This window comes from Emys orbicularis, chromosome 9 (genome assembly GCF_028017835.1).
Source record: "Emys orbicularis isolate rEmyOrb1 chromosome 9, rEmyOrb1.hap1, whole genome shotgun sequence".
In the NCBI taxonomy this organism is placed as follows: domain Eukaryota; kingdom Metazoa; phylum Chordata; order Testudines; family Emydidae; genus Emys; species Emys orbicularis.
The window spans coordinates 45,527,740-45,671,406 of NC_088691.1; the positions used below are offsets into that span (position 1 = coordinate 45,527,740).

General features: G+C 47.9%; 3 protein-coding genes and 1 pseudogene across 3 annotated transcripts; 3 read left to right on the top strand and 1 right to left on the bottom strand.

Annotated features, from left to right (window-relative positions):
• Window positions 1-25,762: 25,762 nt before the first annotated feature.
• On the top strand, window positions 25,763-54,520 carry LOC135884089 (fibrous sheath-interacting protein 2-like). The gene is made up of 5 exons (XM_065411385.1): window positions 25,763-25,864; window positions 52,611-52,680; window positions 53,242-53,806; window positions 53,879-54,174; window positions 54,435-54,520. The coding sequence occupies exons 1-5, from the start codon at window positions 25,763-25,765 to the stop codon at window positions 54,518-54,520; spliced, it is 1,119 nt and encodes a 372-aa protein (XP_065267457.1).
• A 346-nt stretch (window positions 54,521-54,866) lies between these two features.
• Window positions 54,867-90,729, top strand: LOC135884090 (fibrous sheath-interacting protein 2-like). Its single transcript, XM_065411386.1, has 4 exons — window positions 54,867-57,041; window positions 69,078-69,578; window positions 87,791-87,848; window positions 90,605-90,729. The coding sequence occupies exons 1-4, from the start codon at window positions 54,867-54,869 to the stop codon at window positions 90,727-90,729; spliced, it is 2,859 nt and encodes a 952-aa protein (XP_065267458.1).
• Window positions 90,730-92,107: 1,378 nt separating this feature from the next.
• LOC135884091 (uncharacterized) lies at window positions 92,108-101,149 on the top strand (annotated as a pseudogene).
• A 9,246-nt stretch (window positions 101,150-110,395) lies between these two features.
• RPS4X (ribosomal protein S4 X-linked) lies at window positions 110,396-120,444 on the bottom strand. Its single transcript, XM_065411226.1, has 7 exons — window positions 120,238-120,444; window positions 119,545-119,622; window positions 118,697-118,877; window positions 117,775-117,872; window positions 114,745-114,916; window positions 112,610-112,767; window positions 110,396-110,561 (listed from the first exon to the last, which is right to left on the bottom strand). The coding sequence occupies exons 1-7, from the start codon at window positions 120,421-120,423 to the stop codon at window positions 110,460-110,462; spliced, it is 975 nt and encodes a 324-aa protein (XP_065267298.1). The 5' UTR covers window positions 120,424-120,444; the 3' UTR covers window positions 110,396-110,459.
• Between the last annotated feature and the right edge of the window lie 23,223 nt (window positions 120,445-143,667).

Consider the following 143,667-nt stretch of genomic DNA (forward strand, 5'->3'; position numbering starts at 1 on the left):
CTGACTGCTGCCCTCGCAGGGACCGGCAGGGCGCCCCCCCCGCGGTTTGCCGCCCCAGGCACGCACTTGGAGCGCTGGTGCCTGGAGCCGCTACTGCCGTCACGTTCAAAGTGCTGACTCTTAGGTTCTGCAGGTTCTTGCTCTGTCAGGCTAATGAAACAATCCTAAACATGCCTCTGCCATCCTGGATTTCCTCTGCAATAAAATATCCAGGCAACCGCTTTGGCTTTAATTCTGTTTGAACATTACACAGAACTGAAGGGCTGGCTTGAGACATGTGATTCCCGGATTCCCTCCTGCCATGACCTGAATCTGAGGTGACAGCTGTGCTATGTAGAGGGCACAGAGAAATACTCCAGTCCTTACCCTTTTAACCTTGGAACCACCAGACATTTCAGCTAACAACACTGTGGTGGAGCCAGCAGTTGGCTAGAATGATCTCTCAGGGAGGTGCTGGCAGCACACTGGGAAACCATGAACCACACAATATAGTGTATTGCAAAGTTACTAGGCACTGCTAAATAACTACACCTATAAGTTCAAGGGGCATAGAAAAGGGCCCCAGAAAAGCCCACGGGCAATTTTTTTGCACTGTGTGAACTTAAAAAAAAAAGGATGAGCATTTCCCCTGAAATTTTGTATAAAAATAAGGACTAGTCAGATTATTCTTACAGAGGCATATAGAGCTGTCTACCCTATGTACCAGCCCATGACGCCGGCCACAGTGGCCAGCCGTGCAAGGGGAGTCTGTGGCGTCCCTAAGGGAAGTGGTGCCTCTGTGCACCTAGCTCTGGGAGGCAGTGCCAGGCCTCTCGGCGTTTTCTTTGGCCGGTGCAGCTCTGCATTGCCCGCAGAGCAGGGACATACATTATAGGCACAAACTGAGCCCTATTTAAATAAAAATAAATAGGTAACCCAACTTTTTCCCTAAGCTGGGTATATAAGCAATAAGTAGTCTCAACTCATTATGGGTTGTATAAGGCCTAACCCTGCAAGTGGTTACTACCATGTACATCCATACTCCTGTGCAGAGGCACATGATTCCAGGATGGGGGTGAGGACACCCAGACAACCTCATAATATTCTAGAGGTTTGCTGGCTAGGGCTATAAAGAGCTTTGTACCAGGCACACTTTTCTATCAGTTAGAACTAGACAGACCCATGCATACAACTTTGACTCTGCTCCCCAACCTGACTTACAACATCCCCTCTTAACCTAGTCCTGCCCCTCCCTGCAACACTCTCTGCCAATGCACCTCAGGCCTGGCCTGCTGCCGCCTCTGCTATTGCAGGCAGGCATTAGGGAGAGCTAGCCACGTGAAAATGGCTGGTGGCTTTAGGATGAGGTAAAATCAGATCTAGGATAAGATCAACCAAGTGGATGTTTTTACTGGGGACTTAACCAGGATTTAAACTAGAGACAGGTCTGAACCAGAGCCCCAGATTTGGACACCTGGAACTTTGAGGGAGCTAAAATTTGGACCTATACCCAAATTTGAATCCTCATCTCAGGACCATCAGTGTTGTCATAGAAAACCCACAGCATTAAGCCCCTACTCTGTCTGACATGTGTTTTCTTTCCTTTGTTGCAGACCAGTGCAGCTCTCCTGACAGACTATTACCCTCCAGCCCTCTGAGCACAGATTTACAAGGTACCTTCACATGTCCTGCACGATCCCTGAAACCTAGGGCAATGAAAGCCCAAATCAGGACTTTCACGAAGGCATGCATGATCTTGGTCAGACACAATATAACCCCCACGCCAAACGTGTGCCCACCATTCGTTTTTGCACACAGTGCGTTGTTGTACAGCTGGGTTTATGCTGGGAACAGATGTGGAAAAGACAAAATATAGCCAGGAAGATGGTTCTGGAGTATGCCTGGGAATGTCAGGACAGAGCCCCAGTGTCATGAGAGTCCAAGCTCCACTTTGCAATCCCCTTGTGCAAGTCAGAGAACATTCAGAGAACACCCAGCCCTCTGGCTGATTAATCAAACCCAGCCCAAACTGGAAATTCTTTCATCTTGTTACAAAGTGGCTTCCTGCCCTGAAAATCTTGGTGTTCTGACACAAGTTGCATAGGTCAGGGGTCCTCAACCATTTCCTTTCTGAGCCACTCCCCCCCGCCCCACACACACACATAGGCGCCGACTCCGTGGGTGCTCTGGGGCTGGAGCACCCACGGGGAAAAATTGGTGGGTGCTGAGCACCCACCGGTAGCTCCTCGCCCTGCCCCAGCTCGCCTCCGCTCCACCTCCTCCCCCTCCCCTGAGCATGCCGCTTCTCCCCCCTAGCTCCCAGCTCTTTTCGCCACGAAACAGCTGTTTTGCAGCGGCAAGTGCTGGGAGGGAGGGGGTAGCAGGGGGAACACAGCGCGGGGGGGAAGAGGCGGGGCCAGGGCAGGGATTTGGGGAAGGAGTCCAATAGGGGCAGGGAGGAGACGGAGTTGGGGCGGGGACTTTGGGGAAGGGGTTGGAATGGGGGCGGGGCAGGGGCAGGGCATGGGTGGAGTCGGGGTGTGGCAGGGTGGTGCGAGCACCCACTGGCGCCGGGAAAAGTTGGCACCTATGCGCACACATATGCTATAAAAACTCCACGGCCCAGTTGTGCCACAACAATGGGTTTTCTGCATATGAAAGCCAGGGCGGCATTAGGGGGTCGCAAGCAGGGCAATTGCCTGAGGTCCCATACCACAGGGGGCACCACAAAGCTCAGGCTTTGGCTTCAGCCCTGGATTGTGGGGCTGGAGACCCTGGGTTGCAGTCCTGCACAGTGGGGCTTTGGCTTTCTGCCCTGGGCCTAGTGAGTCTAACGCTGGCCATGCTTTGTGGACCCCCTGAAACCTGTTCACGGCCCCCGAGGGAGCTCCAAGCCTCTGGTTGAGAACCACTGGCATAGGTCACTGGCAAACACATGCCTTCTGGGGGAGCCAGCTAGTCCTGCCCTCTCAGGGTGTGTCTCAAGTAGGGTAGCAGGGAGGCCTTGTCCCACACCTCTCTGGCTCTGCTGGGGAAGTGTGCAGTCCTGGCGTGAGACATGCACAGGGCCTCCCCCCAGCTGAACTGAGGCCATCCCCTGTGCAAGGGCCGAAGGTCTGTGTAATGTAGTATGGAGATGGCGTGGCAGTGGGCCAGGGTGTGAAGGGTGGTGAGGTGTGATGTGCATGTGTGAGGAGGTGTGTGTTGTGTCGGGGCACAAGGTTGTGTGTGTTGAAGAGGTGCTGTGTAGGGGCAGGTGATGTGTGTGACATGCCAGGGGAAGTGAGTGTGTTGGGGGGAGCGTGGAGCTGGGCACTGAGGTGGGTGCAGCGTGTGTGCAGACCAGCAGGTTGAGTTGTGTATCGTGAGGTGGGGGATGTTTGATGCAGAGGAGCGTGTCATGTGACTCTATTCTGAAAGCAGCACCAAGAGCAGCCTGCGACCGTATTAATGCTCTTGGGGCTCCTGTCATAACTATAAAGGAAAGGGTAACAGCTCTCCTGTGTACAGTACTAAAATCCCTCCTGGTCAGAGACTCCAAAATCCTTTTACCTGTAAAGGGTTAAGAAGCTCGGGTAATCTGGCTGACACCTGACCCAGAGGACCAATAAGGGGACAAGATACTTTCAAATCTTGGGGGGGGGAAAGGCTTTTGTGTGTGCTCTTTGTTTTAAGGGGTGGTTCGCTCTTGGGACTGAGAGGGACCAGACATCAATCCAGGTTCTCCCCATCTTTCTAAACAAGTCTCTCTTATTTCAAAATTGTAAGTAAAAGCCAGGCAAGGCGTCTTAGATTTACTTTGTTTTCTCAACTTGTAAATGTACCTTTTACCAGAGTGCTTATCTTGTTTGCTATACTTTGAACCTAAGACAGAGGGGATTCCTCTGAGCTCTTTAAGTTTGATTACCCTGTAAAGTTATTTTCCATACTGATTTTGCAGAGATGATTTTTACCTTTTTCTTTAATTAAAAGCCTTCTTTTTAAAAACCTGATTGATTTCTCCTTGTTTTAAGATCCAAAGGGGGTTTGGATCTGTATTCACCAGGAGTTGGTGAAAGGAAGGAGGGGGGGAGGGTCAATTTCTCCTTGTTTAAGATCCAAGGAGTTTGGATCTGTATTCACCAGGGAATTGGTGAAAGGTTTCTCAAGGCTTCCCAGGGAGGGAATTCTTGAGATGGTGGCAGCGGACCAGAGCTAAGCTGGTAGATAAGCTTAGAAGTTTTCATGCAGGCCCCTACACTTGTACCCTAAAGTTCAAAGTGGGGATACAGCCTTGACATGATGGCAGCAGTGGGATCGTTTTAAACCCAAAAGCCAGTAAGAGATTTTTTTTTCCTTCTAGCTGCTTGGAGAGCAGAGCTGAAGGTAGATGCATATCTTATCTCTCCTTGCCTGAAGGCAGAGGTGTTAAGTTTTTTTAACAAGGGGCTTTGTTAAGAGAATGGTTCAATAAGTGAGCAAACTGACTGGTAAAAGGAATTTACAAGCTGAATTGTTTTTCTTTTCTTTTTACATCCTCGGGAGTAGCTTGTTAGAAAGTCTCTGTTAACTCAGCAGCAGCCAGAGCTAGGTACATCCCAGTTTCAGTCAACTGCAGAGGGGTGTGACCCAGCACAAGAAAACAGGAAAATGACTACCAAAGAAGCAGCTAACAAAATAGAACTGGCCAAACTAGAAGCAGAAGAAAATGAAAGAAAACATCAAAGACTGCTTCAAATTAAAAAACTTGAAGAGGAGGCCCACAAGAGAGAGATGGAGCTGGAAAAAGCCAAAGAAAAAGCCAAAGAGGAGGCCCACAAGAGAGAGATGGAGCTGGAAAAAGCCAAAGAGGAGGCCCATAAAAGAGAAGAAAAAGCCAAACAGGAGGCCCACAAGAGAGAAATGGAGCTGGAAAAAGCCAAACATGAAAGAGAAGAGAAAGCCAAACAGGAGGCCCATGAAAGAGAGATGGAGCTGAAAGAAAAAGAGATGGAACTGGAAGCAGCAAGGACTAGGCAGGGTGCATCAGACCATCCTAACAACTCCTCTCCAGGTACCACTTCCCATCCCAGGAAATTCCCCACCTACAAGGCAGGCGATGATACTGAGGCCTTCTTAGAAAATTTTGAAAGGGCCTGCCTTGGATACAACATCCCTCCAACCCAGTACATGGTAGAGCTGAGGCCGCAGCTCAGTGGACCCTTAGCAGAGGTGGCGGGTGAAATGCCTAAGGAACACATGAACAGTTATGAACTTTTTAAAAACAAGGCCAGACTCAGAATGGGGCTAACACCTGAGCATGCCCGTCGGCGGTTCAGAGCCCTAAGGTGGAAACCAGATGTGTCATTTACCCGGCATGCCTACCACATTGACAAAAATTGTGATGCCTGGGTATCAGGAGCAAATGTTAAATCTCTGGAAGATCTGCTTTCCCTAGTAAAAATGGAGCAGTTTTTAGAGGGTGTTCCTGAGGAAATAGAAAGGTACATCCTAGATAGGAAGCCCAAAACTGTAACCGAGGCGGGGGAGATTGGAGCCAAATGGGTGGAGGTGACAGAAAAGAAAAAAGCTAGTAGCAGTTGGAGCGAATATCAGAAGAGGCAAGCCGAAACAAAACCTTATCACCGGGGACAACCCAAGGCCCCACCCACATCCCAAGGGAAACCCCAGACGCCTTCTCACCCCACCACACCAGTCTCCATCAACCAACATCGCCCCGGTGATACCTTAGCAGGGCGATGTTTTAAATGTAATGAACTGGGGCATATAAAGGCTCACTGCCCCAAGAACCCCAACCGATTACAGTTCATTACACCCCAATCACACCAAAGATCCCCAGACCCAGATGCCTCTCTCATACCCTCGGAGCGAAGGGAAACATTGAGAGTGGGCGGAAAGAAGGTTATCGCTTGGAGGGACACAGGGGCACAAGTGTCAACTATCCACCAATCCCTAGTGGACCCCAAACTCATCAACCCGGAGGCTACAGTGACAATTCAACCCTTCGTGTCACAGTCTGTAACCTTGCCTACAGCCAAGTTGCATGTCCAGTACAAGGGCTGGTCAGGAATGTGGACTTTTGCAGTCTATGACAATTATCCCATTCCCATGCTACTGGGGGAAGACTTGGCCAACCATGTAAAGCTAGCCAAGAGGGTGGGAATAGTCACCCGCAGCCAGGCTAAGCAAGCTTTCACCCCCATCCCTGTTCCTGAGCCGTCCACCAGGGCCCCGTCTGTGTTACCGGAGACCCAAACACAGGTGGTGGAACCGGATCCCCTGCCAACGACTGCAACAGCCGTAGTGGATCCAATCCCAGAGACCCAGCCAAAGCCAATCCCAGAACCATTGCCAGCACTGAGTCCAGCGCTTGCAACCCCGTCTACAACTCCAATGCCAGAGGGCACCAGCGAGCCTAAACTGGCGGAAGCAGCAGATAACCCTACCCAAGAGGCTCAGCCAGAGCCTGAAATACCACATAGTGCACCAGCGGACAGCGGTTCACAGTCAATGGAAAAAGCCCCAGCACCTGCATCGCTTCTAGAGGGACCAAGCCCCAGTCCACAGTCCAAGGAGGAACTGATGTCTCCAGCATCAAGGGAACAGTTCCAGGCCGAGCAGGAAGCAGATGACAGCCTTCAAAAAGCTTGGGCGGCGGCACGGAGCACCCCACCGCCTCTCAGCTCTTCTAACCGATCCCGGTATGTTGTAGAACAAGGACTTTTATACAAGGAGACTCTTTCTGGTGGGCACCAGGAGGACTGGCATCCTCAAAGACAGTTGGTAGTTCCCACTAAGTATCGGGTAAAGCTCTTGAGCTTAGCCCATGATCATCCCAGTGGCCATTCTGGGGTGAACAGAACCAAAGATCGGTTGGGGAAGTCCTTCCACTGGGAGGGAATGGGCAAGGACGTTGCTAATTATGTCCGGTCTTGTGAGGTGTGCCAACGAGTGGGAAAGCCCCAAGACCAGGTTAAAGCCCCTCTCCAGCCACTACCCATAATTGAGGTCCCATTTCAGCGAGTAGCTGTGGATATTCTGGGTCCTTTCCCAAAGAAGACACCCAGAGAAAAGCAAGAATTAAACGTTTGCCAGTTTACAGCCCAGGAAACAGATGACGCGGAGTGGCCTGCAGGTGTCTACTACGAAGGAAAAAGGAATGGTGGCGTGGAAGAGGTGAACCTCTCCACGACCCTGGGACGTCTGCAGCGACAGCAGATCAAGGAGCTGTGCACAAGCTTTGCACCGATTTTCTCAGCCACTCCAGGACGGACCGAACGGGCATACCACTCCATTGACACAGGTAATGCTCACCCAATTAGAACCCCACCCTACCGGGAGTCACCTCATGCTCAAGCTGCTATACAAAGGGAGATCCAGGACATGCTACAGATGGGTATAATCCGCCCCTCTACCAGTGCATGGGCATCTCCAGTGGTTCTAGTTCCCAAACCAGATGGGGAAATACGCTTTTGCGTGGACTACCGTAAGCTAAATGCTGTAACTCGTCCTGACAACTATCCAATGCCACGCACAGATGAGCTATTGGAAAAATTGGGACATGCCCAATTCATCTCTACTTTAGACTTAACCAAAGGGTACTGGCAAGTACCACTAGATGAACCCGCTAAGGAAAGGTCAGCCTTCGTCACCCAGGCAGGGGTGTATGAATTCAATGTACTCCCTTTCGGGTTGCGAAATGCACCCGCCACCTTCCAAAGACTTGTAGATGGTCTCTTGGCGGGATTGGGAGAATCTGCAGTTGCCTATCTCGATGATGTGGCCATTTTTTCTGATTCATGGACAGAACACCTGGAGCACCTGAAAAAAGTCTTCGAGCGCATCCGGCAGGCAGGACTAACTGTTAAGGCTAAAAAGTGTCAAATAGGCCAAAACAGAGTGACATACCTGGGGCACCAGGTGGGTCAAGGAACTATAAATCCCCTACACGCCAAAGTGGATGCTATCCAAAAGTGGCTGGTTCCAAAGTCAAAGAAACAGGTCCAATCCTTCTTAGGCTTGGCCGGATATTATAGGCGATTTGTACCACACTACAGCCAAATCGCCGCCCCGCTGACAGACCTAACCAGAAAGAAACAGCCAAATGCAGTTCAGTGGACTGATAAGTGTCAAAAGGCCTTTAACCAGCTTAAGGCAACACTCATGTCTGACCCTGTGCTAAGAGCCCCAGACTTTGACAAACCGTTCCTAGTAACCACAGATGCTTCCGAGCGAGGCGTGGGAGCAGTTTTAATGCAGGAGGGACCGGATCAAGAATTCCATCCTGTCGTGTTTCTCAGCAAGAAACTGTCTGAGAGGGAAAGCCACTGGTCAATCAGCGAAAAGGAATGCTACGCCATTGTGTACGCGCTGGAAAAGTTACGCCCATATGTTTGGGGACGGCGTTTCCAACTACAAACAGACCATGCTGCGCTACAGTGGCTTCATACCGCCAAGGGAAATAACAAAAAACTTCTTCGGTGGAGTTTAGCTCTCCAAGATTTTGATTTTGAAATACAACACATTTCGGGAGCTTCTAACAAAGTGGCTGATGCACTCTCCCGGGAAAGTTTCCCAGAGTTAACTGGTTAACAATTGTTCTTGTAATGAAACATATTGTTAGTTTTTATATAATCAGTAGTATGTCTAAAGGTACATGTGTCTTGTTAACTCTGTTTTCTCCTAGAACTCCAGGAAGAAATCACAGCCAGTGTGGAACCGAGCGTCCAACACTATCTGTGATTTGGGGGGCGTGTCATAACTATAAAGGAAAGGGTAACAGCTCTCCTGTGTACAGTACTAAAATCCCTCCTGGTCAGAGACTCCAAAATCCTTTTACCTGTAAAGGGTTAAGAAGCTCGGGTAACCTGGCTGACACCTGACCCAGAGGACCAATAAGGGGACAAGATACTTTCAAATCTTGGGGGGGGAAAGGCTTTTGTGTGTGCTCTTTGTTTTAAGGGGTGGTTCGCTCTTGGGACTGAGAGGGACCAGACATCAATCCAGGTTCTCCCCATCTTTCTAAACAAGTCTCTCTTATTTCAAAATTGTAAGTAAAAGCCAGGCAAGGCGTCTTAGATTTACTTTGTTTTTCTCAACTTGTAAATGTACCTTTTACTAGAGTGCTTATCTTTGTTTGCTATACTTTGAACCTAAGACAGAGGGGATTCCTCTGAGCTCTTTAAGTTTGATTACCCTGTAAAGTTATTTTCCATACTGATTTTACAGAGATGATTTTTACCTTTTTCTTTAATTAAAAGCCTTCTTTTTAAGAACCTGATTGATTTCTCCTTGTTTTAAGATCCAAAGGGGGTTTGGATCTGTATTCACCAGGAGTTGGTGAAAGGAAGGAGGGGGGAAGGGTCAATTTCTCCTTGTTTAAGATCCAAGGAGTTTGGATCTGTATTCACCAGGGAATTGGTGAAAGGTTTCTCAAGGCTTCCCAGGGAGGGAATTCTTGAGATGGTGGCAGCGGACCAGAGCTAACCTGGTAGATAAGCTTAGAAGTTTTCATGCAGGCCCCTACATTTGTACCCTAAAGTTCAAAGTGGGGATACAGCCTTGACAGCTCCCCTGCCCCTCCCGCTGCAGAGTGGAAGGATGAGGCGGAGCTGACCGATTACCCTGATGATTTTGAGGAGGTTGAGGAGACCAGCCTGGAGGACGTGGTGAGCAATGCTCGCTGTGCGATCAAGGTGCCAGCTGACAATGAGGCATTCCAGGAGGAACAGATGGATCACCAAGGGCCTGCTGCTCTCTCCTCCACCCTGAAGACTTTGCGGGAGACATGCAAAGGTGAGGAAACACTGGAAAGCCAGTAAATGCACTAGGGACTACTAATCTTCTTGCCTTTCCATACTAACTGCAGGCCTGCAGGGGACGGACAAGGAGGCCAGGCTCATCTGATTCCTGGGCTTCTGCTTTGCAGGAGACAAGCTGAGCTGTGAAAAAGGTCCTCAGCTTTTTCCATGCTGTGAAGGAATTCAACTACCCACAACCTCTCTCCTTCACACACGTTGTCCCAGAATCCTTTGCATCATTCCACACAGGGCACTGGCGTAGTGACCCCTAGGTTCAAAAGCTCAACGTTAGCCTGAGGCCCCAGGTGGGAAATAGGAGTGGGGGGTGACTCCACCCACCTCCCTAATGCTACTGTTGGTACCTTCTGGGGGGCTCTGAGACACGACTTGGGGGAGTGAAGTGCAGTCACTATGGCCCATTCTTTCTGCTAGGTCTGCCAGAGAGGGTAGGGTAACACTTAGCACAGTCCATCCCCAGCGCAATCACTGTACACACTTGAAACCAGTGAACTTCCCGATCACCCCTCAGGTAGCTAATCATCATTATCTCCATTTCACAGCTGGGGAAACTGAAGCCAAAAAGTCATGTGACACACCCCAAACTGCACAGTGCATCAGGGCAAAGCTGAGACTAGACTGCAGCCTGGCTAATTCCTTCCCATCACCCTGATGTGGCATCAGCTGTCCCTGCCATACTAAGTGCAAGGTACCGCAGCAGTTTTGTGCTGTAGACATCTATCTACCAGAAAGTGGCATGAGATCTAGAAATACTACTGAATGGCCAATGGGCAGTGTCAACCTTCAGTCCCTAGTCAGCTGGGCTGGGTTTGAACAAGTGAGGTGAGAAGCAAGGTTCCATATCACATTGCCCAACTCTGAATATACCCACCTGGGGTCATCTGAACTCATCTCTTTGTCACTTGCCTGCAGGTGAGGCTGGACCTTCTCTGTATGATGAAATCACAGGTCAGGCCCAGTTCACCCCTGAGGATCTGCAGCCTCATTTTGAACATCGAATGGGCCCTGACCACCTGGAGACCTGCTATCTGCTCCTCAGCTTGGACCAGGAAACAACTTAGTCCAGGCCTCTTCATGGAGACAGCCTGAAGGAAGAGAGTTTAGCTGAAGATACAAAGTAGTGTGCTGCTGAGTGTTGTTCCGGATTGGCAAATAAGGTTGCCTGATGGCCAATGCTGAGTTTTCACTCCTTGCTTGGTACATAAGAACGGCCATACTGGGTCAGACCATTGATCCATCTAGTCCAGTGCCCTGTCTTCCAACAGTGGCCAGTGCCAGGTGCTTCAGAGTGAATGAACAGAACAGGCAATCAAGTGATCCATCCCGTTATCCACTCCCAGTTTCTGGCAATCAGAGGTCTAGGGACACTCAGAGCATGGGATTGAATCCCCGACCATCTTGCTAATAGCCATTGATGGACTATCCTCCACAAATAGCATCACAATAATATAAAGCACTGAGCCTGCTGGAATCCAGCTGCAGAGATGGAGTGCAGAAGGAGGGTGCAGAGGCATAGGTGCAGTTTATCATTTCCAAACTACATTTTCATTTGCCCTTGGATTATTTTTTTGGCCCAGGAGATGGAGCTATAGGAAGTAGCATAATATAAATAAAGGTTTGTGACAGACATTAGAAGGTTTGACAGCTCTGGGCACTGAAATACATGGTATAAGCAGAAGGCTCAGTCAGCAGTGTGGAAATATAGACTCTTCAGCAAGTCTAGTTCACTTGCTAATCCTGAAGTCTCTGAAAACTCCCCCAGTGCCTGTCTATCTTGTGCCACAGCCAAATGCTGATCCACAGAGCCAGAAGCTCTAACTAAGCCCAGAGCTGTAACTGTAATAGGTACCACTTCCCTGGCAGCAAAGTTTTGATCTGGTCCACTACAACCTTTTATGGGATTTGTGTGAAATGATGGAATATGAGAGCTGGTCTTCCCTCTTTCTTATCTTCAGACTAGAGTCCCGTTGCCAGCTGATCACCTAATGCTTCTGTGATTTCTTAGTCAAGCTGAAGTTCTGAAGTGGCAAGAGTCTCATAGGTAACACATGCCAGCTCTGCAATCAGAATGTCTGCAGACACATCTGCATGGATTGCCTCCCACAACCCATATCTGAAATTTGTGTACCAAAGATTCCTATTAATGAAAGAGATTAGAGGAAACATATGTAGCAAGCAATTCCACTTTGACAGAACTCTCATGCACTCATTAGGGAGTGGAACTCATAGGCAGTGTTTCCCAGGCCTGGTGCTGGTGGAGCTCGTGGCTATGCTCATCCCCAGACCCCACAAGTGGTTGTTTATTGGTAATAACATCAGCACAGCTGAAATGGGAGGTGTGTGCAGAGAGGAAGGGGCAGGGGAAGGTTGGAGGTCAGAGGCTGCACATGGTTGTTGGTATTGCTGCCAGGTCTGCCCAAGGGAGCAGGAAAAGCCTTATAAAACAAAATATTAAAGCAGCATTGCCAATCCCAAGTGTTCAAACATTGTGAGTCAGGCCCAAAAAATCATGAGCATTTAAAAAATAACTGGAGTCTTATTTGCCTTTAGAGTTCACATTTGCAAGCCCAGACACTTACCTTTTAATGAAAGCTAAGATTCTCACATAATGTCCCAACTCCAAGACTGGGTGTGTGTGTAAAAATAGCCACCAAATATCACAAGAGTCGGAAACACTGTAAAAAGGAATTTTTGAAAAACATCCTGTCCATGCTATTTAAAGGGTGCTCTGTCAAAAATCTGAATGTTTTAAAACAACTTGACAATGTCCCTTTAAATCTGAGATGGCTTTGAACAGCTATGACCATGGGCAGACACAGTTACTGGACTTAACATGAAAATAAAGCTAAAACTCAGACTGAGTTGCTGGTTAATAATAACAGTTCTGCTCTATCTCCTCTGCAACTCTCAATGGAGAAGAAAGGGAACACCAAAGCTTTCAGTATCTTTATTCCTTCCTACTCCGTTCAGCTTTTGCAGTATTGTTATAATTGTGTTGGTCCCAAAATATGAGACAAACAAGGCCAGCTCCTGTTGGTGAAAGACACAAGTTTTCAAGCCTCACAGAGCTCTTCTTCAGGCCTGGAAAAGGTAATCAGAGTGCCACAGCTAAATATGAGGTGGGAGAGGTTATTAATTATAAGGGGTTAAGATATGTTGCAAGCAACCACTTATTCCAAATGCTAAATTCTACCAAACAAAGATCTAGGCAAATAATTTCCAGTTAACAATTTATTCTACAAATTTACTCTCTTTTTCTGCTTGCAAAATATCCATCACCCACTCCTGATTTACTTAATTAAATTAGTTATTCAAATTGTGGAAGTTGGAAAAAGAGCAGACATCTTAGTCTTCCAGGAAGAGCAAGAGTCAGGCTAACTCTAACAGCTAATAACGTGAGACTTCCAAGCAGGGCCTGGGCAAGTGGAAAAGAACTGTAAGAGATGCTGTTTTTCAACCTTGTGTTAGATAAGAATGGAACACAGACTGTAGCAGAAATTGCTGAGGAAAGTAAGGTGTCAGGAAGGAATATGTATAAACAAAATGCAGTTGTTGATCATTACTGTATGTAACAAAAGGTATAAATGCTTGCCCTAATTGTTTATCTTTTGGGAGACCTGCCACTGTGCATTCTCCCCCTTGCAATATTGCTTGAGAATAAACTGCCTCTGACATGTTGCAACCAATCTCAGAGTGAGGACTCGTTTTTTCCCCCCACAAAACCTTTTCACATGTTTTAATCTATGGAGTAACATCAAATATTCTAAAATGAAACTATATTGCTTAAAAGTGACTGGCCACATCAATCACATCATACTTTTTCTGTTTCCTGACTGGATCACAAGCAAGCGCTTTCAGTGCAAATGCTGAAATTTGTTTCAAAATTCACTTTCTGTGAACTTTTGTGCCAGCAAAATTTGCTCCTTGGAATGTTCAAGACAACGTGAGCTGTGAAGAGAGACAACTAACAGGAGAGTTTCAGAGGGCGCAGCTGCAGACTCTACTTGAAGGTAGCAGGACATGGGAGTTGTTTGCGCTTTGTGTACGGCTGCGTAGCTGAGCCATGGGCCCCTGAGTAAGCAGCTGAGACAGGTCTGTTTGTTGGTGCCTTGCTAAAGGCCATGAGGTTATAACCTTTCGAGCCACTGTTTGAAGTCTCTGAGTATTTACTGGCTCCCTGGAGGTGAGGGGTGGAGCTGAGCTGAGCAAAGCAGGGCAACTTCGCATAAAAAGTCACTTGCTAGGTGAACTCAAGAGCCATTAAAAGAGACAGATAACAGGAGAGTTTCAGAGGGAGTTGAGAGAAGGAATGTGAGAGGCTTTCCTTCCAGATTCAGCTCTATGCATGGGTGGCAGGTATAATAGGCCATGCTGCCGCCAGCCTGCCGCCGGACAACTGGACCGTGGTGGCCCCCCCTTCCCCAAGACCCCCACCGCCTCCGCCACTCCACCCACACCCCCAAGGTCCCCGCTGCTCCCTCGGGACAGGGGAGCGAGAAGCGATGCGGAGAGCCAGCAGCCGGCGGAGTGAGGAGGCTCGGCCAGGCACTGCTGGGGCTGGCAGCTCGGCGGGTGGGGGACCTTCTGGGGTGGAAGGAGCTGGTGCTCAGGGAGGCTGCCGGCAGCTCTTGGCCCAGCCTGATTGTGGTGGGAGGGAGGACCGTCAGGGGCGGGGGGGCTGGTGGCTTGTCCCAGCACTGGGGCTGGCCCGGCACTTGAGGGGGCCGGCGGCTGGCGTTGGGGGGCGGGGGCAGTGGCTCAGCTCGACACTGGGGCTGGGCCGGCGCTCAGGGGGGCCGGCAACTTGGCCCAGCGCTGGGGCCAGCCCGGCACTTGGGGGGGACGGCAGCTTGGTCTGGTCGGGGGGGCCCATCAGGGCTATTCCTTTTGGGGGGGGTTCAGGGCTCTAGTGTGCAGGGGGGCGGGGCCTTGGGCCGAAGGGGTGGGGCTGGTGGGCTAGCCTCCCCAAAGCAGGGGTTCACCCGCTGCCCATTGCTCTATGTGCAATCTCAAGATGGCCAGCGATGGAACGGGGTGGTGACCTGCGATGGATGGGCCATTTTCTCTTTCCTGCTTGAAGCCAGAAGGGATTTCCTGTGCAGGAAATGCAAGTTGGTGGCCGAGCTGGAGGAGAAGATTCTTGGATTGGAAGGGCAAGTAGAGATGCTACTGAGAATCAGAGAGATGCTGAGGACTTCCTAGCCAGCCAGCTTTAGGAAACCCCAGTACCCAGGTTCAAGGAAGAAAGGAGCTGGTCATCAAGGAGTCAGAGAGAGAGGAAGTCAGAGAGGAGGACTGGCAGTTCATAACCACCAGAGGCAAGAGGTCGTGGTGGCATTCTACACAGTTGGAGGCAAAGGAAGACAGGCTGCCTGTGGCCACCAGAGAGAAGAGGACCAGGAGGAATTCCATACAGCTAGAAGTTTCCAATCATTACCAGATCCTAAGCCTGGAAACTGTGGAAGGTATCTTTCAAGATCCCACTAGTCTGAGGGAACGGAGAGATGTACAGAATATACATAGAATCATAGAATATCAGGGTTGGAAGGGACCTCAGGAGGTCATCTAGTCCAACCCCCTGCTCAGAGCAGGACCAATCACCAACTAAATCATCCCAGCCAGGGCTTTGTCAAGCCTGACCTTAAAAACCTCTAAGGAAGGAGATTCCACCACCTCCCTAGGTAACCCATTCCAGTGCTTCATCACCCTCTTAGTGAAAAAGTTTTTCCTAATATCCAACCTAAACCTCCCCCACTGCAACTTAGACCATTACTCCCTACATGTGGATGGAAGCTCAGCCCAACCTGTAAGAAAATCAAGCTTACCTCTAAAGAAAATTCCAAGCATCCAAGGGAGACAGTTGATCCTTGTTGGGTATTCAGTACTGAGAAGAATCAATAAGACATTCTGCAAGGGACAGGTGGATTACAGGATGTTGTGCTGTCTTCCCAGAGCCAACACATGAGACATCACTCTAAGACTGAATAGTCTGATAAAATCAACGGGCAACATGGAATATCTCACAGATAGTAGATGACTTCAAGGAACTCAGAAGCATGCTGAAGAAGAATGTTCAAGCAATCTTCTCTGAGATCCTTCCTGTCTCACAAGTGCAGGAAGATAAAAGGCAGAAGATTCTGGAAGCAAACTGCTGGCTAGGGAAGTGGTGTAGGATAGAGGGGTTTGTGGAACATTGTTCCACTTTCGATGGGAGAGGTAGCTGTATAGGTTGGGTGGCTGGAAACTAGAAATAAGGCGTAAATGTTTAACAGTGAGGGTGATTAACCATTGGAACAAGTTACTGAGGGTCATGGTGGATTCTCCATCCCTGACCATTTCAAAATCCAGATTGGCTGTTTTTCTAAAAGATCTGCTCCAGAAATTAGTTTGGGAAAGTTTTATGGCCTGTGTTTAGATTATGATCACAATGGTCCTTTCTGGTTTTCGAAACTATGAAACATGAACAGGGCATGAGCCTGGCTAAAACAAATTTCAGGGACGGAGAGCTCAGTGGTTTGAGCATTGGCCTGCCTAACCCAGGGTCGTGAGTTCAATCCTTGAGGGGGCCATTTAGGGATCTGGGGCAAAAATTTGTCTGGGGATTAGTCCTGCTTTGAGCAGGGGGTTGGACTACATGACCTCCTGAGGTCCCTTCCAACCCTGATATTCTATGAAATTCACTTGAATATTGTCAAACTATATTTTGCATTATTTGCCCTGCTCAAACTCTAGAAGGCACAGACATTATGACTATCACTACATCCCCAAAAGTGTGCTTGGTGCTGGACAACAAGTAGGAAGGAATGGCTGTTGCCTGGAGGAGCTGAAAAAGACTATGTATAAATGAAGGAAGCGTTACCTGCACACATTAGGGCACCCCACCTTTTCCCAGTCCATAGGGCTCCAGACGTAACCCGGTTAATTTAGGCACCCCCACCTTTTCCCAATTCATAGGGCTCCAGGCGAAAAGCACCTACCCTTACCCAATCCGTAGGGCTTAGGGCCACCCATACCCAATTCATAGGGCTCAGGGTGTAACTAACCTGGTAAATTTAAGTACCCCCACCCTTTCCCAATACTTAGGGCTCTGGGTGTATACTACTTCTGCAGGTTTGCAGGACCTTTTACCAGTGAAAGAGCCTTACACAGTAATATACTACATAATCTCTATTTATTAACAATCACCAAAAACAGACTGCACATGCTACACATACAGTGCTCACCACTTCCAATAAAACAGATGAACTTTTCTTGATGGCCAGTCAGAATCAGGTCCATCTGGGGGACTTCAGTTTCTGCACGGTGTCATTGGCAGAGTGTTACGGTCTGGCAACTCTGATCTTTGGGGCTGTGTCCTGGAGTTAGTTCCCAAAGAACTTCCTTTTGGACCCCAGTTTATATAGTGAAATTTGAGTTCTTTTTAGCTATACCTTAACCAATCATTACACTAAAATTTTACTAACCAATCCTAACATAGTGTAACAAAATTATTTAACCAATCCTACTCCACCACCTTAATTAATTTACACCTAGCAAAATTAATTATGTAACAGACAGAAACAATCAAAGAACCAGACAGAGACCATACGGATAAACAATAGGGAAGTGGGGACCATAATGACAAAACAATAAAGAAATGAGGATTTCACAACCACAACTATTGATAAGTGATTTCTTGCCAGACAGGATGCTATTAAACTAAGTTTTCTTTAGCCATCTTTCTTTATCTGGTGATTGTGGGTGCCATTAGGACAGGGTCTCCTTCTTAACAGCCTGATATTACATTGCTTTAATGTAATTTAAATGGAATGTAAGGATGTGACTTCCTGCTTCTCAGCTAATGGCTGCTGCTTGGCTGCTCTTTTAATCTGTCTGCAGAGGAAGGCCTTAGGCTTTAGGCCTTACAATATGGTTGCAGACAAAGGCCTTATCCTTACAGAAGGATGAGAGTGGGGTACCCCAAAAAGCAAAGTGACTCAACAGGACGATTTAGCAAGTCTTGATAGGTCTACTTCTTTGTGTTGTTTTTTCCCCCATCTCTTTGTTAACACTTTTTAGAGAGGAAGGATTACACTGTAATTATAATAAATAGTGTTAGTGAAGAAGTGTGTGGGACACATGCTATGCTTTGGAAACATGGAATATTCAAATATTATTGTATCAACTTTCTAAGTGTTATAACGATGCACATATTGTTATGGGCTGGCTAGTGACTGGACTCCTAGCTCAATGGGTGTGCTGCTACAAGATGTTTTCCTGTAGGAGCTAAAATCACTGGGGAGTAGGGTGGGGGGTGGGAAGGTAATTTATGCAAATCTCTAATGTTAAACAAAGCAGGTAACAAGTGTGGGGAAATTTTGCCCCCTGGAGAAATAGCATAGAATGGTTTGACCTGGTTCAAGTGGCCTGATAGAAAAAGAACTGTAAACCATATAAAGTAGCCACCGTGACATAGGGAGAGAGTTCACTCACCCTCAATCCAAGAACAGACATGAGATTGTGACCAAGAGGGACAGGCCCTGCAAAGGATCTGAAGTACTCTGAAACCTGCCAGATCTCCATGTGAAAGGTGGGTGTCCACCTGGTAAGCCAGGCATGCATGAAGACTGTTTAAAGGTTTTATGTTTTCTCTGTAATTATTTTATTCTGAATAAAAAGTACTTTGCTTTATGAAGCCTGGCTGGTCATCACTGGTTAACCCTGTCATGGCCCCAGACAGGACAGGCTGGCAGGTGCTGAGCAGAAGCCGGCCCTCTTGAGATCATGACAGTGAATCACAGGAGTCAGCAGTCTAAGGACCCAGTCTGGAGGGAGAGGATTGTGAGATCCCATCGTGAGGAAGGTGACGGCTAGAGACCTGAAACTTGACTGGGGTACCCTTACGAAGGCCACAAAGGGGTCAGAGGTACAAGTACCTGGGGGTGGTGACCAGCTCAATGACAATTAAAAGGACAATTATTAGCCACAAGTCACTGAAGGCGTCTGAGCAAACAGCAAGCTTTAGAAAAAAGTTACATACAAACAACTCATGATGTCATTAGTACTTCCACCAATGAGAAAAAGGAACAAGTGTTAGAATACACTTCAGACAACTTAGCCAATTGGTTACGGGTCAGATTCTATAAAGAACAAAATGCCTTTGCCATGACTGGAGCATCCTGAGATTAGGGAAGGGGTCCCAGACCCCCAACCACATGCCTCTCTCTCCCCAAACACCAGTCCTCCGGCCTGGGGGCAGACCGAGGAAAATCCCTGGAACAAGTACTACTCTGAACAATATATAGCTCAGGCAATGCCAGGAGTCAAGCCACGGAAGGATCTCTAGCAGGGGTTACACAGATCTCCTTTTCCCCTGGTACAGCATATGGCCCCCCTCACAGACACACAGATTCCCTGTCCTGTGTTAACTCAACCCTCCTCCAGTCAGTCCTACCTCTGGCACACTGAAGCAGGTGTTCAGGGTGAGCTATGACTGGTGGGGTCCTGATGGGTGGTCCCTGCTGTCCCATTGGCTCCAGGCTGCATTGTCCACAGGGGTCCCTCTCAGTTCTTGGTCTCTCTCTCTCTAGTCACTCCAAAAACTGAAACCCTGCACAACACATTTCTTTCTCTCAGCCCCCACCCAGTTCACTGGCTCAGAGCCCACCCGGCGGTCAGAGAGCATCACTTGTCTCTAGTTTGGAGTGGCATTCCCCTTTGCCTGTGGGGCTCAGCCCTCCAGCCACGAATCACATGCGCCCCTTCTGGAGTGACACCTGTGTGCTCCAAAGGGGTCAGGTACTCCACAGGCACTTACTGCGAATTCCCACCTGCACAACACAGATAGTCTGGTGGGAATGCCCCCTGCCCATCTGAACCTCCACCAAAGGAGGGAGATCTGCACTACCCTTCACACCTTCCGCTCCCACTGATCTCGCTGGGCGATTAGGACACCTGCCACTTATGGGCTCAGCCCCTCGTAAAGAAGGAATCAATATTTTAAAATAGAGACATTTGCACCAATGCCACAGCACACAACCAATAACCTCTCAGATGGGCCTGTGTTGCTCTCATACTCTCAAAGAGCTGCCTAGTACAAAGAATGGAAGAGGGGAGGGATCAGCAAGGAAACCTACCTTATTGAGGTCAGAGCATGTAGGGATGCAGTGAGAAAGGCCAAAAGCCGTGTAGAGTTGGACCTTGCGAGGGGAATTAAATCCAATAGTAAGAGGTTTTATAGCCATATAAATAGGAAGAAAACAAAGAAAGAGGAAGTGGGACCGCTGAAGAATGTAGATGGAGTGGAGATTAAGGATAATCTAGGCATGGCACAATATCTAAATGAATATTTTGCATCGGTCTTTAATAAGGCTAATGAAGGGCTTAGAAATAGAGTGAGCAGGACAGAGGGGAATAAAGGAGGGGGGATTGACATTACAGTATCAGAGATGGAAGCCAAACTTGACCAGCTAAACGGGACTAAATCGGGCGGACCAGATGATCTTCATCCTAGAATATTGAAGGAACTGGCACGAGAAATTGCAAGCCCCTTAACGATAATTTTTAATGAATCTGTAAACTTGGGGGTGGTACCGTTGGACTGGAAAATAGTGAATGTGGTTCCTATTTTCAAGAAGGGGGAAAAAAGTGACCCGGGTAACTACAGGCCTGTTAGTTTAACATCTGTAGTATGCAAGGTCTTGGAAAAAATTTTGAAGGAGAAAGTAGTTAAGGACCTTGAGGCGAATGGCAATTGGGACAAATTACAACATGGATTTACGAAAGGCAGATCGTGCCAAACTAACCTGATCTCCTTCTTTGAGAAAGTAACAGACCTTCTAGATAAAGGAAATGCGGTGGATCTAATATACCTCGATTTTAGTAAAGCGTTTGATACTGTGCCGCATGAGGAATTATTGGTTAAATTGGAAAAAATGGGGATCGATATGAAAATCCAGAGGTGGATAAAGAACTGGTTAAAGGGTAGACTGCAGCGGGTAGTACTGAAAGGTGAACTGTCAGGTTGGAGGGAGGTCACCAGTGGGGTTCCTCAAGGTTCGGTTTTGGGTCCGATTTTATTTAATCTATTTATTACTGACCTCGGAACCGAATGTAGGAGTGGGCTGATAAAGTTTGCGGATGACACAAAGTTGGGAGGTATTGCCAATTCGGAGAAGGATCGGGATATTCTGCAGGGAGACTTGGATGACCTTGTAAATTGCAGTAATAATAATAGGATGAGATTTAATAGTGAGAAGTGTAAGGTGATGCATTTAGGGATGACTAACAAGAATTTTAGTTATAAGCTGGGGACGCATAGGTTGGAAGTGACGGAGGAGGAGAAGGACCTCGGAGTCCTGGTTGATAGCAGGATGACTATGAGTCGGCAATGTGACGTGGCTGTGAAAAAAGCTAATGCGATCTTGGGATGCGTTAGGCGAGGTATTTCTAGTAGGGACAAGGAGGTGCTGCTTCCGTTATACAAGGCGCTGGTGAGACCTCATTTGGAGTACTGTGTGCAGTTCTGGTCTCCTATGTTTAAAAAGGACGAACTCAAACTGGAACGGGTACAGAGAAGGGCCACTAGGATGATCCGAGGAATGGAAAACCTTTCCTATGAAAGGAGACTCGAGGAGCTCGGTTTGTTTAGCCTAACCAAAAGAAGGCTGAAGGGGGATATGATTACTCTCTTTAAATATATCAGAGGGATAAATACCAGGGAGGGAGAGGAATTATTTCAGCTCAGTACTAATGTGGACACGAGAATAAATGGATATAAACTGGCCGTGGGGAAGTTTAGGCTTGAAATTAGACGAAGGTTTCTAACCGTCAGAGGGGTGAAATTTTGGAACAGCCTTCCGAGGGAAACGGTGGGGGCGAAAGATCTCCCTGGCTTCAAGATTAGGCTAGATAAGTTCATGGAGGGAATGGTTTGATGGGATAATGTGATTTTAGTCAATTAGGCAATAACGTGCCATCGCTGGTAAAATGAGGGTCCGGCTGGAGATTCTTGCCTGTATGCTCGGGGTTCTACTGATCGCCATATTTGGGGTCGGGAAGGAATTTTCCTCCAGGGTAGATTGGCAGAGGCCCTGGAGGTTTTTCGCCTTCCTCCGCAGCATAGGGCAGGGGTCGCAAGCTGGAGGATTCTCTGCGACTTGAAGTCTTTAAATCACGATCTGGAGACTTCAATAGCTGAGTTAAGGGAAAGTGGGTGGGTCAGCTTTTGTGGCCTGCATCATGCGGGAGGTCAGACTAGATGACCACAATGGTCCCTTCTGACCTTAAAGTCTATGAGTCTATGAGTCTATGAGTCTAAGGAGGAGACTGGGATTTGACTACCGGTGCAAAATTCAGAGGCCAAATACATCCATGGTGTTACTCCACTAACTTATGGGAAGTGCCACCAGGGATAAATTTGGGCCTGGGCATACCCATGAGTTCTGTCAATCAGAAAATTATACTGAGTGGCTATATTGTATTGGCTGTGTGTAGCAGTACTAGAGATAACAAAGCCCCATTTATGGGGGAAATGTTCCACTTTAACCTGCAATCTGAGTGTTAAATCTGCTACAGGTTTGACTGAGGAGCTGGGGAACACACTGGCAGAGCAGTTTTACTACCCTGGCATTTCAAGATTATTTTTGCTCTCATGAAAACTGCTGTATCATGAATGTCTTGCTGTGTGTATTCACCATGTCTCACCAATCTGAAAGCATATCTTCCCCAGACGGAGGACAATGCGAAGGCACTCAACTTTAAAGGCCACAATAGTTACGCTAAAGAGGGAGGGAGGCTGGTGGGAGGGAGGCTGGTGCAAATTTGGAGCAATGGAAAGTTAATGAACACAAAACAGAAAGCCAGGTGACCAACCAGGGGTTTAAATAAGGTGCACAGAAAGCAGTGGACAGGAGAGAAGACAAGCTGGGGAAGGACATGCCAGGAGGGAGAAGCAACCCAACATGTAGGGGCCTGCATGAGGCAGGGGGCCCTACCTTCCTTCCTGGACATAGATGGCCCCCCAAGGACTCGCAAGGGAAGGATGAGCTAGTGAGAGCATTGCATTCAGGATGTTGGATGTGTGCTCATACAGAGCACCTGTACTCTCTTGTGCTTTATCTGTTAAGTATAAAAGAGCATTAATGTGTTAGAGTCTGTGCAAGTTCTATACGTCACAACCATCACATGCCTCTTGGGGGGCGTTAAGTGTAAACACCTTGGGGTGAAGTTCTGGGAGAGGAAATATTTAAATGATGGGGGAGTCTGAAGGGTCAGCACTGGACAACCTGGCATGGACAAAGGTACCACTAGCATTCTGATCCTAAGCAATGCTATGAGCTGGCCCTTCCTCTGCACGTCTCAGCCTGATGCTGTGTGTTGAATAATCAGAGTACACACTGGGATTTCCTTAACAGATGCTAAACTTTTATTTAACAAGGAAAGAAGATCCCCAGATGTTCAAAGCAGCCAGTCGCTCTTACCAGCTTCCAGACAATTTTCCTTGGCATAGCTCTGCCTCCAGACTAATTAAACACAGATGAAAGCTGGAATATTAATTGCAACAATATACCACCATTGGGGCAGTCGCTGCCTAGCCAACAAACACACCACTCACTCACTCCAATTCCTAGGATTAATCCACAAACTGGACACTCTTCACAGTGAAAAATACTCAGCTCTGTAGCCAAGTAGGTCTGGTTTCTCCAGGCTGCCCTCTGTACAGAACAATTCCAATGGCCTGGACTTTGCAGATAAGACTGTGAGAAGAAAAAATCTTTGACCTCCATCACAGCTGTGGACTAGGAATATAAGCGCTTCAGAAAGTGCAACAGTTAAGTGAGAGCAGAATGACCCTCACTAGCATCATTGTGTCCAACTGCTTATGCATGGGTTGACAAGGGTTTCACTCCGCATCTTGAATACTGCATGCAGATGTGGTCGCCCCATCTCAAAAAAGATATATTGGAATTGGAAAAGGTTCAGAAAAGGGCAACAAAAATGATTGGGGGTATGGAACAGCTGAGAGATTAATAAGATTGGGACTTTTCAACTTGGAAAAGAGACGATTAAGGATATGATAGAGGTCTATAAAATCATGACTGATGTGGGGAAAGTAAATAAGGAAGTGTTATTTACTCTTTCTCATAACACAAGAACTAGGGGTCACCAAATGAAATTAATAGGCAGCAGGTTTAAAACAAACAAAAGGAAGTATTTCTTCACACAACTCAGTCAACCTATACAACTCTTTGACAGAGGATGTTGTGAAGGCAAAGACTATAACAGGGTTCAAAAAACAACTAGAGAAATTCGTGGAGGATAGGTCCATCAATGGCTATTAGCCAGGATGGGCAGGGATGGTGTCCCTAGCCTCTGTTTGCCAGAAGCTGGGTATGGGCGACGGGATGGATCACTTGACGATTATCTGTTCTGTTCATTCCCTCTGGGGCACCTGGCATTGGCCACTGTTGGATGACATGATACTGGGCTAGATGGACCTTTGGTCTGATCCAGTGTGGCCATTCTTATATTCTTATGTTATGCAGAGTTTCTGCAGTCCCATACTGTGTAGGAGGGCTATGCCTAAGTGATTCCCATGGATACAGCATTGTCTGGGTACCTCTCTGTGTATGCTAACATCCCTCTGAAAATCCCAAGGCTCCAATATACACAGGGCCGGCTCTAGGCACCAGCAAAACAAGCTGGTGCTTGGGGCGGCACATTTTTAGGGGCGGCATGGCCGGCGCCAGAATGCCGCCCCTAAAAATGTGCCCCGGCCGCCCTAGCTCACCTCCGCTGCTGCTCGCGCGCCGCTACTCGCCCTCCCTCCCAGGCTCTCAGGGAGGGGGAGAAGCAGCGCCCGCGCCGCGGCCACTCGGAGTCTCCCCCTCCCTCCCAGGCTTGAGAGCCTGGGGGGAGGAGGCAGGGCTGGGGATTTGGGGAAGGGGCGGAGTTGAGGCGGGGCCGGGGGTGGGGGTAATTAAAAAACGGGGGGGCGGCCAAAATTGTTTTTGCTTTGGGCGGCAAAAATCCTAGAGCCGGCCCTGAATATACACATGTGGTGATGACCGAGGCATGCAGAGCAGGCATTTTCTCAAGATAAGTTTGGAAATTTGCCCCTCGTCCCTCTGTGAACAAAACTGAGTGTGCCACCAACTCCCCAGCTTTGAGACTCTCCCCGCCTGGGCCCCTGCCTCCCTGGCTCAGCTCATACTAAATCGTGGAGTTTCCAGCTCTGTGGACTCAGAGGACCCTGGGGAATTAGGAACTCTGTAAGGCAGTGAGAGCCAAGGAAAACACCCCGAGCCACTGTGGAGCTTTGTAATGCGACAGGAGCCAGGGAAGTTAAAGGTTCATCCTTCACCCTATTGAGCTCCTTAATGTTTGGAGATAATAGAAAGACACCAGTTTATAGCCGAGCCAGTTAAACTCAACAATGCTTAAATGTTTGTACCACTAAAACCCTAACTTCAAAGCTGAGCTAGTAGGTAATAAGGTAGAAAGCCAGAGGGTGGGGGCACCCTTACCTCCCAATGCCCAGAGGAGCTGCTAAGAAAACCATAGTCCCAGGCTGCAGATCACAGACACGCTTGCTCCCAGGCCTGCAGGGGCTGTGTGCCGCAAAGGGGAACTCAAAAACAAGCCCTGCAGTCAGTTAAGGCCTGATCCTGCTCACATCAAAGTCAATGGAAGTTTTGCTATAGAAATCAACAGGAGCAGGATCCAGGTCTCAAAGAGCAGTGGTGAGGGTCTCTGCAGGGAGCCCTGGCCAATCCTCTGTGCCAGGAAGGGAGTGGGTATGAATTAGGAAGGACCAGTCAGGTTCTCCAACAACTGCCCCCTAAAATGACGACAGCCACATAAGCCACCTGGCAGGCTGGCGAGAAGGCCATTGTGAGAGAACACTCCCAGGGCAACAAGCTCAGCAGTTCTAGAATCGCAGCCCAGCGGCGGCAGTTAGGGCCAGAGCTCACCGGGGGAACTGGAGTTATTGGAGGAGAACGATGATGGGTCCCAGACGGGGGGTGCTGAAGACGGCCATGGAGCACTATCTCTATGCCCGCTCCCGGACCGCAGATGAGCTGCTGGGGACAGAGGAGATAGAAGACGTGAGCAAGAGGGAGGTGTGAGGCTTCAGGGAGTTGGAGCGGAGGGATGAGGTTTTTCTTGGTGTTGGTTGGAGCAGTGAGGGTGAGCCCGGGGAAGGTGGGAGCAGGGTGGGGTGAGGAAGGGGGAGGTGGAAGCGGGGGGGTGAGGACAGGGGAGGTGGGAGCAGGGTGGGTGAGGAGAGGAAGGGGGAGGTGGGAGCAGGGGGGTGAGGACAGGGGAGGTGGGAGCAGGGTGGGTGAGGAAGGGGAGGTGAAAGCGGGGGGGTGAGGATGGGGGAGGTGGAAGCAGGGGGAGGTGAGGAAGGGGGAGGTGGGAGCAGGAGGGGGTGAAGCCGGGGGAGATTGGTATGGGGGGGTGACACTGGGGGAGGCGGGAGCAGGGGGGGTGAGGCCAAGGGAGGCGGAAGCAGGGGGGTGAGGCTGAGGGAAACGCGAGCAGGGGATGAGGCCGGGGGAGGTGGGAGTGGGGGGGGGGGGTAAGGCCGGGAGAGATGGGATCAGGAGTGGATGAGGCTGGGGGAGGTTGCAGTGAAGGGGTAGAGGCCCCAGCCTGTGGGGAACAGACACAGCGGTGTGTCGAGTTTAAGCAGGTGGAGGCGAGGAAGAGGTGGTGGGTTTGGTCCCAGTGGGAGGGGAGGGAGGTGTCACACACCGTAGAAAGTACTTATTAAAACGGAAGCTGAAGTGTGATGCATGCAGCTGAGCTCCCACTCTCCCTGCCCCACAGTTTGCTGAATTTACTCATAACAATCTTTACTAATGTGTCTTTAGTTCTGGGGCTGCTCTGAATGTCACCACTGATGTTGCCTGGATGTTACAGATTTGAAGTGAAGTTATGGAGCGAAGTATCTCAGACTCTGGCTTTCACCCCCAGCTGCAATTTCCTTCTTTCCATAGACCTCAGGGAGCTTAGCCATTCAGTACCTGGTCTGTGAGTACAGTCAGGTACAGAGACATCCGAATTACCTCAACAGCACCTGCAAATTCTGGTCTCAGAACCAGAGACCAGCTTTAAATATCTCACCCTCAGAACACTGTGTCCTTTGTTTTCTTCTAAAAATTAATGTTTGGCTTCTTAAACTGTCAGGGTGGTTTATGAGAACTGCAATGCAAGTGGACTATTCAAATGTCAGACTGAAATCCCATGAATGTATTCTTTTTCTAGGTTAGCCACAGAAAACGATTACCAGCTTTAGCACCTAATCGGCTCCTGGATATTCCACTTGGGGCCAAGCTGCCTTTGCTACCAAGCTCCGGTACGCTGTTCTATTCCACCCATTTGGGCAAACAGGTAAAAAATTAGCTATAGAAAGTGGCAAAATATCTCATTTTCTTTATTCCTCACTCCTGCCACTACATAGGTAGAGTATGCCGGAGAATAACAGAAGCTTTTATTATCCTCATTCGTATAATTAATCTGTATGCTACAACATGCTACATAATTTCAAGTAAAGCACTTAAACCAAGTGATCAGTGTGAAAATCACTTATCCTAGCAAAATATAATTTCTCAAACCATGTACAATATTTTTTTAAAAAATTCTTGGCTCTAAAAGACGAAGTCCTACTGTTCTTGGGCACCTTTTTATCAGAAAAAGATGCTGCAGGCAAGACAAAAAAAGCCATCAAGTCCGTTCCACTGGGAAAAAGAAGGAATTCCAAATTCCTGATACCCAAAAAGACCGGGCATATCCTGGATCTCAAGGACCTTTATCATTGTCTAGCCAATTAGAAGTACTGGTCCAAAGGAAAGCTCACACGGGAAATTATCAAACTCCTTCTAAAAGAAGGCTACTAGCCATGCATTCTAGACTTTGCCAATGCTTATGCTGGGATTTACAAAGGCACCTAATGGATTTGGGCACCTAATTTCCTTAGACGTCTTTGAAAATCTCAGCCTATTTGCATATTTGCATATAGGGACACACCTCAATTACAGATTATATCTGAGATCTGTAAGAGGGGACCAGCACTACCAATTCTGTGTTCATGGAAAACTCAGCTATAGTTATCTACCTGCCCAGCAGGAAGTGCACGTGTTCTCCTTTCTGAATCGATCTGTGACACCAGCAGGTGCTGAAATCAGCAGGGGTCACAATAAGTTACCTAGTCCCAGCTTGCTGCCCAGCAGCTTGCTGAAATAAGCAGAAGACCTGGCAGTCATGGCTCAGCTCAGTGGTTTCCTACTCCAGGGTCTGCTCCAAGGTATCATGAGCCTGGTGGAGATTTGTCAAGGCCAGAAATTGTTTGGGATAGACACAAATTTTAGATCTTGTGGCATCGACAGGAATCATGGTACTCATGGCAAGTCTGCACAGGAAACCACCTCAGTGGACCCTGAGATCCCATTTTAAACAAGCTATACAGAGACTCTCATATCACATCCAGATGGCAGATGGCATTGGTGCCTCTTTGCCCAGGTAGCAGGCAAGAACAATCTTCAACATGGACTTGACTTCCCACTTCCACCAGCACAAATTGTAATGACCATGGATACTTCCATGCTGGGCTCTGGAGACCAAACCAAGGGACTTCACACCAGGAATGGCAGCGATGCATTCAGGATATGAGGGCAGGCCTGCCCACGCCCACCAAAGACTCATAGACTCATAGACTTTAAGGTCAGAAGGGACCATTATGATCATCTAGTCTGACCTCCCGCATGATGCAGGCCACAAAATCTGACCCACCCACTCCTGGAATAATTCTCTCCCTTGACTCAGCTGTTGAAGTCCCCAAATCATGATTTAAAGACTTGGAGAGGCTTGGTGTCCCAAAAGGGGGTCCAGGTTCCAGTGGGAAACTACCATGCTCTATATCAAGAATAAGCAGGGGACACCAGGTTGCATTTCTCATGCTGGGAAGCTCTGCATACGTGAGAATGGGTTTTGTCCCATAAGTAGGGCCCTACCAAATTCATGGCCATGAAAAATGCATCACAGACTGTGAAATCTGGTCTCCCCCGTGAAATCTATATAGTATAGGGTAAAAGTACACAAAAGACCAGATTTCACGGGGGAGACCAGCGTTTCTCAAACTGTGGGTCCCAATGCAAAAGAGAGTCATAGGGAGTTGGGGGGAGGGGGGATTCATAGATTCATAGATTCTAGGACTGGAAGGGACCTCGAGAGGTCATCGAGTCCAGTCCCCTGCCCGCATGGAAGGACCAAATACTGTCTAGACCATCCCTGATAGACATTTATCTAACCTACTCTTAAATATCTCCAGAGATGGAGATTCCACAACCTCCCTGGGCAATTTATTCCAGTGTTTAACCACCCTGACAGTTAGGAACTTTTTCCTAATGTCCAACCTAGACCTCCCTTGCTGCAGTTTAAGCCCATTGATTCTTGTTCTATTCTTAGAGGCTAAGGTGAACAAGTTTTCTCCCTCCTCCTTATGACACCCTTTTAGATACCTGAAAACTGCTATCATGTCCCCTCTCAGTCTTCTCTTTTTCAAACTAAACAAACCCAATTCTTTCAGCCTTCCTTCATAGGTCATGTTCTCAAGACCTTTAGTCATTCTTGTTGCTCTTCTCTGGACCCTTTCCAATTTCTCCACATCTTTCTTGAAATGCGGTGCCCAGAACTGGACACAATACTCCAGCTGAGGCCTAACCAGAGCAGAGTAGAGCGGAAGAATGACTTCTCATGTCTTGCTCACAACACACCTGTTAATACATCCCAGGATCATGTTTGCTTTTTTTGCAACAGCATCACACTGTTGACTCATATTTAGCTTGTGGTCCACTATAACCCCTAGATCCCTTTCTGCCGTACTCCTTCCTAGACAGTCTCTTCCCATTCTGTATGTGTGAAACTGATTTTTTCTTCCTAAGTGGAGCACTTTGCATTTGTCTTTGTTAAACTTCATCCTGTTTAACTCAGACCATTTCTCCAATTTCTCCAGATCATTTTGAATTATGACCCTGTCCTCCAAAGCAGTTGCAATCCCTCCCAGTTTGGTATCATCCACAAACTTAATAAGCGTACTTTCTATGCCAATATCTAAGTCATTAATGAAGATATTGAACAGAGCCGGTCCCAAAACAGACCCCTGCGGAACCCCACTTGTTTCCAGCAGGATTGGGAACCATTAATAACAACTCTCTGAGTACGGTTATCCAGCCAGTTATGCACCCACCTTATAGTAGCCCCATCTAAATTGTATTTGCCTAATTTATCGATAAGAATATCATGCGAGACCGTATCAAATGCCTTACTAAAGTCTAGGTATACCACATCCACAGCTTCTCCCTTATCCACAAGACTCGTTATCCTATCAAAGAAAGCTATCAGATTGGTTTGACATGATTTGTTCTTTACAAATCCATGCTGGCTATTCCCTATCACCTTACCACCTTCCCAGTGTTTGCAGACGATTTCCTTAATTACTTGCTCCGTTATCTTCCCTGGCACAGAAGTTAAACTAACTGGTCTGTAGTTTCCTGGGTTGTTTTTATTTCCCTGCAAGGTTATTGTTGGGGGTTGCAGTATTGCCACCCTTACTTCTGTGCTGCCTTCAGAACTGGGCGGCTGGAGAGTGGTGGCTGCTGGCCAGATGCCCAGCTCTGAAGGCGGCGCCCCACCAGCAGCAGCGCAGAAGTCAAGGTGGCAATATCATACCATGCCACCCTTACTTCTGCACTCCTGCCTTCAGAGTTGGGTCAGGAGCCCTACAGTTACAACATGGTGAAATTTCAGATTTAAATTTCTGAAATCATGAAATTTACGATATTTAAAATCCTATGATCGTGAAATTGACCAAAATGGACCGTGAATTTAATAGGGCTCTACCCATAACGTATTCTGGGTCACCACTTGGACCAAGGACAGAGAACAGCCACAGACAGAGTCAGTTGCTAATAGACCCTACCATGAGTGGTCTCTGGAACACAATGTGGTGAGTCAACTGCTGGGGGGGACATGGGAGGTGGATCTCGTCACTTACTTACGCAAGAAGCTATCAGTCTGTCGGAGGAGGGCGGCTCCCCATGCCTTTTCCCACCAATATCTCTTAGAGGAAAGGTGCGGTAAGGGTTCAGTGGCTCTAACAGATCAATTCTGGCTCCACCCTGCTATCCATGAGGTTGGGCGATTCCATCAGGCTCCAAGGTTGTTCACAGACCCAAGACACTTTGCTCTATCCCAACCTAGGAAACTTCTCCCTGTCAGCCTGTTTCCTGACAGGGCAGAGGCCTGGGGTTCCTGAACAGGTGCTGAAAACCCTAGAATGCATTCTAGTGGGAGGACCCGCAAAAGGGTTGCAGCATGGTGCACTCAGGCACTTGTGAGCCCCTTTGAATTTCCCCGACAAAGCACTGCTTGACTACCTTCTTCATGCATCTGTGTCTGGTCTAACGATAAATCCCATCTATGGTTCCACCCCGCAGATCTGTTCGCCACACATCTGAGTGCTAACACCAAAGGGTCAAAGCTGAGTGCCTACATTTAGGCTCTCAAATCTATATTTGAATTAGTGAATTAGTGGCATAATTGTAAGAGGTTCTGGGCACCTACAACTCGCCTTGATTTCAGAGAGGCTCCTGTGTCTTGTCCAGCGCCACTTACTCTGGTTAGATAATGATTGACTCATTTGAATTGGAGCCATTAAAGCTGGTTCCAGTGCTTTGCCAGATTGCCTGTGTTTCTGTAGCTTCTTATCGGCTTGCTCTGTTTCCGGTTCCCTGGTTCCTCAGAACACCCATCTTCCTCAGGGCTTTGAACTGCTTAGCTGACACCACAACTGTGTTAGCAGCAGCTCCCTAAGACAATGGTTAGCACACCTCTTTTCCAGTCTCTTGCCTCCGAGTCCTGGCAAGAAGGGCCTTCAGTCCAGTTCCTATCCCTTAATGTGGCTTATCCTCGCCTCAGGCTATCAATGTCCCTCTCTCTCCCTACTACAGGGGTGGAAATGAGGCTTATGCCCCTCCTCGGCTCCAACAAGGGCAGTTGGTAGGGGAGCCCAGGCCCTCCCCCTCCACCGGCTCCAACCCAGGGCCCACAAGAAACAACAATGTTGGGCACTCAGGAGTGCTCCCGGAGCTGCCTCTCTGTGTCACAACCTACCATCCATCTCTCCCAAAGCCTCCAAGTCCTATAAATAGCAAAAGAAAAGATGACTAACCCTTCAGCCCCATCCAGGCTCAGCAGGCAGTCTTCTTCCTCACCGTGAGCCTTCTTCAGCATTCAGGAGTCCTCAGGGCAGATCTGTCTTCCTCCCCAGCCTTCCCCTTCTGGGCTGATTGGCACTAGCTCCCTTTTAAGCTGCCTGTCCAGCTGGAGCATGCAGGTCCACTTGGGCCCAGTAGTGTCCCTTACCCCTTCGGGCCCAGGGTGGGGTTTGTACACCTGATCACTAGGTGGGTCATTGGCCTGGTCACCTTCCTCACACAGAAACTGCCTTTCTACACTTGTGTCTCATCTTCTTGTCTGGATTTGACGCATTCAGGATTCAAGAGTCCTTTGTAGGGTCACTGGAGCATCTTGCTACCTTGGAGACATTTTGTCAAGCTCTCTGGATGAGGCCAGAACACCAAAAAGCTGCTGAGAACTCTAACCAAGACTGTTTACCTAGTCCATGGTAGTGAAAAAATACCTTGACTTTCTTTCAGGAGAATACCCTGAAAATGGCTTAAAGGTTATTTACTCTTTAAAGACTGTCTTCAAATATATTGCCACAGAGTTTGGGAAGGAATCAAAATTTGCATACATTAGGGCCTAAGCCAGCCTGTACATAATGTAGGAGTCTAGAGTAATTAAGAGAATACTGCCCCCATGGGGAACTGATTGACTCTTTGAGCCTATGTGTGGCTTTATTCTCCAGATTACTGTTGCATGGCATTTACTGGAATTAATTTATATGGTAAGGTGAATCCTCCTCCAGAAACTGGTCCCTTTACTCTCTTATGTGTCTTGACGTCTTACAGCTTATTGTATGTATTCGTATTTTGGAGAAATATATACAAACTGAAAAAGAAAATCTGAATTGTTCTGCCTGTAGTTTTTCTGAAATTTGGCTATAGATTTTTTTTAATTAATTCAAAATACTTGAATAAAATCTTAGGATCTGGTTTTCAAACCAGGCTTCCATTTTTTCAGGGGCAATCTTGCACTTATGATGCATGGCATCCACAATTTGCAGCTGCAATGGACTTCCAGAGAAAGACATGAATATATTGCATATACCACACTCAGGCACAATTCACTATAAGTGCAAATTGTGTCCACAGAAGTAAATTTTGTAATTTTAGTAGAGCAACTAAAATTCTCTATAAATATCTGAAATAATTAGTCTTTTCAGTACAGCAACCAATAGAACAGTTACTCAAAAGCTGAGTTTAGACAAGTTTATCTTTTACTTTAAAAGTACCACAAGTACATTAATTTTTTGTTTGGGTAAAATTCATACCTAGTGTAATTCTGCTGAAATCAGGAATTAATCTGACCCGACGATGTTTTAAAATTTTGGCCCGGATGCAGGGCCGGCTCTAGGCACCACCCCTCCAAGCACGTGCTTGGGGCGGCACTTTCTAAGAGGCGGCACTCCGGCCCCCCCTTTTATTTTTTATTTTTTTGCTTGGGGCGGCATTGCCGGGAGCCGGCCCTGGCCCAGCCACTTGCCCTGCCAGCGCGAGCTGGGATCCGCGCCCCCTGCCCAGCCCGGCAGCGCCCTGTACAGCGCTGCCCTGGGGAGACTCGGCGCGGCAGCGGCAGCAGGACCCCATCTCCCTCCCTGCATCCCGGGCGCCGCTTCCCTTCCCCCCCCCCAGCCCCTCTCGCGGCCGCTGAAGCCCGGGCTGCGGCGGTGGCTAGAGGGGCTCCCGGAGTGTGTGAGGAGCGCAGAGGGAGAGAAGCGGCGCCCCCTGGAGCGGTGGAGGCGAGAGGGGCTCCCAGAGTCAGGGCCGCCCCGGGGGGGGGGCAAGTGGGGCAATTTGCCCCAGGCCCCGGGTATGTCCAAGGCTCCCCCCGCTTCCGTCTTCCCCCATCCCCCGGCATCTCAGCCGGTAAGGGGGCGGGGCTGCAAGCTGCAGCCCAGCGGCGGGAACTCAGGCCCCGCTGGAGACACCAGGCGGCTGCAGCGATGTTTGGGAGAGGGGTAAGCGGCATGGTAAGGGGCCAGGGCACCTCCGACCCCATCCCCCACAACCCTGACCCCCAGCTCCGAGCCCAGCCCCTCTGAGCCGGGCACCCCCGACCCCATCCCCCACAGCCCTGACCCCCAGCTCCGAGCCTAGCCCCTCTGAGCCGGGCACCCCCCAACCCCATCCCCCACAACCCTGACCCCCAGCTCCGAGCCCAGCCCCTCTGAGCCGGACACCCCCCAACCCCATGCCCCCCACAGCCCTGACCCCCAGCGCCGAGCCCAGCCCCTCTGAGCCAGACACCCCCCGACCCCATCTCCCTACAGCCCTGAGCTCAGCCCCTGTGAGCCGGGTACCCCCCAACCCAGAGCCCAGCTCCCCACCCAGCCCTGGGCAACAGCAGCACCACCCCCAGGCAGCGACAGCCCATTGGCACCAACCATCACCCAGCAACAGCCCATTATGTAATTGCAAAAATATACATACCATTAAAGCATTTAATGTTTTTAAATAATGTATTTAGTGTATTTTCAAATTATTACAAATTAATTTTTGAATCTATTTCACTAGTTATTTTTTACATTTCCAAATGCATGTTACTATAGTATTGCAACTTTTTTTTATGGAAGGGGCCCCCGAAATTGCTTTGCCCCAGGCCCCCTGAATTCTCTGGGCAGCCCTGTGTGTGAGGAGCCAGGGAGGGAGGGAAGTGGCGTCCCCTGGAGCCAAGCCCGGGCTGCAGCGGCGGCGAGAGGGGCTCCCGGGGTGTGTGAAGAGGTGAGCGGCCGGCTGGGCTCGACGGTGCTGAGCAGGTAGCCCCGCAGCCGGAGATCCTCGCCTTCCCGCCCGCTGGGGCTGGGCCAGGGAGCGGTGAGGCTGAAGAGCAGCAGGTCCGGGGGGCTCTCCAGGTCCTCGGCTGCCAGCATGTCAGGGGTGAGGGCGGTGAGCACAAACTGATCCACCTTGGCCACCAGCAGCGCCGCGAAGCCCAGGGAGGGGGCCGTGTTCTCCGCGCCGCCCCGCAGCCGCACTGCCACCTGGAAGTACTCCCACTCCGCGCCGCCCAGCAGCTCCACCCGCATGGGGACAGAGTCACGGCTGGGCCAGGGCTTGGCCGCCGTGTGCTGGTAGCGGATCCCACGTTTGGGGGGGAGCCCAGTGCTGGGGTGGCAAGGGGTGCAGGGGGGGAAGAGAGAGCCCAGTGCTGGGGCGGCAGGGGGTGCGGGTGGGGGGGGCACTGGTGGGCTGGGGGGGGGGGGGGCAGCCAAAAATTTTTTTGCTTGGGGCGGCAAAAAACCTAGAGCCGGCCCTGCCCGGATGTATAAAGAATAGTGAAATGTCTCTCTTCTACAGACAGCTGATATTTTGTTAATATTTTTGCAGCTTTATCAACCTTCTAGCGGTTTCGATCTTGGTGATCCTTTCTGTCAAATAATGACAACGAAATATTCGAGTCTCCACAATCCTCATTTGCGTTCCTACTACAAGCACACAGATAGTCTACGGAGATTTAAAAGAGGAGGCTATGTCACCAATGAGAACAAAGTAGGTTAAATCACATGATGTTAGTAATGGGGGGAGGGGTGTTCACAAACACTTAGTGTTGGCCTGACTCTGTTCCCCTAAAAGCCAATGGGATCTTTGTCATTGACTTCAATGGGAACAAAAGTTTGGCCAAGAGTGAGAGCTTTTTACATTTACACCCATCATATTTTATAGCTTATTTTGCCTTCACAGAAAACTCCTATAGGAGGCAACATATGGCCATGCAGGCAGCACTCCAGACATCCAACTGGCACTAGGCAGGTTGCCTTACAATGAGCCAACACAAGACATGGCAACAGCATGTGACTGCTTCTGGAGCAGCACGTACTCCCTAGCCATTGCTGACTAGCACTCACTACTGATGGCCAGCTGGATATTGGATATGCTCCTTTTTCTGCTGGGGTGTTGGGTAAGGGTCAGCATGTGCCTCTCCTATCACTGGCATGAGAGCTGTGGACAGCTTATGTCTGGTTGCTTGTGCAGGGAAAGGAATATGGTCCACTAATTTTGGGTGCCCAAACTGATACTCCTAGGACCTGATTCTTCAGAGTACTTAGCATTATATAACACTTTATGTTCAAAGCCCAGCTCCCAGTGACTTCGGCTGTAGCTGTGAGCACTCAGCACTTCTGTAAATCAGTCCCCAGGGTCTCAAGTTGGTCATCCAGAAAATGAGGAATGCACAGCCAGTGACCACTTGTGAAAAGTTTGGGTTAAGTGACTTGCCCAGCATCACACAGGAACTCTATGGCAGAAGGAAGAACAGAATCCAATTCTCCAGGGCCTTAATTCAGCTGCCTTAACCATAGGATCATCCTTTTTTCTTCTGCCTTGTTCACTACACACCTTCCAACTTCTGTTACAAATGAAGCAGGCAACAGCCTCCTTCACTACACAACCCTGAGCAAGTCCAGCTGAGGCACTGCATGACGCAGGGGTTGTGTGGGAAAAACAGTATGTGATCATGTAGTTAAAGACTATATCACGATGCTTTACACAGAAGGGACCAAAATTAAGATTGCACAGGAAACGCTAATTCTGTTGTTCTGGGCATTTGCTAACTTTTGAACAGGTCTGTCATCAACAATCAGCATCCAACCAACTAACAGAACTGCTTGCAAATTAACAGAAGAATGGTGATATCACAATGACCTAGCTTATGAATGACCTAGTTTACAAATGACCCGAGCTACTGAGTTGGCCCTGAGTATCATCATAAAAATTAAATACAACATTCATTAATAATTTTGCTTAATTACAACCAACTTCCTTGAAATGTATTTTTCCCAACAGCGGGTGTGATGATGTGTGTGATCAGTGTGAATTTTTGGCTGTCTAGCGACTGTCGTTCTGGGCTGTGGTAGCTAGAGTGGCACCAGGAAAAGTTATAATCTCAACAACAACAAAATCTGAAAGGGAATCATTTTAGTCGTTTTAACTCAAACTAATTAACAGATTTACTTGTAGTTCCTCCAAAACTCTCCCAAACATACAAGACAGCCTGTCTGTGAGTAGCGGTTGGCCAGTAACACTGCATTCTTCATGCAAGACAAGGCGGTGGAATCCCCGCTTTAAATCTAAACTCAACCTTAACTGTCAAGCCACCATCGCCCCTCCAGAAGGGTCGGACTGTAGCTGGACCTTTATGGGCATGCAGAGAGAGACTGGGGCTGAGAGGGAAGGGTGCAGGGAGCCTCTTGCTCTCTTGCTCTCCAGTGCAGGGCCCAGGCAGAACTCTACACTATTTGACATCAGGGGCTGGGAGAACAGCCAGTGTGGCCACAGGAGGTGCTGTCTCCCAAGTGGGCAGCATGGCCAGGCTCCTGCCTCCTCTGGTCACAGGCCTTTCCCTTTAGAAAACTTAGTACTTGGGTTCACTCTGCCTCCAGCACCCACCAGGCATGCTGCCTGCATCCGTGCAGGCAGCCAGAATGCCTAAGGCCATTTGTTCTCCTCAGTTACAGCCTCAGTCCTGTCACATTTCTCGAGGCATCAGGACTGTGAGTCACCTTTTACCTCCAGCCGCACAGGGCCTGGCTGGAGCTAATGCGCGTGCCAGCTCCCTGACACTCCAGTCTGTCAGCACCTCCAGCTATCTCCTCAGATGCTCTGCCAGCCTGTACTTCACCGTGCAAGTTACCCTCAGGTGCACGCCTGTCCTCAGCCCTCTTGAAGAGCGCTCCCCTGCAGTAGTACCCAGCCCCGGCACTGGACACTCGCAGAAGTTACCACCTCTGCTGTCTCCAGAGGCAGAGCATACGCCAGCCTGCTTGACTCAGATGAGGGTGCACACTTTAGTTTTAATATACTGCACTGAAATCAGCTTATAGGAAAATCATGAGTAAGGTTATTAATAAAGAACAGAGATTTACATTATACCGAGTGAAGACAGCAGAAACAGAATTGGTTACAAATAAAACAAAAGTAGAAGATGCTTCTAAGAGACTGAACTTAACTTTAGCAAATGACAATCCTTTGCAAGGGCACTGGAACCTCTGTGGAAGTGGGGCCAGAGGCGACGCGTGGGGGGGCATGCAGGATCATATGCCCCTCCCCCCAAATTTGTTGCTTTGTACTGAGCATGCTCAGTAACATCTGCTGAAGCCACTGCCCTTACTCTGCCCCCACACTATTGGCAGGTACAGGTTGTCTCTTTGGGCAGGGGGGCAAACTTGCATGTTTCTTTTCTCAAAAAGTAGGGGGCCATGGCCCCCTGCCCCTCCCCCCAGTTCTGGCACCAGTGGTCCTTTTTTTCTCATCCTCAAAGTCCATTTAAAGAGTTTGCTGATTTTCAGTTCGGTCAGGATCTAGGGCCTGGCTGGCTACAGGTCTGGTTGCTCATTCCCGAAGTGGAGGAGACTGTGAGACTGCAGTGGCTAGGAACTGCAGAAGGGTCCCTCCTCACTCTATCATTTTGGGGGTGATATGGAGGGTTTGGCCTTCAGCAAAGAGCTTGTCTGAGAACTCAACACACAGATTGGTGAAGGCGTTCCTGGCAAATAAAGCCCTTAAATCCATTCTCAATTTTCAGAAAACACTTGAAAAACAAGTAACAAAACGACAAGAACCCAGTCTGCTTCCAGAAGGAGGTGACACCTGCCACTTTGGGGAGTGGCTGATACAAGAAGAAAGTCCAAATTTACACGACCCAGAGGGGCAGATGAGGAACAGGTACAGGACACAAAATAAATTTATAATTTACTGACTTGGGAGTGTCTGTGGGGGCCTGCATAGAGCTCCTAGCAGGATGGGGCCTTATTTTTACCTATATGATGAAATACCTCATTCTAATTTAGATTTGTTTATTAATTGGGCATGAATTGTGTTAGGAACTTTGTGAAGTCAGTTCTAAATTTTTCATGTGGCTTAAGCAAGCAGAAACCCAGGCAAAGAAGATGGCTGGAGCTGAGCAGAAAATTGACTGGGAGAGATCGTCACAACTGATTCTAACCAATTATTTATGCTTTTCTTAAAAGAGATTTAGACACGATTAATAAGGAATTGGAAAAAATCAAGGCCACTGGAGAAGAAAACCAACACCTTCAATGGGCTGAGGAAGAGAAAAAGCAACATGGCCAAAACAAAAAGAAACAACTTAATCTTCGTAAAAAAATGGAGGAGGTTAGAAACAAGAAACTGAAAGGCACAGGACAAATATATATACTTACACCACACCTTAAAGAGACAACTGACAAATATTTAAAGTTATTAGCAGTGAGTGAGTTTTCTGGCAAGCCCATGAGGAATTTTAAAGAGTTAATTAATATGGCCCCAATCTTGCAAACACTTATGCATGTTGTGCTTAACTTCAAGCATGTGGGCAGTTCTATTGAGTTTAATAGGACTGCATACATGCTTAGTGTTAAACACATGCATAAGTGTTTGAGTATATATTGGAAGAAAAAAAACTGTACATTTTTAAGTCAGTTAGGCAGGGTTACACATTAATATTTTAAGGCTCAAATTTCCGGGCACTGCCTCCATGTTTTGTGCCAGCTTTTTACAGTCACAAATCCTACCACTTAGACAGTTTTGCCCTTGGGATGAAATCCTGGCTCCACTGAAGTCAATGGCAAAACTCCTATTGAATCAGTGAAGTCAGGGTTTCACCCCTTATTTTCATTCACAATCAGGTATTTGAGAGACAAGGTGGGTGAGGTAATATCTTTTATTGGACCAACTTCTGCTGGTGAAAGAGACAAGCTCTCAGGCTTACTCAGAGCTCTTCCTCTGTGTATGCTCAAAAACTTGTCTCTTTCACCAACAGAAAATAAAAGATATTCCCTCACCCACCTTGTCGCTCCAATATCCTGGGACCAGCACAGCTACAATTACACTGCAAACAATCAGGTAGTTAGCAGTCTTAGTAGTGGGATTTGTGCCAGTGGTTATTTGTAGGGGCCAAACAAATAAAAGTGGAATTTTTCTGGATGCAACATTGTACTTGTAAGAAGGGAGACCAGCTGAGAGCTGGCTGAAAATTGAGCCCTAAATGCATGGCATTAGAATTGTAACATTAAAGAGTGGTGTACACAGGGACACATTGAACACGTCACTTTGCAAGTTAGTGATTCCAACAGGGTGCTGATGGCTGAAACCGTGAGAGTAATTAACCATGGGAACAACTTACCAAGGGTTGTGGTGGACTCTCCAGCACTGACAATTTTTCAATCAAGATTGGATGATTTTCTAAAAGCTCTGCTCCAGGAATTATTTGGGGGATGTTCTGTGGTCTGTGTTGTACAGGAGGGTGGTCCCTTCTGGCCTTGGAATCTATAGATTTATGAATGGTCCAGAAGAATACTTGTCATTCTGCTATCCAGCAGGCCCACTGTCACTCAAACATTAAAACTGAATAGAATTTAATAACTTGGAAAAATAATTTTGTAGGTACCAAATTTTTTGAATTTGGCCCAATATGTTTAGAATGTACCGATATGAAAATAATTAAATGAAGCAATAGAAAATGTGCTATGTGTGCCAGACACACTTAGTAAAATACACTTATAATTATCACCTTTTGGTACAGCATGGCAAATTTATGATCCTTAGGCATGGGGGAAAAAAGAAATGTTACTTCTGCTGAAAATTGGAGATGATGTTAAACGAGACTCGAGAACTGAACATCTACGAAGGAAAAGCAGAGAAGAGAAAGCTAAAAAGGTATATTAAAATACTATCTCTTTTAAAACTCACATGCCACAGAACAAGGATACTAGGCAAAGATCCTCAAAGATACTTAGATGCCTAGCTCCCATTAAAATTACTGAGAGTTAGGCATTAGTTGGGGATTGGTCTTGCTTTGAGCAGGGGGTTGGACTAGCTGACCTCCTGAGGTCCCTTCCAACCCTGATATTCTATGATTTAAATGCCTTTGGGAATCAGGCCTCTGATGATTACGATCAAAAGAGCAATATATAGATAAGAGTTATCATTAATGCTATCCAGTATAGAAAGCCCTCCTAGAATCTGACCATGGTTGTGAATTTTGAGCTTCATGGGTGTGACACACAGCTCCTCTAGAAACAGTTTGAATTGCTTGTTCTGGTTGCATTTTTGAAAGAAGAGAAGGAAAGAGCCCGAAAAGACAATTAGGTAAAAGTTTGGGTGCAAAGCCATTTTAATATATAAAATTGTTGTTGGGGGAAGAAACACAGATGGGAGTCAAAGAGATGATGTAAATACACCTCTACCTCGATATAACGCTATCCCCGGGAGCCAAAAAATCTTACCGCGTTATAGGTGAAACTGCGTTATACTGAACTTGCTTTGATCCACCGGAGTGCGCAGCCCCGCCCCCGCCGGAGCACTGCTTTACCACGTTATATCCAAAATCGTGTTATATCCGGTCGCGTTATATCGAGGTAGAAGTGTATGTGGACAGTTATATATGTGTGATGACATCAAATAATATCATCTAATAAATTAAAAGATATAAAAATTTTAACAAAACATCTATCAAAATATCACTGCATCTAAAAAAATTATTTTGCACTCTGCAATGGAAATCTTGTGCTAAACAACACTTTCACATTCTTTTTAAATACTCTAGAAACAAGCAAAGCTAGAGAAAAAAATGGCATCCCACCTGAGAAAACTGCATGAGGATGGTTATCAAAGTGAAGAATCTGAAAATCATGAAAAGGGCCGGGGTAAGCCGTTATCCGAAGACTAAGATATTACAAAACAAGGGCTATACACATAAAATAATCTGTACAGAATCCGTAACTGCCTTCTACCTCCTGCCTTGTCCCCAGGGTCTGCAAATACACTTACTATTAATTTCAGAATGTCCCCTTCTCATGCATCTTAACCACTCCTCTGCCAAAACTCAGTCATACCTTCACCTCCTCTTGTCTTGCTCCTCAATTACCAGACTTCACCTTGCCACCAGCCTTGTTTCTTCACAGCAGGGAGTAGAACACCCACCCCACAAGCTGCCCCCACAATCTAGAATTGAGTTTCCTAATAGTCTACCAGATCTTTTTCAGACCTCTTCTCAAAACACAGCTCTTCTCTCTGGCCTGTGAGTTCTGTTTTCATTTTACAATCCCAAATTTAACTATACATAATAATTGTAATAATATACTACTATGCCATTGCACTGTGTAACACCAACAGACCCCGGTGGGTGGGATCAAACCTGGGGTCTCTGGAGCTTAGTGCATGAGCCTCTACAGCTAAAAGCCAACTGCCTGTTAGCTAAGGCTGTAGAGCAGCCTCATAATCTCTCTCTCTCACTCACTCGCTCTCTCTCCCCCCGCACCCCCAATGGGAGAGAACACCACACCCAGGAGGTGTGTGGGTTACAACTGGATATAGATTAACAAAAGAGACACATAGCAATGTAGGACTGCAAGGGGTCATCTACTCCAGTTCCCTGCACTGTGACAGGACTAAGTATTGTCTAGACCAGGGGTAGGCAACCTTTCAGAAGTGGTGTGCCGAGTCTTCATTTATTCACTTTAATTTAAGATTTCGCGTGCCAGTAATACATGTTAACGTTTTTTAGAAGATCTCTCTCTATAAGTCTATATTATATAACTAAACTATTGTTGTATGTAAAGTAAACAAGGTTTTCAAAATGTTTAAAAAGCTTCATTTAAAATTAAATTAAAATGCTGATCTTATGCCGCCAGCCTGCTCAGCCCACTGCCAGCCTGAGGTTCTGTTCACCTAGGCCGGCAGCGGGCTGAGCGGGGCCTGCGGCCGGGATGCCGGCTGGCAAGGGGCCGGCAGCCGGGACCCCAGACCTGGGGGGGGGGTCAGGGGTCAGGGCAGAGGGCTGGGTGTGTGTGGGGGGTGCAGGGCAGAAGGCTGGGTGTGGGGCGGAGTTCAGGGGTCAGGGCAGAGGGATGGGGCTGTGGGGGTGCAGCGCAGAAGGCTGGGTGTGTGTAGGGATTCAGGGGTCAGGGCAGAGGGGGTGTGTGGGAGTGCAGGGCAGAAGCCTGGGTGTGGGGGGGGAGTTCAGGGGTCAGGGCAGAGGGCTGGGGGTGGGTGGAGGTGCAGGGCAGAAACCTGGGTGTGTGTGGGGGAGTTCAGGGGTCAGGGCAGAGGGCTGGGGTGCTCGGCTCATGGGGTTGCTCCCAGCCCCCTGCCCTGAGCGGCTCATGGCAGGGGGCTGGAAGGGATATGCCCTGTTCCACCCCCTTCCCCAAGGCCCCGTCCCTACCTCTTCTCTGCCTCCTCTACAGAGCAGCGAGCACGCTGCCACCCCTCCCCCTCGCAAGGGTCATCAGCTGATCGACACAGGGAAGGAGAGGAGGAGGGGCAGGAAAGCACCACGCTGGGGGAAGAAGCGGGGGAGCGGGGAAGCTTGGCTGCCACAGGACCAAGCTTCTGCCTCCTGCCCCCGCAGGGGAGAGTGGTGGGCGGGGGGGCTGAGTGTGGCTGGGGGCCGGGACCGCGGCAGGCAGCAGCGTGCCACTCAAAATCGGCTTGCGTGCCATGTTTGGCACGTATGCCGTAGGTTGCCGACCCCTGGTCTAGACCATCCCTGACAGGTGTTTGCAGTGGTGAGCTGGAGCCAATTCGCAAGAACCGGTTGCTAAATTTAGAAGCCGGTGTAGAACCGGTTCCTAAAGGGGCGGGCGGGTGGGCAAACTCCAGTCCGCGGGCCACATCCGGCCCACGGGACCGTCCTGTCTGGCCCGCCTGAGCTCCCAACTGGGGAAGCCAAGGCTCCCCCGGCCCCTCCCCCGCTTCCCCCCCCTTGCAGAGCCGCCGGAGCCCTGGGGGAAGCGGCAGGCTCCAGCGGCTATTTAAAGGACTGTGGCGGCAGAGGCAGCTGGAGCCCCCCGCTACCCCAGGGCTCTGGGGGCTATTTAAAGGACTCGGGGCTTCCCTACTTCTACCGCCCCAGCCCTTTAAATAGCCGCCGGAGCCCTGGGGAAGCGGCGGGGCTCCGGTGGCTATTTAAAGGATTGGTGCGGCAGAGGCAGCTGGAGCCCCCCACTACCCCAGGGCTCTGGGGGCTATTTAAAGGACCTGGGGCTCCCTTGTTTCTACTGCCCCGGTCCTTTAAATAGCCACGGGAGCCCTGCGGAAGCAGCGGGGCTCCCGCAGCTATTTAAAGGACCGGGGCGGCAGAGGCAGCTGGAGCCCCGGCCCTTTAAATAGCCCCTGGAGCCCCCCCGCTACCCCAGGGCTATTTAAAGGGCACGGGGCTCCCACTGCTTCTACCGTGTGGCGGCGAGTAGTGGCGGTGGGCTCCAGCGGCTATTTAAAGGACCGGGGCGGCAGAGGCAGCTGGAGCCCTGGCCCTTTAAATGGCCCCTGGAGCCCCCCCCGCTACCCCAGGGCTATTTAAAGGGCATGGGGCTCCCACTGCTTCTACCGTGTGGTGGCGAGTAGTGGCGGCGGGCTCCAGCGGCTATTTAAAGGGCCGGGGCGGTAGAAGCAGCGGGAGCCCCGGACTTTTTAAATAGCCCCCAGAGCCCCGCTGCCGCTACCCCAGGGCTCCAACAGTGGGGTTCTGGTGGCAATTTAAAGGTCCTGATTCTCCAGCTGCCTCTGCCGCCCCGGTTTTTCGCCATTTTTCTATGTTTTTCGCCGCCCCAAGCACAGCAGGCAGGCGGCTTTCGGCGGCGTGCCTGCAGGCGGTCCGCTGGTCACGCGGATTCGGCAGCATGCCTGCAGGCGGTCCACCGGTCCCGCGCCTTCGGCATCCCCGCCGCCGAATTGCCGCCGAAACCGCGGGACCGGCGGACCTCCCACCGGCGTGCCGCCAAAAGCTGCCTGCCTGCCGCCCTCACAGCGACTGGCCAGCCGCCCCCCGCGGCTTGCCGCCCCAGGCACGCACTTGCTACTCTGGTGCCTGGAGCCGCCGCTGGTGGGAGGTCTTGGGAGGGGGTGGTCAGGGGACAAGGAGGGGGGGTTGATGGGTTGCGGGTTCTGAGGGGGGCAGTCGGGGGCAGGACGTGGGTTGGGGTCGGATGGGTGGGTGGCGGGGGGGAGACAGGCACGTGGGGCTTGTACTCACCGCGCGGTTCCCTACCGGATCTTCGGTGGCACTTCGGCGGCGGGTCCTTCACTCGCTCCGGGTGAAGGACCTGCCGCCGAAAACCTGGAGCGAGTGAAGACCCCCCTGCCGCTGAAGTGCCGCCGAGGACCCGGTAGGGAACCAGTTCTTAGGATTTTGGGAGCTCATCACTGGGTGTTTGTCCAACCTATTTTTAACAACCTCCAATGACAAAGATTCATAACCTCCTTGGGCAATTTGTCCCAGTGCTTAACCACCTTGACAGGAAGTTTTTCCTAATGTTCAGCCTAAACCTCCCTTGCTGCAATTTAATCCCCTTACTTCTTGTCTGGTCCTCAGTGATTAAGGGGAACAAATTATCACCCTCCTCTTTTTAACAACCTTTTACCTACTTGAAAACTGTTATGTCCCCACATCCCCAGTCTTCTCCAGACTAAACAAATCCAATTTTTTCAATCTTTCCTCTGACAGTATTTCTTCTGACACTGAAATAAGGGTACCTGCCATCACATGTCTGTATGGGCTGGAGGCTGTTAACACCCAGCTCTTATCTAGCTCTTTAGATTTCAAAGCACTTTACAAAGGAGGTCAGTGTCATTAGCCCCATGTTCCAGATGGGGAAACTGAGGCACATTGAGAGGAATTGACTTGCCCAAGGTCAGCCAGTAGGCCAGTCATAGAGCTGGGAATAGAACCAAGCTTTCTTGCATCTCAGTCCCATGGTCTATCCACTAGGCCACATAGGGTGACCAGATATCCCGATTTTATAGGGACAGTCCTGATTTTGGGGGCTTTTTCTTATATAGGCGCCTATTATCCCCCACCCCGTCCCGATTTTTCATACTTGTCTGGTTACCCTAAGGCCACACGGCCTTTTGTACATACTAAACCTCTACTTGCGTCCTTCCTAAACGGTCCATAAGTGCTGTGTGGCATTTGCAAGCTGTGCACAGAACTTATGGACAGTTTGGGAAGTTTGCTGCCAGAGACTTGGACACTGCCCATGGTGGAGGCAGTATACTTAAAATTCCTCTTTTCTGGACAGCATAATTCTGCAAACCATTTAACAGTCTGTTGACCAGTCTCCGAAAGGTTGCACCAGCATTTACCAGATCAAAAGGTAACACCGTAAATTCATAGAGCCCTATATCAGTGATAGAAGCTGATTTTTATTGTGCTTCCCCCTCCAAAGGGATCTGCCAGTAACCTTTGGTTAGATCAAAGGTACTGAGGTACTTGGCTTGGCTCAGCACATCCAGCATGTCATCAATTCTTGGCATGGGGTATGCATCTGTTACAGTGACAGCATTAAGTTTCCTATAGTTTACACCAGTGGTCCCCAACGTGGTGCCCACGGGCGCCATGGTGCCCGCTGGGGCATCTATGTGCACCTGAGTACTGGCTGGCGGACGAGCATCCGCCGAAATGCCGCCGACAAGCAGTGTCATCCAGAGGCGTCGCCGCCGAAATGTCGCCGATTTTCGGCGGCAATTTGGCGGCGATGCCTCTGGATGCTGCTGCTTGTCGGCAGCATTTCGGCGGCGACACCTATTGACATTGCCGCTTCTCGGTGGCATTTCAGCGGGTGCTCGTCCGCCGGCCACGGTCCGTGGTGGCTCGTCATCTGGCACCCGCCAGATGAAAAAGGTTGGGGACCACTGGTCTACACAAAATCTTACAGTGCCATCCCTTTTGGGGACCAAGACCACAGGGGAAGCTCACGCACTGTCAGATTCCTTAATCACCCCCAGGTCCAACTTGCTTTGTATCTCAGCCCGAATTTGCTCCTTCACCTTGCCGGTAAGGCCTGGAAGGGGGCGAGGGGCTGAGTCCCTTTTGTGAGGATTCTGTGGGACAGCAAGTGTGTCCTCCCTGATTTGTTGGAAAATACCTCACTCTATCTTTGCAGCGTTGACAACGCTTCCCCCTTTTCGACTGGTGTCAGCTCACTACAGATTTCCATACTTTCCAGAGTTGACCCATCTTGGCATTCCGACATCAAATCAGTGAGTGGGTGTGCCTCAGTTTCCCCTTTGACACAACAGATCATGTTTACCCCGGCCACTCTACTGTGATAGGCCTTGAGTCTGTTTACATGTACCAATTGGGGCACAGTATCATCAAGGGGCTTTTTAACTTTATAAGTGTCCTCACTCACCACTTCCACCACTTTAAAGGGCCCATCCCAGGAGTTTTGCATTTTGAACTTTTTTGCAGGGCTTTTTTGCAGGGCTGACCATGACCAAATCTCCTATGTCAAAAGTGCATTTACAAGTATTTTTATCATACCACACCTTTTGCTTGGCATGACTGCTCTGGAGGTTGTTTTAGACAATTTCCATCAACTCCCTCCTGAACCTCTGGACATACTCAGTCACGGGTTCTTCCCTCACCATGTTGCATCCTTCCCAGGTATCCCTGATGAGATCGAGAAGTCCCTCAAATACTGTTTTACATCATCACTGCAAATATTCAGGAATTGTTCTTGAGTAACCAAATCACACATTTCTTCCAAGCTTGTAATGCCTTTTCCCCTCACGCACTTATCTAACAAATCTCTCATTTCATTTACATAAGCCATATTACTCAATCCAGATCCTCTCTTAAAACTCCTGAATTTAACCCTGTAGGTTAACAATCTGAAACTGTTTCAAAACCAGTTCCTTAAATTTACCATAGTTTGAAGCATCATCAATTGGCATCATATTGAATATGTCCAGAGCTCTGCCAGTCAATTTTGCTACCAAAGTGGTCATTTTTTGATCTTCAGGAATTGCATGGAGGGTGCACAGTCTCTCAAAGGTGATGAAATATTCAGCAATATCACTGGATTTATTATGCTGTGGACATAATCATTCTCATTTATGGATTTTTGGGGAAGTGGAGCCAGCTGCTGAAGGGTTCTGTCTCTTCCACTCCATTACAGTCAGTTCATGCTTCTGGGTCTCAATCTGGTCTTGTATTTCTCTGTCTTTTAACTCCAGGGCTTGCTGGTGTGCAGCCCTTTTTTCATCAGCCTCCAGCTGTCTGAGTTCCAGGGCTAACCTCTGGGTTTCCATGGCTCTTTTCTGAGCAGCTTCCTCCCTGGCTGCCTCTGCCGCCATAGCCCTTCTGTGTGCAATTTCCTCCCTGGCTGTCTCTGCTTCTTTGAGCCTCAATTGAAACTCACGGTCCTTTGCCTTCTCTTCTGCTTCCAGTCTGGCCAGTTCTAGTTTTGTAGCTGCCTCACTGGTAATCATTTTTCTGTTTTTTTGTGCTCATTTCCCTCACCCGAAATAAACAAACAGAAATAACAAACCAGTAACCACTTTGTCTGTTCTCCAGTCACCACACTCAAAACTCACTTAAAATCACTACCAGTGTTTCAAAGCAATCATCTGTGCACAGATTCCTGCTCGACTATGCCACTGTGACAGGTTCGGTCACAGAGACTCCCTTGGGACTGCCACCTGATGTTCTGAGACTACCTCTGAGCCCGTTTTCCCTGCCAGCTTGGGACTTCAGTACCCTGTCTTGTTGAGCCATATGCAAACACAGACCCAGGTCTGAACCACGTCCCCCAAAAGCTGAAGTCTTAACTGAAAACAGCTTAAGAAGTGCTCCTGTCTCTAGCACCCAGACACCCAGTTCCCAATGGGATCCAAACCCCAAATAAATCCATTTTACTCTGTATAAAGCTTATACAGGGTAAACTCATAAATTGTCCACCCTCTATAACACTGATAGAGAGATATGCACAGCTGTTTGCTCCCCCAGGAATTAATTACTTACTCTGGGTTAATTTATAAGCTAAAGTGATTTTATTAAATATAAAAAGTAGGATTTAAGTGGTTTCAAGTAATAACAGACAGAACAAAGTAAGTTACCAAGCAAAATAAAACAAAATCATGCAAGTCTAAGCCTAATACATTGAGAAACTGATTACAGATAAATCTCACCCTCAGAGATGACCCAATAAGCTTCTTTCACAGCCTAGACTCCTTTCTAGTCTGGGCCCAATCCTTTCCCTGGTACAGTCCTTGTTCCAGCTCAGGTGGTAGCTAGGGGATTTCTCATGACTGCCACCTCCTTTGTTCTGTTTCACCCCCTTATATAGCTTTGGCACAAGGCAGGAATTGTTTGCCTCTCTGGGTCCCCACCCCTCCTTTTAAATGGAAAAGCCCCAGGTTTAAGATGGATTCCAGTACCAGGTGACATGGTCACATGTCCTGTGAGACCCCAAGCCTTCATTCTTCCCAGCCTGACTCACAGGAAGGCTTGCAAGTAAACAGAGCCATCTACAAAAATTGTCCTGGTTAATGGGAGCCATCAAGATTCCAAACCACCATTAATGGCCCACACTTTGCATAATTACAATAGGACCTCAGAGTTATATTTCATATTTCTGGTTTCAGATACAAGAACGATACATTTATACAAATAGGATGACCACACTCAGTAGATTATAAGCTTTGTAATGATACCTTACAAGAGACCTTTTGCATGAAGCATATTCCAGTTACATTATATTCACACTCATTAGCATATTTTCATAAAATCTTATGGCGTGCAACATCACAACCACCACATAAACTCTTGTGTTTCCATAACTATGGGATGCATTTTGAATTAATATAAAAGTAACGCTGTACGGCACTTGTAGAAGTTGCTAAACTGTGCACATACTAATGTCATTGTTTGCATAGAAACTAATATATTTCAAATAACAGTGAGACTTAAAGAAGGCCCAGAAATGCACAAAATAAATGGCATGACCTATGAAGCAGTGTAGTACAGGATAAACATTTTACTGCCACTTGATTTAGGAATATTCTGTATAATTCACTCATGGCTCTTCCATATGTGAGCAATGTATTCATCCCAAACTCATGGCAATAAATTCTTTTTAGCTCCCCCACGCCATCACATTTTCTATATGTAACAGTTAGACACCTGAAGTTTTTTGTAATTTATTTTCCAGGAACTAATGCCTCTAGTCGCCCTTCAGTTAATGGAAAGAAAATCTTACTTTCTTCAATGGTCTCTCAACAGCCTTTTGATCAGATTGCTAATAATATCACGAACAAGAAAAGAGCATGTTTTCAGGTATGAACTGATTGCACATACAGATCTCCAGACATAAAACTAAAAGTAACATATGCATGTTGGCATATTGCACATATGAAATGTATTGTTATGTATAAGTCACCAGATGCCACTGTTATCTATACTCTTATAAGTTCTTTTTGTAGCCTGTGAGCAGGGTGTAGCCTTGAAGAAAAGTTGTATTGTTGTTAGTTTTGTGATGCATCGTCTTCTGGGGGAAGATGTTGCAAATGGGAAGAGAGTTTGTGCTCTCTCTCCATCTTGATCTCTCTGGCTTGAGTCAATTGTTGTGGCAGAGTTGCTTCCTGGGAATCAGGCACTGGTGCTTGTGCTGAGATTTTTGAAAGTGGGATTGCCTGTGTGCTGTTTGTGACCACATCTGTTCAAGGTCTGGTGTGTCTGATGTGAATAAACCAGTTACCCTACGAATATACCCATACTCTGCATCCCTGATTTCTTCTCCAAAGGCCCCAAAACTTGCTACTGCTTGGCTGAGGAACTACCGTATTGTGACAAGGTCAGGCCAGATGGCTACAGGAGAGTGACAGAAGGTAGATACATTAGCCCCAGATTAAGCAGGTCCCTTTTCCCTGGGTAAGATAACAGGGGCGGTTCCAGAACGGGGTTCTCCCCTTCCCCCAAAACTCCCTATCTGACATAGGAAGAGTTGACTTGGTCTGTGAGACACACCAGAGGGGAAGGTCTAATTTGGAAAGGGATCTGGCCTGTCCTTGACCCACTAGGTGGGACAACAGAGACTGCGGAGATTGTTCTCCCTTTCCCCCATGCTGGCCAGTGATGAGGTTAGCTGAGTGAATGGCAGGTTTGTGCCACTAATTAAAGGGGCCAAACTGAGGACTGCCGTGAACCTCTAAGGCGAGAAAATCCACCAGAAAGCACAGGACCCACCAAGGCAGAGGAGGAACTTTATCACAGTATGTTCTCCAAAGTTACATAGTGCAGTACATCTGCACTCTAGATTTTGTGCCTCTGGCCCCTGACAGGTCAGATTTCATTAATTCAAAGTTCTGAGCTAATCATTCCAGTGGCATGAGCCAACACACTGGGGAGGCATCTTGACAGAAACAAGGTATCAAGCTATGTTTTTGTTGCACTGTCCCTGAAGCAGCTGTCCCTGTGGTAGCAATGAAGGGAATTTAGTGTAGACACTGCCTTAATCTCTCTGTGAGTTAGCCAATCTATCAAGGCATACCCAGATTTGTAAAGCATTTGGAGATCTACAGAGAACCATATGCTATGTAAATGTGAAATGACATCATCATTCCCACTGGGAAAAGTAAGAGAGTCGCTGAGTGATTTACCTGGAGGGCACCATGGTCCAGGGGCCATGGCTACTAGATAGGAGCTTTGGGCAACTCACTTACCTCTCTATTCTGCCATCGGTAAAATGGGGATAATTACTTCACCTACCTCCAGGAGGAGGAAGGGGGGCTGGAGGGACATTTAGCCAAAGTTGGGGCAGCCATTTGAGTATATAAAAGTAGGCAGTATGGCAGTATTATTGGTGTTGCTGGATGCCTCCTCCTGCAGCTCGGCGGACCGGAGAGCAGCATGTACAGAGAAAACACAGATCCTTCCATGGTCACTATTGACACACAGAAAACAGCCTGCAGATTAGTTGATTCTCTGCCCCAAAGAGAAATATGCTGATTGACAAGTGACTTCTGTGGGACATGGAGACAGTCCAGCACCAGGCACGGGCCCCTGTCACGCATGTGCTGTGCAGGGAGAACAGCTGCCTCCCAGTCAGGTGCCCATAGACATGCTTAGCCACTGGGCAAATATGACTGTGGTGTGCTGTTCCCGAGAGAGGGCCACAGCTGGCCTAGCTGTGTGATGTACTGTGATTACTGAGGCCCAGCAGGGCTGTAAAAGCCTCCTCTGAAACTCCCAGGAGCTCCAGCATGAACTGGCCAGAATGTCTCAGAAGTTTCACCCTCAAGACAGCAAGAGTCTAGGACCAAAGCTTGGGCATCAAGGCTGATCAGTGCACGTTGCAATGGCCCTTGGCTAAGAATGAGACTCCATCAGACTGTATGAATGCTCAGGACTGTCCAGGAGTTAACAGCTGCGCTTTGCTGCACTCTCCCACACAGCACGGGATGGAGTCTCTGACTTCACCCCACAGAATGTGCTCAGAGGTGTGTCATACTCCTAGCCCTCCCTGACACCTGTGGTAGGGACAAACAGGCAAACTTCAGTCACCTTGGGCTCATGGGGTTAGATCCTGGCTCTGTTGAAGTTAACGGCACAAGTTCCATGGACTCCAGTGTGGGTAGGATTTTCCCCGGGGTCTTTGGAAGATAGAGGCTGCCATAACTTCAGAGCTCCAGAGGAAGCAGTGTGGCCCTAATTAGTCTTTCACTGGTGAGCCCTTTTCTAAACTAGCTGTTTATAGATGTCACAGCTGTTACTGTCCATCCTAAATGTTTTAATCAGATACAGTAAGTAGTTTATACCACATGAAGAAGGTAAAACTGGAGTAAATGAACATATTAACGTGTCCTTTCACATTTGCTTGTGTTGCAGAAGAACAGAACTGAAGACCTGAACAGTAAAATTCAGAATATAATGACATGGTTCCTGGCTGAAGTAACAAGTACCTTATACCCCGCTGTAACAAAGTATGAAGAGCGAATCAGAGCTAAAACACATACGACAGCTGTAGGGTCAGTACTCTCTTATGAGAACTCTAGTAGCTGCAATGAAGAGATCATTGATGTGTTTGGAAGTCTTCCATCCTCCAAGACCAGAAGGGTCATCTTTACAGACACAGGCATAAAACCCACCAGCTCACCAACTGATCACAAGACTGTGACAGGAGGGAAACCAACTTCACTACTGGCTCAAAAATCACCTTTCACACCTCTGACAAGGAGCACACAGGTGTCTCTAGAAAGTGAGTTCCACAAAGAAAATATTCACAAGGGAAAACCAGCAATAACACCTCAGTCTCAGACTGAAAATATTTCTAGTTTGCACAGGAAGGTCATGAGCATGGGAGCTATAGCTGAGTTTCCCAGAAAGAACTTCAAAACAGAGAAGTTTCCGTTTAGCCAAACTTATTTTAAACTTGAATCGACAATAAAAGATGCCAACCCAAAAAAATGTCTGATTGGTGGGGATATTTCTTCAGCCTTAAACCAAAGTCTTCCTACAGAAGGGATTTTCAAAAAATTATTTGAGCAGCAAAGAGGAACAGAAGCAAATGGCATTGACAACTTGAAGATGCTGCAGGTGGCTGAGAATGTTGTCAAGAACGTTTTTATAAGGGTAAAAGATCTGGATCGTTCTGTTTGCATTTTAAAGAAGGCTCCAATTGAGCTTAGTGAAAGATTGTTCTGTAGTAAATTTAAAAGAACCGAATCTCCAGGGACTTTTCATAAAGATTTCCAGAAAGAAATTGGATTAGTTGCTAGAGAGATTGTAGCAACTGTGTTTGATAACTTCCACAGGTGTTTGGTGTCCTGCATATCCACTGCATCAGTTTCAACTAGCGGAGTTTCCAAATCAGAAAAAAATAGAGTCACGCAATCTGAATTACCTGTTTATGACCCACACTTTTCTTTGGCTTCTATCGATAAAATAGCCAAAGAGACGGTTGAAAGTGTTATATTCACACTGGAGTCATTTGTAGCCTTTCAATTTAAACATGACTTTAAATGTAAATTTTCTGAAATAATGAGACTCCCTGTTGAAAATAGGTCTGGTGCACAACAGAAACCATTCCTAAGGCCTCTCTCAACTCAAGTAGCAAATGAAATAGAATTATCATTTGAACATAAAGTGCCAGGAACTACAAATAAAAGAATTCTGCCCACATTAGAACCCTTTCATAGTTTTTCCGACATATCAAGGATTAGCAGTGTGATTACCAGGGAAAGCATACAGAATGCGATTTGCCAAGTCCAAAAACTCCATTCAGAACTGAGCATTTATGCTAAAATTGCTGTTACCAAAATTCTGGAAATCATCAAGTGGAAACCTGAAAAAGAAATTAGCCAAAGAGAAATATCTCCATTTAGTGACATCTCCGAAGAAAACATCATGGCAAGTGAGATAACTGGTGCCATATTAGAGCAATGCAGTCAAAGTCAGATGGAAATTACTTCAGAATCGAAGTTTGGAAATCTTCATATGGAAAAACCTGGACGAGCATTTGGAAATAATAAAATTCCTGGTCAGGGTGTTACAATGTCAGAAGGAATGAAAATGTCTGCTAAAAAATTAGAAGTTGACTTAAGAGAAACCTTTCCACCTATCAGTGTTCCTGGCATGGTGATTAATTCAGACGAAAAAACAGAAATGGAAAAGGAAATTCCACGTAATTTTCCAACTATCCAGTGTAACCAGTTCTCTGCACGGGATGCTCCCACTACATCAGAGAGAATCAGAAAGTCTATTTTCTACACCACAGCTCCCAAACCAAGATCTTCTAGACCAGCACTGGAAACAATAAGAACACTTAGCTCCAGGATGACTCTCCCCCCGATTGGAAGACAATTTGCAAGAAAGTCATTCTGTAAAATAGGCATAAAGAAATCTCCCAAAGGGGAAGCAATGCATAGGTCAATGCATGAAGAACATGGTGAGTTTCTGCCATCATGTGAAACTGAGAATCAGGCAACACAGTCACAGGATGGTATTAATTCTGCTGTTTTTTTGAAAGAAATGTGTAGTGAACTAATAAGCAAATTAATCACTTCTTCTCAAAACATAGACACCCAGGACAGAAAGACAGCTGACACTGATCCTTCTAATGTGATGACAAATTTAATTGATTCAATGTTAAACGAGTGTTCAAAGTCTCAAGTCAAGGAGCTGCCACTGTTGGAAAGTCCGGGCCCCCCACCACAGGTTAGCACATTGGCTACTAAAATTATTCACTCCAGTTTATGTGACATTTTGAAAGGATGTGGTTCTGAAGCCTCAGATTATACAGACATTAAAAGTGACCACAGTGCTTCAGTAGAAACATTAGCTACTTCAATAAGGAGAGAAGTTATTGATTACCAGTTTCAGGGACCATTGGCGAAAGCATCATCTTCTACTATATTTAAGCCTCTAGAATCTGGGTTAATTGCTGAAGAGGTTTTACAGAAGGCCAACAAACTCAGCACACAATGCCAGACTTCCACCACACATACTATTAGGGTACCACATGGATTTTTAGAAGATATAATTACCAAACTGTTATCTAAAATTCTCCCTGAACACTCCAACATGTCTTCCTCTGCAGAAAAGGAAAATCAGATTGCAGAATTTGACTTTATTCACATGAAGCTAGTAAGTAAGGTTATGACAGAAATCTCTAAAGATCAGAATTTGATTATTCAGTATGTTAAATGTTTGCATCGAGATGGCGATGCCATTCTTCAAACAGTTGTAGAATCCGTGTACAATAAGCTTTTGCCACAGTTTGGATCCCAATTAACAATACAGAAGTGTTTAAAAAGTGGGTGCACAGTTCTTTCTGAAGCAATAGCTGACTTGGTATTAAGAGAGATCTCAAGGAATCAATTGCAGAACTTTTTTTCTGGAGAATTAACACCTCACCAATGTGCTGAAGCGGACAATGTTGTTGAAGATATGCTTAGAGACCTCACCGAACCCTTGGATCACACAAACCCCATAACATCAGATATTAGTGAATTATCTTCTCTCATCATAGAAGAACTTTCAGCTAAACTTATACATAAACTCTTGTCCATATTTCCCATTTTGGACTTAGATGCACAAAATATTTCTTCAGTGAAGGATGTAACTTCCAAAATAATGAATTCACTGCAAGTGCTCCTTTCAAAAAATCAGATAAAGATTAGTGAAAATATCAATGAACCAGACTCTTTACAAGAAGAAGACAGCAAAGCTACTGGAGATGTTGTCAATTCTGTTTATACGCGCATTTTGAAACAATCTGACTCTGATGTTTCTATTCACAAAGATCTAACAAACAAGAATGATGTTTTAGCTAATAGAATAGCTTCTTTAATGGTAAGTGATACTTCTAAACATGAATTTCAACACATTTCGGAGGAAGAGCCACCACCCAGTTCACCTTTAATGCTGGAGGCTGTCAATATTATTAAAAAGATTCTTACCAATATAGAGATGCCGAAACATCCCTCGGCATCACATATCCCTGTGTTACCAGTGATGTTTGTGGAAGAAATATTAAGTAGATTCTTGTCTAAAATCTTAAAGTCAACTCACAGCAGAAGTCCAGAAAAAAGAAGTTTATCAAAGACTGAAGTGAATGAAGTTGCTGGGAAGCTGAAACAGTCCATGGAAAAACTAATGTCCAAAAATAAAATCAGTCTTGTGGAAGCAGCAGGTGATATGGCAAATCCAGAACACAACGACACTCTTAATCAAGTGGCTCATGCTATTTACAATAATGTCCTGCAAAAATCTGGATCTCAGCAAGACTTTTATGATAATGTAACAAGTTCCAGAACAAATTTTCCTCAACAAGTAGCTAGTATAATAATTAACGAAATCTCTAATTGCCATCTAGCACTTGCTTTTAAAGACAATCCACCGATGGTCAGCCAGAGCGCTATAGCACTTGACAGAATTGTTGACAGAGTCCATGCACAAGTTTCCCTTCATACAGTGCCTGCACCAGAATGTTCAATCAGAGATGAAAATGCAAATGAGCAACCAACAGAAACCAGGCTACCCATTAAAATAATCCCTTATATTGGAAATAAAGCATTACAGATAGATCCGGACATCGTGTCAGAACATTTAGCAGTTATTTCCATAAAAACAGAGCCTCTTGAGGAGCTGAAAAAAGCATGCTTCGCTTACACTGGACTGAGTATAGCAGACCTGAGAAGAGCATCAGTGGCTGGGAAGAGTCCTGCAGCTGAAACTAGTGGAGCTGAAGAAAAGAGAAAAAGAGAAAGACGTCCCTCTCTGGATGTGTCAGGACGGCTGGATGTAAAACCAAAGGAGGTAAGTAAACAGAGTGAGATTGGCAGTCTGGGGGATATGTCTGTGTCAACTTGTAAACTCCATTTTGTTTTGTGAATGCCCAGTGATGAGCTGCCAAAATCTTAACAACCGGTTCCCTCCTCCTCACCCCACGAGGGGGTCGTGGTCCGCCCCCGCCCCCCGGGACTCCTGCCCCATCCAACCCCCCACGTTCCTTGACACCCTCCCCCCCCGGACACCTGCCCCATCCACCCCCCTTCCCTGTCCCCTGACTGCCCCCTGCCGCCCCATCCAACCCCTCCTCTCATTCCTGATGGCCCCCCGGGACCCCTGCCCCATCCAACCACCCCTTCTCTCTGTCCCCTGACTGCCCCTGGAACCCCTGCCCCTGACTGCCCCCCACCGCCCCATCCAACCCCTGCTCCTTCCTGACTGCCCCCCGGGACCCTTGCCCCCATTCAATCCCCCTGTTTCCTCCCCTCTGACCGCCCCGACCCCTATCCACCCACCACCACCACCCCGAACTCCCCTGGCCTCTATCCAACACCCCATCCCTGCTCCCTGCCCCCTTACCACGCTGCCTGGAGGTGGCTGGCAGCGCTACAGCCGCGCCGCTCGGCCGGGGCCAGGGCCGAGCAGGTCAGCCGGGGCCGGGGCCAGGGCCAGGGCCAGGCCAGAGTAGGTCGGCTGGGTCCGGGGCCGTGCCGTGCCTCCCTGGAACGCTCCTCGTGCCCCCCCCCCGCCCCAGCTCACCTGCGCGAAGCTGCCGCTTGCTTCTCACCCCTCCCAGGCTTCCCGCATGAACAGCTGATTCGCGGGAAGCAGGGGAGGGAGGGGGAGGAGAAGAGGGGTGGAGCGTTCAGGGGAGGAGGCAGAGGTGAGCTGGGGCCGGGGGCGGGGCGGAGAGCTGCCGGAGCTTTACCGGTTGTTAAATTTAAAAGCCCTTTTAGAACCAGTTGTCCCGCGTGGGACAACCGGTTCTAAAAGGGCTTCTAAATTTAACAACCGGTTCCCGTGAACCGGTGCGAAATGGCTCCAGCTCACCACTGGTGAATGCCATGATTGTAACCTTCTCTGTAACTGTCCCTTTGCATTGTAACTTCCATCTTGGGTTAAGGCATCCTGGGATGTTAACAACCGGTCTATTCTGGGTAGTGGAGGCTCATGCAAAAGGGTTGGGTGTGACGTTCCCCTCTGTTTTTATCTGGACCAGTGATCTGCTAGGTCACTCGGATCCTTGACTCTGGGAGTCAGCCTTACCCTGCTCTGCTGTGAGAAACCCCACTCCTAAGCTGTTCACGCACAGCCTCTGGCATGTAAGCTGCTCCTTGGATTGTGCAACCAAATGACACTAGCCAATATCTCCGGTCCCAGACACAACCCTAGGAACCTCCGTCTTGCAGTGTCCAGTTATGCCCGCTGGACACTGCAAGCTTACATGACTTCGTCAATTTAACAAAGAAATTTATATGTACCAGGCTTGTTATCCCAAGGGGAGTCTCCGACACGCTTCAAACCAAATGCACTGCTTCAGGTAGAATAATCAAACAAATTTATTAACTATGAAAGATAGATTTTAAATGATTATAAGTCAAAGCATAACAAGTCAGATTTGGTCAAATGAAATAAAAGCAAAACACATTCTAAACTGATCTTAACACTTTCAATGCCCTTACAAACTTAGATGCTTCTCACCACAGGCTGGCTGGTTGCCCTTCAGCCAGGATCCCTCCTTTGATCAGTGCTTCAGTCACTTAGTGGTGATGTCTGTAGATGGAGGTGGAAGAGAGAGGAAGAGCATGGCAAATCTCTCCCTTTTATCATGTTCTTTCTTCCCTCTTGGCTTTGCCCCCTCCCCTTCAGAGTCAGGTGAACATTACCTCATTGCAGTCCCAAACTGACCAACAGAAGGGGAGTAACTCACTGGAGAGTCCAACAGATCCTTTGTTGTTGCCTAGGCCAGTGTCTTTTGTTCCTGTGAGGCTGGGCTGGGTTTGTTCCATATATGCCCTGATGAGGTGTGAACTGGCCCTCTGCTCTTGGAGAATTTTTGCCTGGGCTTGCTTTAAGCCATGAGGACACATTCTCAGCCTCATAACTATATACATGAAATTACAACCTATAACATTATTATAACAACGATTACTATAACATTACTATAACAATGCTCAGTACATCATGAGCCTTCTGAAGACACCCGACATGACAAACTTTGCATTAGATACCACACAATTATATTATAAGGATGAACACAGGGGTGCTGGGTGTTCCCCTGAGGTACAGAATGTCACAGTGGGAACATGTCCTAGAAAGTTAACAATGAGCCCTCAGCCATGATGCCTGTCCCCTGCTGGGACACGGGGCTAGCTGCGAATAGGGCCACTGAATTTGAATGGATTCTTTTCACGGAAATCTGTCTGGGGAGAAGGGGCAGCTGGAATCGCCCCTGCTCAGCACACAGCTGGGAGAACTTCAGTTTCTCCACTTGACCACCTGCCCAAGCATGTCAGAGACTGGTGCTCTCTAAGCCAAGGGGCTTTTTCATCACCAGAAACAGAAGACCCAGCTGGAGAGAGTGGAGGAAGGAGGGAGCCTGGGCGGTCAGACTGCAGGGTCTCATTCCCAAGAAGAGTGTCAGACCCAGGGTCTGCACCTGGGATTGCACCTGAGAGACCCAGAGCTAAGAATCATGACCAATCACCTGCCAGACCCAGGGGGCTCAGCAGCACATGGGATTTGGCAGTGGGATTCCATCCCAACTGACTAGGATCTGTCCAGAGAGGAGGACTGGAGCAGGTTGTGACATAGGAATTTTCATATTCAGATTGATTAAAAAATTGTTCATCCTAACCTCCCCAGGGCCATGATCTCAAAAGCATTTACACACACACTTAACTTTAAGCATGTGAATCCCACTGAAGTCAATGGGACTAAGAGCTTTGCTGCATCAGTAAGGCCCTTCATTTCCAGTTTTTATGGATTTTTACTGAAAAAATCCTGGGTTTTACAAAAGCCATTATTTGTTTTTTACTGATTTTCACCCACATTTTGGAAGTGCTGCAACTTCCTGGATTTGGTTCCCTCTCCAGGAAGAGAGATAGTGGCTCATAACCTCCCATTGACTTCAGCAAGACCAAGATTTCATCCTACGAGTGTCTCCTTTTCTCCTCTTTCTTATAGCCTTTGCTGTGGCAGCCCCTCGGCCAGCAGAGTAGGTTCTTCAGAAGAGAAAGTGGGACTCTGTTTTCCATTCTAGAGTGTCACGTTGGATTGTCTTGGGGTTTCCCATGATTCAGTTCATTTAACATTTAGTTTCTCTCCTGGCCCTCCCTCGTCCAAAGGAGAATTCGTCCCTCTGCCTGGCCAGATCCCTGCTCTTGAGACATGTGCACCCTTGGCACCGTGAGCTCCGAACCACAGAGAAAGTCATACACATTGGAGCTACAGGCCAGCCACCTTGGGCACCCGGACACGGGGCAGAAGGCTATAAAAGAACCTACTGCCCCAGTCGCCCTTATTTCCTTTCTTGCTGCCAGAGCCAACTGGCTCCACAACCAGCTGCTCCTTTGCCGTGTGTTTCTACTTTGCTATTGTTGTTCACATTAGCATTACGTTGGTCTCTAGCTAGTGTTAGAGATTAGCAATACTATCTGAGCTCCCCTGCTCCTACCATGGTGCCCCCATTGCCTGGCATCTACCCGTTGTTTCAGTCCCTTCACTTGACTGGTTCTGGAGCAAAGACTAAGGGCATGGCTACACTTGCGAGTTAGAGCGCATTAAAGCAGCCCCGTGCACTCTAACTCATGACGTGTCCACACTGGCAAGGCACATAGAGCGCCAGGACTCCGCGGCTAGAGCGCTCCTGGTAATCCGCCTCGGCGAGTGGAATAAGGTTTGATAAACCCCCGCTGGAGCACCGTGGCACCTGTCAGTTCTCTCTCTACTTCCACAATGCCCTGGTCTGTTAATGCACTCTGATCGGTCTCCAGAAGTGTCCCACAATGCCTGTTCTAGCCACTCTGGTCATCACTTTGAAATCTACTGCCCTGCCCTCAAGTGACCAACCGTCAGACCCGCCCTTTAAATTCTCTGGGAATTTTGAAAATCCCCTTCCTGTTTGCTCAGCCAGGCATGGAGTGCTCTCAGCGAATCTTTCCAGGTAACCATGCCTCCACGTGCCAGGCGATCCCCAGTATGGAGCAAGGGCGAGGTGCTGGACCTCATCAGTGTTTGGGAGGGAGGAAGCTGTCCAGTCCCAGCTGCACTCCAGCCATAGGAATTACGATACCTTTGGGCAGATATCAAGGGACATGATGGAAAGGGGCCATGACCAGGATGCACTTTAGTGCAGGGTTAAAGTGAAAGAGCTGCGGAATGCCTACCACAAAGCCCATGGGGCAAACCGCCGCTCCGATGTTGCCCCTGTGACCTGCCGTTTCTACAAAGAGCTGGACGCAATACTTGGGGGCGACCCCACCTCCACTCCGAGTACCACCATGGACACTTCAGAGCCCAGTTCAACAAGGCAGGAGGAGGAGGAGGAGGAAAGCGGGAGCGAGGGTGCTGAGGAGGAGGAAGACACTCCGGCATCCCTAGATGCATGCAGCCAGGAGCTGTTCTCAAGCCAGGAGGAAGGTACCCAGTCATGGCAACCAGTGCTTGGGGAAGGGCAAACACCAGAGGAAGTGCCCGGTAAGCGGCTTTTATTTTGGGAAGGAAGTTATTCGGTGCGGGCTCTTGGGGCGAGGAGGGTTAGGGCTGCATCCATGCCTAGATGCAGAATAGGGCGTTGATGTGCTCTCTCACATCTCGGTAACCGGCCTCAGTGAGCTCTTCAAAGGTCTCATCCAGAACTTGGGGAATGCGCTTGCGCTGGTTTTTTGGGAGAGCCACTGTGGTCCTTGTCCCAATCAGGCTAACATGTCTGTGACACTGTACCATGAGGGGCGGGAGGACCATTGCTGCACACAGGCAAGCTGCATATGGGCCAGGGCGGAAGCTGCATTGTAATAGAAGACCCTCCCTTGTTTCCCAGGTCACCCTCAGCAGCGAGATATCTTCCAGGACGAACTGCTGTGGAAAATGTGGGGACAGTGTTCAGTGCAGGTGCCCCCTGCAGCTGTTGGCTCTCCCCAAGGCACAGAAACCCAGAGGACAGTACAGCCGTGAAACAATCAGTCGCCCTTGACCCTGTGCTTACTCACCGTTTTGGCAGGTTTCAGAGTAGCAGCCGTATTAGTCTGTATCCGCAAAAAGAACAGGAGTACTTGTGGCACCTTAGAGACTAACAAATTTATTAGAGCATAAGCTTTTGTGAGCTACAGCCCACTTCTTCGGATGCATATAGAATGGAACATATATTGAGGAGATATATATACACACATACAGAGAGCATGAACAGGTGGGAGTTGTCTTACCAACTCTGAGAGGCCAATTAAGTAAGAGAAAGTAGTATAATCGTTGTTATAATAATGTTATAGGTTGTAATTTCATGTATATAGTTATGAGGCTGAGAATGTGTCCTCATGGCTTAAAGCAAGCCCAGGCAAAAATTCTCCAAGAGCAGAGGGCCAGTTCACACCTCATCAGGGCATATATGGGACAAACCCAGCCCAGCCTCACAGGAACAAAAGACACTGGCCTAGGCAACAACAAAGGATCTGTTGGACTCTCCAGTGAGTTACTCCCCTTCTGTTGGTCAGTTTGGGACTGCAATGAGGTAATGTTCACCTGACTCTGAAGGGGAGGGGGCAAAGCCAAGAGGGAAGAAAGAACATGATAAAAGGGAGAGATTTGCCATGCTCTTCCTCTCTCTTCCACCTCCATCTACAGACATCACCACTAAGTGACTGAAGCACTGATCAAAGGAGACAATGGATCGTGTGGTGTGTCCTGGATGGAAGCTGGAGGCATGTAGGTAAGTGTAGCGGTCAGTAGGTTTCCGGTATAGGGTGGTATAACCCATAACCTCAGCCATGCTGAACACAACGCCATCTACAGTCTCAGAAACAACTCTGACATCATAATAAAAAAGGCTGACAAAGGAGGTGCTGTCGTCATCATGAATAAATTGGAATATGACCAAGAGGCTGCTAGACAGCTCTCTAACACCACATTCTACAGGCCATTATCCTCTGATCCCACTGAGGATTACCTAAAGAAACTACACCATCTGCTAAAAAAACTCCCTGACAAAGCACAGGAACAAATCTGTACAGACACATGCCTAGAACCCCGACCAGGGGTATTCTATTTGCTACCCAAGATCCATAAACCTGGAAATCCTGGACGCCCCATCATCTCAGGCATTGGCACCCTAACATCAGGCTTGTCTGGTTATGTGGACTCTCTCCTCAGGCCCTACGCTACCAGCACTCCCAGCTATCTTCGAGATACCACTGACTTCCTGAGGAAACTACAATCCATCGGTGATCTTCCAGAAAACACCATCCTGGCCACTATGGACGTAGAAGCCCTCTACACCAATATTCCACACAAAGATGGACTACAAGCTATCAGGAACAGTATCCCTGATAATGTCACAGCTAACCTGGTGGCTAACTTTATGACTTTGTCCTCACCCACAACTATTTCACATTTGGAGACAATATATACCTTCAAGTCAGCGGCACTGCTATGGGTACCCGCATGGCCCCACAGTATGCCAACGTTTTTATGGCTGACTTAGAACAACGCTTCCTTAGCTCTCGTCCCCTAACGCCCCTACTCTACTTGCGCTACATTGATGACATCTTCATCATCTGGACCCATGGAAAAGAAGCCCTTGAGGAATTCCACCATGATTTCAATAAATTTCCATCCCACCATCAACCTCAGCCTAGATCAATCTACACAAGCGGTCCATTTCCTAGACACTACTGTGCTAATAAGCGATGGTCACATAAATACCACCCTATACCGGAAACCTACTGACCGCTACACTTACCTACATGCCTCCAGCTTCCATTCAGGACACACCACGCGATCCATTGTCTACAGCCAAGCTCTAAGATATAACCGCATTTGCTCCAATCCCTCAGACAGAGACAAGCACCTACAAGATCTCTATCAAGCATTCTTAAAACTACAATACCCACCTGCTGAAGTGAAAAAACAGATTGACAGAGCCAGACGAGTACCCAGAAGTCACCTCCTACAAGACAGGCCCAACAAAGAAAATAACAGAACACTACTAGCTGTCACCTTCAGCCCCCAACTAAAACCTCTCCAGCGCATCATCAAAGATCTACAACCTATCCTGAAAGATGATCCCTCACTCTCACAGATCTTGGGAGACAGACCTGTCCTCGCTTATAGACAACCCCCCAACCTAAAGCAAATACTCACCAGCAACCACACATCACTGAACAAAAACACTGACCCAGGAACCTATCCTTGTAACAAAGCCCGATGCCAACTCTGTCCACATATCTATTCAAGTGACATCATCATAGGACCTAATCACATCAGCCATACCATCAGGGGCTCGTTCACCTGCACATCTACCAATGTGATATATGCCATCATGTGCCAGCAATGCCCCTCTGCCATGTACATTGGCCAAACCGGACAGTCTCTACGCAAAAGAATTAATGGACACAAATCTGACATCAGGAATCATAATACTCAAAAACCAGTGGGAGAACACTTTAACCTGTCTGGTCATTCAATGACAGACCTGCGGGTGGCTATTTTACAACAGAAAAACTTCAAAAACAGACTCCAACGAGAGACTGCTGAGCTGGAATTGATATGCAAACTAGATACAATCAATTTAGGATTGAATAAGGACTGGGAATGGCTGAGCCATTACAAACATTGAATCTATCTCCCCTTGTAAGTATTCTCACACTTCTTATTAAACTGTCTGTACTGGGCTATCTTGATTATCACTTCAAAAGTTTTTTTTCTCTTACTTAATTGGCCTCTCAGAGTTGGTAAGACAACTCCCACCTGTTCATGCTCTCTGTATGTGTGTATATATATCTCCTCAATATATGTTCCATTCTATATGCATCCGAAGAAGTGGGCTGTAGCCCACAAAAGCTTATGCTCTAATAAATTTGTTAGTCTCTAAGGTGCCACAAGTACTCCTGTCCTTTTCACCATTTTGGGGCTCCCGTGGGTTATATGTGCTTGCTTATGGATGAGCAAATTATGCTATTGTGTAGACTGTGCTTGCCCTTAAGTATGGGGGAATCATTGCTCTGTCTGATGTGAACAATGCTGCCTCTGTTAAGTGTTGCATTTTGCTTTTACAAATACAACCTTGAGATCTCAGCCGTCCATGTTATCACCGGCTGAAAGACTGCAAAGAATTAGGAAGAGGCCACGTAGAAGCAAAGATGACATGCTGCATGAAGTAATGCAGCAGTCACTTAACGAGAATCTAAAAGCGCAGGAGTGGAGGGAGGGTGAAAGGAGGATCCGCCAGCAGAATGAGGAGCACCGTCACAAAAGCACGGAGCTCCGGCAGCAAAGCATGGATCGGCTGATAAGCATCATGGAGCACCAAGCGGACTCGATCCAGGTGCTCGTAGCCATGCACCCCTGCCCCCCCTGCAGCCCTTGTCCCAAAACTCTTTCCCTTGTGCCCCCATGTCACCTCCAACCCACTTTCCCCAACACCTATAGCTTCACCACCCAGCTCTGAAAACTACGACCCTTACCCATTGCACTCAACCCCCATCATCATGCATTATAGCCATCCTGAAGTGCAGCACTCATTGCACAGCACTCCAGACAGGAAGGCTGAGTATGATAACAGGACATACACAAATCTGTGATTGTACCGTTCCCCACCCCACCCCCTTGCCCTTTCTGTTTCCCAGGCAGTTGTGTTTCTTTTCAATAAATGAATTTTCTTTTCAATAAATGGATTTTTTGGCTTTGAAAACATTCTTTATTATTGCATAAAGATACCTTAGCCCAGGAAACTGCAAGTCAGAGTAGCAAACACAGATTCCTACTAGCATTGGAACCACTGCACTTCACTCCTGTGCAGGGTACCAAACATTACTGGTGGCTTTCAGCCTCAAATTGCTCCCTAATCCTTGCAGCCCTGCGCTGGGCCCCTCTAATAACCCTGCTCTCTGGCTGTTCAAATTCAGTCTCCACATGCTGAACCTCCAAGTTCCATGCCTGAATGAATCTTTCACCCTTCCCTTCACAAATGTTATGGAGGGTACAGCACGCAGATATAACCATGGGGATGCTGTCATCGGCCAGCTCCAGCTTCCCATACAGACAGCACCAGCGGCCCTTTAAACAGCCAAAAGCACACTCCACAGTCATTCTGCACCGGCTCAGCTTGTTGTTGAACCGCTCCTTGCTGCTGTCAAGACTCCCGGTGTAGGGTTTCATGAGCCACGGCATTAAAGGGTAAGCAGGGTCTCCAAGGATCACAATGGGCATTTTGACTTCCCCTATGGTGATCTTCTGGTCTGGGAAAAAAGTCCCGGCTTGCAGCTTCCTGAACAGGCCAGTGTTCCGAAAGATGCATGCGTCATGCACCTTTCCAGGCCAGCCTGCGTTAATGTCAATGAAATGGCCACGGTGATCCACAAGCGCCTGGAGAACCATAGAGAAATAGCCCTTCCGATTAACGTACTCGGAGGCTAGGTGGGCTGGTGCCAGAATTGGAATATGCGTCCCATCTATCGCCCCTCCGCAGTTAGGGAAACCCATTTGTGCAAAGCCAGCCACAATGTCATACACGTTACCCAGAGTCACGGTTCTTCTGAGCATGATGCAATTAATGGCCCTGCAAACTTGCATCAACACGATTCCAATGGTCGACTTTCCCACTCCAAACTGGTTAGCGACCGATCGGTAGCTGTCTGGAGTTGCCAGCTTCCAGATTGCAATTGCCACCTGCTTCTCCACCATCAGGGCAGCTCTCAATCTCGTGTCCTTGCACCGCAGGGTGGGGGGTGAGCTCATCACACAGTCCCATGAAAGTGGCTTTTCTCATCTGAAAGTTCTGTAGCCACTGCTCGTCATCCCAGACTTGCATGACGATGTGATCCCACCACTGAGTGCTTGTTTCCTGAGCCCAAAAGCGGCATTCCACGGTGGTGAGTATGTCCATGAATGCCACAAGCAATCTTGTGTCGTATGCGTTACTCGAGTCAATATCATCATCAGAGTCCTCACTGTCAGTTTGGATCTTAACGAGTAACTCAACTGCCAAACGTGACGTGCTGGCGAGACTCGTCAGCATATTCCTCAGCAGTTCGGGCTCCATTCCTGCAGACCGAAAGGGAAGACAGAGCGCACAGTACAAAAAACGTTGAAAGACGGCGCCAAATGTGGATGGAAGCACAGGGATTGCTGGGATGTGAAGCGATGCAACATGGGGTGTTGGGACAGGACCCAGAATGCCCTGCACCCCCCACCCCCTTCCCACAAGCCACAGTGCCAGAATGGGAAGAAGTTGGGATAGCTGCCCATAATGCACTGCTCCCAATGCCGCTGCAAATGCCGCAAATGTGGCCACACCAGTGCGCTTGCAGCTGTCAGTGTGGACAGACTGCAGCACTTTCCCTACTGCGCTCTCTGAAGGCTGGTTTAACTCAAAGCACTCTACATCTGCAAGTGTAGCCATGCCCTAAATTGATCAGTAATTTCAAGACCGAGTTTGATAAATTTATGGAGGGGATGGTGTGATGGGACTGCAGGTAGCCGATCTGCAACTGCTAGCAGCAAATATCTCCAGTGGCTGGTGATGGGACACTAGATGGGGAGGGCTCTGAATTACTAGAGCGAATTCTTTCCAGGTGTCTGCCTACTGGGTCTTGCCCACATGCTCAGGGTCTAACTGATTGCCATATTTGGGGAAGGAATTTTCCTCCAGCACAGACTGGTAGAGACCGTGGGGTTTTTTTGCCTTCATCTGTAGCATAGAGCACGGGTCACTTTAAACTATTATAAATCATGGATTCCCTGTTACTTGAAGTCTTTAAACCATGATTTGAGAACTTCAGTAACTCAGCCAGAAGTTCGGGGTCTATTTCAGGAGTGGGTGGGTGAAGTTTTGTGGCCTGCGATGAGCAGGAGGTCAGGCTAGATGATCATGATGGTCCCTTCTGGCCTTAAAGTCCATGACAAATGCACTCAAAATAGCAAGCACACATGCATTTGATTTTTTACATATTGTGGCAAATTGCCAGCACTACTATGATGGGTCCCGCGCTTTCTCTTCTTGTGGGGGTGTTCAGGGCGCCATTTCTCATCCCTGATCTGGGGTATTAACTGTCCCACTAGTATCCCAGAGAAGGGGAGTGAAGAGGGAGGGACCCGGGCCCGCCCTCTACTCCGGGTCCCAGCCCAGGGGCCCTAGGGATAGCAGTAAACCACTTGACGAGCGATTCCTTCCCCTGAGCTACTTCCCTCTCCAGCCCTTCAGCTTGGGGGCTTCCTGCCCTCTCTCTGCTTGGACAAGGTTTCTCCCAACCCCTTGTGCCTGTGGAGTCCCTCTGCTCTGTACAAGCCGGGTTTCCCTTTACCTAGGGTCTTGGTCTTCTGGCCCACCACAGCGCTTTTCCAAACTCTCCTCTGCTTCCCTCCAAACTGCTCTCCTTCAAACTGCTCTCTGCTCCAACACTAAAACCACTCTGCTTCAACTTCTCCAACTGTCTGATTGAAGCGGGGGGGGGGGGGGGGGGTTATCAGGTGACTGGCTTCAGGTGCTCTAATTGGCTTAATTGGCTTCAGGTGCTCTAATTAATATGTAGTAGCCTCTCTTCCCTCTACAGGGAATAAGGCTCTCATCATCCTGGGGCTTACATATCTCCCATCTATCACTCTCCTGCTGCCCTCTGGCCATGCTATATCACAATATTTTTCATATTCCCATGGGGGTTTTTTTAGCTAATATTTTTAATAGAAAAAATCAGGATTTTTCTGAGTTCTCAACTGAAGTGAAAAAAATTTATCCAAATGCAAGTCTAAAAACACCTCCATTTATTTCCTCTCTAACTAGTGAACAGTAGAAAAAAATCATAAGAAAACTGACTGAAATTAAGCTCTCTTCAAAAGCTCTCTCTTCAATTTCAGCCTGTCAGCAGAAATTCATTCTGGGACATGTTTAAACCTGACATAGCTAAAGTGGAGCTTTTAAAAGATGTAGAGAACCAGCAGGACCTTATCATGCGACTAGTAACCCATGATATTGAGGCAAAGGTGAAGCAGCAAGAGGAGGAGGAAGAGGCAGCTTTTGAACAAATTTTAAAAGTAGAATCCTCTTTGATTTTTGAGAGCCAATCACCGCCAGATACAGCAGGGAGAGAGGACATGGCGTCTGCTCGTCCATTGGAGAAGCAGCGATATGAGAGTGAAGCCTCATTGCCAGAAGTCAGGCCAAGCACTAGCAGCCAGAAGAAATTTCTGTCTTTGAGCAAGTGTTGCCAAGCCTTGTCAAACTCGATTCCTGATGATATTGAAGATATCGTCAGAGAAATAAAAGATGACCAGGATAATCTGAGCCTTCTCCCTTCGGCTAGTACACAGGATAATTTAATTGCCACCCCATCAACTGGGAAAGAAGCTCAATACAAGGTAAGTGGAGTATGTGAAACTTGTACTAGTTCCCCTGATGACACTTGGTCAAGTCTTACCCCTATAGAAGTCAATGATAAAACTCCCACTGATGTCACTGAGCGCAGGACTGTTGCCCCATAATGTGACGAGCAGCTCACCCTCGCAGTCTGGAAATGTTCGTACAAAGGGCTGTCAATAGTTAACAGGGGAGTGGAGCAGAGATCAGAGCTATGTCATGTTTAAGATCCCCCTTAACGATGAGAAAAAGGAGTCCCTATGTAATTAAATTTTCAGTCAATATCAACCAGCAAATGTACCTGAACATATGAAGAGGGGGGTGAGATCCAGGAAGGGACTTAGGCGGTGCAATGCGGAGTGTCATGGCGCCTGACTTTTAGGTGCCTAGAAAAATCACAGGTGCAATCCACAAAGCTGAGTGAGGCATCTAAGCTCCATCTACTCTGAATGGGGGGAAATAGGCACCTAAGAATACACTCCACAGAAGCCAGGAGGAGATGGAGCCCACCTTGTAACTTTTAGCCCAGTGGTTAGAGCACTCACTTGGGGTGTGGCAGTCCCAGGCTAACTTCCCTCTCTCTGCCAGCGAGGCAGATAAGATTTCAACAGGGGCCTCCCACCTCTCAGGAGAATACTCCCCCAATCAACCCCTGCTCCAATTGCGCTCATTATTTAGCCACCGTGGAACAGCCTCAAGAGGATTTACTGAAGGAGCCCCTCACCCCCAGAATATGCCATAGCTCAGAGAACTGTCCTCTCAGGATCCCTGATCAAAGCCTCTCCCCCTCTGGAAGAGGGAAGTGAACCTGACTCTCCTACATCCCAGGTGAGTGCTCTAATCACCGGGCTATAAGGTGTGTGCTATCTCCTACCAGCATCCAAACGGGCCCTGATCCAGGAGACAGCCTCCGAGCACACCTACCAGACTGGGCCCTGCATGCGACGTAGGCAGCCGAACGCTTGTCTTCCCCTGGGCTTAGGCACAAGACAAGCGTGTGGACCCCTTATGGGAGGCAGCAGCATGAATGCCCAGAGGTAGAAACACTGGCTCAAAGGGAATTTTCACCCTGAACATTTAGGCACCAAGTGAGTTAAGCCAGCTACAGGGTTTGGTGGGAGTTCTGTGAGGAGCCAAAACTGGGACTCAAGTGCCTAAACCCAAGATTAATGCACTTAAGTCTGGGGTTTAGCCACCTAAGTACTTTTGTAGATGCCACCCTGTACATCTTACTACACAGTGGAAACATAAAGGGCTTGTTTAGCTCATCTGGACTCCTACCTGTCCTCTCATCCTGCATGGCGACTCCCACCTTTTGTCTGAGCCACTCTTTATTATGAGTCCTCTAGGTTAAATTTATTTTTAATGTAGGTTATTTTCTAGCTCTGGATTAGAGCTCCACAGGTGTCCACCTCCCTCATTGCCATATTGCTTTATTGTTATATTATTTTAACCTGAATAGCCAGTGAAAAAATTTAAACTCCCTAATGTATAAATGCTACTAACGAGGAGAGGTGTTGTGAATACCACTGAGGTCACAGAAATATATGCATCACTGCTTTTGTACCTGCCCAACAATGAGATTCCTTCATTACCCTTGAGTTTCCTCTCTGGGGCAGGAGCATTCAGGTGAGGTGACCATGAATGTAACAAAAGGGGACCAAGAGAGGCAAGGAATAGAAGCAGGGCAAAGATGAGTGAGCCAAGGAGCTGAAATGTTGCCTGAAATAATTGTAATTATTCTTCAGAGTGTGAAAGACACAATATTAACTCACGGTCCCCTCCCTGACTTGGAACAGAGAGTCCTTGGCTCAGCCTCGAGCACAGATGTGTCTGCTCTAAACAAGGACAGCAAACTTTTAAGGTAACTGCTTCTGTGGTGGAAACAAGAGAGGGTCTGTGTTTGAGTGCAGGTGTGATGGGGCATTGGCCCCACATTGGTCTCGAAGGGGTTAATAGAGCCCTAGGGAGGCTGTGCAGGAGGCAGCCAATTAGAGAGGGGCTGAGAGGAGCAACCATTCCGGGCCGGGCAAACCCATTTAAGAAGAGCTGCAAGCAAGAGCAGTGTCAGTTACTCCCTGGAGCTCAAGGAGGGAGGACTGGCTGCCTTGCAGATGGAGGGAAGCCAGCACAGACAAAGCAATGCTGCTAGCAGGGATCAGGGGAGCTAGGGAAGAGCTTCTGGCTGGTGGCTGGGAGTTGCAGGCTGAGGGTCTGGGGCAAGGGCAAACAGGGTACTGGGGCTGCCGAGAAGTGGCTAGACAATTGGCTGCAGTCCCCACTGGGGAAGTGGTGGAACAGTTGGACTATAGCACTTGCCCCTGGAAGGGGGGAACCCAGATCGTGACATGGCCGGAGGGCTGTGTCATGAAGAGGATGCGGCGATCCTTGGAGTGAGGTGGGTCTGGGAGCAGAATTGATGGTGGGTGACTCACCAGCAGGAGTGGGCCTATCAACCTGCAGAGCTAATCCCAAAGATGACCAGCAGGAGTCTCCAGAGGTACCAGGCAGGGCTCAGTCCAGGGCCGGTGCAAGGAAGTTTCGCGCTCTAGGCGAAACTTCCACCTTGCGCCCCCCCCAGCCCTGCGGCAGCTCCCCGCCCCCCTTCCCCGCTTTTTGGTGCCCCCAAATCTTGGCGCCCTAGGCAACCGCCTAGTTTGCCTAAATGGTAGCACCGGTCCTGGCTCAGTCTAGATTTTATGGGGGCTCTATGGGAGATAACACAGGCCTCCACCCAACTCTTCCCTCTCTCATGACCAGAGCCCTGTGTCCTCCACAGCTCAGTGGGACCAAACTCCACAGTTGCATGGCAGCGTTAATTTATTCTGTCACCAGGAAATATCCCCAGCTCCCCACACATTCTCAGCTGGAAATACTCACTGACATCAAGTTTGTAGGTGATCACTTTAGAGGCTCATTTTCTTGGCTATGCTCTCCAGGTTCCCTGGCTTCACTTCCCTGAGCAGCGTTGGGCAGGATGGCCAAGGGAGGCTGAAGCAGTCTGCATTGTGGGGTGCACCTTGCACCCACATCAGTCTAGTAGATGCTGCAGGCTGCAACATGGGCCATTCCCGTGAGGCACTGAGCTTCCTCAACTCCGCTGGCTCAGGGGAAAGGGGCAGGCTCGGCCCCTCTCAGGAGATGCACCATATTGCAGGATCGAGCCCTTTATGCTGAAGGATGCAGGGGACTAGATTACACCACCAGTTGCCAGACTGTGCCCCTGTCAAGGCTGCTTCCCCACTCTGAACTTTAGGGTACAAATGTGGGGACCTGCATGAAACTTCTAAGCTTAACTACCAGCTTAGATCTGGTCCGCTGCCACCACTCCCAAAGTGCTAATTCCCTTCCCTGGGTAGCCTTGAGAGACTCTTCACCAATTCCCTGGTGAATACAGATCCAACCCCCTTGGATCTAAAAACAAGGAGAAATCAATCAGGTTCTTAAAAAGAAGGCTTTTAATTAAAGAAAAAGGTAAAAATCATCTCTGTAAAATCAGGATGGGAAATAACTTTACAGGGTAATCAAACTTAAAGAGCCCAGAGGATCCCCCTCTAGCCTTAGGTTCAAAGTTACAGCAAACAAAGATAAACACTCTAGCAAAAAGGTACATTTACAAGTTGAGAAAACAAAGATAAAAACTAACACGCCTTGCCTGGCTGTTTACTTACAAGTTTGAAATATGAGAGACTTGTTCAGAAAGATTTGGAGAGCCTGGATTGATGTCTGGTCCCTCTCAGTCCCAAGAGCGAACAACCCCCAAAACAAAGAGCACAACAAAAAGCCTTCCCCCCACCAAGATTTGAAAGTATCTTGTCCCCTTATTGGTCCTTTGGGTCAGGTGTCAGCCAGGTTACCTGAGCTTCTTAACCCTTTACAGGTAAAAGGATTTTGGAGTCTCTGGTCAGGAGGGATTTTATAGTACTGTACACAGGAGGGCCGTTACCCTTCCCTTTATAGTTATGACACGCCCCCCAAATCACAGATAGTGTTGGACAGCCGGTTCCACACTGGCTGTGATTTCTTCCTGGAGCTCTAGGAGAAAACAGAGTTAATAAGACACATGCACCTTTAGACATACAAAAACTAACAATATGTTCCACATTCCAAGAACAATGTTTAACCAGTTGATTCTGGGAAACTTTCCTGGGAGAGTGCATCAGCCACTTTGTTAGAAGCTCCTGAAATGTGTTGTATTTCAAAATCGAAACTTGGAGAGCTAAACTCCACCGAAGAAGTTTTTTGTTATTCCCCTTGGCGGTATGAAGCCACTGTAGCGCAGCATGGTCTGTTTGTAGTTGGAAACGCCGTCCCCAAACGTATGGGCGTAGCTTTTCCAGCGCGTACAAAATGGCGTAGCATTCCTTTTCGCTGATTGACCAGTGGCTTTCCCTCTCAGACAGTTTCTTGCTGAGAAACACAACAGGATGGAATTCTTGATCCGGTCCTTCCTGCATTAAAACTGCTCCCACGCCCCGCTCAGACGCATCTGTGGTTACTAGGAACGGTTTGTCAAAGTCTGGGGCCCTTAGCACAGGGTCAGACATGAGTGTCGCCTTAAGCTGGTTAAAGGCCTTTTGACACTCATCAGTCCACCGAACTGCATTTGGCTGTTTCTTTCTGGTTAGGTCTGTCAGTGGGGCGGCGATTTGGCTGTAGTGTGGTACAAAACGCCTATAATATCCGGCCAAGCCTAAGAAGGATTGGACCTGTTTCTTTGACTTTGGAACCGGCCACTTTTGGATAGCATCCACTTTGGCCTGTAGGGGATTTATAGTTCCTTGACCCACCTGGTGCCCCAGGTAGGTCACTCTGTTTTGGCCTATTTGACACTTTTTAGCCTTAACAGTTAGTTCTGCCTGCCTGATGCGCTCGAAGACTTTTTCCAGGTGCTCCAGGTGTTCTGCCCATGACTTAGAAAAAATGGCCACATCATCGAGGTAGGCAACTGCAGATTCTCCCAATCCCGCTAGGAGACCATCTACAAGTCTTTGGAAGGTGGCGGGTGCATTTTGCAGCCCGAAAGGGAGTACGTTGAATTCATACACCCCTGCCTGGGTGACGAAGGCTGACCTTTCCTTGGCGGGTTCATCTAGTGGTACTTGCCAGTACCCCTTGGTTAAGTCTAAGGTAGAGATGAATTGGGCATGTCCCAATTTCTCCAATAGCTCATCTGTGCGTGGCATTGGATAGTTGTCAGGACGAGTTACAGCATTTAGCTTACGGTAATCCACGCAAAAGCGTATTTCCCCATCTGGTTTGGGAACTAGAACCACTGGAGATGTCCATGCACTGTTAGAGGTGCGGATTATACCCATCTGTAGCATGTCCTGGATCTCCCTTTTTATAGCAGTTTGGGCATGAGGTGACTCCCGGTAGGGTGGGGTTCTAATTGGGTGAGCATTACCTGTGTCAATGGAGTGGTATGCCCGTTCGGTCCGTCCTGGGGTGGCTGAGAACATTGGCGCAAAGCTAGTGCACAGCTCCTTGATCTGCTGCCGCTGCAGATGTCCAAGGGTCGCGGAGAGGTTCGCCTCTTCCACGCCACCATTCCTTTTTCCTTCGTAGTAGACACCTTCAGGCCACTCCGCGTCATCTGTTTCCTGGGCTGTAAACTGGGAAACCTTTAATTCTCTGGAATAAAAGGGCTTAAGAGAATTAACATGGTATACCTTAGGCTTTATGTTGGAGGTGGGGGATGCTATGAGATAGTTAACAGCTCCTAGGCGCTCCTGGACCGTGAAGGGTCCTTCCCACGACGCTTCCATTTTATGGGCCTGGAGCGCCTTTAAGACCATGACTTGGTCTCCTACTTTGAAGGACCGTTCTCGGGAATGTTTATCATACCAGGCCTTTTGCTCTTCCTGAGCATCCTTTAGCAAGGGCTAAAGAGTGTCGGAGGGTGCTTTGTAGGTTGCTTACAAAGTCTAGAATGTTAGTTCCTGGAGAAGGCGTAAACCCCTCCCATTGCTGCTTCACCAACTGTAATGGTCCCTTAACCACGCGGCCATACACAAGTTCAAATGGTGAAAACCCTAAACTGGGATGTGGTACAGCCCTGTAGGCAAAAAGCAACTGCTGCAACACTAGGTCCCAATCATTGGAGTGTTCATTTACGAATTTACGTATCATGGCCCCCAAAGTTCCATTAAACCTCTCCACCAGGCCATTGGTTTGATGGTGGTAAGGGGTGGCAACCAAGTGATTCACCCCATGAGCTTCCCACAGGTTTTTCATGGTCCCTGCCAGGAAATTAGTTCCCGAATCTGTAAGGATGTTGGAGGGCCAACCTACCCTGGCAAAAATGTCTGCTAATGCCTGGCACACACTTTTAGCCCTGGTGTTGCTTAAGGGTACTGCTTCCGGCCATCGGGTAGCAAAATCCATGAAAGTCAGTATGTACTGCTTTCCTCTGGGTGTCTTCTTTGGGAAAGGACCCAGAATATCCACAGCTACTCGCTGAAATGGGACCTCAATTATGGGTAGTGGCTGGAGAGGGGCTTTAACCTGGTCTTGGGGCTTTCCCACTCGTTGGCACACCTCACAAGACCGGACATAATTAGCAACGTCCTTGCCCATTCCCTCCCAGTGGAAGGACTTCCCCAACCAGTCTTTGGTTCTGTTCACCCCAGAATGGTCACTGGGATGATCATGGGCTAAGCTCAAGAGCTTTACCCGATACTTAGTGGGAACTACCAACTGTCTTTGAAGATGCCAGTCTTCCTGGTGCCCACCAGAAAGAGTCTCCTTGTATAAAAGTCCTTGTTCTACCACAAACCGGGATCGTTTAGAAGAGCTGAGAGGCGGTGGGATGCTCCATGCCGCCGCCCAAGCTTTCTGAAGGCTGTCATCTGCTTCCTGCTCGGCCTGGAACTGTTCCCTTGATGCTGGAGACATCAGTTCCTCCTTGGACTGTGGACTTGGGCTTGGTCCCTCTGGAAGCGATGCAGGTGCTGGGGCTGTTTCCGTTGACTGTGAACCGCAGTCCGCTGGTGCACTATGTTGTATTTCAGGCTCTGGCTGAGCCTCTTGGGTAGGGTTATCTGCTGCTTCTGCCAGTTCAGGCTCGCTGGTGCCCCCTGGCGTTGGAGTTGTACACGGGTTTGCAAACGCTGTACTCAGTGCTGGCAATGGTTCTGGCGCTGGTTGTGTTGCCGGTTCTGGCGCTGGTTGCGTTGCCAGTTCCGGTTCTGGGACTGGCTTTGGCTGGGTCTCTGGGATTGGATCCACTACGGCTGTTGCAGTCGTTGGCAGGGGATCCGGTTGTGACGGGTTGGATCACAGAAACCCCCTTGGGAGCTGCCACCCGATGTGCCAAGACTACCCCTGCTTCTGTTTTCCCTGCCAGCTCAGGACTCCAGCACCCTGTCTTGCTGAATGAGACACTCCAGTCTGCTCCAGACACAGACCCAGGGTCTGAATCACTTGTCCCAAAGCTGCAAGTTTACCTGAAAACAGCTTACAGTAGTGTGCTTGTCTTTAGCACTCAGATGCCCAACTCCCAATGGGGTCTAAACCCAGATAAATCCGTTTTACCCTGCATAAAGCTTATGTAGGGCAAACTCATAAATTGTTCGCCCTCTATAACACTGATAGAGAGATATGCACAGTTGTTTGCTCCCCCAGGTATTAATACATACTCTGAGTAAATTACTAAATAAAAAGTGATTTTATTAAATACAGACAGTAGGATTTAAGTGGTTCAAAGTAGTAACAGACAGAACAAAGTAAGTCACAAGCAAAATAAAATAAAATGCGCAAATCTATGTCTAATCAAACTGAATACAGATAATCTCACCCTCAGAGATGTTTCAGTAAGTTTTTCTCAGACTGGACACCTTCCAGGCCTGGGCACAATTCTTTCCCCTGGTACAGCTCTTGTTGCAGCTCAGGTGTTAACTAGGGGATTCTTCATGATGGCTCCTCTCCCTCTCTGTTCTCTTCCACCCCTTTATATATCTTTTGCATAAGGCGGGAACCCTTTGTCCCTCTGGGTTTCCACCCCTCCTCACTGGAAAAGCACCAGGTTAAAGATGGATTCCAGTTCAGGTGACCTGATCACATGTCACTGCAAGACTTCATTACTCACTTGCCAGCACACACATATACAGGGAGACTCACAGGTAAACAGCCATCTGCAGACAATGGGAGTCATCAAGATTCCAAACCATCATTAATGGCCCACACTTTACATAATTACAATAGGCCCTCAGAGTTACATTTTATATTTCTAGTTTTAGATACAAGAGTGGTACATTTATACAAATCAGATGATCAAACTCAGTAGATTATAAGCTTTGTAATGATACCTTACAAGAGACCTTTTGCATGAAGCATATCCCAGTTACGTTACATTCACTTATTATCATGTTTTTATAAAACCATATAGACTGCACAACGTCACACCGGTTCCACCACCTTTGTCTGGGTCTCTGGTAATACCTGGTGGACGGCTCAGAAACAGGGATGGGGGTGAAAGCTTGCTTAGCCTGGCTGCGGGTGACCATTCCCACCCTCTTGGCTAGTTTCACATGGTTGGCCAAGTCTTCCCCCAGCAGCATGGGGATGGGATAATTGTCATAGACTGCAAAAGTCCACATTCCTGACCAGCCCTTGTACTGGACATGCAACTTGGCTGTAGGCAAGGTTACAGACTGTGACATGAAGGGTTGAATTGTCACTGGAGCCTCCGGGTTGATGAGTTTGGGGTCCACTAGGGATTGGTGGATAGTCGACACTTGTGCCCCAGTGTCCCTCCAAGTGATAACCTTCTTTCCGCCCACTCTCAAGGTTTCCCTTCGCTCTGAGGGTATGAGAGAGGCATCTGGGTCTGGGGATCTTTGGTGTGATTGTGGTGTAATGAACTGTAATCAGTTGGGGTTCTTGGGGCAATAAGCCTTTATATGTCCCAGTTCATTACATTTAAAACATTGCCCTGCTAAGGTATCACCGGGGCGATGTTGGTTGGTGGAGACTGGTGTGGTGGGGTGAGAAGGCATCTGGGGTTTCCCTTGGGAGGTAGGTGGGGCCTTGGGTTGTCCCCGGTGGTAAGGTTTTGTTTCGGGTTGCCCCTTCTGATATTCGCTCCAACTGCTACTAGTTTTTTTCTTTTCTGCCACCTCCACCCATTTGGCTCCAATCTCCCCCGCCTCGGTTACAGTTTTGGGCTTCCCATCGAGGATGTACCTTTCTATTTCCTCAGGAACACCCTCTAAAAACTGCTCCATTTGCATTAGGAAGGGCAACTCTTCCGTAGATTTAACATTTGCTCCTGATATCCAGGCATCCCAATTTTTCCCAATGTGGTAGGCATGTCGGGTAAATGACACGTCTGGTTTCCACCTTAGGGCTCTGAACCGCCGACGGGCATGCTCAGGTGTTAGCCCCATTCTGATTCTGGCCTTGTTTTTAAAAAGTTCATAACTGTTCGTGTGTTCCTTAGGCATTTCAGCCGCCACCTCTGCTAAGGGTCCACTGAGCTGCGGCCTCAGCTCTACCATGCACAGAGTGATGCTGTACCCAAGGCAGGCCCTTTCAAAATTTTCTAAGAAGGCCTCAGTATCATCGCCTGCCTTGTAGGTGGGGAATTTTCTGGGATGGGAAGTGGTACCTGGAGAGGGGTTGCTAGGATTGGCTGGTATATCCAGCCTACCCCGTGCTAATTCCAGTTCATGCTTCATCTCTTTTTCTCTCAGCTCCATAGCTCTCTTGTGGGCCTCCTCTTTGGCTTTTTCTTCTCTTTCATGGGCCTCCTCTTTGGCTTTCTCTTCTCTTTCTCTCTGCTCCATAGCTCTCTCATCAGCTTCTTTCTCGAGTTTTTTTAATTGGAGCAGTCTCTGATGTTTCTTTTCATTTTCTTCTGCTTCTAGTCTGACCAGTTCTAGTTTGTTAACTACGTCACTGGTACTCATTTTCCTGTTTTCTTGTGCTGGGTCACACGCCCTCTGCAGTTCACTGAAACTGGGATGCACTCAGCTCAGGCTGCTCAGGTAACAGAGACTTTCTAACTAGCTATCCCCGAGAGGTAGAAAGAAAGAAAAAACAATTCAGCTTGTAAATTCCTTTTGCCAGCTGTTTGCTCACTGCTTGACTCCTTCTCTTAACAAAGACCCTTGTTAAAAAAACTTAACACCTCTGCCTTCAGGCAAGGAGAGATAAGATATGCATCTACCTTCAGCTCTGCTTTCCAAGCAGCTAGAAAGGAGAAAAAAAAATCTTACTGGCTTTTGGTTTAAAATGATCCCACCGCTCTGCCACCATGTCAAGGCTGCTTCCCCACTCTGAACTTTAGGGTACAAATGTGGGGGCCTGCATGAAACTTCTAAGCTTAACTACCAGCTTAGATCTGGTCCACTGCCACCACTCCCAAAGTGCTAATTCCCTTCCCTGGGTAGCCTTGAGAGACTCTTCACCAATTCCCTGGTGAATACAGATCCAAACCCCTTGGATCTTAAAACAAGGAGAAATTAACCATCCCCCCTCCTTTCTCCCACCAACTCCTGGTGGATCAAGATCCAACCCCCTTGGATCTAAAAACAAGGAAAAATCAATCAGGTTCTTAAAAAGAAGGCTTTTAATTAAAGAAAAAGGTGAAAATCATCTCTGTAAAATCAGGATGGGAAATAACTTTACAGGGTAATCAAACTTAAAGAGTCCAGAGGACCCCCCTCTAGCCTTAGGTTCAAAGTTACAGCAAACAGAGATAAACACTCTAGCAAAAAGGTACATTTACAAGTTGAGAAAACAAAGATAAAAACTAACACGCCTTGCCTGGCTGTTTACTTACAAGTTTGAAATATGAGAGACTTGTTCAGAAAGATTTGGAGAGCCTGGATTGATGTCTGGTCCCTCTCAGTCCCAAGAGCGAACAACCCCCAAAACAAAGAGCACAACAAAAAGCCTTCCCCCCACCAAGATTTGAAAGTATCTTGTCCCCTTATTGGTCCTTTGGGTCAGGTGTCAGCCAGGTTACCTGAGCTTCTTAACCCTTTACAGGTAAAAGGATTTTGGAGTCTCTGGCCAGGAGGGATTTTATAGTACTGTACACAGGAGGGGTGTTACCCTTCCCTTTATAGTTATGACAGCCCCTTTGCAGCTGTGCTCTCCTATCTGTGGCACTGCTGCAGCCCAGGCTAGCATTCTATTGAACATTATGAGCCAGATCCTGGGTCCAGCCCAACTGCCCACAGCATTAAATGGGAGGGGAGGGAATAAAAGTTGACCGTGAACTCTTCTAATCTGGAGGCTGCTATGTGCAAGACCAGTCCCCAGTATATGTTAGATCAGCCTGGGGACTGCTGCTAAAAGCCACAAGGAGCCCAAAACCTCAGCTAGAGATCGGTACAGCATAGGGGCCCTGCCCCCTGGCTCTGGGGTGTTTGCTCCTGGGGCTGGTTTCACCAGGTGTATATCCAGAATCTACCAGTCGCACGACCCAAACCAGCTGCACTGTGCTGGCCAGTCCTGCCCTGTATATGGAATATTGCCCTGCTGCTGGGCTGGGGAAAGAGGTTCCCAGTGCTCTCTCCCTTCATAGCACTTCCAAGCAGCAAAGGGCAGGATTTTGCCCTAAAGGTGAGACCCAAAACAGTTATGAGAATGAAGATCCTGGGCATATATAGGAAACAGGGGTTAAATTTAGAAGCGTTGACTTGAGATGGAGAAGAATTGAGCTCTAAATAAAGGTCAAATTACATTTAAAAACTCAAGCCTTTGTTTTTTAAAGGCAATATGGGTTTTTTTTCCTATTCACATTACTCCAATTCTGATTTGAATGCTACGTGTAGAGATGAAGTATGAGAAGTTTCTACCATTTCTGATGAGGAAGTGAATTAGTTCAGTGTTTCTCAACCTTTCGAGACTACTGTACCCCTTTCAGGAGTCTGATTTGTCTTGCAAACCCCCAAGTTTCACCTCACTTAAAAACTTCTTGCTTACAAAAACAGACACAAAAATACAAACGAGTCACAGCTCACCGTTACTGAAAAATTGCTGACTTTCTCATTTTTACCATATAATTATAATATAAATCAATTGGAATATAAATATTGTACTTGCATTTCAGTGTATAGTATATAGAGCAGTCTAAACAAGTCATTGTCTGTATGAAATGTTAGTTTGTACTGACTTCGCTAGTGCTTTTTACGTAGCCTGTTGTAAAACTAGTCAAATATCTAGAGGAGTTGATGTACCCCCTGGAAGACCACTGCGTACCCCTGGGGGTACACATACCCCTAGTTAAGAACGAATGAATTAGTTCATGTGCCTGACGCTGCAGTAAGTTGTCACTGAAGTCAACAATAAGGGGGTGAGTTTCAAAAGTCCTTAAGTGATTTAGGAACACAGGTTCCATTGAAAAGCTCCTAAGTCAAAGTCCAGGTGACTTTTAATGGGACATGTGCTCCTAGATCACATGGATGCCTTGAAAATCCTACTCAACTATACCTATGTGTCATGTAGGTCATTTCAACCTTCAAGCTGAAAGTGTTCAACACGGGCGGGTAAGCAACACTGTGAGCTCTATTTCCCTGTGGGGAGAACTGTAGCACAAAGTCATTTGCTCAAGGTCACAGCAGGTCAGTGGTAGAGCTGAGAACAGAACCCAAGAGCCCTGATTCCCCCGTCCATGTTGCCTCCCAGGGGCCCTGCACAGGGAAGTCAGGGCGGCACGACTGGACACAAAGTCTGTAAAGTGCTTGGGAGGATTATTTGTTAAGCACTGACAAGGCTCTTGGCACTGGGCAGAGTACAAAGTAGAGACACATCCGGTCCCGCGCAGCTAACAATCAAAACAAGATTTGCACATGGAACACAGTTATAAAAGCTACGCTTTAGTGCTCGTTATTGTGAGTGTTAATAATCCGAATCAGTGCTTCCTTTTGTTTTTAGTGAGAGTGCTGAAGAAATATCCTCTGTTCCTGTGGCACAGGACAAAGGTAAATGTTTGTTTGGTATTTTAACTTTTTTGAGGGTTTGATGTTTTTTCCTTCCTTTATCTCAATGATTTTATCAGTAAAAAACTTCCCACTAAAAGATGATACTCAAGAGGCTGGACAAGCCTAGGGGGGAGTGATTCCCCCGAAGAACTGACTCACTGCAGAAAGAAAATTCAGGCTTTAAAGGGGCTCATTAGGCCTTCGATCTAGTTTTCCTTTTCTGTTTGCAGTTCCCTGTACAGATTTGCACAGAATGTTGTCTCTGGGGCAGACCAGCTACAAATGGACCGTTTGGTTCATTGGTTGTCAAAAGCATTCTCATGATGTTCCCTGCCATTGAAGGTGCCTCAGGCCTTGGGGCGCCTCAGTCCCTCCGATTCTCAGGGCTGTAATATTTTAAACTAACTGCCGTTATTAGGCTCAATACAGGGGTAACTGGTGCGGGTTGGTGGCCTGTAAGGTACTGGAGGTCAGACTAGAGTCCCTCCAGGCCTTAAGCTCTATGACTTCCTACGGCTCTTTGTCATTAATGATGGCCCAGATCCTCAAAGGTTTTTTGGGGCCCTAACTCTCATTCATTTCAATGGGAATTAGGCACCTAAATATCTTTGAGGATCTGGGCTGATGTTACCAAACAGACCAGTAATGGTTGCACTGCAAATCTCTTATTGACAGCTTGGTAAGGGATCAGTCAAGAGGGCAGTGAAGAGAAAGTATAATGAGAGTGAAAGTTAATGACGTTGGGCAAAATCACTGATACAGCAGCCTTCAGGGCCTCTGGGCTTTTTTGGATTACGTCGGAGGTAGCATGTGTGTCCAGACATGCCCCAAAAGTAACAAAAACACACCAGTGTATAAACACAGCTCCTAAAGATGTATGTCTTACAGGAATGTATGTTAACATGCACCAAGCTCGGGACACAGAGGACACTTCAGAGATTTTTGAGGTAAATAAGTTCTAAAACAGCCAATAACAACATCCCAGAGAGTGGGATCGGGCTTCTCCAGAGTTCCACCTCCTTGTATTTTGCAGATCTCTTCACCGCTCCATTCCCACTAACAGTTTCCTGTAACCTGTTCTGTAATCTGTAGTGATATTGCCTCCATCTGATCTACAGTGGAGTTTATTCCACAGTCCATTTGTTCCATCTGTTAAAATCTTTGACCCCCAACCTGTCTCTCACTTGAGTCAATGGGTATTTTTCCATTGGCTTCAACGGAAGCAGGATTAGGCACTTTTTCCTACTCTCTAATGTAAACATTTCCTTCACTCCCCTCCCCATCCATCTTCTGAGGTGGATTAATTCTCTTCCTTCATGTATATTGTTCCCTTGAATAGATATTTATAGCCTGTGATACATTTATTTCTCATAAGCCCAGATCACAGACTTATACATGTGCATAAAGTTATGAATTACGCAGAAAGTAATTGTAAATGGGGAATCATCATCCAATGGGGGTGTTTTCAAGTGGTCTCCTGCAAGGATCTGTTCTTGGCCCTAAGCTAATGATCTGGGGGGAAAAAACATAAAATCATTGCTGGCAGAGTTTGCATATCACACAATTGGTGGGGTGGTAAATAAGTAAGAGCAGGTCATTTTACTGAGCGATCTGGATCACATAGAAAACTGGGCTCACTTAAACATGTGTTTGAGTCCAGCTAAATGCAAGGTCCTACACCTAGGAACCAAGAATGTAGGTCACTCTTACAGGGTGGAAAGCAGTGCCTCAGAAAAGGACATTTAGGTAGAAATTGACGGACTAGGAGCTCCCAGTGAGATGCGGTGGCTAATAAGTCAGATGTAGTCCTTGGCTGTGTACAGCATAGAAGTAAGGATGTTATTACTGCTGTATAAAAACAACAAGGAGTCTGGTGGCACCTTAAAGACTAACAGATTTATTTGGGCATAAGCTTTCGTGGGTAAAAACCTCACTTCTTCAGATGCATCTGAAGCTTATGCCCAAATAACTCTGTTAGTCTTTAAGGTGCCACCAGACTCCTTGTTGTTTTTGTAGATACAGACTAACACGGCTACCCCCTGATACATTACTGCTGTATATGAATTAGTGAGCGTACTACTGGATACTGAGTCCAGTACTGGTGCACACACTAAAAAGGATGTTGCCAAACTGTAAAAAAGTTGAGCAAGAGCTGTAAGAATGACTTGAAGCCTTGTAGTGAAAGACTACAGAAGGTCAATCTCTTTAGCTTAACAAAGAGAAGGTTAAACGGTGACTCGATCATAGTCTATAAATACCTACATGGGGAGAAGACTTCTGATAGCCAAGGGTTCTTACACTAGCAAACAAAGGCAGAGAAAGAAACAAAGGCTTGAAGCTGAAATGAGACAAATTCACACTACAAATGAGGAGGTGCACATTTTTACAGTGATGGTAATTAACTGTTGGAACATCTTGCATGGGACTGCAGTGAATGAAACCTTTAAATCAAGGTGTGATGGCTTTTTAAAACAGACACTAGCTCAACCAGAGTCTATTGGGCTCAATGGAGGAATCACGGGGTGAAATTGTGTGGCATCAGTCCTGGACCCCAGCAAGTCTAGTGCCAGCCCTTGCAACCCCACTTTGGGGTCCCAACCCACAGTTTGAGAATGACTGGGTTAGATGATCATAATGGTCCATTCTATGAAGTCTTTGTACAGGATTGGAGCCTTAGTCTCTCCTCTCTTTTTTCCAGCCTTGCATCCTTTTAGTTGCCTTTCTTTGTATTTTCTCTAGTTTCTCTATAACATTTCTAAATGGTGGGGACCAGAACTGCTCTCTACGCTCCCTAAATTTGTGAGAGAGACACAGCTTGTGTAGCACTGGGAAGAGCATGTCCTTCTGTTAGCAGTGGTGTCACACTGGGAGCTTCTATTTAGTTTGCTATCTCTCAACACTCGAGATCTCCTGGACTCTCTGCTTTCTAGATACAGTTACTGACGGTGATGGTTATCTGTGCACTGGATATCCTCTGCTTAGGTTTATTAGTTTTGCAGGTTTAGCATTGAAACTCATCTTATTTCATGCAGCCCTTTGTTGCTCACTTGTAGCTTGGGCTGAATACTCAGATGGAGTCAGGTGCCTGAGTCCCAGTTTTGGGACCACTGTGAGGCACAAAACTCCCACTTAAACCCTGTACCCTAAGGTTTAGCAGCAAAAGATCTCTAGGCTCTTATGTTTCTGCCTCTGGCATCCTCACTGCTGCCTCCCTGTGGGTGTTTGGATGCCTCTGTCCCACCTAAGCCCCAGTGCAATCCACACACAGGGAAGGACAGGCGCTCCTCTGCCTGACTCACTTGAGGGGCTGATCCAGTGGGCATGCTCAGAGGCTGCCTACTGGATCGGGCCCCCCAGGTGAACTTACACAAATCAGAGAGGGGTGGAGGGCTCCCTCATCATTTATAGCCCAGTGGGTAGGAAACTCACCTGGGAGGTGGGAGACCTCCATTCAAATCCCTCCTTCCATCTAAGGGGTTTGAACAGGCCTGTTACCACCAGGTGAGTGCTCTGACTACTGGGCTATGGGGTATTCAGATATAGGGAGTCCCTCCCTCCCTCTCTGGACCAAATGACCCTTGGAGAGAGCGTGAGAGAGCGCGCACACAAGTATGAGAATGACCCTGTAGCCTGGTGATCAGAGCGCTCACCCAGGCAGTGGGAGACCCAGGATCCAGTCCCCCTACTCCAGTCACTCTTTCATTATTTAGCCACAGTACAATAGCTTCAACAGGAGAGACTGAGGCAGCCCCACACCAGAGTATCCATAGCCTAGTGCACCCTCTGAGAGATGGCAGGCCCTTTTCAAATCCTCTGGCCTCCTCAAGTGGAGGGGAATGTGAACTGGGTACTCAGCCACCGGGTTCCTCCTCCTACACTGGCACAGGGGAAGGAGGGGCCCTTGCAACAAAGAGGGTCCTCACCAGGTGAGAACTGCAAGCAGAGCAAGGCACCTATCTCTGCGAGGGGAGGGGCTTAGCACATACCCCTCTGGTCAGCATCTCCCATTGGCTAGCTTAGCCAGCTCCCCCCACCCTGCCCAGCATGCTGGCTTTGTGAGTCGCATTCTAAGGCTCCTGTGGCTCCCCATTCATTATATAGGAGCCAGGGTGCCTAGCTCAGGCTTTGTGAATCCCAGTGGGTTTTCCAGGTACCTAAAAGTTAGGCTCAGCATCACCTAGATCATTCTGAGCAGTCAGCCCTTTGGATCAACTCTCGTAACATGGGTAATGCTGCTCAGAGTTTGGGACCAAAGCTCACAAGTCAGAGGTCAGACACCATGTCCATGAATTGTGGGATTTGGCCAATAACTTCTGCTCCTACCCATGCAGCCCCTGCCTCACTGCAGCATAAGGAAATGGGTGCTGATGCCATTGAAGAAGGAGCCAGCAGAGCAGGAAGGGGAAGCCCCTCTGTTGGCAAACAGCAGTAGGGCAATGAGGTTTGCAGGAGGGGTTCACGCACAACAGGAGTGGTCAGGAAGGAAGGGCAGAGGAAATGTTCGGCGGAGAAGGGACAGCACTGGGAGCAGGGAGGGAGAAGAACAGAGATGGATCCATGTCTGACTTCAAAACAGAGATCTTTACATTTGATATAAGGGGCTGAAATTCCAATTAGTGACTCACGCTTCACCCTTGGGCATGTTTACACTAGAAACTTAAGTCAATCTATATTAGTAATTACTACGCTGGCTGATGTCCACACTACCCACCTTCTATCGGTGGTGTGCGTTCTCACAAGGAGCACTTCCACCGACTTAAAAGGGGCAGTGTAAGGGGCTAAAAGCCCAGGCTCTCAGCTCCCCACCTCCAGGACCCGGGGGGCAGCCCGGCTGAGAGCCAGGACCCGGGGGGCAATTGGGCCCGAGTGGAGCCCCCCACTTGCCCTGGGATGACAGCCTGGCTTTCTTGTCAATTTCATGGCTCCAGCATTGACAAGAATGACAGCCAACAGTCAATGTAAATAACCTTCAGTGTCACCCTAACGACACCGACATAAGCCCAACACCTCTCGTGGAGGTGGTTATGATGTCAGTGTAGTAAGGCATTTACATTGGCGGGAGCAAGGCTGTAGACTGGACACTGACATAATTGTTGACCTAGCTGTGTCATGTAGACCAGGCCTTAGTCATTCACGACATCCTCAGGAAGCATGGATGGAATGACAGGCCTCCACCCCCTTTAACAGCTGCCTATTACTCATCCTGCAGCTGCATAACCCTGGAGAGCAGGACCAAAACAGACTTATACACTGACTCTCTTACTCTTCTCACGGTGCAGTTTGTCTCGCCCTACGAAGATGTTGGCCATAAAGACTTCCCGTTGCAAGAGAAAACAGGTATCGAAGTACTTCTATGGCCCTTCTCACTGCAGGCTCTCTGCACCTCCCACTCCTTAGTGGAGTTTATCTGCAGAGCTCCTGTTAGGTAGGAAAGAGTTCTCTCTACCACACAGAGGGGGAACGGAGACACTGGGTGGATTAAGTGACTTGCCCAGGGTCACCCAGGAAGCCTGTGGCTGAGCCAGGAACTAAACACAGGCCTCTTGAGTCCCCCATGCACTGCCCTACCCACTACACCAGCTGTTACCAGGTAGTCCAGTACCCCTCTGGCCAGTTACCAGTCTGTTGCAAACAAATCCAGTTGCTGACTCCCACATGCTTCCAAGCCAGTGGGCTCTGGATCGAGTTTGGTTGCTGTTCCTAGCTCTGGGGCTCAGGGCACACTGCCAGGCTCAAGCCTCTCATCTGATGCATTTCTTGGGACATGGGGCACTGTCGCCCCACTGCCCCAGACCCTGAAATCAGGGTCTGCACCTTCCTGAGGCCACCCTCCCAGGCGCTCACATGTGCTCCCCCAGAGCTCCACTTATGCTGCAAGTGCTCAGGGACAGCGTGACAGGAAAGCAAGGAACACGGGTGTAGCAAAGGAGTTTCTTAGCCACAGGGACTTTAATAGCATGCGTGAATTACAGATCTCTGAAAATAAACCAAGCCCTGAGCTGCTCCCACCCCAGTCTGGGCTCACCCTTCCTGTGCGTCCAAGGCTCCTCAGCATTGCAGGCTGCCCAGCGTCTGTCCTGCCCTCTCACGCCTGTCAGTCCTTATGGTTGGTCTCCTCATTCACCGCACAGCAGCACCCCCTCTTACATAGAGCGTCTTCTCTCTTTTCCACGCGCTTCCCTGGGATGCTCCAGCCTCCCTCCCTGACGCATGCTCAACCCATCCTGTGGGCCGCAAAGCAGAAAGCCTATTGTTTCACAGGGGGGGGGGGGGTTAATAGTTGAGAGACAATCAGAGCCAGTGGCCCAAGAACGTTTTTATTGCTTCTCATCCATTGTCCTGGGACAAGATGTCAAGCATCTTCACTGGCTGGGGCACTGTCTGCGATGCAATCAGCTGCTTGGGCAAATCTCCATGCATTCAGCACATAATACAAAATGGAGGTCACAATTCTACAGACATCTCTCACCAGGCCACACTGACACTACCCTTCCTACCTGAGCTAGCGTTTCACACAGTATTTCAGCAGACGCACACTGAACTCTACAGTGGTTGACCACAGCTGAGGATCCAGCCCTGTAGTTTATTAGTGAAATCCCTCAGTCACTTCCAATACAACTTACTAGTGCACAGTGTACTCACCCCAATCTGGTACGTGCTACACCACTGCTCTGTTTTCTCCACAGTAGCTGCTGCTGTTTCAGACTCCAGTGTTCCCAGACAACGGTCTTCATTGTTTAAGAAAGTACCTAGTGCTCTGTCCAGAGTTTTCTCACGATCTTCTTCTATTAGCGCACCGAATGGGCCCCCACCAGATCCTGAGAAAGCATAGGAGATCCATGCCATGCAAGAAAGCGTGTATGCCAGGGAGAATAAATATTTTAGTCAAAAATGTGTGGGTTTGAGCTGTTTGGGGGGAGTGACAGTTGTTGTAGAGATCACATGTAGCTTAAACCTCATGGAGTTAAGCCCAGCAGAAAAGAAGGGAGGAGCAGACAAAGGGACTAATACCTTGGACACAGGCTGTACAGTGTGTCCCCTGGCAGATGCCCCATACAGGAGATGGGGAGCTCTCCCAGTCAGCAGGCAGTGCCATGTGGAGGATGGGGAGCTATGCAAGCTGGCCTGGTGCATTCTGGGGACCCCAGGAGCCTCTTAAGCCAGCAGGCAGTGCCATGACAGGACAGAGAACACCACAAGCTAGCTGGAGGTGCCACAGAACAAGGGATGAGGAGTCCCAGACAGCAGGCAGTGACATGGGAGGGATGGGGACCTTCTGCATCAGCATCACAGGGGATCAGGAGCGCCCCCAAACCACAGGCAATGACAGGAGCTCCCAAGGCCAGCAGAGAGAACCGAGGTTTCTGAGCTATTCAGCACTGCTGCTTAGGATTGATCAGAGCTCCCAGAGTAAACAGCCGCAAGATCAGACCCCAGTGATAGCAGATGCCTTCATGTCATGGCACTCTATCCCACCCAAGAGTCAGGCACAGCCTTTCTTGGCCTGGCAGCCAGACGACAGAGAGTGCTGAGGAGATGAGAGTGATAGAAAAGGCCTAAAGATCTAAATAGAACCAAGGACGTGCATGTAACCATGTCAGCTATTTGTTAACCAATTTAATTGGCTCACTTGGCTCACAAGTATATGCAGCTTAATTGGCTCACTTGGCTCACAAGTATATGCAGCTGTTTCCCCATATATCCCCAAGGTATTTAGTGCAAAGGGTCAACAAATGTACCTTGTTTTCCCTTCAAAATGATAAATGTATCCGCAACAGATGTCTCTTGTATCCCCCTCCCCAAAATAATATATGTATCCTGTGTAACCTATTATCTATAGGTCAGCATAATGACGCAAAAGGATGAAGGCTAAGTTGTTTGTTACTGGTTATAAAAAGGGCCTGTTCGGCCATGTAAGGTGTGTCTCTCTTCTGGCACTAGCCGATGAGAGCGCCCGCTCAGCTGATCGATCAATAAAGAACTTGGTACCCGTCTTCTTGTCTCTCCGTGCCTCCTCGGTGTAATTAGGTAAGCTCCGGGGGGACTATTTGGCTAACAAATTGGCGACTCCGCCGGGACTTCTCTCCCTGTAGGAGGCGCTGACCGGCGGCCGAGGACGACTCCGGAGAGTGGCCACCTTGAGCTGTTGGTTTGCTCGAGCTCTGGGTCGCCGCAATCGGCCGGGACGGCTGCGCCCCCCTCAATAGAGAACTCCTAATGACACGGAGACAAGACGGTACCAGAAGAAGGGGAAGGTCCAACTGCCGGACGCGGCCACTCCGGGCGGTAAGTGCGTTTACCTCTTGGGTTTGAGGGATAACGCCCCCGCAGTGTAGGTTGGACCCTTTAGGTAATCCCTGTGTGGGAAGGTATTGTAGGTGGACAAATGTTTTGTGGTCATGATAACTAAACCAGGCAACGGCTAATGAATAATTTCACTAACTTCACTAATCCGTGGGCCGTACTGGACAATTACTGGGACGTAGAAAAGCCCCAGGGCTTGCTTTTATTCCTGGTAGGAGTATTGTTCTTTTTCATTCTAATGATATGCTGGAAGCCAAAATTGTAATAACCAGGTCTAGGACTTAAACCGACTCTAGCCGCACCGAGACTCCTGCGAGGGGAAACCCCGTGACCAGGATATCTTGATCGCAAGGGGGGTCGGTCGAACCCGTGACCAGGTTTAATTAAACACAAGCATAATGGGGTCCGGACAAAGCACATATGCTGGGACACCCTTGGAATGTATGTTAAATAATTGGAAGGCGTTTAAACGCCAGGCTGATTATGGAATGGTATTATGTAAAGATGATCTGATAAAATTCTGTACTGTGGAATGGACGACATTTGGGGTGGAATGGCCCATTGGGGGAACACTTAAATTAAAAACTGTGCAAGCTGTGCATGACATTGTAACTGGGGATGGACACTGGGACCAGTTTCCCTATATAGATATTTGGCAGGATCTTGTAGCCAATCCCCCCCCCCGGCTGCGAAAATGTAGAGCACAAGCCATTGGGGCCTTGATGGCCCGTGCCCCTGTTAGGCACCTTGGTCGTCCCCCTGTTAAGAAACCCTGTCAACCAGCTGTGATTCCTTCTGCCCCTGATCCTATGCCCCCTCCTCCATTGTATCCTGGCCCTCCGGTCCTGCCAGAACAGTCCCCTTCCCCTGAAAGTGATACCCCAATGAAAAGATCAGGACAGAATATTAGAGAGGATCTCAGCGATCAGGACTCCTCTGCTCCAGAGCCCTCTACGAGCTCTACAGGCTCCGCGGTGTCTGACCGCACTAGGAGCAAAACTGGCTCCGGGACGGCCCAGGGGGAATGGAACTTAACAGAAAACTACAGCCCTGGGGACACAAAATTCACTTTTATTAAGAGCCCCATAGCAGCAAAGGTAGCCCCGGTGTGCCAACTGCCCCTAAGGGAAACTGTAGCCCCTGGAGGTGCGCTCACTATGATATATGTCCCCTTTACTACGAGTGACCTATATAATTGGAAGCACCAGAACCCCCCGTTCTTGGAGGATCCCGCTCCACTAACAGCAGTCTTTGAAACCTTGGTCTCAGCCCATAATCCTACTTGGGGCGATATGAGAATTGCTCTAAATACCCTACTAACTGCGGAGGAGAGGCGTTTGGTCCTCTCAAAAGCCCGTGAGGGGCTAGCAGGAGGGGGAGCCAGCGCAGCTGATTTAGCCAACCAGCTCCCTGAGACTGCGCCCAACTGGACCCATGAAACTGAGGAGGGTCGAGACCTCCATCGCAGATATGCTGTAGCTATAGTACAGGGGATGAAACGCTGTATTAGAAAGACTCCAAATTGGGCCAAGCTGTATAATATTCGACAGGAAAGGAATGAGAATCCAGCCGCCTTTTATGAGCGCCTGTGTAACACCTGTAAAAGATACACAGACCTCGATCCGGAGGATGCCAATGGGAAGCGGGTGTTGATTCCCCTCTTCATTGGGCAGTCCTATGAGGACATTAGGAAAAAGTTGCAGAAATTGGATGGGGCATCGGGTAAAAATATAGAGGAGCTCTTGGAGATTGCGTTAAAGGTTTATGATCGCAGAGACGATGAGGAACGGAAAAAGGGGGCCCGCATGCTAGCGATGGCCCTGAGGGAGGGAAGTGAGGAAAAGGGGGGCAAGACTAAGGGGCGAACAGGACCACAGGGGAAGGGAAAGGGCCCCCGTTTGGGACGAAATCAATGTGCTATCTGTAAAGAGGAGGGACACTGGAAGAACGAATGCCCCCAGCGACACACCATGGGGGAAGGATATAGAAACAAAATCCCACCCGCGCCCATCTTCTATAACAGCGCGGAAGAAGAGTCGTTTGTATAGGGAGGCCGGGGGACCCAGCGGCCCCTTCTGGCGGCACAGCCCGCCAGCCTGGATCCCACGGTAACAATTAAGGTAGGGGGCCGCCCAATTGAAGCCCTTATTGATACAGGGGCTACCCTTAGTTTGCTTCCCCTCGCAGAGGCTCCCCAAAGAAGGGCTCAAGGGTGTACTATAGTTCATAAGAACATAAGAAAGGCCGTACTGGGTCAGACCAAAGGTCCATCTAGCCCAGTATCTGTCTACCGACAGTGGCCAATGCCAGGTGCCCCAGAGGGAGTGAACCTAACAGGCAATGATCAAGTGATCTCTCTCCTGCCATCCATCTCCATCCTCTGACGAACAGAGGCTAGGGACACCATTCTTTACCCATCCTGGCTAATAGCCATTTATGGACTTAGCCACCATGAATTTATCCAGTCCCCTTTTAAACATTGTTATAGTCCTAGCCTTCACAACCTCCTCAGGTAAGGAGTTCCACAAGTTGACTGTGCGCTGCGTGAAGAAGAACTTCCTTTTATTTGTTTTAAACCTGCTGCCTATTAATTTCATTTGGTGACCCCTAGTTCTTGTATTATGGGAATAAGTAAATAACTTTTCCTTATCCACTTTCTCAACATCACTCATGATTTTATATACCTCTATCATGTCCCCCCTTAGTCTTCTCTTTTCCAAACTGAAGAGTCCTAGCCTCTTTAATCTTTCCTCATATGGGACCCTCTCTAAACCCTTAATCATTTTAGTTGCTCTTTTCTGAACCTTTTCTAGTGCTAGAATATCTTTTTTGAGGTGAGGAGACCACATCTGTACACAGTATTCGAGATGTGGGCGTACCATGGATTTATATAAGGGCAATAATATATTCTCAGTCTTATTCTCTATCTCCTTTTTAATGATTCCTAACATCCTGTTTGCTTTTTTGACCGCCTCTGCACACTGCGTGGACATCTTTAGAGAACTATCCACGATGACGCCGAGATCTTTTTCCTGACTCGTTGTAGCTAAATTAGCCCCCATCATGTTGTATGTATAGTTGGGGTTATTTTTTCCAATGTGCATTACTTTACATTTATCCACATTAAATTTCATTTGCCATTTTGCTGCCCAATCACTTAGTTTTGTGAGATCTTTTTGAAGTTCTTCACAATCTGCTTTGGTCTTAACTATCTTGAGTAGTTTAGTATCATCTGCAAACTTTGCCACCTCACTGTTTACCCCTTTCTCCAGATCATTTATGAATAAATTGAATAGGATTGGTCCTAGGACTGACCCTTGGGGAACACCACTAGTTACCCCTCTCCATTCTGAGAATTTACCATTAATTCCTACCCTTTGTTCCCTGTCCTTTAACCAGTTCTCAATCCATGAAAGGACCTTCCCTTTTATCCCATGACAGCTTAATTTACGTAAGAGCCTTTGGTGAGGGACCTTGTCAAAGGCTTTCTGGAAATCTAAGTACACTATGTCCACCGGATCCCCCTTGTCCACATGTTTGTTGACCCCTTCAAAGAACTCTAATAGATTAGTAAGACACGATTTCCCTTTACAGAAACCATGTTGACTATTGCTCAAGAGTTTATGTTTTTCTATGTGTCTGACAATTTTGTTCTTTACTATTGTTTCAACTAATTTGCCCGGTACCGACGTTAGACGTACCGGTCTGTAATTGCCGGGATCACCCCTAGAGCCCTTTTTAAATATTGGCGTTACATTAGCTAACTTCCAGTCATTGGGTACCGAAGCCGATTTAAAGGACAGGTTACAAACCTTAGTTAATAGTTCCGCAACTTCACATTTGAGTTCTTTCAGAACTCTTGGGTGAATGCCATCTGGTCCCGGTGACTTGTTAATGTTGAGTTTATCAATTAATTCCAAAACCTCCTCTAGTGATACTTCAATCTGTGACAGTTCCTCAGATTTGTCACCTACAAAAGCCAGCTCAGGTTTGGGAATCTCCCTAACATCCTCAGCCGTGAAGACTGAAGCAAAGAATCCATTTAGTTTCTCCGCAATGACTTTATCATCTTTAAGCGCTCCTTTTGTATTTTCATCGTCAAGGGGCCCCACTGGTTGTTTAGCAGGCTTCCTGCTTCTGATGTACTTAAAAAACATTTTGTTATTACCTTTGGAGTTTTTGGCTAGCCGTTCTTCAAACTCCTCTTTGGCTTTTCTTATTACACTCTTGCACTTAAGTTGGCCGTGTTTGTGCTCCTTTCTATTTGCCTCACTAGGATTTGACTTCCACTTTTTAAAGGAAGTCTTTTTATCTCTCACTGCTTCTTTTACATGGTTGTTAAGCCACGGTGTCTCTTTTACTGTTTTTCTTAATTTGGGGTATACATTGAAGTTGAGCCTCTATTATGGTGTCTTTAAAAAGGGCCCACGCAACTTGCAGGGATTTCACTTTAGTCACTGTACCTTTTAACTTTTGTCTAACTAACCCCCTCATTTTTGTATAGTTCCCCCTTTTGAAATTAAAGGCCACAATGTTGGGCAGTTGAGGTGTTCTTCCCACCACAGGGATGTTGAATGCTATTGTATTATGGTCACTATTTCCAAGCGGTCCCGCTATAGTTACCTCTTGGACCAGCTCCTGCGCTCCACTCAGGATTAAATCTAGAGTCGCCTCTCCCCTTGTGGGTTCCCGTACCAGCTGCTCCATGAAGCAGTCATTTAAAGTATCGAGAAATTTTATCTCTGCATTTCGTCCTGAAGTGAAATGTTCCCAGTCAATATGGGGATAATTGAAATCCCCCACTATTATTGGGTTCTTAATTTTGATAGCCTCTCTAATTTCCCTTAGCATTTCATCATCACTATTACTGTCCTGGTCAGGTGGTCGATAATAGATCCCTAATGTTATATTTTTACTAGAGCATGAAATTTCTATCCATAGAGACTCTATGGAACCTGTGGATTCGCTTAAGATTTTTACTTCATTTGAATCTACACTTTCTTTAACATATAGTGCCACTCCTCCCCCTGCACGGCCTGTTCTGTCCTTCCGATATATTTTGTACCCCGGAATGATTGTGTCCCATTGATTGCTCTCAGTCCACCAGGTTTCTGTGATGCCTATTATATCTATATCCGCCTTTATCACAAGGCACTCTAGTTCACCCATCTTATTATTTAGACTTCTGGCATTTGTGTACAAGCACTTTAAAAACTTGTCCCTGTTTATTAGCCTGCCTTTTTCTGATGTGCCAGATTCTTTTTTATGTGACTGTTTATCATCTGATCCGGCCCTTACATTATACTTTTCAGTCCTCTGCTCCTGACTATAACCTGGAGATTCTCTATCATCAGACTCTCCCCTAAGAGAAGTCTGTGTCCGATCCACACGCTCCTCTGCAGCAGTCGGCTTTCCCCCATCTCCTAGTTTAAAAACTGCTCTACAACCTTTTTAATGTTTAGTGCCAGCAGTCTGGTTCCACTTTGGTTTAGGTGGAGCCCATCCCTCCTGTATAGGCTCCTCCCATCCCAGAAGTTTCCCCAGTTCCTAATGAACGTGAACCCCTCCTCTCTACACCATCGTCTCATCCACGCATTGAGACTCTGAAGCTCTGCCTGCCTACCTGGCCCTGCGCGTGGAACTGGGAGCATTTCTGAAAATGCCACCATAGAGGTCCTGGATTTCAGTCTCTTCCCTAGCAGCCTAAATTTGGCTTCCAGGACATCTCTCCTACCCTTCCCTATGTCATTGGTACCTACATGTACCATGACCACCGGCTCCTCCCCAGCACTACACATAAGTCTATCTAGATGCCTCGAGAGATCCGCAACCTTCGCACCAGGCAGGCAAGTCACCATACGGTTCTCCCGGTCATCACAGACCCAGCTATCTACATTTCTAATAATCGAATCTCCCATTACTAACACCTGCCTTTTCCTAGAAACTGGAGTTCCCTCCCCCGGAGAGGCAACCTCAGTGCGAGAGGCAACCCCAGAACCATCTGGAAGGAGGGTCCCAACTACGGGAAAGTTTCCCTCTGCTCCCATTGACTGCTCTACTTCCCTGGGCCCTTCTTCCTCCTTAACAGCACAGGTGCTGTCTAAGCGGAGGTGGGACAATTCTACAGTGTCCCGGAAAGCCTCATCAACATACCTCTCTGCCTCTCTCAGCTCCTCCAGTTCCGCCACCCTGGCCTCCAAAGTCCGTACATGGTCTCTGAGGGCCAGGAGCTCCTTGCACCGACTGCACACATACGCCACCCGCCCACAGGGCAGGTAATCATACATGCAACAGTTGGTGCAATAAACTGGATAGCCCCCACTCTGCTGCTGGGCTTCTGCCTGCATTGTATCCTAGTTAGTGAAAGGGTGGTTTACAGAAGGGAGTTTTGGAATGTGGTTTGGTTTATAGGTTTTAGGGGGGGGCCACGGGGATGGGGTTACGGCTGGCGAGGGACTCCCACTCCCTTCCCACTCCCCTTCTAAACTCCCTTGCGAAACTCCCTGTTAGCAGCCCCTGGTCGCAAAGCTCCCTGGTCGCTTGTGCGCGGCTTTATAAAGCCCTGGCCTGAGTGAATGCCCCGCCCACTGATTAAGGCTCAGCCAATTACCAGAGGCTTCGAGCTTTCAAACCTGCCTCCAACTGCCAGCCAGAGCACACGGTCCCTCAAACAACCAACCAAACAAACACAAGCTCAGCACACAGCAAGTAACCCCCAAACACAAACAAACACACACTACAGACAGTCACTTACCCCACAGATGCTGTATTAGCTCCTCCTTCACCTGGAGAACTCCCTTGCGAAACTCCCTGTTAGCAGCCCCTGGTCGCAAAGCTGACCAGTTCAAGGGATAGAGGGACAAAACATAAAATTGGAAAAAACTCTTCCCCTCCTAGTGAGAGTAGGGGACCATCATATTTCCCACCAATTCGTTTGTAGCCCTTCCTGTCCCATTGCGCTGCTAGGACGGGATGTCCTTACTAAATTACAGGCGGAAATCTCGTTCAATAATAATGGGACTATGGAAGTTAGGCTCCCTAAACAACAAACTTCTAATTATCAAATGGCCCTTCTGAGTGCTGAAAATCCCCCCCCCCCCCCGGCGCAGTCTCAGAGTGAGAGGGACCAGCTGCCGGGGGTTAACTCTAAGGTCTGGGCTGAGGAGGGAGGCTTTGCTCGGGCTCGAAACGCTCTACCAGTGCATATTTCCCTTAAGGAAGGAAGCCGCCCAGTCCGAATTCAACAATACCCCCTTAAGTTAACTACTCGGATCGGGTTGAAGCCTCTGATTCAAAAGTTTTTGCAGTACGGCTGGCTAAGGGAAGGCACTTCCCCGTACAATACTCCGATAATGGGAGTGCCTAAGCCTAATGGGCAGTATCGATTGGTCCAGGACCTAAGACAGGTTAATAAGTCAATAGAGGCCCCTTATCCAGTTGTCCCAAACCCTCATACTATCTTGGGCCAAGTCCCCAAGAACCACAGCTGGTTCTCTGTGATAGATTTAAAAGATGCTTTCTTCTCTATACCCCTTGATCAGGAGTCTCAGAAACTGTTTGCCTTTGAATGGGAGGACCCAGATACCCATTACAAGGCTCAGTATCTCTGGACTGTTGTCCCTCAGGGACTTACCTGTGCACCCGAGATTTTTGGTAGCCAGCTAAAAAGAGATCTTGCCCCTTTCCTGGCTAGACATAGTTCAATATTGTGATGATCTGCTCTTAAGAGACTGAGACGGAGACAGCTTGTAGAGAGCAGACTATAGAACTCCTTAATTTTCTTGAGGCTCAGGGGTACAAGGTTTCCAGGGAAAAAGCCCAATTGGTTAGACAGCAGGTCACTTTTCTCGGATATCATCTTTGTCAGGGACGTCGTAGCTTGGGTAAAGACAGGATCCAAGTTATACTCGAGAGCCCTCAGCCCCGAAGTCCCAGAGAGTTGAGAGCTTTCCTGGGACTAACCGGTTTTTGCCGGCTTTGGATCCCTGACTACGGAGGGAAGGCCAGACCACTATACGAGTCCCTTACTAAAGAGGGTCTGCTCCATTGGTCATGGACCAAGGAAAAAGAAAAAGCATTTCAAGAGCTTAAAAAAGCCTTAGTTCAGCCTCCCGCTTTAGCTCTCCCGGATTCCCAGAAGCCGTTCACCCTATACGTTCATGAGAGGGGAGGGGTGGCATCTGGAGTCCTGTGCCAAAGGTCGGGACCGACCTGGCGACCTGTAGGTTACTACTCAAAGGTATTGGACCTGGTTGCCAAAGGCTGGCCGGCTTGCTGGCTGCGACCGCTCTCCTTGTGCAGGAGGCTGAAAAATTAACCTTGGGTGGGGATACTGAGGTTGTGGTACCCCATGGGGTACCCCAGATACTGGGAACAGGAGCCGGGGAAAAGCATCTAAATCCCAGTCGGCATACTAGATATGAGGTGGGGCTTTTGTTGGCCCCTAACCTGACTTTCAAAACAGTTAGTTCCCTCAACCCGGCTACCTTGCTGCCTGATCCCCAAGTTCCCTGTAGGACCCGCCCCACTCATGATTGTATTGAAGTCTTGCAACAAGAGACTAAACCTCGCCCTGATCTTTCAGATTTGCCCTGGCCCAATCCCGATATCGAAGGATACGTTGATGGATCTAGTTATGTAGTAGATGGGAAGCGATTTACAGGAGCAGCCGTCGTAGTTAAGAGTGGAGAGGTGTACAAGTTTAAGCTTAGCCCCAATTTATCTGCCCAGGCGGCGGAGCTGGTGGCTCTTATTGAGGCTCTCCGGTTAGGAACTGGGAAAACTATTAATTTGTATACTGACAGTCGTTATGCGTATATGGTGGTGCATGCCCACGGAACCCTGTGGAAAGAAAGGGGCTTCATTACGGCTTCAGGCCAAAAAATAGCCCATGGGACCCTTATTAAGTCATTGCTTGAGGCCCTGATGCTCCCCCTCCGGGTCGCCGTAATACACGTGCGTGCACATGGGAGGGCCCCTGAAACTGAACAGCGTAAATACAATCGATTGGCTGATCAGGCCGCGAAAGAAGCCGCACAAGAAGGAGCCACGTGGCTTCTCTGGGTCCAAGGTACAGGAGTTAAAACCCCTACTCCCCACTATACAGCAGAGGAAGTGTCCCACGCGCGAGCTACAGGGGCCCAACAGGTTCCCTCTGGGTGGTGGAAGTTGCCAGGGGGGGAGATTTTCGTACCTAGACCAGTACTCCAGGAGATTCTCCGATCCTTACATAAGGAGGGACATTTGGGATCAGGAGCTATGGTCGATTTGGCTACCCGGTCCCTTAGGGGATTGGGTATACATATGGAGGCCCAAAGAATTGTTAATAACTGTTCTGTTTGCCAGCGAACAAACCAAAAGGGGTGCGGCCCCCCTGCCCCAATGGGAGGCCGGCCCTGGGCTGCCTATCCTTTTCAAAGGTGGCAGGTGGACTTTGCTGAAGTCCCCCCTTGTAGGGGCTATAAGTATTTGCTTGTTTTTATTGACCAACTTACTGGGTGGGTAGAGTGTTACCCTACACGGCATTGTCAGGCACGGGCAGTCACCAAAGCCCTGTTACATGAAATACTTCCCCGTTTCCATCTCCCCAAAGTAATTGAGTCGGACCGGGGAAGCCATTTTATCTCCCAGGTGGTTCAGCAGGTTCCATCGGTATACGATGGAAATTGCATACACCTTGGAGACCGCAGAGCTCGGGCCAAGTAGAGAGAATGAATAGAACTCTCAAAGATACTCTCACTAAACTGTGTATGGAGTCCGGTTTAAAGTGGCCTGATGCTCTGCCACTCGCCCTTACCCGCATTCGGAGGGCCCCGCGTAAGGGCCTGAAACTTTCACCCTTTGAACTGGTCTTTGGGTTCCCTCCCCGAGTACTCATCCCGGGGTACCGAGAGGATGTAAACTGGGAAGTAGGGAATGACTCCTTGTGGAAGCAGGTTTCTGCGCTACAATCTGTTTTGTTACAGCTACATCGATACGCGGCGCCTTTCCAGACCCTTCCCTTGGATCAACCCGTGCATTCATTCCAGATCGGTGATCAAGTCCTTATCAAAAAGTGGAAGCGTGATCCCCTCACGCCACGGTGGGACGGCCCGCACACTGTATCGCTCATCAGCCAGGCCGCCGTTAAGGTCCTCAGGAGCGACAAGTGGACACATCATACACGGGTAAAGCGGTTTCTGAATCCAAACCCGGAGAGCAACACAACCGAAGAGGACAACAGCCCTCTATCCGCTCCGGCTCTGGAAGCCCGGGGTGGCACAGGTGAAGACTCCACCTGGGAGTACCAAGGACTAGAGGGACTAAAGGGACTGTTTAAGAGAAAGGGACAATGAAGCTATCCTTTGTGTTTCTGTTATGTATATTCAGTTATTCATATGGTTGGGAAAACAGGTTTTTGCAATTAGGGGAAATAATAGCAGATTCCTTTAACCTTACCAATTGTTGGGTATGTGGCGGTCCAGGAGAGTTAAATGAGTGGCCTTGGGTAGCCCAGCCAGTACAGCCCAAATGGTGGCTAAGTAACTTAAGCATAGTGCATAATGGAACGGGAAGGTGGACTGAGGATAGTGGCCCTTGGCGGCTCTATTCTACTGGGATGGGTATCTTTTGCCTTAATCGAACAAAACGCGAGGGAAAGTATGTAGGGGAAAGTACGTGCAACTGGACTTTATCTCTAGGATTTGATTGCTATGATCATCCTAGCTGCCATACGTATGACTGTTTTAAGTATCAAGGACGATGGAACCATACCCATGTAAAGCTGACTAATAATAGCTGGGTAAGATGTTCCTACTGGAATCATACGGGCGATGGTTGTAAGGCAGTAGGATTGGATGGGTACTTTGATGCCCTCTTTTTAAGTTGCCAGCGAGATAATACCACCAGTAAGGACCACGTGGTACGATGGTATCAGTTGGCATGGCAACACCCTAATGGAACCCGAGTGACCCATTTTAAACAATTTTGGTCTAGTACCAATAGCCCAAAATTTGGTTGCAATTGTGTTTGGAAGGCAGGGGCTGGGGCATGGAAATGTGATTACTGTAATCCGGACGGCACGTCTATTTTTCTCGGGGGGCCCATAGAATCAGGTAACTCTTTGTATTATGAGGAGCCGGGCCCCGAAGACTACCCCGAGACCTGGGATGGCCCCTTTGCTAATGGGACCTGGGCCTTGAAAGGCCATTATTGGATCTGTGGATCCTATGCTTATCGCAGACTGCCTCCAAACTGGTCAGGGATATGTTACGTAGGATATATTAGGCCTCTATTCTTTCTACTACCTCAAAACCAAGGAAATAAGTTGGGAATTAAAGTTTATGATGATTTAATTAGAGAAAAACGGTTTGTGGACTCCACTTTGACTGCCGGGAGTTCCCAAACTTGGGGAGCTCAGGAATGGCCCCCTGAAAGGATCATCAAACATTATGGACCGGCCACCTGGAACCCTAGTGAGCTAGTAACAGGGGCCAGGGAACCAATTTATAATCTAAACCGAATCATTAGGCTGCAGGCTATCTTGGAAATATTAACCAACCAAACAGCCGCAGCACTGGACCTTTTGGCCGATCAATCGACTCAAATGAGACATGCAATTCTCCAACACCACATAGCTCTTGACTACTTGCTAGCAGAGGAAGGAGGACTCTGTGCGAAACTGAATGAGTCTAACTGCTGCTTACAAATAGACGATAATGGCCAGGCAGTAAAACAGTTAACAAAGGAAATGAGAAAGATAGCCCATGTCCCAGTACAGACCTGGGGTGGGTGGGACACAGATTGGTTTACCTCCTGGCTGCCACAATTGGGATGGCTACGAAAAGGTTTTCTCCTTTTTATATTCTTTGTTACCACCCTATTAACTCTCGCTTGCTTTACCCCTTGCTTGGTTGCGGCAGTCCGAAGACTGGCTAATCAGGTTACATATCAACAAATGATGATATTATACCAGCCAGTAGGAACTGAGGAACAAGGGCCATAAGGCTCTTAAAATGCTTTTAAGGGGGGAGATTTGATAGAAAAGGCCTAAAGATCTAAATAGAACCAAGGACGTGCATGTAACCATGTCAGCTATTTGTTAACCAATTTAATTGGCTCACTTGGCTCACAAGTATATGCAGCTTAATTGGCTCACTTGGCTCACAAGTATATGCAGCTGTTTCCCCATATATCCCCAAGGTATTTAGTGCAAAAGGTCAACAAATGTACCTTGTTTTCCCTTCAAAATGATAAATGTATCCGCAACAGATGTCTCTTGTATCCCCCTCCCCAAAATAATATATGTATCCTGTGTAACCTATTATCTATAGGTCAGCATAATGACGCAAAAGGATGAAGGCTAAGTTGTTTGTTACTGGTTATAAAAAGGGCCTGTTCGGCCATGTAAGGTGTGTCTCTCTTCTGGCACTAGCCGATGAGAGCGCCCGCTCAGCTGATCGATCAATAAAGAACTTGGTACCCGTCTTCTTGTCTCTCCGTGCCTCCTCAGTGTAATTAGGTAAGCTCCGGGGGGAGAACGGGCCCTATTTGGCTAACAAGAGGGATGCTGGAGGCTTCCCCCTGCACAAGGGGAACTTGTTCCCAGTGGTGACTCCGTGAGAGGGCTGCTCTCAGTGCTCCAACTGGGCTTTTCTACCTGTTCCCCTCCCAAATCTCACATGGTTTTCCAGGATCTTCCCCAGGACGAGGCGGTTGGGCCAGGCAGGAACATCCCACCACGGCTGTGGCTAGTCCCTAGGAGCTGGCTGCTCCTGCAGCTGCTGGGCAGGGAAATGCTGTAATTATGGGGGCTGCTCAGCTCCCCAAGCCCCTTGGGTGCACGGGCTCGCCCGCGGTACTGCAGCTCAAGGCAAGCACTGTAAGTGCTTCAGCAGCTGGGCTGGTAGGCGCTAACCCTGACGGGGGCCAATAGCCACTCATGGTTAAAGGAAGGGCATTTCCCTAGGGCTGGAAGGAAGGGGGAAAGCTGCAGTCCCAGACACCCTAGGTACAGAGGCTTAGCCAGTTCCAGTGCAGAGTAAGCACTTGTTGTTCCTGGGGGATCCCTGGGGCAGGTCTAGCGCCTGGGGGGGTCCCTCTAGCCAGGGTCTGCACCAGTAAACAGGCGTTTGCAAGTTTCCAGGCCAGGCTCAGTTAGTGTCTCTCCTTGGGGCCCCTTGGCACTGGCTCCCTTCCCAGCTGCTGCTGCTCCCCCAGAAGCCCCACGCAGACCTGCACCCTGCAGTGATGTCCGGCCGTCACAGCCTGTTCCGCACACACCTCTGCAATCAGTTCCTGGGGAATCTTTTCTGCCTCCAGCTTCTTTGCAGCTCCTGGCTAGCCACGTGGCCTCTGCATTCAACTTCCCTGGCTAGCCCTGAGGCTGCTGTCTTCCAGACAGATCCCAGCCACTTCCTGGTCCAAGAACTTTCCCCTTACCTGGCCAGGAGGAAGGGGAAGGGGATTTGCAGTGGAGAGGGGTCTGATAGCAACTGTAGCCTCGGCTCAGCTGCTCCATCCCAGTGCACTGCCCCACAGAGCTCAGAGCAGAATCAAGCTCCCCATTCCTTTCCTGAACTGAGCAATGCACAGGTGGGAACTTCATTAAGGCAGAGGGAAAGGAGAGGAGAGGGGTGGGCTGGGGAGAGGAGGACGGAGCTTGCTCCTTGGGGCACCCCTCAGGCAGCTGAGGGCACATGCAGGGCACGAACCCTCTCTCTAGACATGTCACTGAGCAATAGCTGCAACCTGGCTCCCTCACCCTGCTCGGGGCAGCGCATGGGCTAGGGTGACCAGATGTCCCGATTTTATAGGGACAGTCCCAATTTTGGGGTCTTTTTCTTATATAGGCTCCTATTACTCCCCACCCCGTCCTGATTTTTCACACTTGCTGTCTGGGCACCCTAGCATGGGCAGTAGTTGCTTGATCCCCAAGTCCCCCCATTGGGGAGGCTCTGAAGGGAAGCATCTCTGGATGGTGCATCCCACTGTCATCCACCCAGCCAGCCTGGCCTCAGCTCCCACTAACCCCTCACTGCTCACACAGACAGACCCCTGCAAGGGAAAGGCCCATGGGGACAGCAGGGGCAAACACCCCAGGAGAAGGGGCAGCTAGCTACAGGGGAAGCGAGGGCAGCCATTCCCATCACAAGGCCCTAAGGGGCCATGCGACCACAGGGTGCAACCTCATCCCCTCACACACATCCCTGGGCACATCAGCCTAGCCCCTCTGATGCCCTTTGGGTGCCCTCCCCCACCCACAGCAGTGTGGGCACGAGCCCCCCTCTCCAGGTTGAATGTGCCCCACTCTGCCCTGCCCCAACTGGTCTTGCTGCCCTTTCCTGGGGTCACAGAGTAGGGAAGGGGGGCTACAGCAAGCAGTGCAGAGAAGCAGCATGGTCTCTGGGGGGAGCCCCAGACAGAAGAGGTCATGCCCCCCTTTCTGCTCTGGCAGGCAGGGGTTAAGAGCTGAGCCCATTCCCCCAGATGTAGGAGGACCCCTTCATGGACAGCACCTTCCCAACCCCTACTGCTTGGCTACCGAAATGTTACATCCCACAACCACCAGAAAGGACATTGCAGGGCCTGGAACACAAAGCCTGGACTGAGAATCTCAGCTCAGATGCCCTGGACAAGCTGGGATACCAGCATCACACCTGTCAGCACTTCCGGTTCCCCTTCATCTGATCAGCCCTTAGGGTGACCAGATGTCCTGATTTTATAGGGACAGTCTCGATTTTGGGGTCTTTTTCTTATATAGGCTCCTATTACCCCACACCCTGTCCTGATTTTTCACATTTGCTGTCTGGTCACCCTATCAACCCTGCTGAGAACAGCGGCCGAGCCTCTGAGGGATTGATTGCCCGGGATAGGCTGGCTCTCCCTTAGCTGAGTTGCTGTGTCCACACTGGTGCTGTGCTCACCCAGGAGCAGTGCTCCTATTTCCAGGGGCACATCCAATCGCTCTTAAGGCTGCAGTGAGCTGAGCCGCTGTGATCCCTTCCCAGTGATTTGTGGGAGAACTTGTCTGTCTTTCTGGACTGATAGGGCTCCGGCCAAGATTTCTGGTGTCTTAAACTTCAGAAATTACAGGTCTTGCCCCTGCTGCACGACTCAGGCAGTTAGAGAACTAGCAACTCTCTGAATGATTTAGGTGCCATGTGTAGCCCTAGCCCATGTACAGTACAATAGAACTCAGTTATGAAAACCTCAGGAATGGAGGCTGTTCATAACTCTCAAATGTTCATAGAATCATAGAAGATTAGGGTTGAAAGAGACCTCAGGAGGTCATCTAGTCCAACCCCCTGCTCAAAGCTGGACCAACACCAACTAAATCATCCCAGCCTGGGATTTGTCAAGACAAGCCTTAAAAAACCTCTAAGGATGGAGATTCCACCACCTCCCTAGGTAACACATTCCAGTGCTTCACCACCCTCCTAGTGAAACAGTGTTTCCTAATATCCAACCTAAACCTCCCCCACTGCAACTTGAGACCATGACTCCTTGTTCTGTCATCTGCCACCACTGAGAACAGTCTAGCTCCATCCTCTTTGGAACCCCCTTTCAGGTAGTTGAAGGCTATCAAATCCCCCATCACTCTTCTCTTCTGCAGACTAAACAAGCCCAGTTCCCTCAGCCTCTCCTTGTAAGTCATGTGCCTCAGCCCCCTGATCATTTTCATTGCCCTCCGCTGGACTCTCCAATTTGTCCACATCCTTTCTGTAGTGGGGGGCCCAAAACTGGACGCAATATTCCTGATGTGGCCTAATCAGTGCCGAATAGAAGGGAATAATCACTTCCCTCGATCTGCTGGCAATGCTCCTACTAATACAGCCCAATATGCCCTTAGCCTTCTTGGCAACAAGGGCACACTGCTGACTCATATCCAGCTTCTCATCCACTGTAATCCCCGAGTCCTTTTCTGCAGAACTGCTGCTTAGTCAGTCGGTCCCCAGCCTATAGCAGTGCATGGGATTTTTCCATCCTAAGTGCAGGACTCTGTACTTGTCCTTGTTGAACCTCATCAGATTTCTTTTGGCCCAATTCTCCAATTTGTCTAGGCGACTCTGGACCCTATCCCTACTCTCCAGTGTATCTACCTCTCCCCCCAGCTTAGTGTCATCGCGAACTTGCTGAGGGTGCAATCTATCCCATTATCTAGATCATTAATAAAAACATTGAACAAAACCAGCCTCAAGACTGACTGCTGGGGCACTCCGCTTGATACCGGCTGCCAACTGGACATCAAGCCATTGATCACTACTCATTGAGCCTGACAATCTAGCCAGCTTTCTATCCACCTTATAGTCCATTCATCCAATCCATACTTTTTTAACTTGCTGGCAAGAATACTGTGGGAGACCATATCAAAAGCTTTGCTAAAGTCAAGATATATCATGTCCACTGCTTTCCCCATATCCACAGAGACAGTCATCTCATCATAGAAGGCAATCAGGTTGCTCAGACATGACTTGCCCTTGGTGAAGCCATGTTGACTCTTCCTGATCACCTTCCTCTCCTCCAAGTGCTTCAAAATGGTTTCCTTGAGGACCTGCTCCATGATTTTTCCAGGGACTGAGGTGAGGCTGACTGGTCTGTAGTTCCCTGGGTTCTCCTTCTTCCCTTTTTTAAAGATGGGCACTATATTTGCCTTTTTCCAATCATCCGGGACCTCCCCCGATCACCACCAGTTTTCAAAGATAATGGCCAATGGCTCTGCAATCACATCAGCCAATTCCCTCAGCACCCTAGGGTGCATTAGATCTGGACCCATGGACTTGTGCATGTCCAGCTTTTCTAAATAGTCCTTAACCTGTTCTTTCACCACTGAGGGCTGCTCACCTCCTCCCCATACTGTGTTGCCCAGGACAGCAATGTGGGAGTTGACCTTGTCTGTGAAGACCGAAACAAAAAAAGCATTCAGTACTTCAGCTTTTTCCACATCATCTGTCACTAGGTTACCTCCCCCATTCATTAAGGGTCCCACATTTTTCATGACCTTTTTCTTGTTGCTAACATACCTGTGGAAACCCTTCTTGTTACCCTTCACATCCCTTGCTAGCTGCAACTCCAGTTGTGTTTTGGCCTTCCTGATTACACCCCTGCATACTTGAGCAATATTTTTATACTCCTCCCTAGTCATCTGTCCAAGTTTCCACTTCTTGTAAGCAAATATTCTGGTTCTTTCAAATGTTCTTGACTTAATACAGCTTAGAAACTTTACTCTGCAGAAGAAACTGCAGCTTTTAAACATCTTACTTCAAATTAAAAGCACAGAAACCATTTCCTTACTTTGTCAAAAAAAATTTTTTTTTTAAACTCTGAGGTTCTACTGTGTCAGCATAAGAGGCCTTCCTGTCTTTAGTCAACTCAGATTTACCGCATCAATAGGGTGGAGGAGCAGCAATCCATGATCCAGGCTGGGCCAGGGTCACAGAAAACGATGTAGTAGGGCAAGATGTAACAAATGTACAACAACCTGAGCTAGCAGCAGTTTGGTCATAAACCCTCCTCTTCTGCTTTGTCTCTGAAGATCTATCTATATTAGAAGATGATGCTGTTGTGTAGATATACAAAATATGACAACCCATTTTTTAGTTTAATTTTGTTGGGAGGCAGCAGACAGCCTCAAACTTTTGCATTGGTGAACCCTTTCACACAGCAAGCCTCTGAGTGCAACCTTCCTTACAAATTAAAAATACTCTTTTTAATATTTCACACTATTATAAATGCTGCAGGTGAAGCAGGGTTTGGGGGTTGAGGCTGAAAGCTCACGACTGCCCCCCCATAACCTCATGACCCCAAGGGGTCACAACCCCCAATTTGAGAACCCTTGCTCTAAGGGGAAAAGCATTAGAGGACTGTGGCTTTGTGAAGAAGCTTCTCACAACTGACCTGTCTTAAGACCCCAGTAGCAAGGAGTCTTCCCCACCCCGCAACTTTAGGTTAGAACAGGGGTCGGCAACCTTTCAGAAGTGGTGTGCCGAGTCTTCATTTATTCACTCTAATTTAAGGTTTCGCGTCCCGGTAATACATTTTAACGTTTTTAGAAGCTCTCTCTCTATAAGTCTATAAACTATTGTTGTATGTAAAGTAAACAAGTTTTTTTAAATGTTTAAGAAGCTTCATTTAAAATTAAAATGCAGATCTTATCAGTTTAGTACAGTGGTTCTTAACCTGGGGAGCATGCACCCCCTGGGGCAGGGCCGGTGCAAGGCTATTTTGCGCCCTAGGCGAAACTTCAACCTCTCCCCCCCCCCCCCCCCGCACATCGGTTCATTGAGGGGCAAATCCCAAGCCTTTATAGACCCCAGGGGCCAGCCGTGCCCAGGGGCTGCTCCCCAGACCAGGTTCCCCCGTCCCTACCCCCTGTACTCCCCTGGAGAGTGCACAGCTCCCCCGCAAGTCCTACTCACCCCACCCCGGTGGCTCCCACCCCGAGTCCACTCACTGGCTTTGTCGGGCTTGAGCTGCTGCAGCAGCTCAGCAGGGAGAAGCCGCCTTCCGGAGGCACGGGAGAGCCAGAGTGTTCCACTTGCGGCGGCAGCAAGCCCCAGCCAGAGGAGCCGGCATGGTGCAGGGAGGCAGCAGCCCTGCAAAGGCGGCGACGCCACTAGCAGGGAGCAGCCACGCCCCCCACCCCCCCTGCAGGCTGCAGCAGATGCATGCAGCCCCCTCGCCTAGGGTTACCATATTTCAACAATCAAAAGAGAGGACGGGGGGGCAGGAGCCCCGCCCCCACCCACTCCCCCCCTACTTCCCACCCCGACTGCCCCCCTCAGAACTCCCAACCCCACCCCGCTCCTTGTCCCCTGACTGCCCCCCCAGGGACTCCTGCCCCTAACTGCCCCCTGGAACCCCACCCCCTAAGCCTCCCTGTTCCTTGTCCCCTGACTGCCCCCTCCTGAGACCCCCCCACCCTAACTGCCCCCCGTAGGAACCTACCCCCTACCTGACCCGACCCTTATCCACACCCCCAGACAGACTCCCGGGACTCCCACACCCCATCCAACCACTCCCCGCCCCCTGACAGGACCCCCAGAACTCCAGACCCTTCCAACCCACCCCCTGCTCCCTGACTGCCCCTTCCATGCCCATGCCGGTCAGACACTGGCTCCACGATGCCGTGCGCACAGCCCCTCCCCCGCAGAGTGCTGAGGCAGCAGGAGTGGGGGAAGCTCCAGGAGGGGCAGCGGCAGCTCACACTTCCCGGAGCCGCAGAACCCGAGCTCAGTGAGGGGGGGCGTGCCTGCTGCCGGTCTAGGGTCCCGGCCACCGGCCCCCGCTCAGCCTCCTGCCGGTCTAGGGTTCCGTTCATTCAGCCAGCAGCGGGCTGAGCAGGGCCGGTGGCTGGGACGCTGTCTGGGAGCTGCGTGCCAGGCAAAATCGGCACGCGTGCCACCTTTGGCACACATGCCATAGGTTGCCAACCCCTGGCTTAGAATGTGGGACAGGTAGTAGCTCAGCTGCTTCCTTCTACGTGACCTAGTATTCTAGAGTGACCAGAGTCCTGTGATTTGGTAGCCTGCAGTGCACTGCCAGCTTATCAGAACCACAGGACTGCAAGAACTGGTGTTCAGAGGGTGGGGAAAAAGGCAGTGTTTCAGTTGGTAACAATTTTATTTAACAAAGGAAATGGCCTGCTGTTTGTCCACTTTTGAGGGTTTAACTGCTGCTCTGTTTGGCTGCCAGTCTCTTGTCTCTCTCTTCAGCAATGGTCAGACGGATTCCCTTTCCACGGGGCAGGGAGATCCATGGCTTGTTACCCTAAAGCAAGATGGGAGAATCACAACACAGTACAATCAAGCAACCGTCATAGTATCGGTGCTTTACCCAACTCCAGACTACACCCCCCTCTCCCTCCATGTTATTCCAGGCCTAAGAAAACCTCCCTCTTGAGAAGTAAATTCGGTTCTCTTTGCAGCAGCTTCTAAGGGCTTGTTAAATTTATTGGTGCAACTTTGTGTTAAGGTGGGATTTAAAACAGATTCAGTTAAAACAAATGCAAAAGGCTGCATGGACACTCATTTCAATTTAGCTTAAGTCTATTAGGAACAGATTTAAGCTACGCTGAAATAAATGCTTCAAAGCAGAAGAGCAGCCACACAAGGATTTGTACCAGTTTAACTAAACTGGTTTAAAAAACCTTGTTTAGACAAGACCTTAGTCTTTCATAGGAAATCCATCATGGGGATCAAAGTAAAGTTAATCCTGAAATGCCAGGGTAGTCAGCTGCTCTGCCAGTGCATTCCCTAGTTCCAGCTCATCAGTCAAAAACCCACAGCAGATTTCACACACAGATTACAGGATCAAGTGGAACATTTCCCCTACGTGCAGGACATAACTCAAGCACCGCTGCACAGATCCAGTATAGCCACACAGTATAGTTTACTGAGTGACAGAACTCATGGATAGGCACAGGACTAAATTCAGTCTGGTGTCCCACAGGTCAGTGGGGTAACACCAGGGACACACATGGTCTCAGAATTTTGCACTAGCAGCCGAATCCCTGCCTCCTTCCTCTTCGACAATATAAAGGCAACATAGCTGCAGGAATTTGTTACCCATCATGTACTGCGGCATTGGTGCAAAGTGCCCCACTTTAAAATATATATTCCTTCTTATGGTCCGAGCCTGTAAGCGGCAGGCATCCTCCTCTCCCATCAAGATCAGTGGGAGCTGAAGGCATTTAGCACTTTGCAGAATCAGACCCTTAATGGCTGGGCTAATATGTCCAAAGCATATTCTAATACCTGTTCCTTTTCCTTGCTGCTGGAAGTACAAATGAGGAGTTACTTGTATGTAACTATTTTTAAAATACTGTATTCAATGAGCAGAGACTGTCTTCCTAATGCTTGCTGTTTGGTCAAGAGCCTTTAGTGACTTGTGAACTGCCTCTTTAGCAGTTATTAACTAGTCCTCCACCTAGTCACTGTATCTGGAGTAACTGCACCTGTGACCCCTTTGCAGCCTTACTGAGGCCACCCCACTTTGGTCTCAGGCCTCAAACAGTCACCTCTTTCAGAATGGGACCCCATGAGAGTAATTAACCATTGGAACAGTTTGCCAGGGGTTGTGGTGGCTTTGCCATCACTGGTGGTTTTAAAGTCAAGACTGGATGTTTTTCTAAACCATCTGCTGTAGCTCAAACAGGGAATTATTTCAGGGCAGTTCTGTGGCCTGTGTGTGTTACACTGGAGAGCGGGCTAGATTATCACAGGATCCCTTCTGGCCAACATGGTAAAGAGCAGGTGGATTTCCATTAGCACAGCACAGCATCTTGTTGCTTTGTAGAGTGACCTCTGCTAGCTGATCAGAAGCCACAATCTGCTCTCAAGTTCCACAGCATGAGGACACGTTCATGGGAAAATGGCCTGCATGAGTGGACATGCTCAGCTTATGGATCACAGCCAGTGCATTGAGGTCACCACCTTTCAATTCAGCACACACAATGGTTTCTGTACATTCACGGAGCAATTTGGCTGTTTTGGTCAAAAATGTTTGCATTACAACTAATGTGGGTGTGAGGGCAGCCATGTGAACAGGCCACAGCCTGTAGGAGGTTGGGACCACATGGGGTGGAGCCAGATGGCAGCCCCAGCCAATGTTTAACTTTTGCTATGGACAGCAGCTGGAGCAGCAGCTTCAGACAGAACAAGCTCAGAATTAGCTTGGGAACACATCCGTCTCTCTTGCAGTTAGCACCTTGTTTGCCCCTTCCCCCTAAGTGAGACATCTATCCAGCAGGAGGCTCTTCAGCACAAGCCACGACATGGGAAGGGAAAGCAATAGGGGTTCTATTAGCTCACACTTACTTTGCCAATAACAAAAATGTTAGAGAGCCTGGTGGCAAAGCTGTTGCCATTGGCATCCTTCACGTGCACCACATCGAACGAGCCTGGGTGTCTCTCCCGGTTAGTGATCACACCAATACGGCCCAAGTTAGCACCACCAGTCACCATACACAGGTTACCTAAGTGGAAAGAAGACCACTAGTGAGTTTGTGAATCTGAATAAACCCCACACACTTTATGACAATGTGCATCATCATTTATACCCTGTGTGGACCACTGCTAGAGATGGGGCACCACTGTCTGGTCCGATGCTGCTGCAATAAGGTAATGCCCCTGTACAGAAGTCAAGCAGAAACCCTACCAGTCAGACCAAGATGCTACAAAGACAAAAGACCGGACAGCACATGGTCCAATTAGTTGTGTTGGCACCCGATGACCTACTACAATTAGGCTGACTGTCCAACAAGTGAGGCCACCTCAGGCCATGCAAGTCCATGGACAGGTGCTAGCGGCATCTGTTTAAGTTTACACCAAATGTGAACAGTTGCAGTGAGAAGCTGGTGTTCACTGCTTTATTCCAGTGCAGTCATATTTTTTCATTCACTCAGTTTTATTCCTACTGGTCATAACCTCACTCCTCCTATCCAAAAGACTGCACTATACAGAGGGACCCTCAAAACACCATCACGATTTAGAGACCATCAGGACAAAATAAGTAACTTTTTTACAAAGTTTGAAACATGGGAGGTAAGGGTGTTATTTTTGAGACCAAGTGTTTCACTTCTATGACCCAGGTTTCTCCAACCCCATCAGCGCTGTCCTACTGGAAGTGATGATCGACATGAAGAAGTCAGTTAAAGAAATCAGGGCTTTCTTTAAGCTCCTGCCTTGATCAATACTGAAGTTGAGATGTGGCACATCAAATGTGTGCCACACGTTTAGAAGAATTTACATATAACTGCACACCAACGTTGCACGTGTTACTGCCTTAGCATGGCACAAGATGTTACGTGAATGGGTTACTGTCAGCCCCTCCACAAGACACAAATGCAACACCAGGGCGAGAGATTATCTCAACAGCAGCGATGCATTTGGGTTTGCAGCAGGGAACACACAGTTTACGTGGCATCCCTTCCAGTTTGGGCAAGGGAAGAGGAAACATCGTGAAGAGAAACAGTCTACAACCAAAAAATGCAATTCAAGTGCAGGCATTGGGGCTCTTCCACTTCCCCCACTCAAGCCCCTGTGCACTCAGTCTGAGTAAAGTCAGGAAGAGTCCCCACTCCTCCCCCTACCCCAGGCCACACATGGAGGGCACCTCCTCTGCCAGGACAACTAGAGAACCACCTTCTCTCATTGCGGGACTAGCAGAGGTCTGTAGAGCAGCCCCGGAAACATGAACCCTACACTGCCTGTGGAGAAGACCCTACTGAGAAACAGAAATTAAGATTTGGCCCTGGTCTACACTACAAAATTACTTCAGTATAACTACGTCGTTCTGTGAGACTAATCCACCCCTGTCCAATGCAGTTATACCAACCTACACACCAGTGTAGACAGCGCTGTGTCTGCGCTGATGCAGTGTTTCAAGTGCAGACCTGCCTTAAGACAGTCTTTGGCAATCCACATTTCAGAGAGGTGCCTCATTTGAAACAGCACTAGACATCATAAACAATGTACACTGGGGGAGCTTATATCTGGAGTGTGACGAGGAAGGAGCAATGAAACTTCTATAATCTAGAAATTTCCCTACCACTCCTATTCCATCCCATGCCTGGAATCAAATGCTCGCCTTACAACAGGCAACAGTTAGCCCAAGGGCATTGCCTATTTTATTCCCACATACCCCAGGTGCTGCTGCCTGCATGTTAGATCTGTGCCAATTTTCACTCGGTAAGTTCCCCAGCAGCTATACCGCACAGTGGTCTAAAACCAGGAAGTCAGTATTGCTGTTACACTTGGACATGGGACTATGAAACTGCTCTGGCACCTCCAAGCCCACTTTGTGCCCATCTAATAAAATCGGATCCCATAGACGGTGCAGCTCAGCTAAATGCCTTCTTCCCTTTGAAGGGGGGATGCTATAGCCCCATTTATTCAAACCCCTGGTCTCCTATTTTGGAGAGCTGAGTGCTGGAGGAGATGGAAGGACGTACCTGTGTCAAACTTGATGAAGTCTGTGATCTTGCCAGTCTCAAGGTCAATCTGGATAGTGTCATTCACCTTGATGAGGGGATCTGGGTAGCGGATGGTACGGGCATCGTGGGTCACCAGGTGAGGGATTCCTTTAGTACCCACAAATATCTTCCTCACCTTGCACAGTTTGTACTGTGAACACAAGCCAACAGCAATGAATGCAAGCAGACTAGACTGACAGCTTATATGGCTCAGGGCAGGACCTAGATACAACATATGAAGCATCACCTCTGCACAATAGCATCAGCACTGCTCGATAAGCCATGTGCCAAGGGCAGAGGCCAAGCTCCACTCCAGAACAAAGTGTCCAAAAAAGAGGCTTTCAAAATACTCATTTACTCCAGAGTGAAGTTAAAGGGAGCAACTCTCCCCCCTCTCCAGCACTTCCACCACGACTGTCTTGCTGCTGGCCTTGGGCAGGTCAGCAGAGGTATTCACTGACATCCCAGCTCAGTAACAAAAGACAGCTTGAGGCCAAGTCCATTTTTAACACAAATTACACTGCACTTGAGGCTTTTCAGAGAAGGCCTCTTACAAAGGGAACTGTGAACCTGGCAGGCAAGTAGAAGAGAAGCTGATTTCCAGATTTTGCTTCCAGTGTAGGTCCCTGGACTGTGGCCCACGACCAAGAGCAGTTGCCAGAACCCTTTCATGTGGTCTACAAAGCTAATGGTTTTCTAACCTCTGATCCCTACATGGCTACTTCATGTCTCTGTGGTGTAAATTTAACAGTGATCAAATTTGAGAGTCACAACATAGCTGAGAGGGCAGCAAATACAGGAGAGAATCAGACTTCAGCGTAGCCTGGAGATTAGAGCAGTCAGGCATTGAGTACTGTACATCCCCATCCCCACTGCAGCAAAGCAAGTTTATTTTCACCTTCTCCTAATGTTACCCTAATTTTACTTTCTAGATAACCCAAGTGCTCCAAAAGATCTAGATTGGGAGGGGAGGTGTCCACAAAGAGATTTGAGCATGGTTCTACTCAGAAGTATAACCAAAAGCAGCACCGTGAAGATGTGTCCATTGTGCCTCCCTTAGATCTAAACTGCTGAGTTTTCAAGTAAAATGATGTTTTCCTCTAACTACCAGCCCTAAAATCTCCTCCTGGGATCTGGGAATCAAGTTGAGACCTTTCCTGCTCATGTACCACCAATAGTTTGTAGACCAAATTATCCCATCGGACACTTGTGCAACACTAAATGGCAACAAAGGGGAAGGAACAAATGTCGCTGAAGGAGTGATTTGGCCTACAGTGTCTACTAGTGAGATTACATGTATGGCAGAACTAACCCAGCCAAACCACAGGGCTGGCAGTTACAAGTAGAAATGTTTATTGTTTTCTAAACTAAGAACGCTTAAGCAAGGTACCACATCATGTAATTTCACAGAACAGCCACACTGAGATAAATTCTCTGATGCAAGAGTTGGAGAACCATTATTTTAGTGTGTCTGTCTGTAAGGACAAAGGTTTTGACTTCACATTTGAATTTGAGAAACTTTGCTGAGTCGTCTCCAGTTAATAGCCATTCTGTTTTACAGCTTGCACTGCCCTTCCTGTGCTCATGCCGTCCATCAAGAGCAGATTTTGCATACAAACACAAATAAGGGCAGCAGTTTTCAGACATCCTTGCGGCTTCCAATTTAAAGACAGATGAAACCACTATTGAGTCTGAGATTACTCCAGTGACCAGGACCCCTGGACCCAACCCAATGGCCATTTCTTCCACAGATACCAACTTCCCCAAATAAGTGACAATTCACGCACCACCAGATACAGAATATTGGCGCAGGCCTCTTATCATAGAATCATAGACTATCAGGGTTGGAAGGGACCTCAGGAGGTCATCTAGTCCAACCCCCTGCTCAAAGGAGGACCAATCCCCAGACAGATTTTTGCCCCAGATCCCTAAATGGCCCCCCTCAAGGATTTAACTCAAAACCCTGGGTTTAGCAAGCCAATTTTCCATTCCAATTTTTACTGTTGCAAAACAGGGATCAAGTCTCAGAACTTGATCAGAGAGTGTATAATTGTTTAAAGCAAAAGGAACTTACAGGCAGGTTTAATATTTACTGCACCCAGAAAATTCTGTCTTGAGCATTTGGTAAAAATAAGGCTGTGTCTGTACTAGAACTGTACTCAATTTAAAGTCACAGTAATCTATATTGGGAAGTTGCACCAGATTAACCAGAGCTAAAGGAGGGATAGTCAATTATTTTTTTATCAAAGTCCAAATTTCTTGGTCAAGATATAGTTGAGGTCCAGACTCCAGAGAAAACAATAAAAACCCAACAATAATAATAAGTAAATAAAGAGTTTGGGTTCCATTCAAAAGCATCTGGCAGTCCAGATTTGGCCCACAGCCCATGTATTGACTACCCCCTGTAGGGGCTAGTTTGAACATAGATGCAGGGAGAGTAGCAGACTGCACAACAACTTGGGAGTGCACCAGAGCGAACGTTTTTGCCCACCGGGGAGCCCATGTGACAGGTCTTCAGTGAAGAGACAGTTAATGTCATCTAAAGTGGTTCATTTTAGTACAGCTGTATTCCTCCTCTAATCTTGTAGCCCACTGTGTATTTTGACCATTTGCACTGTGATGCTTCAACAAGCACTTTGTAAAGACCCCAATGAACAGCTGCACATGCACCCCACTCAAAAGGCTCCAGGGAAGGCTTACAGCAAGGATAATAAAACAAGTTTTAAACAGAGATCACTTTGGACTGCCACGTACTAGACAGCCAGCTGCACCCTTCTGTGTATGGAGACTACATAAGCCCTCACCACTTCCCCTTTAACCCCATGGAGACTGCACCTGGTACGTTGAATGTCTCAGATTATCTCTCAAGGCAGTAGGACCGACACCAACTTTTAGATTCATGCACATGGGAGTTTTGATACCTGCAGCAAAACCCAGCCACTCTGCTGGCTGCACCAAGTTCAGAAGCAAACAAAACATTCCCAAACACTGCCAGAGAGAGGGGCTCACCTTGGCCTCTTCAGCTGTGATGCGGTGAACTGCAAAACGACCCTTGGTGTCGTATACCAGACGGAAGTGCTCACCTGTCTTCTCAATACTGATGACATCTGGTTTCAAACAAACAAATTCATTAGGAGAGGCATTTCCAGGTTCTTAGCCCTTTATCATAGCTTGAAAGCTACCCCATTCGGTAGCATTCACACTAGAGGTTCCACCATCAGCGAGGAGTTCTCATTTATATAGCACCATGAAGTATATAAAAACTCCGTACAGTGGGCCAGCCATGTCGACATAAGCCCCCACTCCTGAATAGCTACCAGTCTACACGGTAACTGGCTAAAATTAGAATGAGTCATGGAATAGTGGGCTATGCAAGACTCAGGTCAGATAAGTTGGAAAGTAGTTCCAGGTGCAAAGGACCACTCAGAGGTTGCAAATATTTGTTAGTAATACTAGTGGCAGTATGCAACTTAAAACTAAAGCAGAGCAACTACTGGCGGAGTCCAATGCTTAAGCAAGGCCAACAACATGGTTTGGAAGTGGTTTCCCAGAACAACTGCAAGTCTCACAAAATATTGGACTTTCCAACAGTTCTGAAGAGTCAGCTAGCTGCTCTCTTCCGTTTAATCTGTTGAGGTTCACAGAAACTACCTTCACCGTCAGAATCAGGAACAAGTGTGTCAATAATGCACCGATTGCTGGTTTTGGCCAATTATGGCCTCTGGTTAAATGTGCACTTAAAACATTAACCAACACAAGCCACACTGCACAGCAACAGCTGCCCCATCCACCCAGTTGGGTAACCCCCAAGATCAAACACTGGCTTTCACGGCATGGTGATGAAAGGCTCATTTTTTGCCATGCAACAGTTTATTAAGCTGAGCATTTGCCCCAATCCTCCCCATCTCTCCCAGGATTTGTCTCCACTCACCCATGAAGCCAGCAGGATAGGTGATGTCAGTGCGGACTTTGCCATCAATCTTGATGAACCTCTGCATGCAGATCTTCTTGACCTCATCTCCTGTCAAGGCATACTTGAGTCTGTTCCTAAGGAAGATGATGAGTGGAAGGCATTCCCTCAATTTGTGGGGACCTGTTGATGGACGGGGAGCCTACAAAGAGAAGAAAAAATAAGTTTCTGCCAGCTGTTCAATCACATCGGCAAACAGCAAAGCCCATCTTCCAAAACAGAAATAGCACATGCTCAATAAATACTAGGTTAGACTTATGATTTCTTCACAACTTCATAAAGTTTGGATCCCACTGGCTCACAGACAGCCTTGCTCCTTATATGCCAGAGACAGCTGCAGTAGGGAAACACCCAACAACAGTTCTTGGGTCTAAACATTTGAGTTATTCTATGACAAGCCAACCCAATAACTACTAATACATCCCACAAATGTAAATGGCCTCCCTCTCTTGCAAACTCCACTCTAAATCTCCCAAGTTAAACAAGTGGTCACCAACCAAGATAATTTTCTCTTACTTGCCACCAGTGGGCAAATTATGCCAAGGATTTGTGGAGGCGAGATGGCTGAAACCTCACAAAAAGAACAGGAGTACTTGTGGCACCTTAGAGACTAACAAATTTATTTGAACATAAAGTACTCCTGCTCTTTTTGCTGATACAGACTAACACGCCTGCTACTCTGAAACCTCACAGAAGCTCCCAATCGCCTACCAAGCCAAATACAGGCAGATTAAAAGGAGACAAACATTCCAGCTGTGAAACCGGTATTTTTGTTTTGATTTTGAGGTGCAGAATTCACAGATACTTACAAACACTCCTGTCAATTTATCCAGCATCCAATGCTTTGGAGCTGCTACACGCTTCAGGTGCTTCTTGGGACCGCGAGCCTTGGGTAGGAAAAAGATAGATTAAGACACTACTAAACTGCTCACGAGATAGTCGTTCCTAAGAACCTGTGGTGCTGTTAACACAGAGAATGAGGAACTGTGAGGCGGAAACGTATCGCGGTATCCGTCTCCGCATGTTACCACCACAACCCCCTCTCCGAATTCGCCGCCTCAGTACCTGCAAGACTGCACAGATTAAAGTTCCCATGTAACACCCCACACACAGCTCCACGCACAGCCCTAGCCGCGTTACCCTGTGCGCACCCGGCCTCCTTCCGTAAGAGCTCCCTTAACGCCGCGTGTGCGCTGGAGCCACGGCAGCTGCTCGGGCCCGTCCTTCCCACTCCCCGGGCCCGCTCGGCGGCCAGGTCCAACACCCGTTCCGCGCCAGGGGCAGCGCGAGCCGCGGCAGGAGTTCGGGGAACCCGCTATTCCCGCTCGGCCCCGCGGGGATCTCTGGGGCCGGGGCGGGAGAGCGCCTCAGGGCTCCGGCCCGGCTCCCTCCGGCCCCATACAGCGGGGTCCCCTCGCCCCGGCCAGGATGCGGCGGCGGGGGCCACGGCAGGCGGCGGATGGCAACGGATGACGGGACCAGGGACTAGGCCGCGTACTCACCATGGCTGCGCTCTGCCGAGAAAAGGACCGCTCGCTTCCGTCTAGCCGCGGATATCCAGACGGCGGCCCGGCTAGGACAAGCCTGGTTAAACGCGAGTGCCAGATAGCGCCCTCTGCGGGCCGGGAGGCTTCAGTGCGGCAGCGCAGCCAGTCTCCGAGCTGCAGCGTAGAGCCCCAGGGTGCCATGCGGGCGCAGCGTGGGCTGGCGAGGCACCCGTGGGCTGTAGGCAGGGCCGGCTCTAGGCAACACCCCTCCAAGCACGTGCTTGGGGCGGCACTTTCTAAGAGAGGGCACTCCGGCCCCCCTTTTTTATTTTTATTTTTTATTTTTTTGCTTGGGGCGGCATTGCCGGGAGCCGGCCCTAGCCCAGCCACTCGCCCTGCCAGCGCGAGCTGGGATCCGCGCCCCCTGCCCAGCCCAGCAGCGCCCTGTACAGCGCTGCCCTGGGGAGACTCGGCGCGGCAGCGGCAGCAGGACCCCATCTCCCTCCCTACATCCCGGGCGCCGCTTCCCTTACCCCCCCCCTCCCTTCCCCCCCCCCCCCAGCCCCTCTCGCGGCCGCTGCAGCCCGGGCGGCGGTGGCTAGAGGGGCTCCCGGAGTGTGTGAGGGGGGGGAAGGGAAGCGGCGCCCGGGATGCAGGGAGGGAGATGGGGTCCTGCTGCCGCGCCGAGTCTTCCCTTCCCTTCCCCCCCCGCCGCTCCTCACACACTCCGGGAGCCCCTCTAGCCACCGCCGCAGCCCGGGCTGCAGCGGCCGCGAGAGGGGCTCCCGGAGTGTATGAGGAGCGCGGAGGGAGAGAAGCGGCGCCCCCTGGAGCCGAGCCCGGGCTGCGGTGGAGGCGAGAGGGGCTCCCAGAGTCAGGGCCGCCCGGGGGGGGGGGCATGGGGGGCAATTTGCCCCAGGCCCCGGGTATGTCCAAGGCTCCCCCCGCCTCCGTCTTCCCGCATCCCCCGGCATCTCAGCCGGTAAGGGGGCGGGGCTGCAAGCTGCGGCCCAGCGGCGGGAACTCAGGCCCCGCTGGAGACACCAGGCGGCTGCAGCGATGTTTGGGAGAGGGGTAAGCGGCATGGTAAGGGGCCAGGGCACCCCCGACCCCATCCCCCACAACCCTGACCCCCAGCTCCGAGCCCAGCCCCTCTGAGCCGGGCACCCCCGACCCCATCCCCCACAGCCCTGACCCCCAGCTCCGAGCCTAGCCCCTCTGAGCTGGGCACCCCCCAAGCCCATCCTCCCCACAGCCCTGACCCCCAGCTCCGAGCCCAGCCCCTCTAAGCTGGGCACCCCCTGACCCCATCCCCCACAACCCTGACCCCCAGCTCCAAGCCCAGCCCCTCTGAGCCGGACACCCCCCAACCCCATACCCCCCACAGCCCTGACCCCCAGCGCCGAGCCCAGCCCCTCTGAGCCGGACACCCCCCGACCCCATCTCCCCACAGCCCTGAGCCCAGCCCCTGTGAGCCGGGTACCCCCCAACCCAGAGCCCAGCTCCCCACCCAGCCCTGGGCAACAGCAGCACCACCCCCAGGCAGCGACAGCCCATTGGCACCAACCATCACCCAGCAACAGCCCATTATGTAATTGCAAATGTATACATACCATTAAAGCATTTAATGTTTTTAAATAATGTATTTAGTGTATTTTCAAATTATTACAGATTAATTTTTGAATCTATTTCACTAGTTATTTTTTACATTTCCAAATACATGTTACTATAGTATTGCAACTTTTTTTTATGGAAGGGGCCCCCGAAATTCTCTGGGCAGCCCTGCCCAGAGTGTGTGAGGAGCCAGGGAGGGAGGGAAGTGGCGTCCCCTGGAGCCAAGCCCGGGCTGCGGCAGCGGCGAGAGGGGCTCCCGGGGTGTGTGAAGAGGTGAGCGGCCGGCTGGGCTCGTCGGTGCTGAGCAGGTAGCCCCGCAGCCGGAAATCCTCGCCTTCCCGCCCGCCGGGGCTGGGCCAGGGCGCGGTGAGGCTGAAGAGCAGCAGGTCCGGGGGGCTCTCCAGGTCCTCGGCTGCCAGCATGTCAGGGGTGAGGGCGGTGAGCACAAACTGATCCACCTTGGCCACCAGCAGCGCCGCGAAGCCCAGGGGGGGGGGCCGTGTTCTCCGCGCCGCCCCGCAGCCGCACTGCCACCTGGAAGTACTCCCACTCCGCGCCGTCCAGCAGCTCCACCCGCATGGGGACAGAGTCACGGCTGGGCCAGGGCTTGGCCGCCGTGTGCTGGTAGCGGATCCCACGTTTGGGGGGGAGCCCAGTGCTGGGGTGGCAAGGGGTGCAGGGGGGGAAGAGAGAGCCCGGTGCTGGGGCGGCAGGGGGTGCGGGTAGGGGGGGGTGCTAGGGGGGGGGGGAGCCAAAAATTTTTTTGCTTGGGGCGGCAAAAAACCTAGAGCCTGCCCTGGCTGTAGGTTGACCAGATGTCCCAATTTTATAGGGACAGTCCCGATTTTTGGGTCTTTTTCTTATATAGGCTCCTATTACCCCCTGCCCCCGTCCCGATTTTTCACATTTGCTGTCTGGTCACCCTAGTGGGCTGTTAGGTATCTACCTTCTTCCAAGACCCAACAGATCGAGCCCCTGTATCCCCCAGGGAGGAGTGTTATTTTGCTGTTAATCAGGGTGGCTCCTCTCCCTAGGCAGGGCCGGATTTCCAATTAGGCACGGTAGGCGGGTGCCGGCTTTCTAGGGGCCCGGGCGCCTAAAAGTTAAAAGTTAAAAAGTTAATACAAAGAGCTCCGGGTGCAGGTTGGTGGCCGCCCCGCAAGTGGGGCTGGAGCAGGGTGAGTGTCGGAGTCAACCTGCCTGGGGGCGCTGTGAGCCGTGACCGAGCGGGGCAGCTACTAAAGGTGCTGGGAGCGTCACAGCTCCTTCCCAATCTTGGACGCCCCACTGCCTCCGTCCTGTGCTGGGGAGGGGCGTTACCAGCGACCCATTCACTTACATGGGCAGAGCCAGAGCGTGGCTGCCATGCCGGAGGGATGGAAGACACCCAGGGACTGCTCGCCATGGGGAGAGGTACAGTCCCCCCTTGCGCCTCACCTGGGGCAGGTGGTCTGCGCCCTGGCTCGGGCTGTGAGCACCATGAGTAGCAGAGGGTATTGTGCCTTCCCGGGGAGGCTGTATTTATATTTCTTTTCTTTTCATTTTTTACGGAAAACACAAAGGTCAGGTGTAGGCAGTGGGGTTGCTGAAGATGCTGTGCCTAGGGGTGCGCAATGTGTAAATCCAGCCATGGCCCTAGAAAAACTGGTATGTGCGTGTTTATGTAGGGACTAAATATGCACTGCTTGGGCCAGACCAGTAACCAGGGCACTGCCCCAGGCCACTTACAGGCCCACTCACATTAATGGACAACACACGATTCTGGGGCATAAAGGGGCAGTGGTGTGGGTGAGGGGAGCCTTCACACATAGGGGGACCTGATAGAGGTTTTGCGTCAGGAAAGGAATTTGTGATTTAGGGGCTATTTAACATTTTCGTGACTGCAGGAGTTCGGGCATTAAGAAAAAACACCAAAATAGTGCAAGACTCACCATAAAATCATGAGCATTGGCAACAGTGCGATCAGTGAACTGAGGAGTATGGTATTTGTTAAGCACTTTGAGATTTACAGATGAAAAGCACTGTATGAGAGCTGAATATTAAAAGTTTTACAAGTTTATATTATTTCAGTAATTAATTAAAATCAATGCAAACAGCCCGTGCAGTGTGTAACATCCAAATGTGTCAGCACTGCAGAAAACAAGGATTGTCTAGATTACATTCACAGCACTGCCACAAAGAAGTTAAATAAAGTACTCTTTCTGGAAGGTTGCAACATAACACTTCTTAGAATTCAGAATGAAAAACAGAGATAGAGGAAACAGGCTGCTCCCTAAAACAGAGAGGAACAACTTAATGCATTTTACTCTAGGCTGGCTCTCTGTAGCTTCACTGCTGCTGAACCCAGATCCCATGCTTCCCTACAGAGCCCCCCTAGCCTACAAAGAGTACTCCAGGGGGCATTCTGTGCCACTGCACACATGCAGAATTCATGTTCTGCGCAGATTTCTTTGCTTCCTCACAGAAAAATGACTTTCTGATGGGGAAGAAAGGGAAGCTGCAAGAGCAATAACACCCCCTCCCCAGCAGCATGGGTGCATTGTTTCTGACAGCCGGCAGAGCGGTAAATCACTGGGGGGAGAGGGGAGGGCCTGGGGATACCACAGCCAGGTCAGGTCAGACCCACCTGCCATCTGCCCAACCCCTATGCATACAGGCCCCCCCGCTGAGTCTCGCCCACCCTGCACCCAGAACCCCCCACTGAGCTCTCCACACATGAACCCCCATCCCGCCAAGCTGTTACCCAGAAAAAATTCTCTGTTACTCGCATACTCTAAGGGCACCTACCTTTACCCAGCTCCCAGGGCTCAAGGCGTAACCTTACGCTGTAGGGCACCCACCTTTACCCTTCTGTGGGCTCAAGGCATAACCCTCTTAATGTAGGCATCCACCCTTACCCTTCCATGGACTTAGGGCGTAACCTTACACTCTGCGGGTATGCAGGGTCTTTTACCAGTGAAAGAGCCTTACACAGTAATATCCTACTTAATCTCTGTTTATTAACAATCATCAAAACAGAATGCACATGATAAGCGTACAATGCTCACCACTCCCAATAAGGCAGATTAACTTTAATTGATGGCCAATCAGGATCAAGTCATCTGGGGGACTCCAGCTTCTGCTCTGCACGGTGTGGTTGGCACGGTGTTGAGATCTGGCAGCTCTGATCTAGGGGCTGTGTCCTGTAGTTAGTTCCCAAGAACTTCCTTTTGGACCCCAGTTTATATAGTGAAACTTGAGTCTTGTTTAGTTATACCTTAACCAATCATTTTACTAAAATATTACTATACAATTTTCTAACCAATCCTAACATTGTAAAACAATTCTTTAACCAATCATTCCACACCACCTTGATTTACACCTAGCAAAATTAGTTATGCAACAGACAGAAACTATCAAAGAAATAGACAGAGACCATACAGATAAACAATAGAAAAGTGGGGATCATAAAGGCAAAACAATAGAAGTATAGATTTTACAATCACAACTGTTGATAAGTGATTTTTTGTCAGACAGGTTGCTATCAAACAAAGTTTTCTTTAACCATCTTAAAATCTGTTTCTTTATCTGGTGATGGTGGGTACTGTTAGGCCAGGATCACCTTCTTAACAGCTCGATGTTACATGGTTTTAATGTAATTTAGATGGAAGGTGAGGATGTGACTTTCTGCTTCTTGGCTAATAGCTGCTGTTCTCTTAATATGGCTTCAGACAAAGGCCTCAGATCTTACTATATGACTACAGGAAAAGGCCTTATCCTTACAGTCCCCTCCTTAATGACAGTTTTACCAAAGCCTTCTATTACAAAACTATTACAGGAGTCTAATAATCAGACCTGCTGAGCTTGGGTTTGCCTCCTGGGTATAATTAACAAGGGCCTTATTTGACTTTGCATGCCAGCTTCCTGTATTCTTTGAACAGTTCTCTTCATCCAGCAAGCCAAAGCTGTTATGCTCACTAATAAAGCCAATTAGATTCCAATGATCTCCACAATGGATCTCTATTTAGCATACCAGTTGCAGAAGGTGACCACCCTAGTAGTGTTTCCCACCAAGAGTGATGTCTTGCATCTGCAATAGTTTTCAGTACATTAGTGATTTCTGGATTATCATGTTGTACTTCAATAAGTATTTGTTCTCTTGTCTGTGCAATATATTGTAAATGTGAATGTAACATAGGATGGATTAACAATTTTCTTATCATGGTGATATTCATGCCTAAGGTTACAGGCATTACATTGTAATTTAAACTTCAAGTAATTTAAAATCCATACAGGTACATAGTATTCAAAATCACAACTTTTAATCTTTGTAATATTGCAAAAACATCTTTTAACTAAATAAGTCATAAAATACAATTCCTTATTGTCTACTACTACCATTGGACAATGACTCCTAACACAAACATACCCCCCTTCCTGCACATACAACAGCTGACTTCTGTTCAGTGACTATATTAAACATAAGTCTTTGGGTTCCTTTGTCTTTAACACAGAAACATTAATCTCTTTCTTGTAAATTTTGATCCTCACACACACATCCCAAATTTTCATGGGCTACTCACTGAAACATATCACTGGTTTTCCGTTGTTGGTTTTCTTTATATGCCCAGGAATGATGATCAGTGGAATACATAACCAATTTTTTTATTAGCTGGATTCCCACAGGTACCACTGTATATACCGTATATACTCGTTCATAAGCCGAATATTTTTGGTTAAAAAGTGATGCATCAAAGAGCAGGGATCGGCTTATAAACGGGTCTACACCAAAATTTTATGATTTTAAATTCTATGGAATCATTGAATTGAATATCTAATACATTGTCGTTTTGTTTACCTGGAGCGTCTGCAGGCATGGAGCCCCTCAGCTCCCATTGGCTGGGAATGGCGAACCGTGGCCACAGGGAGCTGAGGGGCTCCATGCCTGCAGACGCTCCAAGTAAACAAAACGCCCCAACCTGCCAGCAGCTTACCCTAATGGGCCAGGAGCCAAAGTTTGCCAACCCCAGAAATATAGAGTCGGCTTATGAAAGGGTCATACAGTTTTTGCTATTTTTACCTAACCATCTTGGGGGGTTGGCTTGTAAATGAACGGGCTAATGAACGATTATATACAGTATATCAATAGTTAGACTGGGGTGTACAGATACTACATATGCTTGTAGAACCATTTGATCTTTATTTAGGGTAAAATTTACCAATTTCTACCATGCCATTAATTGTTTTTCCCCTTCTGTGACTTGTTCCCACAACTTTTTTATTTCCAAAGGCAAATTTCCTTGCATACCTTCCTGAATTATTTGAATGACCAATTGCTGACTTATTTCCTGGGCCTGTGTACAGGCTAATGCTGAGGACACATTTTCTTGTATTGATTCCATAGTCTCTGCTAAAAGTAACAAATCCTTTTCACCTTGCTGTTGCCAGACTGTCAGTATTTTAGAAAATAATTGTTGCCCCATTCCTAATTTTGACAAGGATGGGCTTTCCCAAGTCTTGTATTTGATGTAACATAACTTAGTTTGTTTGCCATTACCTTCGAGTTTAGGTCGAATTTAGCAGCGTTAAATCGAATTAAGCCTGGACACGTCCACACAACGAAGTCCTTTTTTTCGACTTAAAGGGCCCTTTAAACCGGTTTCTTTAGTCCACCTCTGACGAGGGGATTAGCACTGAAATCAGCCTTTCTGGGTCGGATTTGGGGTAGTGTGGACGGAATTCGACGGTATTGGCCTCCAGGAGCTATCCCAGAGTGCTTCATTGTGACCGCTCTGGACAGCACTCTCAACTCAGATGCACTGACCAGGTAGACAGGAAAAGCCCCGCAAACTTTTGAATTTCATTTCCTGTTTGCCCAGTGTGGAGAGCACAGGTGACCACGCAGAGCTCATCAGCACAGGTAACCATGATGGAGTCCCAGGATCATAAAAGAGCTCCAGCATGGACCGAACGGGAGGTACGGGATCTGCTCGCCATATGGGGAGATGAATCAGTGCTAGCTGAACTCCGTAGCAGTAAAGGAAATGGCAAAATATTAGAAAAAGTCTCAAAGGCCATGAAGGACAGAGGCCATAACAAGGACGCACAGCAGTGCCGCGTGAAAATTAAGGAGCTAAGGCAAGCCTACCACAAAGCCAGAGAGGCAAACGGAAGGTCTGGGGCAGAGCCGCAGACATGCCGCTTCTATGCGGAGCTGCATGCCATACTAGGGGGTGCAGCCCCCACTACCCCAACCCTGTGCTTTGACTCCATCAATGGAGAATCACGCAACAGGGAAGCGGGTTCGGGGTACGAGGAAGATGATGATGAAGACAATGAAGATAGCTCACAGCAAGGAAGTGGAGAAACCGGTTTCCCCAACAGCCAGGATATTGTGGAAGCAAAAAAAGAACTGTTAAAAAAGAACTGCAATGCATGACAGTTTGTTAGCAAAAGTTAGGCTAACTGTAACCCTAATAACGCGAAATTTGTAGAAGCGAGGATTGTGTGAGGCGGGTAAAAAAGTACTGTGTAAAAAGTTATTGTGACCTTGTATAAATAAGGTGTAGAAGACCTTGTATAAATAAGGTATAAAAAATATTGTATGTTAGCAAAAGTCAAAACAATTAAAAAATAAAATATCAAAATGGCTTATGTATAACAAAATGCAGCTGTCCCTCATTATTTTCTGTAATGAAAGGTATAAATGCTTGTTGTAATTAGGTATCAGTGAGAGAGACCTGCTTGGCTCTCTCCCTCTGCACAATTGTAAGAGTAAATAAAGCTTCTGACTTGCTGTACCCAAACAAAAAGTGAGAACTCAGTTTTTCTCCGACAATTTGGGGGCTCGTCCGGGATGGCAACGCCCTCAAAGGCACCGGCAGTTACTACGAATCGTTCCCCTTCGAACCCCATGGCGCCACAATAGAGGTAGGAGACCTTTTAAAATCTCTATTGGGGTGTCGGAGGAGGACTGTCCGTGGGGCCGTCTGTCCCTGTTGGGCTCACGCCATCCGAACTTATTGACTGTGCAGCAAGGTCAGATGCTGAGCGGCGTAGGGGAATTGTTTGCCGCCCCCTGTATGCATATGCAAGGTGCATAGGATTGCACCTGTGTTGAGGGGTTGTTACCGCCTCAGCAGGAGGGGTTTTTACTGCCTCATAGTCCGGACAGAGGGGTTGTTTACCGCCTCAAGAGGGGTTTTTACCGCCTCGAGTGATGCATCAAGGTACTTGGGAATAGTACCTAAGGTACTTGGGAATAGTACCTGGAGTAAGGCCTTGGTGTGTGTGTGTGTGTGTGTGTGTGTGTGTGTGTGTGTGTGTGTGTATGTGTGTGTGTGTGTGTGTGTGTGTGTGTGTGTGTACACCAGTGTGAATTGAGTGTTACCGGAAGACGCCCAGAGTACTCTGCGAAGTCTTTTGGCTCGTGACCAGAACTACTCTAACGCAAGCCCGGTAACTAGAGGATCTTTTAAGAGATCCGACCCACGGTACGCTAACTCGGCCTGGCATCGTCCGGCGAGGAGGCTGCCTGGGTCTAGAAGTGTGTGAACCCATCTTCCCTCCCCTTTTCCTCTCCGTGTGAGCCACTGACAGTCGGACCATCTCACTGGATGCAACAGAGTAAGCGGCGCCGTCTCTCTAAGATTAGCCGACGCTCTTTGCTGAAGGGAGGTGTAGAAGGTCATGGCTATCCTCGTTAGTCTCTCCTGTGTGAGTACCCTGTAGGGAGAGATCCTTAGTTTATATGCCGCTAGCGCGGACAGGGCATCCTCCTCCCTGTGTGTGTGATTGGAAAATGGGTGGGGGACAGTCTAAGGATTCCCTCTCACCCCCTAAGGGTACCCCAGCTTATTTTATGTACGTACATTATGGTCCATCAACCTGCAGGTATTTAAAGAATTGGAATCATTACACGCGTAAAAATTCATCTAAACAATGCCCACTAGAAGGTACCTTCAATCTAAAAAAAATCATACATCTCAGAGAAGTTTTTAATCACCAAAAAAGAAAGCCTCTGACACACAATGGGAGCAATTTGTCTATTGAGGAAAAAAACGGGTTAATTTAAAATTCAGCTTGGTCCAAAAATAAAAAAAAAGTTAATCTGCGTTCAAGGTCAAAAATCAATGCAAACCAAGCTAAGTACAAAAAAAAACTACTTTCGGCCCCAGCTAGCTGTAAAAAAATATAGACATAGTCAAACCAAAGGCAATACAAGTTACAGTGCTAAAATTACATTTGCAAAGCTTAACTGTCCAGTGAGATCCAACAGTCTGCCTTTGCGACCCTGGAGCCGGCGTGGTTTGGGGACGCTAAAAAAGCCACAGGCAGCCGGCCTGGACTGGAATCACTGAAAAGACGCCCCAGGAGACTTCAGGGTATAAAAAAACTGCCCTCCCAAGAAAGAAAGCAAGTTGAAAATTGCACAGCACCTTCTCTCAACGTTATACACAGACGTGGCCAGTCTGGACATACGTGTGTAAGTATGAAAGTGTGCCTACTCTCAGCCGCAGTAAGTCTGAAAACCGAAAAGGGATTTAGCATTCCTCTCTCCACCCCGGTTGACCGAGAAGGGTGTCAGGTGGATCTACCCCAGTCGTAGCAGAACTGGGCAATAAAAAAGTTAAAGTAATAAAAAAAGTTGTGTACTTAATAACTAAAATTAAGCAATTAAAAGCATAAATCATAAACCAGGCAGCAACTCAAACCTATGCCCAGGGCAAGTTGCAAGCCTTAAGACAGGACTTCCAGGCAAAAAAGGAAGCACTGGCTAAGCAAGTACCGGTCCTTCAGGGACTTGTCAAAATTTAACCATTTGTGTTTGCATATGCTGTAACAGCAGTGTGTTTGCCACAAGAAAAAATTGAATAGTTAAACGCCAATGGGCCCTGCGTTTTGCCCAAGTGGCAAGCCTCACGAGGAAGGACTCAAGTAGCCTTGTAAGTAAAAATGTTTAAAAAAAGAGACCAGAAAGGGTGGGGGCTAGTTAAAAAGCCCACCCTCCTATCTAAATTGGTAGTAAAAAAGCCGGTGCCCATAAAAGGAACGGTTCAGCAAAAAAAGCAGGATTGGGCCCAAGCGGGCAAGCAATAAATAAAAAAATTAAAAAACAGGTTAAAAACTTTAAAGGCATAGTAAAAAAAAAAAAGTAAGTAATTATAAGCATGAAAATTTCAAATCCCCAAAATAATAATTAAAATGGTAAAATCTAAGTTAAGTTGGGTATCGTTTTAAAAAACAAGCAAGTAATTTAAAAAAAAAAAGTAAAAAGTTAACTCTGTAGTTGCTAAAAAAAATCAAGCAGTAAAACTTGGTAAAAATGTCTGTAAGTAATTCAGGCAAAAAGTTATTTAAGTGAAATTATTCGACTATAAATACGTTAGTCTAATTTGCTAAAAAACACTCCTGCTGTATACAATCTGTGTTTTATAAATTTAAAATAAATTGGTATTGTTTAAAGTTGCAAAAACCAAAAATACTTTTGCCAGACACAAAAAACTAGTGTTGTTTAATACGGTGTTTAGCATTTAATCCTTAAAGTAACTTAATGCTTTACAAAATTTAAAATGTTTTAACTAAAAACCAAAGGTTGTGGCTGCAGCAGGGTAGTCAAAGCCAAAAAAATAAAAAATTTAAATTTGTTTTTGGGTAACAAAATAGCAAATAAAAAATCTGGTAAAAAAATAAAAAAGAACAGTGCCCCTGGCTCTGTGTGGTCGAGCTGTCACTTTACTAGGGGTGCATAAAAATTTTGTAAGCACAAAAAAAACAGTTACACCTTGTGTAAAAATTAATGTGGCTAGTGTTATAAAAATTAAATTGTGAAAAAAATGTGCATTTTCCCCAAAACATGTGCAGTGTATATTGTAGCAAAGGTAAAAAAAATGCAAACCTACCAGTATAGGTTGTGTTGTCTTTTTCAAATCACTGGGTGTTTAAAAGCAAAAGCTAAAAGTAAAAAGCAATCAAAAGTCTAAAAAAGTTAATTGTGTCCCTTTTAAAATAAAAATCTTTAAGCTGTAAATAGCTTTAAATCTAAAAGCAAGCCAAAAAGCATCTGTATTAATGCAATTTTCTAACTAATAAAATAAAAGCCACTAAAACCTGGGCTGCCTATAAAACAAATACAAAAAAATATAGGGTAATTCCTCTGTTTTATCTAAAATCAACAAAAGTATGTGTATATAAAAAAAATATTTTAAGCAATGACTGACTACCCAAAAGGGGTAAACCTCTGTTCTTTTGTCTTTCAAATCATCAAAGAAAACGGATGCCAGCTAAACAGCATTCAATGTACCATGCATTTACTGGTACAATAGGAATTATTTTTGTGTTCTTTGTCCTGTCTTGTGGTGTTTGTCTTGTGGCCAAAATTGTTGGGTTTAATAATTTCATAAAACAGTCTAATTCAAAATTAAATAAAAGAATTAAATCAAAAAAAGCAAATACTTGTTTTATTCAACTTAAAATACAAAAAGTGTTTAAATAAATCAAAAAAATGTAATATACTAAAGTCTAATACAGTTGCTTAAGTAAAAAAAAAAAACTTCATTAGCCAAATTTTTAATTAAAAAAATTGTTGTTAAAATTTGCATACCAACAGTCTTTAAAAGCAAAAACATAAAAGGTTAACCCACTCCCCATATTGCCCATGGGATCCTTCTGGCTACCTCAAATTTCTAGCCAAAGGGCTAAAAAAAAAAAAAAGCTATTGGACACCTAAAGTTATATCAAGTAAACTCCTCAAAAGTGGGTGTGCTTGTCCTGGTTTGTTCCTCCAAAGCTCTGTAATAAAGTTATTTTACTAAAAGGGTATACATGGCATACATTAAATAAAACGACTAATGTACTGTATAATAGCAATATGTATATGTTCATTGTTAAAAAAAAGTGTATAAATAAAAAATAAACGTTTCCTTTGTAAGTTAAAAAAAGCCAAAAAAAAAAAAAAAAAAAAAAAAAAATAAGTTAACTAAAAAAAAAAATAGCTAGCAAACTCAGTCCAAAAATAAAACGTTGGCCCCATCCAAGAATACTACCCACAGCTAAGACTTAGCTGACAGCCAAGAAAAGGGGGGGCCTAAATGTGCCCAACAACTATAATATCTGCAAAACACTGCCAAGCATTAATAAAATGTGTTAGGTTTCTTTTCTCACAAATAAAAAAAGTGCTACCCAAAAACCCTAGCAGCCCTGCCATTCATTAAAACAAAAAGACTGAGTCTATGTAAAGTCCATCAACAAAAAACTGCTTTGGCTCCATGCTAAAAAGGCCCTTTCCAAGTCCTGTTAACCACCAACACCGCTGTGAAGTGCCAAGGACTGCCCACCTGAAACCATGCTTCTTACTGCAAAAAGACCCCTCCACCTGGAAAGGATTCTCCAGCTGCTAATCAGCCTATTTCTCCTGCTAGCTCTGCTGTGCCTCCTAAACAGCAAAAAAAAAGAACAAGGTGAAGTGCTAGTAACCTCTCCTTTGTCCTCTGACAAATCTACAATGCCTTTAAATTCTTTTACAGGAATCACACCAGTACAGGGTAAAGTGCTAGTAACCTCTCCCCTGCACTATGGTAAATCACAACTGCTTTTAAAAAAAAAAAAAAAAAACACTCGCTCTGCTAAAACCACCAAAGTCCAAAAATTCCTGACTACAAAAAACATTAAAAACTGGCCCTAATAAAAAAAACGAAGCATCGTTTATTGGCAAAAAAAAAACTGTAAGGACCGTTCCTGAAAATGCGGGGTCCAGTGGTGGGGTGGATTCTTTCCAGGGGCAAAACTTTGTGCTTATAAACAGGTACCTTCAAAATGCACTGCCCTTCCTAATTGGCTTTCAAAAAATAAATATCAAAACCGCCTTGCCACCACTAGAACTACACCCACTAGTCCCTTGACCCCTGCCACCACCACTGTAACTTACCCAAATACAAACCGTACTGTATATTCCAATAAAACCCATTAGCCAAGGCTTTCACATCTTAGTAATTTACTAAAATTTTGTTCAAAAAAATTATTCTTTAAAGTTCAAAATAATGTATATAAGCAAACAATTAAATAAAAAACAAATAAATCAATAAAAATAAAAATACATAATATCACTACCAGCAAACCCCAAAAATTAATAATTGCAATTAATAAATTCTATAATAAAATAAATATAATGGTTGTTCCTAAAACTTGTACTGTGTTAAATAAAAAAGGCCCTTATTGTTATTTGGTCACCCAATTAGTAAATAATCAAACAAATACCCAAATTGTTCACAGGGGGCTGCCATTAAATTAGCACAACAAAGGGCTTAAATTATTTCCTCTAAAAAAAAAAAAAACTTAACCAAATCCCTGTAAAATGGGGCCAATAGTGCAGCAGCAGTGTAAAATATTTTTAAAAACCAAAAACATAATAAAAAATTGGGCCAACTAAAAAAGGCCATTGGCCTTGTTTCTAAAGCACAACTAACCCAGGTACAGGCTAAAGTTGGTAAGTTACATGTTATTTCCGCCCTTAGTTCTATGACCCAAAAGTTGCTAAAAAAAATAGTACTAAATATCACTAAAGCTAAAAAGGCATTGCAGTAAAATCTAGCATGTTCAAAAACTCAAAATTTCCTAAATAACCAGCTAATGTCCATTCAAAATAATCTAAAACATCAGGCTTGGCCCACTGCCCTTACAAACACATCAGAAATACCATCTAATCTATGGCCATAAAAACTTACTTAAAAACTTTCTAAATAAAAGTGCAAACGTTCTCAGTGCTCCTTCCAAGCATATGGACCAGTAAAGGGGGTGTGGGCTCCTACATACCGTATCCTGCCGGGTCCATAAAAAAAATGCATGTAAAATTAAATAATTCACCAAAACATCTAAAAAATTAAACCACCTAATATGCCCAATCAATTTTTAGTCAGTGCTCCTGGAATTACACCTCACATTTAAATGGAGTTAAAAAGTCAGTAAACATTTTGGCCATTAAAACCCCACAGCTTCAGTGTAACCGTAAACTAAAGCCAAAAAAAGTTGTCACTGTTTATAACTACGTTTGCTAAAAGGGTAAAAAACAAGAAACTACCCTAACAGGACACTTACTTTTTCAAGCTAACAATAGCTGTATGTATGTTAATAACACCACATTACAAAACATACATTTTAATCTCACTACCACTGCAAGCAATCATATTATTTACTGGCCTGCAAATAAAGCTTTCCAAGTAGCCCTTAGGTTCCAAATACCCTTTAATTAAACTAGTTTAGTACCTAATAAATTTCAAAATTTGTTTTCACTGTTACCAAAAATTCAAAAAATCTCTAAAATACAAAAGCAAATTCACATGCTTCAAAACATATATCAAATTAAAAAATATGCCTTTCAAACTGCTTATAAAGTATCCACTTTATGTACTAAGTATAATGTATTGTGCTTTGTAACTAAGGCTGTACAACAACCCCATTATAGTTTTGCTATAAAAATATTATTGCTTGTATTATTATTAGTTAGTTTAAAATTATGTTATTGTTATTGTAAAAAACATAATAATAGTAATACCTTTCATGTTCATGCTAATCATGCATTGTCATTACATCCAATCAAAACCGCTAACATTAAAACATCTAATATAAAATCTAAAGTCCAAAACTTAATGCAAATAAAGGTTTAAAAATGTTTGTTGTACTAGAAGTACAAAAGGGGGGGTTGTGGAAGCAAAAAAAGAACTGTCAAAAAAGAACTGCAATGCATGACAGTTTGTTAGCAAAAGTCAGGCTAACTGTAACCCTAATAACGCGAAATTTGTAGAAGCGAGGATTGTGTGAGGCGGGTAAAAAAGTACTGTGTAAAAAGTTATTGTGACCTTGTATAAATAAGGTGTAAAAGACCTTGTATAAATAAGGTATAAAAAATATTGTATGTTAGCAAAAATCAAAACAATTAAAAAATAAAATATCAAAATGGCTTATATATAACAAAATGCAGCTGTCCCTCATTATTTTCTATAATAAAAAATATAAATGCTTGTTATAATTAAGTATCAATAAAAAAAACCTGCTTGGCTCTCTCCCTCTGCACAATTATAAAAATAAATAAAGCTTCTAACTTGCTGTACCCAAACAAAAAGTAAAAACTCAGTTTTTCTCCAACAATATGTTTATCACCCTGGACCTGGAACCAGTAACCCCCAAACTCACCCAAGGCGAGCTCCCAGACCCTGAGGGCGCACAAGGGACCTCTGGTGAGTGAACCTTTGTAAATATTACACATGATTTAAAAGCAAGCATGTTTAATGATTAATGATTAATTTGCCCTGGCAATCGCGGCCAGTACCGCTACTGGAAAAGTCTGTAAACGTGTAGGGGGATGGAGCAGAAATCCTCCAGGGACATCTCCAGAAAGCTCTCCTTCATGTACTCCCAAAGCCTTTGCAAAAGGTTTCTGGGGAGGGCTGCCTTATCCCGTCCGCCATGGTAGGACACTTTACCACGCCAGGCCAGTAGCACATAGTCTGGAATCATTGCATAAGAAAGCATGGCAGCGTATGGTCCCGGTGTTTGCTGGCATGCAGACAACATCCATTCCTTATCTCTCTTGTTATCCTCAGGAGAGTGATATCATTCACGGTCACCTGGTTGAAATGGGGTGATTTTATTAAGGGGACATTCAGAGGTGCCCGTTCCTGCTCGGCTGAACAGAAATATTCCCCGCTGTTAGCCACGTGGTGTGGGGGGAGGGGTGAAGTGATCATCCCAGAGAATTGGGTGTGTGGGGGGGAGGGGAGTTAGTTGGGTTTGTGCTGCATGTTAACCCGGAAACCGCAGCCCCTCCTTTTACATTGCAAACCCATTTTAAATGGCCAACCCAACGGGTGCTTGGTATGGGAAATGAGGGCGCTGCTGTTTGAAACCATTCCCACATGTTATGAAGGTTAAAAAAGCCAAAAGACTGTGGCTTACCATGGCTGCCTGCAAGCCGAATTCTATTGCCTGGCACTGCGTAAGTGATCTCTCACACCAAACCGGCAGGCCCTCAATATAAGAGGAAAAATGCGACCTTGTAACGAAAGCACATGTGCTGTGTAATGTGAACAGCAAAATTTAACGTGAAAGAGTGTACCCATTGTTCTCTAAAATGTGTCTTTTTTAACCACCTCTCCCTTCTCCTCCACCAGCTGCAAATGTTTCTCCTTCGCAGAGGCTAGTGAAGATTAGGAGAAAACGGCGGACTCGGGATGATATGTTCTCGGAGCTCCAGATGTCCTCCCACGCTGACAGAGCACAGCAGAATGTATGGAGGCAGTCAATGTCAGAGTGCAGAAAAGCACAATATGAACGAGAGGAGAGGTGGCGGGCTGAATTGCGGGCTGAAGAGAGCAAGTGGCGGGCTGAAGAGGATAGGTGGCATCAGCTTGCTGACAGAAGGCAAGAGTCGATGCTCCGGCTGCTGGAGCATCAAACTGATATGCTCCAGCGTACGGTAGAACTGCAGGAAAGGCAGCAGGAGCAGAGACTGCCACTACAGCCCCTGTGTAACCAACAGCCCTCCTCCCCAAGTTCCATAGCCTCCTCACCCAGACGCCCAAGAACACGGTGAGGGGGTCTCCGGCCACCCAGCCACTCCACCCCAGATGATTGCCCAAGCATCAGAAGGCTGGCCTTCAATAAGAGTTAAAGTTTTAAAGTTTTAAAGTGCAGTGTGTCCTTGTCCTTCACTCCTCCCCCACCCCTCCCGGGCTACCTTGGCAGTTATCCCCCTAGTTGTGTGATGAATTAATAAAGAATGCATGAATGTGAAGTAACAATGACTTTATTGCCTCTGCAAGTGGTGCTCGAAGCGGGGAGGGGAGGGTGGTGAGCTGACACGGAAGTAGAGTGAACCGGGGGCAGGGGTCATCAAGGAGAAACAAACAGGACTTTCACACCGTAGCCTGGCCAGTCATGAAACTGGTTTTCAAAGCTTCTCTGATGTGCACCGCGCCCTGCTGTACTCTTCTAACCGCCCTGGTCTCTGGCTGCGCGTAATCAGCGGCTAGACGATTTGCCTCAACCTCCCACCCTGCCATAAATGTCTCCCCCTTACTCTCACAGATATTGTGGAGCACACAGCAAGCAGCAATAACAATGGGGATATTGGTTTCGCTGAGGTCTATCCGAGTCAGTAAACTGTGCCAGCGCGCTTTTAAACGTCCAAATGCACATTCTACCACCATTCTGCACTTGCTCAGCCTATAGTTGAACAGGTCCTGACTGAGCCATGGCATTAAGGGGTAGGCTGGGTCCCCAAGGATAACTATAGGCATTTCAACATCCCCAACGGTTATTTTCTGATCCGGGAAGAAAGTCCCTTCCTCCAGCTTTTGAAACAGACCAGAGTTCCTGAAGACGCGGGCATTATGTACCTTTCCCAGCCATCCCACGTTGATGTTAGTGAAATGTCCCTTGTGATCCACCAGGGCTTGCAGCACCATTGAAAAGTACCCTTTTCGGTTTATGTACTCGGTGGCTTGATGCTCCGGTGACAAGATAGGGATATGGGTTCCGTCTATCGCCCCACCACAGTTAGGGAATCCCATTGCAGCAAAGCCATCCATTATGACCTGCACGTTTCCCAGAGTCACTACCCTTGATATCAGCAGGTCTTTGATTGCGTTGGCTACTTGGATCACAGCAGCCCCCACAGTAGATTTGCCCACTCCAAATTGATTCCCGACTTACCGGTAGCTGTCTGGCGTTGCAAGCTTCCACAGGGCTATCGCCACTCGCTTCTCAACTGTGAGGGCTGCTCTCATCCTGGTATTCTGGCGCTTCAGGGCAGGGGAAAGCAAGTCACAAAGTTCCATGAAAGTGCCCTTACGCATGCGAAAGTTTCGCAGCCACTGGGAATTGTCCCACACCTGCAACACGATGCGGTCCCACCAGTCTGTGCTTGTTTCCCGGGCCCAGAATCGGCGTTCCACGCCATGAACCTGCCCCAGTAACACCATGATTTGCACATTGCTGGGGCCCGTACTTTGGGAGCGGTCTATGTCCATGTCAATTTCTTCATCACTCTCGTCGCCGCGCTGCAATCGTCTCCTCGCCTGTTTTTGCTTTGGCATGTTCTGGCTCTGCATACACTCCAGGACAATGCGCATGGTGTTCATAGTGCTCATAATTGCCGCGGTGATCTGAGCGGGCTCCATGATCCCAGTGCTATGGCGTCTGGGCTGAAAAAAGGCGCGAAATTATTGTCTGACAGAGGGAGGGAAGGACGAGTGACGACATGGCTTACAGGGAATTAAAATCAACAAAGGTGGCTGTGCATCAGGGAGAAACACAAACAACTGTCACACAGAATGGCCCCCCCAAAGATTGAACTCAAAACCCTGGGTTTAGCAGGCCGTTGATTTCACGGAGGGAGGGGGAAGCAAATGAATACAGAACAAATCTGGTCCATCTATCTTTTACATCTTAGGCTGGCAGCAGACGGTGCAGCATGACTGATAGCCATCGGCATCTTCTGGGTGCTTGGCAGAAAATGGTGCATTACGACTGCTAGCCATCATCGTCAAGACGGTGCAGTGGGACTACTGGCAGGACTGAGTCTCCAGGAGACAAAACATGTCTGCCCAGGCGCCTCTGACCGAACTCACTGAGGAGTACGACGATGATGGATACCAGTCGTAATACAGCATCTGCTGCCAAAAAGCTAGGAGCTGCTGCTGTATAGCAATGCAGTCCCACGTCTGCCAGCACCCAGATAGCCGATGATGGCTACCAGTCATACTGCACCGTCTACTGCCAAAAGGCAATTAGCTGCTGCTGTGTAGCAATGCAGTACCACGTCTGCCGGCACCCAGATGACATATGGTGATGGTGAGCTGAGCTGAGCTGAGCGGACTCCATGCTTGCCGTGGTATGTCGTCTGCACAGGTAACCCAGGAAAAAAGGCGCGAAACGATTGTCTGCCGTTGCTCTCACGGGGGGGGAGGGCCTGACGACATGTACCCAGAATCCCCCGCGACACTGTTTTTGCCTCATCAGGCATTGGGATCTCAACCCAGAATTCCAATGGGCGGCGGACACTGCGGGAACTGTGGGATAGCTACCCACAGTGCAACGCTCCGGAAGTCGACGCTAGCCTCGGTACTGTGGACGCGGTCCGCCGACTTAATGCACTTAGAGCATTTTATGTGGGGACACACACAATCGACTGTATAAAAATGATTTCTATAAAACCGGCTTCTATAAATTCGACCTAATTTCGTAGTGTAGACATACCCTTAGAAGCGTCCATTCGTCCAACTCCTAATCCAGTTTTACCCAAAGCAGTTTTCAATACACTCCTTGGGAGCCTTTTCTTTAGGCTACTCACCCTTCCTGGCTGCCTTATAGTAATCAGGGAAGGTGTTGCAATGGCCTTCCTTTTCTTATATCCAATTTTATACCACACCCAGGTGCATTCAGCTGGGTTTACATGCTGGAAGTTGATTAAGACTTGCCAATGATTACTGATTTTTTTTCACAGTAACCAGTGTTTTCACATACCCTTCTTTCCCTTGGTAATTTCACTTTGTGCTTCAAAGTTTTTATGTCCATCCTTCCATCCCCACCAACAGATAAACCTTGTGCCCCATGCATATTTTGTCTTTAAATGTGCCTTTACTACCTGTGGATGTTTCCCTGTTAACAGAGTGGCGTTCCTTGACCTCCACCCTTCTGCAACATTGTATTTGTAAATACAGTTTAAATGTTTATGAATCCTTTTCAGTCTAATGCAGTATCTTTTTTTAAAAAACACAATATACAACAATGCTAGCAACAAGACAAGACAAACAACACAAAACATAAAACACAAAAGACAATCTTCGTCGCGACAGTAGATCCGTGGTCTTCTGGGTTGCTCTTCAGTTGGCGCCAGCTTTTCCTGAAGTTCTGAAAGACAAAAAGAATATTTTCCTACCTCCTTGGGGGGAGGGGCAGATTATTGCTTAAAATACTCCTTTCTTTTACAAATATCCTTGCTGATTGCAGGCAAAACAGAAGAATTACCCCCGTACTTTCCTGTGTTTTTGTTCAGGCCAGGTTTCAATGGCTTCTACATTTTAAGGGTTTAAAGTGAATTATCCCACTGTTCAGCCATTACATTCATGAGGTGGTGTACCTCAGTTTCCCTTTCCATACAGCAGATCAAATTTGTAATAGATTCTCTGCTATGCTAAGCTATAAGTTTATTCACTGGTAATAGCTGAGAAGCATTATTACATAATGCTTTTTTAATATGAGGTGTGTTTCCAATTACCATTTCTAGCAAGCTTAAAGGTTTTTTTCCCCAAAAAATCATATACATTATACATTGTTACAGGTTACTTATTAACATTAAATTTATCCCACTGTTTAATATTAAACAATAACATTAGCATCAAATCTATTACAAGTGGATGCTTATAAATATCACGTTGTACCATGCCTTTTATTTAGGCAATTTGTCTCTGAGGCCAGTGTGTTCAATATCTTCTTGAAATCGTTGCATAGGCTTCAATTTAATTATATCCATGGGGTTTTGGTGAATTAAAGAGGTAGGGGTGTCGTGCATATGGGCAGACCCCTTTTGTACCTGTCTTCAAATTTCAGCACTGTGCATACACACACACACAACATTTTTTCTACTCCCTCTTATTATGAGGTTTGACTTGTTTTCCCACCTCCCTTTCCTCGAGGGTCATAACTGAGGGCACATCTACACTGGCAAAGTTACAGCGCCGGCAGTTACAGCGCTGCTCAGAGACCACCGAAGGAAAACCGCTGTTGTGTGTTCACACTGTCAGCTGCCTGCGCAATAGCATGTTTACACTTGCTGCACTTGCAATGCTATTTGGAGCGGTGCACTCTGGCTAGCTATCTCACAGAGCACCTCTTTCTCTTTTGCTGCTAAGACTTGTGGGAAGGCGGAAGGGGTTGCAGGGCATCCTGGGTCCTGTCCCAATGCCCAGTGATGCATTGCTTCCCATCCCAGCAATCCCTATGCTTCCGTCCGCATTTGGCACCATCTTTCAAGGGTTTGTGTACTGCGCGCCCTGCCTGCCTCTTTCTGGCTGCAGAAATGGATCCCGAGCTGTTGACAGAACGCTGTTTGCACTGACCAACACGTCACGAGTGGCAGTGGAGTTATTCCTTAAACTACAAAGGCAAGAGGAGTGCGACATTGATCTCGCCACACGCAGTAGCTATGACATGAGAGTGCTTGTGGCATTCACGGAGGCGCTGTCCACAGTGGAACGCCGCTTTTGGATTCGGGGAAACAAGCACTGAGTGGTGGGATCACATCATGATGCACGTCTGGAATGACGAGCAGTGGCTGCAGAACTTTCGCATGAGGAAAGCCACATTCATGGGACTGTGTGATGAGCTTGCACCAGCTCTGCGGCGCAAGGACATGAGAATGAGAACTGCCCTGTCGCTGGAGAAGCGCGTGGCAATTGCACTGTGGAAGCTGCCTACTCCAGACTGCTACTGATTGGTCACTAACCAGTTTGGAGTGGGAAAATCGACCGTTGGAGTCGTGTTGATGCAAGTGTGCAGGGCCATTAATCGCATCCTGCTCCGAAAGACCGTGACTCTGAGCAACGTGCGTGAGATTGTAGATGGCTTTGCACAAATGGGGTTCCCTAACTGCGGAGGGCCAATGGATGGCACGCACATTCCAATTCTGGCACCAGACCACCTAGCCACCGAGTATATTAATCGCAAGGGGTATTTCTCAATGGTTCGCCAGGTGCTTGTGGATCACCGTGGGCATTTCACAGATATTAACGCAGGCTGGTCTGGAAAGGTGCATGACGCACGCATCTTTCGGATCACTGGCCTGTTCAAGAAGTTGCAAGCAGGGACTTTCTTCCCAGACCAGAAGATCACCATAGGGGAAATCGAAATGCCCATTGTGATCCTGGGAGACCCTGCTTATCCCTTAATGCCCTGGCTCATGAAGCCATACACAGGGCAACTTGACAGAAGTAAGGTGCGGTTCAACAACAGGCTGAGTCAGTGCAGAATGACTGTGGAGTGTGCATTCGGCTGTTTAAAAGCCCGCTGGCGATGCCTGTATAGGAAGCTGGACATGGCCGATGACAATATTCCTATGCTTATAGCCACGTGCTGTACACTCCATAATATTTGTGAAGGGAAGGGTGAAAGCTTCACTCAGGGCTGGACCGCAGAGGCTGAGTGCCTGGAGGCTGAGTTTCAACAGCCGGAGACCAGGGCTATTAGAGGGGCACAGCATGGGGCCATAAGGATCCGGGATGCTTTGAGGCAGCAATTTGAAGCTGAAAGCCACTAATATTTGTTGCTCTGCTCGTGATTGCAGTGCTTGTAATGCTAGGAGGTGATTGGTGCACATGATGCAAGAAGGGGCCTTAACATAATTATATGTTGCTTTGCAGTGCTCTTTTTGCTTTCACTTAATAGAATAAAGATTGCTTCCAAACAAGCACAATTCTTTTATTGAAAGACAACAACCAGAGGAGAGAGTCAAACGAAAAAATTCATGAGCAGGGAGGGGAATGGGGGAATGGAAGGAATGGGGGAATGGAAGGTCTCAAGAGGAGGAGAGGTCCCAGGATGGCTACAGATTTGTGTATGTCCAGGGATCATACCCAACCTTCTCCTTTGGAGTACGATGCAGTGGGTGTTGTACTTCAGCAGAGCCAAACTGCAGATGGATGGGTGTTGAGTGCAGTGGGTACTGGGAGTCCACACTGCTGGACTGTGAGGAGCAGGGCCGTCCTTACCCATATGCAAAGTACGCAGCTGCATAGGGCACCATGAAATTTGGGGCACCAAATTTCCCAGTGCCCTGCGCAGCTCTGTGCTGCTCTAGCC

Bases quoted from the DNA above. Each gene is read 5' to 3' on its own strand.
- LOC135884089 (XM_065411385.1), top strand. From the start codon at position 25,763: ATGGGTCCCAGACGGGGGGTGCTGAAGACGGCCATGGAGCACTATCTC. The intron at 25,865-52,610 runs GTGAGCAAGAGG...CTTGTGTTGCAG, and splicing joins GGACAGAGGAGATAGAAGAC to AAGAACAGAACTGAAGACCT. The intron at 54,175-54,434 runs GTCAGATGGAAA...CAGTGTAACCAG, and splicing joins ATTAGAGCAATGCAGTCAAA to TTCTCTGCACGGGATGCTCC.
- RPS4X (XM_065411226.1), bottom strand. From the start codon at position 120,423: ATGGCACCCTGGGGCTCTACGCTGCAGCTCGGAGACTGGCTGCGCTGC. The intron at 114,917-117,774 runs GTGAGCCCCTCT...TTGTGTTCACAG, and splicing joins TCACAGCTGAAGAGGCCAAG to TACAAACTGTGCAAGGTGAG. The intron at 110,562-112,609 runs GTAAGTGTGAGC...ATCTTGCTTTAG, and splicing joins ACATTTTTGTTATTGGCAAA to GGTAACAAGCCATGGATCTC.
- LOC135884090 (XM_065411386.1), top strand. From the start codon at position 54,867: ATGTTAAACGAGTGTTCAAAGTCTCAAGTCAAGGAGCTGCCACTGTTG. The intron at 57,042-69,077 runs GTAAGTAAACAG...CTTCAATTTCAG, and splicing joins TGGATGTAAAACCAAAGGAG to CCTGTCAGCAGAAATTCATT. The intron at 69,579-87,790 runs GTAAGTGGAGTA...CTCACGGTGCAG, and splicing joins GGAAAGAAGCTCAATACAAG to TTTGTCTCGCCCTACGAAGA.